The sequence below is a fragment of the Ixodes scapularis genome, unplaced genomic scaffold (assembly GCF_016920785.2).
Source record: "Ixodes scapularis isolate PalLabHiFi unplaced genomic scaffold, ASM1692078v2 PGA_scaffold8__174_contigs__length_109621045, whole genome shotgun sequence".
NCBI classification, from domain to species: Eukaryota; Metazoa; Arthropoda; class Arachnida; order Ixodida; family Ixodidae; genus Ixodes; species Ixodes scapularis.
This window is the reverse complement of record NW_024609883.1, coordinates 61779629-61923807: the sequence shown is the minus strand read 5'-3', so window position 1 is coordinate 61923807 and position 144179 is coordinate 61779629. Positions and strand designations below refer to the sequence as shown.

General features: G+C 44.9%; 2 protein-coding genes across 2 annotated transcripts; both read left to right on the top strand.

Annotated features, from left to right (window-relative positions):
- Positions 1 to 59212: 59212 nt before the first annotated feature.
- On the top strand, positions 59213 to 87866 carry LOC121833592 (multidrug resistance-associated protein 1-like). The gene is made up of 7 exons (XM_042287005.1): positions 59213 to 59246; positions 60640 to 60842; positions 64286 to 64462; positions 67511 to 67678; positions 68526 to 68707; positions 69479 to 69554; positions 87651 to 87866. Exons 1-7 carry the CDS (start codon positions 59213 to 59215, stop codon positions 87864 to 87866), a joined length of 1056 nt encoding a protein of 351 aa, XP_042142939.1.
- Positions 87867 to 88449: 583 nt separating this feature from the next.
- LOC8033029 (ATP-binding cassette sub-family C member 2) lies at positions 88450 to 128450 on the top strand. Its single transcript, XM_042287004.1, has 7 exons — positions 88450 to 88848; positions 93427 to 93750; positions 110170 to 110361; positions 118584 to 118742; positions 124666 to 124832; positions 127976 to 128170; positions 128294 to 128450. The coding sequence occupies exons 1-7, from the start codon at positions 88450 to 88452 to the stop codon at positions 128448 to 128450; spliced, it is 1593 nt and encodes a 530-aa protein (XP_042142938.1).
- The last annotated feature ends 15729 nt before the right edge of the window (positions 128451 to 144179 follow it).

The window sequence follows — 144179 nt, the reverse complement described above, 5'->3', positions numbered from 1 at the left end:
ATAATCTATAACCTTTCACCATCAAGGGCGCTTTCTTCCGTGGGATTTTCGAATACACGACCTAAAGTGGAGGGTGACTTGCATATATGCTTCGAATTATATAAAAATGCGAGTTTATTGTTTCATTCACTCGGGCCAGTATTTAAGATTTGATGGGCTTGTTGTGCTTCTTAGAGATTTTAAGTTTGCGGGTTAAATGGTCGGACGCCTGCTAGTCCCCAGTTAGATAAGAGTGAACGCTTGTTGATCGAAGTAGTTGAAGAGAGTGAATTGATTGACGTTGCTCAATTTCAGTCCGGCGGAAGATATATTAGATTTACGCTCTGTTAACGTGGGGTTTTTCATCCATATTGGACAGGTTATACTGTTCCAGTAACCTACTACATTTCATAAGTGCCTGTTCAGTGGAAACCGTGTTTTTCACACTACACTGCATTGTCACTGTAACAATTGGACCGAGGCAGAAAAAAAGCGCATTCTTTGGAGGCTGTGGAAACTAAATTTCCAGTTACTAAAGAACGAATTTTTCGTGGCCGAGACGCGCAAACTGCTTCAGCAAGCGGGTCAAAAAAAGACAGTTTTTGTATGATGAATGACCTTTAAATAGAAAGTAGGACAACTTGAAATTGAGAGAGCGAGCACCCTCAACTTTTCTAAGCACCAACTAGAAAAACAACTTCAACTCGACTTGCATCTTTTATACGAACTTGAGTGTAATAATCTCGGCCAAGGAACTAAGAGATGATGAACGTAAAAAAATCAATTAGGCATCCTCTACCAGGATCGTTATAAAAGTGCAGTGAACGTTCTCTGGGAAACATTTCTTCCTGTGAGAGCAGCCTACAAAAAGACTTTGGAAGATGAAAAGTGTTATGAACTAACAAAGGAAATTCTAGAAATACAACACGACAATAAAATAGTCGCTGATAAAGACGAAATTTAGCATATTTTTCGGAACATTATTGAACGATCTTGAGTAACCCTGCAAGCGCGAGTGATATCGAACGTCCTTCCAAACAGATAGCATTACTGCCGTGACTAAACGGCCACAATGTGAACGGACAAGAAGAGCCGACTAGTTTAACAGAAATTATCAATGCGTTAGAGGCCCTTCCCCAAAGCGAAACACCGGGCCTGGACGGCATCATATCTCAATTTTACAAAGTGCACAAGAATGCAGTTCATTCTGTGTTATTATTCCGTTATTTTCCGAGAAGAATACAGAAAATACAGGTCAGAAGGCTATAAACATTATTCATGATTATGCATCCTCCACAGGACTCACCTGCTCAGCGGAAAAAATTTGAATAAATCATGGCTACCCATGATATGACAAGATGATCATCCAAGTGTAGGGGTGTGGTCAACTTAACAAAAGCAGGATATCGGGATTCTTCCTACAGGAACAGGTGAAATTTACTATAACCATAAATAGGTCAACTCGACAGATAGAGCAAATCCTCGCCATGATAGGTAGAATCACGATACAAACAAAAAGGCATGAAGGAACATGAACTTTGTGGGTTCATCGAAGAACTAATCTACCCCATGCGGTTCTATACTCGCCATACGTATTCCATACTTACCATACTTTTCCATACTTATCATACATATTCGACACTATACTCCATACTCCATACTTACTATGCATTTCTCCAACTAAAACACAGCCCTCCAAATTCAAAGCAGCGCTACGATCGGCCGCCAAACTGGTGCTAGGCTTACCCCGATACGAAGCTAACAATAGAGTAAAATCCACAAGCATTTTTAACTCACTCAGCGATAGAATAGACATACACAATAAGGGACAAAGCAAAAACAGGAAACCTGACCCCAATGCAGAAAAACTTTTGAACACCTGGGCTACAATATAACAAACCATACTACCATTGCATTATAAATCCCACTTTAGGAACAACTACCGAGAATTAAAGTTGATCCAGTTCCTAACAATACGCATAAAATAAGAGATACCAACACACTATTCGATAGAGTAAAACGCCTAGAGAAAGAGGTCTTTCACTCAAACGTATCAATATATTGTACGGACGCCAGTTTTAAAAAGAGAAATGCACGCTAGCAATATGGAGCTAGAAAGAAACAGTGACACGGGAGTGCAAGGGTGTTCCTACTCCCCTGCACGCTGAGCTGCTAGCCATAGCCACGGCCTTAACCATGTTCATCAAACACGAGGAGGAAGAAGCCATAGTGAGAACGGATAGCCCACTTGCCTGCCGAGCTTTTCTAAGCAATAAACTACCAACATATATCCACCGCATTTTGCAACGACGCTTGCACAAGTATTTGCTGCTACCAAATTGGATCAAATGGGTGCCAGGACACCAGAGACTGAGAGGGAAAAGCCGAGCTCACGAGCTCACCCGCGAACCGAATCCGGGGCCACCTCTGGCAGGGCCGGCAGCGCAAGAACATGAACCAAAATTGACAAGAAAATGTCTGCCTAATGTTAGAAAAGGAATTCTTAAGGATTGACGCAAAGTCTCTACTCTTTTACCCTAGCCCGAAAACACTCATTCAAGAGATGAGGCATCCCTCATACCTACAGCGTAAACACGCATTCTACTCACCCCGCACTATATCCATTGATTTAACAATGCTACTTGTTGACCCATCTGCTCCTACTGCGGTGGATACTCCTGTAATTAACATACATTCTGGGACTCTTCAGCAGATCACCAGAGTCGTTATCACTCACTCTCCCATCTACCCGCCACTTCACCCAAAGCGGCTGAAAAGAAAAATTCCGCCACTTCACCCAAAGCTCTTGAGTGGAATGCTCGATCCCGTCCACTGTTTTTTAACGTCGAGCAGAGTGTCCAATTTTTTTTTTCATGGTCGTGAATGTTATCATGACCAAGGAAGGATCCAGGTCGGAATCCATTTTATGTTTACTGCTCTGCCCGCTTCGCTTCGAGGATAATCTGCAGGTCTGCCAACGCCATTGCGTATGCCAGCTGTCCCCTTTAGACTTAAATGTAGTTTCAGCAATTCCAGAGCATTCGCCCAAGTGATATGAAAACTCGCAATCGGAACACTTCGTTCCGATTGCGAAAGACGCTGATCTTGCGAAAGACGCTGATTGCGAAAGACGCTGAATCTTCACGAAAGACGCTGAAAAGTTTATTTTGGCAAAGGAGCAGCAGCAGGAGTACGGCGAGCTGAAGCAAAGACTCCAGACTCCTCCTGTTCTTGGACACTTTGATCAGGATGCAGAAATCGAGATCCACGCGTACGCTAGTAACATAGAACTTGGAGCAGTACTTGTTTAAGTCCAAAAAAGGCACCGGGCGAGTCATCGCCTACGCAAGACAGAAAATGTTCAAGGGGGAGAGATATTTCTCCGCGATTTAAAACGAATGTGTTGCGGTTGTCCGAGCAATCACTGAGTTCAGCCCGTACTTATACGGGAGCCGGTTCCGCGTCTTCATAGACCATTACTCGCTCTGCTAGCTTGCGAACCTCAAGGACCCTTCAGGACACCTCACTCGATGGAGTTTTCAACCATAAAAATGCAATAGGACTGTGGTCTGCAAGTGAGGCCGCAAGCACAGCCACGCCAACTGCCTGACCAGGGCCCCTGTCGAAACAACTTTTGGAAGCAGCGACGACAATGACGACGAGTACATCCTAGTAGCAGTGAATATCGACGACATGTCACGACGTCAACGAAACTATCATGAGCTGCGCGCACTAATGGAGCAGCTGGAAAGGCGAGGGAATACCTGTCCACGTGTTTTCTCACGAGTCCTGCCGACTTAGCCATTCGGCAAGGTGTACTCTACAAATGGAACTTCGGGGACAACAACTCGCCGTGGCTGCTGGTAATCCCGACCGATCTTTGAGAGGAGATCTTTCAAGCATGTCACTACGACCCGACGTCCGGACACCTTGGTTACAGCCGGACACTGATTCGTATTCGTGAAAAGTATTACTGGCCCAAGCTCCTCAAAACCGTTCCCCTCTAATTCCGATCCTGCCACGAGTGTCAGCGACGGAAAACGCCGCCGACGGAGCCGGCACGTCTCCTGCAACCGATTCCTCCGCCAACTGCACCGTTCCAGAAGATCGGAATGAATCTAATTGGACATTTTCCGTCGTCGAACCTGGGGAACCTTTGGATAATCATCGCCACAGATTATCTCGCATGGTACGATCACACAAAGGTCCCTCTCTCAGGGACTGCTCCTAAGTCGCCAAGTTTCTAATCGAGTCCATTGTCCTCCGACACGGCGCTTCCGAAGTTATGATTACAGATAGCGAGTCCTCGTTCATGGCACAGCTGATGCAAGAGATCCTCCGTCTGAGCCTCCCGCGAAACACTGCGTGCCATCCGCAGACTATCGGGCCGACAGAACGCCTAAACAAGACCATTATCGATATGGTGTGGATGTAAATCGACGTGGAACACAATATGTAAGACGAGGTCCTGCCGTACGTCATGTTCGCCTACAACACAGCGGTTCAAGGGACCAATGTTGTTACACCATTCCAGCTTGTGCATGGTCACAAGGTGACTACGATGCTTGACGCCATGACACCTCACGAGCCAGGTGCTACGGAAGTGAGGGCGTTCAGGTGGTTGCGAAACTAGCAGAAAAAATCCACCTGCTCACCCCAGCCCGGATACAAGACCAGCAACCTGTCGACGCTGGCCGGTACAACCTTCGTCGTCGCGGCGTCCATTTTCAGCCCGGAGACAAGAGTTTGGGTCTGGACCGCGATACGACGACGCGGTCTAAGGGAGAAACACCTAAAGCACTACTTCGGACTTAACAAGGTACTTCGTCGGTACGGAGAGCTGAACTACGAGGTGTTGCCCGAAGGCACAAGAACATTATCAAACCGCCCACCACAACCTGAAGTCGTCCACATCGCGCGCCTCAATCCCTATTACGTACGACAACTCGGTGGGTAGTGATGCCTTGATATGCTTGATGGGACAGTGTTTTACCAGCCTCGGTATTTTCGCAATCTTTCGTTTGTTTTGCTGTCTTGTTTCTATGCACGTTGCATCGAGTCGATGCTCTTTTTAAAGGGAGGAGCAATGCCACGCGCGTCTCTGACCAAGCGCGACCATGGCCGAGTGGTTTTTGCCCTTGGCTCCTGCGGAAAGGGCTCCAGGTTTGATTCCTGGAAGGGGGCGAAGCTTTTTGTTATTTCTGTAAATGCCATGTGTTGGTAAATTCGAGAACCCCATTGCTTGTTCGAGGTCCGAGTGTTCACGTCGAACATTTTTCATTGTTTGTTTCGGAAGCCCATGACTGTACATAAGGGGCTCGGCATGGCTAGACGGTATGAGTCTCGCCCCAGCGCTCGATCCCGCTGTTTCGCCGACATCGACGCCTGCCACGCTAACTTTCTTCTATTTTGTTTTGGGTACAAGTTCGCCACAGTAAAAATTAGGTTGCTCTAGTTACTCGCCGCCTCATCATTTGTCGTTCGTGTTGGTCAGGGCAGGTTTTGGCATTTCTCAAAGATCTGTTTTAGGAACTCTAATGTTTGCAATTTTTGTAATCGATGTCAGTCATACAACCTTCAATTCCTCATTCCTGCAATATGTTGATGATATAAAATTGAATGGAGAAATATTTACTCCTGATGACTGCGCCAAGCTCCAGGAATATCCATGTTGTTCTTAACGCTGGTGCCCTGCCAACAGCCTTCTTTTGGACCTAGTAAAAACCAAGGTCTTGACAGTCTCTCCTAAAACTCATAATACTTTTTTGTATATAATATTTATGAGGAGACTGTCTTTAGTGGCTCTAATGAAAAATATGGGAGTCATGCTTGATTGTAGCTTGCGTTGCTTTGATCACGTAATGAGATTATTAACTCGTCATTGCGCATGCTTGGTGTTGTCTCTCGATTAACCAGAGAGTTTAAAAACACTACAGCGTTTATCACGTTCTACTGTTCGATATCCATATTGCAGCTGCAATATTTCTCGGTTGTATAAAATAAAATCTCTAACACACGCTTCTTGGAAATCGTTCGAGCGCCAAAGAGAGTTTGTTTTCATCTTCCAATATCACTACCTTATGCGGAACGTTCGCTGTTTAGCATATGGGGCTGCGTTAGGGCATGTTGGTTTGCCTAGCCTACACTCTCTTCGGGACAACGCGGTCTTATTGGTTTTGTTTAATGCTTTACATGGCCTAATCTATTTTCTAAGCCTGTTATCTCAACAGCGCTGTAGATTTCCACGCGCGCCTAGTCGGCTTTAGTCATCTTTTTATGTTTCCGGAACTTTTAGTCCGGTAAACCCAATCACAAGAGTGACAGCGTTTCAACCACTATCTATTTATTTATTTACCCTCAAGGTGCATAGTACATTTCAGAGGGGAGTGAACACACACGAAAATCATGAAAACGAAATCGATAAACTAAAAGTGCTGTTACTAAGTTTTTTTTTTTTTTTTTTTTTTGAACAACGTCTGTGATGGAGGCAATTGAATGAAGGGGGAAGGCGGTTCCAGTCCGTTGACGTGCAAGGTATGAATGACGCATTGATTGCGTTAGTATTGAAACTTGGTATGCCAACCTTATGGACGTGATCGCGGCGAGTGGAGCGATAAGATGGTTCGAGCATAAGTGACTCGCGTAAAAATGAGTTGCGATGATAGATTTAATGAAACAAGCAGAGACGAACAGATTTACCGCGGAAAGATAAGTCGGGTAATAATTATAGTTATGTTCATATTTGTTACACTGGACGTGCGATGATAGTTAGATAAGATGAGAGAAGTTGCTCTATTCTGAATGCTTTCCGATGCAGTGACAAGGCAATGTTGGCTGGGATCCCACACGGATGAAGCGTACTCTAATTTGGAACGGACTAGGGCGCTTTTACAAAATTAGGTGCAGCGTTGAAGGATACTATTGGCCTTTCCAGCAACATACTCAATATGGATATGCCATGAGAGATTGGAAATAATATAGACGCCGAGGTAGTTGTAAACCGAAACATGCGATAGGGGTGTATTTTAATGTGATATGTAGGAGAGCCAGTGTTACTGCGTGACACTCTCAGAGACCTGTGTTTATTGGTATTTAAATCCATCAGCCAAGCATTGCACCAGTGAGCTATGTGGTTAAAATCCGTCTAGAGATGATCAATATCAGGCAGGTCAGCGATGTTGCGATAGATAACGCAATCATCAGCGAACAAGCATATTGATAGAGAAATGTTAGATGCGAGATCGTGAATATAAAAAAGAAACAGTAAAGGGTCAACTACGAAGCCTTGGGGCACCCAGGAATGAGCAGACGCCATAGAGGGATTCTTGCTGTTAACACTTACAAATTGTAGACGATTAGTGAAAAAGGCATCTATTCAATCGAGTATGTGAAGGTCAATATTCAAGGTACGGAATTTTTTTTAATAGTAGAGAACGAGAAACTTATCCAATACTTTAAAAAAAATCGAGAAAGACACAGTCAGTGTAAGAGCCAGAGTCAAGAAAGCGATGATGATTATGGGTAAAGGACACGAGTTGAGTTTCACACGAGAATGTTTCTCTGAAGCCGGGTTGTGCTGACGTAAAAAAGTTGCTAGATTCTAAGAAACATGTGAGATGAGAGCAGATGATATGTTCTAAGACTTTGCATGGGGTACTTGTTAATGAAATATGACGATAATTGCATGGATCGTGCTTGATACTTCACTTGTGCAACGGAACCATCTTCCCGATATTCCAGTCATTAGGCACATTACCTGTTTCTAGTGACTGTGAAAATAGCTGATGAAGTATAATAGACAAATACATTTTGGTGCTTTTTTTTTTTCAAAAATATGTAATTAATCTTGTCAAAACGCGTAGATGATAAAATCTTAAGCCTATATATTACACTTGAATTACCAACAACATTAAAAACGACAGAGGTCATAGGTAAGAAATAATGTAGAGGCAGGGGAGGTACGCTTACGTTACTCTGAACAAAGAATTATTTGACAAAAACATCATTTAACAGAGAACCCCACTCGGCGTCCACGGTTTTTCACCAGGAAAGATCAGAGATAGATTTCCCTTGTCACTGCTGTTTACAGTGTTCCAGAACCGCTTAGGATTATTTAAAAGCATAGAAGGAAGTGGGGTATTAAAAAGAGCATGTTTCGCAATTTTAACTGCTTTGTCATATTCGGAAGCAGCTGTAAGATATGCCACCCAGTGGATCTCTGTGAAATTAAATTTTTCTCTACGGAATAATTTCTTATTTTGTTGGATAGTCTTTTTGGAGTTGTATTTGTATGGCGCATTTGAGTGATTACAACTTACTTTATGGCGTATATACTTATTCGTTTAAAAAGCGACAAAGTTTTAAAGATATTCCAATTTCTTTCAACTGAACGATTAAGAAGACCTACTAGGTAGCCTTCAAGACATAAACACAGATCTCTGTTGATAGATGTAAAATCATCCTTACTGTAGTCTGGAATAATTTGTACTGTTGAAAACATTGAGCCCTTGGACGCATGAACCGTGAAGTGTAGTACAGAATGGTCACTAAGGCCAGGCAAGTAGGATATCAATGAAATAGTGTGCGGGTGAGTGGTAAGCATCAGGTCTAACAAAAAGCGATGATGACGATGATATTCTTGTCGGAGATGCGACTACCCAATCCAAGTTAAAATCTGTACAGAACGTAGTACACTCGCTAGCTCCAGTTCAAAAAAAAAATTGGGTTGTGTTTATGTTTATACAGCCTAAAACTTGGTCTGCCTCGACGGGCGACGAGTCTCCCAGCTGTAGATGAGCAATTTAGCCAGTGCAGTACAACCGCTAGCCTAAGGTCTTTAACGTGCATCACGCAGTAGTGATACACGACCGCACGCCGGTAGGATGCTCATCCAAATCGAAACAGGCAGGGGTGGGGTTTGAACCCAGGGTCCCTGGGTTCTGCAGCGCGAGCTTTCGCTCCCCGTGCTCCGAGCTGGTGTGCGCTAACCCACTCGGCCACCGATCCCCCCCCCCCCCCCCCCCAGTTGAAAAAGGGAACACAAGAAGGGTAGCCAGTAGTCCATTTAATGCTTGGGTAGTTAAAGCCCCTCATCAGAACGATAGGTGAGTTTGGAAATCGTACAATAATTTGTTTGATAGAATCGTGCAACAAACTTGAAAACATTTAATTATTTGTTGGAGGGCGGTAACAAACACCAAATATTCATTTTTTTTTTGTAATTTAAAGAAATAACACCGAAGTCATCTCAAGAGCACAGGCGAACGGTATATTGAAAAAAAAAACTTATTGGCCACCGCTAACAAGACACCACCACCGGATCTGTCATTCCTATCATTTCTGTAAATATTGTTACGTTTCTGACATTGAAAGAGCTCATTATTATAAACTTTTGCTGGCAACCAAGTTTCCGTCAAAACTACTATATCCGCACCACAGGAGTCGACAACTGAGCATAAGTTAACGTGTTTGGGGAACAAACTTTCAATCTTAGTAAAAATAATCAAAATTTCCGAGCTGGAATCGGGACGTTCACTGCCCCTCACCGGCTGTTAAGAAGTGGTAGCTGGCTCAGACACTGTTGCAGCCACTGGCTGTGCCCCATTGTTTCTTGGTCGAACAGCAGCAGACGGGGACTGCTTATAGATGCTACCGTTGGTAGGATTGTATGCAAAACATTTTCCGTTTAGAGATAGCTTGTTATAGCGAAGCTTAAAAAGCGCCCCCTGGCTTTTTCCGTAATCAAGCAATCGTTTCCTCACAAACCCTGTCTCAGGAGAAAAATCTTCGATTACGTAAACAGGATTATCTTTCAATCTGGGGCTGCATGACAGTATACGTTCCTTAGTTTTGAAAGATTCAAACTTTACTATCAAGGGGTGAGAGTTGCCGCTTACAAAGGCCCATAACCTGTGTGCACTCGCCATCTCTTCATGCGAAACGGTGATATTCAAAACATTCAATAAGAAAGACAGCACCTTTTCTTCCGACTTAGACCACGTTTTAAGAACGCAGTCATGAATACTATGAAAGATCAAATTTTCCCTACGTGACCTAGCTTCCATACCTCTTAGCCTTGAATTTAAGTTAAGATTATCTCGTTAAATACGTCCGATAGTCTGGTGTGCTGCGACAAGCTCACGCTGCATGTGAGGCAAAGCTGTGGTTTTGGATTCCACTGTCGTCACGCTTTGAACAAGATTAGTGATATAATTATTAATTGACCGCTAACTTGCTTTAAGCTCGTTGATAGATGCAATCACAATGCTTGCCCTTCCTCGAATTTTAGCGAACGGGCATTGAGCCTTTGAAATAAATTGAACATTTTATCAAACAGTACAACCTGTTGTTCGTTCATGGGACATGGGTTTACCTCATTATCACCACACAACATCAAAAGCAACACTCGGAACGACTCAAGACAGGCTCCTGGGCATGAAAGCACGACTGAGCAAATACAGCTTGATTTAAAGCAAGGACTAATGTCACGGTTACTAACCTGCAGCATACTCTTACAAAAATTGTATAATCTACTCGAGCTACAGGTGGTTTGTTCTTTCTAATAAAAATGTGTCCGTGCAAGTTGAGGATGGCTGAACGACTGTGGCATGTCTAAATTTTTTCCACTTCAAACGTGAATTTTAGTGGGACTAGGCTTGTAGGACATTTTTCTATCTTCAGATTTGCGTTTATAATGACTGCCTGATATAAATCTTTCCTGTTTGGTCATTGTTTAGTTTTCACACAAACAAAATGGCTCAGGGAAGTATGCAGTGATAGACGGGCGATAAATAGGAAATATTTTCACTGGTGTCTTGGGGAACATGTTCCATTTAAATCATCCTTGACAAATCAGTACTATTTAAAGTACGATTTAAATCATACTGTAAACGATTTTCTACCGATTTCTAATTGCATGAATTGTTTGTGTGTCTAACTACTGGTTAATTGGCAGGGCCAGTTACCGGCAGATTGGCTATGTGGAAAAGTTGTGCCAATTTACAAGTCTGGGAACAAGATGACAACTGAAAACTACCGTTTTATATCTTTAAAAGCAACATGTTGTAAACTCCCAGAACATATTATACTGAAACATATTATTTATTACTTGTAAGAAAATAACTTACTGTATAAGCATCAGCAAGGGATTGGGCAGGGGCTATACGCGGTTGCGCAACCAATTGAATGCACGCACGAGTTTGCGTCCGTTACAAATGAACGTGGTCAAGTTAATGTATATATGCATGGATTTTTCAAAGGCATTTGACCGTGTTCAGCGTGACAAGTTGCTGGAAAAGCTACGTAAATTGGCACTGACTCGGAGTTTGTCAATAAGGATAAGTTCATATTTAAGTGCCGAACGCAGAATGTCAGTTATAACAATGTATATGCTCTCCCCCACTGGCAGTCTACTCAGGAGTACCCCAAGGTTCGGTTTTAGGACCTCTCTTATTTTTACTTTGTATTAATGACATAGCTTCAAATCGGTTTTCTTTTGTGAATGTTAAACTTTTCACGGATGACGCATTTTTTTTTTAATTACTGCAGTTCGCAATTAAGAGTTATAAACGGGTCTTTCGGGGTAATCAGTGCATGGTGCGTACTACATGGGGCATGGCTTTTATTTTTGTAAGACGGTGTTTTGTAGTATTACCAACCAGAAAAAGTGTTAGAGTTTTGTTATAATAGAGAGAGCACAGAACTTGCTAAAGTAGATTAATTTAAGTATCCAGGTGTGATTTTTAGTACTACGTTACACCACAATTGTCACGTGGACTATATCTGCAATGCGAATAAAAACTAGCTTTTCGGGAATCACCTGAGACATGCAAATAAAGATGTTAGATTAACTGTATAAAAAGCATATATGCGTCCGATAATAAAATACGCAAGGTGCATATAGAACCCCTACACGAAAAAATAGGTTCCACAAATAGAAAAAATTTAGAACCTTGCCCTACGATTTATTTTTTTTTTGGACTATAGTTGTGCGTCGTCTGTAACTGCAATGAGAGCTGAGGCGCAGCTGAATAGCCTGGAAAACAGGAGCAAAATCCATAGATTGAAAGAATTGTTCAAAACGGTAAACGGACAGACGAAATTTGAATCTGAAAAATATTTGCTGTGTTTGACAGCCCGTTCCCAAAGAACGAGCAACACCAAAGCAATCGCATCCTATCAATACAATAGTGATGTGTTCAAATATTCATTTGTTTGCAGAAAACTTATTGACTGAACGCCATGCGCAACGAACTTGTCCTTTGTTGCAGCCCTGAGGTGTTCGGAGTCCAATTAACTGTTTTTTTAATTAGGTACTTCATGTAAAAAGTATGCGCAGGCTCTTCGAATTGTCTGCGCACGCTTTTCGCGGACAGAGTGCGTAATTAGGTATTTATAATGTGTTCTTATGTTTTCTCTCCTGCGTAGACCGAAAGGTCCACAGTATTGTAAATAAGTAAGTAAATTGCACATTTCCTTCAACCCAGGCTTTTCATGAGGGTCTGGCCCCGATAGTCTCTGAACTTCTCAAGTGGGGAGTCCTTGGCTCACTTCTGATTGGTTGGGTGGAAGCGGCGCAGAAGAACGAGACACGCTTCAAACAGCCAGCCCCATGGACACTGAGAGACATTGCCTGCTTGGTAAGCATTCCTATACTGCAGCTACGGTGCCTATGACGCGTCTTAGGCTGGTGTATTTAGCGCCCTTTTTCATCCCTACACCAAGAGTGGGCACCAAGAGGCATCATATAAGGTTCGAGGAGCCGGTGTGTCATGCTTTCGCTTTTTTGAATCCGGTGGGTTTGGGATAGAAGTCCAAGCAAAAAGTGCGAGCAAACGCAAACGTCGCTGTCGTCACGGAGTCACAATTTATGACTGCTGAAGCTTTTGTGAAATGCCATGCTGAAGAACGACCTGAAGCAAAACAGGCGCCTGTCAGATCTACCATCGCTTTTATGACACAGTCAGGTTCACAGCCGGCGACAACATGACATTTTTAATGGGTCATACGGAGGAAATCGAGAGACCTATTTTAGGACGTGGTAAACACACCACTCGGAGACTCTGTCGAGGGACCCTACTGCAGCTAAATAGTTATGCTAATAATGCATCAATATGAAACCTTTAGAAACCGATGGATGTGCTGCTCTAAACGCTTTTTTTTTGTTTTACATTTTTATTTTAGTAAAACAGGTTAAGTAATATAATATAAGGAACAACACATCTTGAAGAGTGGCTAATAGCTAGGGTTTTCATGCTTTCTGATTAATACTTGGTTGCTAAGTTGTCGAGAACCTTAGAAAATGCAAAAGAAATGAAATGGCGCGCACATATATACGTAGAGCATCTATGTCATGTCCTGATTGTATTGTTTTTCATGATTTCTCGATTTCATTGTTAAACTTGTACTACAGGTTCCAAAAGTAGATTAAAATTATTTGCACCAAAACACCTAAAAAAATACGTTGAGCGTGATAGTATCTGCCTATTCACTTCGTGGTGTCTCCCACTTCGGCGCTACCCGTCACAACTATTTTTTAGACATGTCGAACCCCAAAAATGAGACTTTCGGCTACTGACGTCTTAGCGAAACAAAGGTCACGTATTATCATCTTCACGCTTGTTTCCTCGAGAAAATGTTCCTTTACATTGTTATTAACTATTGCCACAATCTCGTTGGGTATTCCAGTTTTATTTTCTAAACGAATACCCTAAAGATGGTAATAATTCTTTATCTGTTTCAATGCACCTTCATTTGAGAGTGCACTTCGTCTTGTCTACGTCATTATTCCTGTTTATTCGGCGCTTTTCGTTTAGCGCGTGTGACGATTTATACCGAAGTGACCGTACTAAAACGCATTCTCTTCTTACGCAAAGAGCTGATCTTGCTTCTACCTAACACACCCTCATTGCCCTACTGAAAAAAAAATTATATGAAATTATTTCTGATATGTTTATTGGACACCTTTTTTTATCTCAGAACTTGTTATTTCAGACCTGTTTCATATGTCGCATATCAGTTTCTGCTAGACTAGGTGGCTCTGGGTACCGCCCTATTCATGTGCTACGAAAAAAAAATCATTTTTGCTCACGCCACCATGTAGATACATTACGCATACCACTAGCATCAACCGAACGTATACGTTAAGCAATACACATTCACGGCACAACAAACATGACTACAACAGTAGACCCGATAACTACTTCTTAGCTTTGCGTTTCCGCCTTTTATACTGGTCGTTTTGAAGGTACGGATTTTCTCGGTGCCCATCTAAGCCATAAATATTATTCCCAACATGTGGATTTAAGTTCAGTAATGCCGCACCTCTGAAAGTATTCTGAACGGCTCAGGTGATGAATCTCTTAGTAAAGAGTAAACGCTCATGCCGTAATTAATTAAAAGCTAATAAATCAGGCCGCTCCACTGCGGTTCCAAGCCACGTGTTTGCTTGCCCGCGCGGCGCGTCGTATACTGAAAAACATTATATGAATGTATTTCCGTTATGTTTAATGAACACATTGCAAATTCTGATATTAAAGTCATATAAGTAATCATTTAAATCACATATGAGCTTGCATGCTGTATATCAGTTGGTATATGTTGCATATCAGTTTTCATATGCCGCATATCATTTTTAGGTATTTCATATCCCTTTCATATGTCGCATATTGGTTTTTGGATATATTCATATCAGTTTTATATGTCGCATATTAGGTTTTGGATGTTTCATATCAGTTCCTATATAGATTCATATAATGTTCTTCAGTGGGGTGGTTCCAAAACGCTATGAAAATTTTGTCCGGTGTGTTACTCAGTTTAATACGAAGCACCTATGCGGACTCTATGGTGGGTCCCCGCATCCTTACCGTTCATTTAGTCCATCTGCTCCAAACTCACAGCTTAGCGGTTCCGACGTAACACCTCAGCTGTGACTGCGTTTCATCCTACGTTTTGCGTGATTATTTTTTTTTGTTATCTGCAGTAGTTAATTAGGAAAACGCTCTGAGCACCTTTTAGGAATAATGATCAAGATATGATGTTGCGTAAATGGCCCTAAAGAACCTTCATTATTATGTCGCTTTTATTTTTTTAGCTCTTCAGCATCACCTCGTCTACCTCCGCTATTCGAAAAGGTGTCTATATGCTTCACGAACAAAGTCTCTTCAAGGGACACTGCACCTCAATGCTGCTAGACTCCTTGGCACACATTGCAACAGGTATTGGCCTGGTAAGCACAATCAATCTTCATATACAGCGCGTGGAGTGTTTCCTGCAACTCGAACATATCTTGAAACGTTCGATTTCTTAAACCAATGAATAAAAAATCATCATGGACCTTTTGCCCGAACTTCAGGCGAGCCTCAGTGGTATATTGTCGCTGAGAAGGAGACGTGGCCTTGGCGCCTCAGGATTCATCTGTTTCGTGTTGGGCATGGTGTTCACGGCCACCATGGTGGATCTACTCACACTGCATCAGCAGCTCGTGGCGAAACAGGTGATTGTTTCTATTCTCAGCAAGTCATACGTGGCGAGAATAACGGTTTTTAATGCGGTTTTAATTAATTGTGGCATGCTGAACTAAAAAAAAACTCCTAGAAGCCTTACACTTCTCCAAGAGAGTGAAACTGTACATGGTGGTGTTCGGATCAAACCGAAGCCAGATACGTCCTTAAAAGTGTAAAAAAAAAAAAAAAGATGGCAATCAATGTTGAAATAACACGGCGCAAATATAAATTAATGTGCAAGTCTATTTTTGCAGCGGTTTCTTCTCACGTCCCGTGACTACTGAGTCAGTTTACTGGTGGTAACTGCAGCTGCGACAACAACATAATTTATAGTCCGACGTTTTCCAGCCCAGCAGCGTGCAGTTGTTTTACATCGCAGACATAGCGTTGGCTGCGGCACGCCAGTCGGGAGTGCGACCGTTCTACGATCAATCTCACTCAACGCATCGCACCGTCCTGTCACTCGCAGTCCGAAATGCACCCACTGTACGTTCCATGACAAAGGCGGTGACTGTCCTTAACTTCATCAAGTATTGCCAGCGTCCCCTTATCGCCGGTTCAAGAGTACTAGGATTGCTTACTGATAGGGCGCCCCGAAGCGGCCGTCGCGAATGGAATATGTTTTACCTCAGCGTCGACAGGGTCTGAGTGCTTTAACGGCCGCCGTTAATGTGGACTACTTAACCGTTCAGACAGCACATCCGCCCATGCAAGCTACGCCAAACCATAAACATTCCTTTTTTCATCTTTATTCCTTTGAGTTCCACACCCGAATATATAATAGAGCACGCTCCCATGAAGGTTTCAGTTTCGACTGTCTCTCTACCTGTCCCAAAGGGCTGTTAATATTATTTTTATTTGTACAACAATAATTTGTCTTGTAATACCGCCTTTTCACAGCACGGGAAAAGTGGTTTTAAGGAAGCTGCGTCTCGGTTTGCTTCTGTGTTGTTAGAGAAATAAGAACTGATGTCGTTCAACCTTGCGCTTGCGAAAAAAAAAACTGAGATCTAGAAATTACAAATAAGGTAATTTAGAAATAAACTAAAGAAACAAGTTTCAGTTCCGAATGAAACAAACAAAACAAAAAACGTTGGTTAAGGCTTTTCGAAAAGAGCAATCTCAGTGTCCCACGCCGGGTGCCACTTTGCATGGTACCATCTTGGAACGGATAATTCAAGAACAATACCCAGCGTTGAATTTGTGCGTCTTTGATATAATAATATTGCCGCGCGCGCAGCTGGCGAAGTAGGCAGCGCGCGCGTGGCCTAACGGCAATAAAGAAGAAAAAAAGAAGCGCGCGTGGCTTAACGGTTATCGCGCCTGCCTCCTACGCGAAAAGTCAGAGTTCGCTTCCTGGGAGCGACGCATCTTTTGTTATTCCTGCAATTTAGTCTTCTGGTAAATTCAAATTCAAATTCTTTATTTGACATTCCTTGTCGAACAAAAAATGCCAGGGCAGGAACAAAAAGCTACAATACAGTAGCTTGACGGGGTTCCTGCCCCTACCTTGGCATAAGAAACAACCAAACCGACAGTTTAAAATTGACAAGACATATACACAGAAATTCAAACTATGAAAAATATACATGTAATCAATTTACATCAAATATAAACTAATACTGACATCGTGCACACTAAAACATGTATTCCGACAGTTCTATACAGGAAAGATATAAAGCAAATACAACAAAATTTTTGCACAATTATTCACTGTGTGAAAAAGTGTTCTTTCAATGTTTTTTTACAAATGGTGTGTATATCAAGGTTCCTTTTCTCTAAAGAGTTTAGACAACTAGGCATGCGGTGTTGCAGCCTGTCTAACCCATGATTAGTACGGGAAAAGGGTACCAGCCAGGAATCCTTTTTTCTAATATTATACGATGCATCATGAGGCCTTTTAAGGTTACACAACTTGATAAAAGTGGAATTGTTATTTTTAATGCTAAGTTTATATTTCATTATTAGATTAAAATTGTATAAGTGCTGGAAGGGAAGCACATTGAGTGAAGCAAATAATTCTTTTGTGTGGGCATCGTATGGGGCATTTACTATATGACGAATAGCTTTTTTTTGTAATAAATGCAACTTAGTTTTGTTAGCTTGCGACGTCACTCCCCAGACAAGGTTGCAGTAGTTTATATGGGATGCAAAAAGAGAGTTGTAGAGCATTAGCTTGACTTTAGTTGTTAGTATTTGTCTGAATCTACAAAGTATACCGCAAGCCTTTGCCAAGGTCCCAGCAACACGGTCCACGTGTGCATTCCAGCTTAAATGTTGATTAAAAGTTATTCCCAGTGTTTTGACTTCATTTGTAACTTTTATCATTTCTGATCCAAGCTGTATATTAATATCGCGAGTTATTAATTTTTGCACAGGCGCAAATAGTACGGCTTTTGTTTTTGAAACATTAATTTCTAAGACGTTTACCCTTGTCCACTCAAGCAGTTTATTCAGAGTAACATTTGCCAAACTAACGAGATCATTAATGTTATTTGACTGGAAAAAAAGACTGGTATCATCTGCGTAAATTAAGCAATTTGTGCACTCAATGGAATTTATTATATCGTTGATGTAAATATTAAACAACACTGGTCCCAATACACTTCCTTGTGGGACTCCTGAATGGACACTTAGAAGAGGAGAGCGTTTTTCGTTAATTACAACACATTGTTTTCTATGGGTTAAGTATGATTTTAGAAGGTCGCCAGGGATTCCTCGGAAACCGTAATGATCTAGTTTAGTGGATAGTATTACGTGATTAACTCTATCAAATGCGAGAATCCTGTTGCTTGTTCGAGGTCCGAATGTTCTACGCGTCGAACATTCTACGTCGATTATTCCAGAAGCTCACGCATGTACACAAGGGGCTCCCCGTGGCGAGCCGCAGTCAGTCTCGCCCCAGCGCTCGATCCTGCGGTTTCGCCGATATCGACGCCCGCGACGCTCTCCTGTGCTCTCCTGCGCTATCCTGCTTCCTTTTTCATTTATTAATTTGAGCACAAGTTCGCCCCATTAAACGTTTAGTTTACTTCACTTTTCGTCACCTCATCACTTGTCATTCGTGACATTTTGTTGAAGGTGCCGGGTACCATCCTATGCCCGTAAAGCATGAAGACACCCTGCCCGAGTGAGGTGCTCAACCCCGGAAGGCTACCCTTCGCCAAAGAAGCCATCCGGTCTCGATTTCGATCCCGTGCCTTATCCGTCATTCGCCTAGGACGAGCTTCCTTAATGCCGTCACAACGGGGTGTCGGCAAACGTTAATATTGCCGTGTGCAAATAGATGAGTGAGCAGCGTGCTCGACTCCTACGCCGCTGGCTGGGCTTTGATCCGCCCAGCGCTTGTCCTTTCTATCTTTCCTTTCTTTGCATGACTGGATTGTTCCAGATGACTCGAGAATCCGGTTGTTTGTTCGAGCTCAGAAAATTCTAGACACCCTGTGCGCTTACAAAAGGAGCTTCGCATGGCTGCTTGAGTGTGTCGTTCTTCTGTCACCGTCAAAGTTCTTTCCGCGTTAAACATTCATTTAAAGTTTTATTAATCAAGTTAATGTTTTTATTTGTGACATTTTGGTGGAGGTAGTGGGAATCGCATTATGTGCCCACGATGCGTACCACCTGTGAACACGACAACTCCCAAAGACAACGACTGTGAAGTCGACGACCCCGAAAACACCAGAGGATGACTCCAAGTGTAATATTAAGATTAAAACTGACCAAAAAAAAGTGGAGGTTAATTAAATACAACGACAAGGAAGGTAGTACTATCCCGCCTCTCTCAACCGAACAAGGTTATATTCCTAACGACGCTGAAGAAGCTGACTGTTTCAATAGTCACTTTCAGTCCGTTCTTTTCGAACCCGCAAGAACCGCACTTCCTAAAACAAATCTCTGAATTGTCAAAGCAATGCCAGGCGCTCGGGTATGCTACGAGGGCGTCCTGAGACTTCACCCCGAGCTGAGAGCACACTCTGCCACTGGTCCAGACTGCATTCTTTCTTATATGTTATAATCTTGTGCACCTATTATTACTATATATCTTATTTTGTTCAATCTGTTTTCATCATTCGAGAAACTACCTTTAGAATTAAAAACGAAAAATGTTGTTCCAGTTCTTACAAATGGTCCTCGATCGCAGGTTTCCAACTACAGACCCATTTCTCCAACCAGCGTGTGTCGTAAAACACTTAAACACATAATATATTCTAACATATTCCGTCACTTAAAAGCGAACAACTTCTTCGTAAGATGTCAACATGAATTTGGAGCATGCTTTGCTTGTCTCACTCAGTTGGACGGCTTCTCCTACCATGTTTTTCTTAATTTCATTCTGGTAATCAGGTTGACTGTGTTGTGTTAGACTTTCTAAAGGCTTTTGATACTGTTTCATAATCTTTGTTTTCCCTTAAACTTTCACCATTACGACAACTCGATAGTGTTTTCTGGATTGGTTCGGGATTATTGGACATGTCGCTTAAAAAAGATAGTCAATAATGGGTCTGAATCCCATTTTACTTCAGTAACGTCCGGAGTTCCGCAGGGATCGGTTTTAGGTTCCCTTTTGTTTTTGATCTACATCAATGATATAGGCTCTGACATCGTCTCTAATCTTTGGTTATACGCAGACGACTGTGTTTTATATAGGACTGTAAACATCTAGGCAGACGCCACTGCTCTGCAGATTGTTCTTAAAAACAAAATATATTGGTGCCGCAAATGGAGAATGACGCTTAATGTTGCTAAGTACTGTTGTATCCACTTTCGTAGGAAACCTGTTACTATACACAGGGACTTTATTTAGATACTGAACAAATTTCTCTAGTCACGGATGTGAAATATGCTGATGTTATATCCTAATGTAACCTAATGTGGAATAGTCATGTTAAAATGCATGGTGTCTTTGAAAGCCGGTCGGGTCCTTAAATTTATCAGAAGAAACTTCAGAGACGCTCCTAGGGACGCTAAAAAACTTCTATGAATGTCTAATGTACGTTTTATTATAGAGTACGGTGCAGGGGCACGGGAGCCTCTCACTAAAAAACTAATTAACAAACTCGAAGCAATTCAAAATTGAGCTGCTCGCTTTGTCACAAACTGTAATCATTTTAGTGCCGGATTTACTGCATTAAGAAAGTGCCCCTCATGGAACTCTATTGACTCCGTAGAAGATTATCGAGGTATTCGTTTCTAAATACAATATCACACGAACGGGTTGGTATTGAGAAAAATAAACATTTAAATGCACCTACCTTTATATCACGTAGACTAGACCACTTTAAAAAGATTCGCGAAATAAAGTGCTGTACGTGTGCTTCCAAAATATTCCTTCTTTTTCCGTACGATAATATAGGGAATCCACTTCCGGACGCCGTGGTTACCACGCCAGTTGGAAATTTGAAGGTGCACCGAAGCAGTATTTTCATGAAAGCGTGCTATGATGGTTGTCTAATATCTTATCTATATATTTTTTATGTGTTTGCATACAAAAAAGTGGAGTGATAATTGTTGATTTTTTTTTTCAATTGAGTACAGTGTTTTGATGATGCAATGTTAATAAATGTTATATTGCTTATTTTGTGCGGTACGTTGGTGTAGTGTGCCTTGCTGGTGTTGCAAATCATTGAGTTGTATTCTCGATTTGTGTATGTTAATGTGTAAGTCACTCCCCTACAATAATTCCCCATGGGCGAACTGTCGCTAAGAAATACAAATGGACGACTACCTTAACTATGGCACCGCAAACGACCCGGACTATGAACTCGACAAAGCCCCCGGCTACAATGTCGCCGATAACATAACGACTTCGACGGCGACGCCGGCGATGAACCGGTAAACGACTCCATGGGCAAACCCCGGCTACGACGTCAACGACCAACCCGACACTGGCCTCGACGACAAATATTGGCCTCGACCTTGACGACGAGACAGACGACGGCACTGATGGTGACACAGGCGACGACATCGACGACGACCCGGGCTACTACTTCGACGGAAACCCTGACGACGACTTTGACGCCCACCCGTCACACCTTGATGACGAATCCGATGACGATACCGATGGCGATATCCATGACGAGTGTGATGTCGACCACGAAGACGAACAGGACGGCGACGCTGGGTTCGTCGGTTAACGAGCGGAGGAAGTCTGCCAGCTCGGCCGCATTTTGATTCAAGCCACACAACTTGCTGACGATGACCGGTACAATCTTTGTTGCCATGACGCCCAGTTCCAGCCCCGCTAATAAGTGTGGGTCTGAACACCAATTCATTTTCGCAGCAAGGAACTGTTAAAACTTGTGCGAATAGTGGTTCGAATCGAATAGTGCAGCGTCATTCCCAGCATCGATACTGCAAAGAGAACCGGTAGATCTTGGTTTCCCCTAGCACTGTGAAGGCTATAAATGACGCAGCGCTATTCGATTCGAACCACTATTCGCACACCCCTAGGTCCGCTTCCGGATCAAGGTAATCCGCTACATGAGGGTCCTAAACTGCCAGCCGTTGCCCAACGGAATATGAACGTTGTCACGCCGCCCTCTGCGACCCGAAGGTGATTCAGGTCGCCCGACTCGAAATGAAACATGCTTGAAAGTAAAGTCCCTTTACTTTCAACATTGGTTACCATTACTTGTCTTTTAGAAGTAATGGTAACCAATAAAAATGAAAAGGCACATTCCTCGGGAACAAAATGGCGGCGTTCAGTTCAAACCTCTGCAGTGCGCCGCCATTCGCTTCCTAAAACCTGCACCGTCAAACTGTCGGCGCTTCAAAGAATGTCGCTACTTGTGGAAAGCTCTTATCTGGGGACTTTCTCGAAAGGACTGTGACAATCTGGATTTTAGGTGACTCTACAGTTTGTCCTTTCCTTGTTTTGAGCTGCAAACTTCATTTTGTGCTGCATCCAGACGATGCGTTTACTTTTCAACAGGGGAGTAATGAAACGTGCGAATAGCTGAATCAGGAGCGTGCTTTACCCACACGCCGCTGGTCGGGGTTGGATCCCCGCAGCGCTTGTATTTTTTATCGTTCCTGTCGTTGCATGACTGGAGTGTTCCAGATGACTCGAGAATCCTGTTTTTCGTTCGAGCTTGGAAACTTCTAGATACACACCCGCTTATGAAAGGACCTTCGCACAGCTTCTTGAGTGAGTCGTCCTTTCGTTACCGTCAAATTATGTACGCTCTTTGTTGCTTTATGTTTCCTGGCAACAGTTCGCCGCATTAAACATTCATTTTAAGTTTTATTAAACAAGTTTATGCTTTTATTTGTTATAGTATAGTCACTGACAAGGGGACAAAAACAGGGAGGCGCTTCAGTTATCCCGCCTCCGACGCAAGCTTCCTACGTTCGACAGTATTTTATGTTATATATGCACCTCAAGAGCGCGCACCCAGCTAAAGAACAGCAAAAGGCATTGGGCGCGCGCTCATGGTCGGACATTCGAAAGACACGCCCTACCGTTCACACTCTATCAGTGACTATTGGCGGCGAGGTGTTTCGGTGTACCTGTCATATTGTTCGTTTCCTTAAGTCACGACCAAAAATATTAGTATAAAGCTACAAGTCACTGGTGCGTAAAATCTGCAGTGGAATCCTTACCGTCCTGTGCCAATACCATCCGAATTTAGAGACTGAATTTGCTCTTCTTTCCGTCGATGAGATACAAAAATCTTTCTCAAGACATTATAGAGGGACTTTGGCCGATCGTCGAAAGCCGGTCACGGCAAGGTTTTTGGTCACACTCCTCGTCACGAACTCAAATTGGTGTCGACTACAGTCAACACCCCTGATAAAGTGAAAACTGTGAAAAAGGCGGGGCGTCTGTTTTTAACGCCCGACTTCCAACACCCGCTCGTTGCTTTTTTTTGTGCTATTTTGTTGCGTGCACGCTCAAGCCTCACGAGACGCCTGAAGCGTTATTCGGGAAAAGAAGCTCGCTGGAAGCGCTTCTGTTTTCCTCACTATGGGTAGTGCACGTGCTACCCATGGAGTTATGTGTTAAGTTTGCTACGAGTTGTGCGATACCCCAAACTTATCGTTGTGTGTTAAGTTTGCTACGGGTTGTGCGATACCCCAAACTTATCGCCACGAAACACAGTGCCTTTAACAACTTGTGATCAAAAACGAAAACGAGCGAACGCCACTCTTTTTGGCCGATCGTGTGACAAGTCTAACGGCAAATTTGGATGGTCGCCTCTCCGCTCTGAACTTGGTTCAACAAAGCGCCCCCTTCTTGCCGCGAGAGATACTCGGGATCCTTTTCTTCCTATCATAACTGCTGGATAAACACTCAACGCTTTGAAATTCTCGAACTAGTCACGGAAGTGAGACATCTTTGGCATTGGCAACCGATAAAATAGGGGGTTTTAGAATAGCGCACGTTAAAGCTTTGCGTACGCAAATAGCGTCGTCGCCACTGCGCATGCTCCGATCGCAAAGCAGGTTTTACGCTTTGCGTGCGCTATTTTAGCGTGCGCTATTTCTCGGAAATAGCGTGCGTGCGCAAAGGGCCTTTGCGCTTCTCCAAGGAGGATTCGTGATGAAAAGTTGGCTAAAGCCAAGACGAGCAGAGTTAAAAAATGGCGGCTTCCAGGATTATGTCGGCGGCTGCTTTGGCGGCGTCGTGTGTGCGACGTCGGCGGCATCCTCGCGACTGCGATTTTCAATACGGGACGACATTGTACTCGGTTTGGCAACGATTACCGGCAACTTGATGCTTGCGACGCGCGAACATTTCTCGGCGAAGTTGCGATGTGCGAAGGTCAGTACACGAGACCTCTCTTGCCGAGGCGACGCAAGCGGACACGACCGGTCAACCACTCGCGTCGCATTCTCATGTGTAAACAAATCTAAAACAGTACTCTGAACCAAAAAAAAATTGTTTGTTTCTAAAGTTTCAGCATTTCGTCTGTGAAATAAAAATTGTGACTATCTTGGTGGCGTCGCAAGCGCGAGCTGCTTGGGCTTTTGCGTCGCGACGGAGAAATGCTATTCTAAAACTCTCTTGCGTCGCGTGCGCTAATACAAGCGCTAAATTTAGCGCTAGCGTGTGCTAAAATTGCGTACGTTATTCTGAAACTCCCTAATATATTTTTTACAGCGCACGATGGCTAGCTCATTAAACCAAATTTACGCTCCCAACGTAATAAACGGCATTTAAAAAAAGAAACAGCAGCATGCGCTTTGATTTTTGCAGAACGGAACCAATGCCAATGTTTGTATAAAGTCAACTCATCGCGTTTTCGACAGTCATCACGATGCGATAGAAGTCATGGGAACGGCGGAACATGCAAATATCAAATGGTTACTAATGCATTTTTTCACGGCGGAATATCACGCACGCACTGCCCACAGGACACAGCGCGTATCGCCATGTGACACAAATCACAGCTAATTTCATTTGCTTTTACAACACAAACCTTTAAGCGCACATTTACCCCACCTAAAGATTCCCTGGAGCGTCCACAAATCCCGATAAAACAGCGGCGAGCTCTGCGAACTGTTTCTTTATCGGTTAGGCTTAGCATGTTCACAGCCGTGAAATGAACAATCTCGTAAAAGCACGGGGAATACTTCATACATCCAGTTTCCCTGTAACAAGCACAAGCAAATGACGTCCTCTCCATCGTGACCTCGAAATTTTGAGCGCACAAGCACTTTGTAAAACCAGATATCCATTGCTGTCATGCCGCACCTTGCAGACCACCACAGGCCCCTGCCGCCGCCATCCTCAAGAAACCAACGGGATCCCCGTTCCCGTAACATGCGACACCTGCGCCGCTCCGCACTCTGACGGCTAGGGACGGCTTTCACCACCCGATCTCGAGCGCTTTGGCAAGAGCGCTCAAGAGCGCGCACTGCAGAAATGATTACGCGAAATCGCCATAGGTTGATTCTATGCTATTCCTCACTGAAAAACTGGTTTTTCTTGCAGTCTCCGGTTTCGCTGTCGTAGGAGGTGGTGTGATTATTGTTGGATCTTTTAAAACAATTTGTACGGCGTGCGAGCGTCACATTGGACTAAAAATTCCCCATCATAACCTGGAATACGCATGAATTCTACGACAATTTTTAAAATGAAGTTCCAAATCCTCTTCATTGTTCCTTTATCATTTAGACCCTTTTGGACCGCGTGGATTAGGGATACCGACAATCCATATAATGTAAATGGGGCCGCCTCAAATTGGAAAAGAACCGAAGATGTTGCTCATCTTATCTAGAAACTCTTCAGGGACGTACCTAAACCAATGCCTTTGGGTCTCTTCCGAGTTCCCTCTGCCTGAGCGTTTTTTTCTATATCGCACTTATCCTCTAATTGCCATAACCTCAGCGCATGAGATGGAGTTGTATTTCGTAGCCAAACTTCGGGCGCGAGTCAGAGACTTCCAGAATTTAAATAACAAGGTTATAATGAAGAAGGAAATGTCACCTTTAAACTTGCCATGACGTTTAGAACCTGAGACAGGTAAGGAAAAAATGAGGAAACTTTGAAATCAAGAAAAATAATCAGTTTTCTCATTTTTCCTCACCAGAGTCTCGGGTTTTAAATATCATAATCAACTATCACCAGCTCGCCACCAAACTCCTTGTCGTTCTTTGAACTTTAGTTTTACTTATGAAATGTTCATCAGAGTGCAACACAAGACAAGCTTGTAAAAAAAAATTTTTTTTTCATATTGTAACTATAATTTAGGTAACCACTTTTTTCTTTCCTCCAGGAAATTGTTGTTTCAGAATTATATTATCAACGATCCACAGTGCTCCTGACCGGACTCTCTGCATTTTTCACGTTGGGTTGCTTTTCATTCTCGGCACTCCAAGATATCGTCGTCTACGACCGAAATACCTTAAAGGTGATATCTAATTACTTACTATTTACTTCATATATTATTTTTGGTTGATTTTGCTATGCTACAGACTACGCTACAGTCCATTAAGGCGTGCAAATAATACTAAGTGAAAAGGCGTAATACAAATTAAGAAAATAATTGCAAACACAACAATATTTAAAAACATGGAGTCAATTTAAACCTTAAAATCTAAAGAATCATTCAGCTTTAAAGAACGTCGTCCTGCGAGGGGGTATCAACACTCTTTCACAGGGCAATTCCATTCAGATGTCTTTAAAAAATAGCATTTAAACATAATATTTTTGTTGCAAGTTTGGTCTTTCCTACTATCAATGAGTTTTGCGTATCGATGGTAAACAATTTTTAATTGGAAGGAAGTTCCAATTTCCAGAGGTCAATGACAGAGTGTGTTTACGAAATTATATCTGAGTAGTTTCAGATGCGTCTCCTGGTAACTTCAGTTGAAAACAATTTAACATACGTGAAGGGATGCCCAATCTGATGTTCTATAACGGGCCACTTGAGCTAAAACAATCGTTGATGCTTTTTTTGGCATACTTTCTAGCTTTGGCAGAGCTGCGGTTTAGACAAGGAATTAAATGAACGGTTGAAGTACTACACTTCGGTCTATTCGAAAACGTGAGAGAAAATAGAGCTTGTGGCAAACACAAGCGCGTAAAAAGGCCGGGTCGAGTCTTTCAGCTTATATTGTCCCCGGGAGTACCTGCTACAAATACATCTGGCTCCTAGTCTTCACTTTTTTTTTTTATTTCTTGATGGTATTTTGTCCGGAGGGTTCCAGAGTACACACCAGCTTTCAAAATGTGACCTTAAAAGTTCTATATAGACTCTACGTATGGCGCTAGATTGTTAAAACGATAGCTTTTGCGTTAAACGCCATAGAGTCAATACATGGAGCGCAAATTGGCAATGTGAACCCGTCGACTCAAGTCTTTACTAATTGGCACTATGATGTATTTCACTTTCCGTTCTTGTTCATATAGAACTCCCGTCAAAAACCTAAAAGAAAATTCTTACCATCTATTTTATCTATCGCCACAGTAGTTTATATATTTATTCATGTTTAACAACATTGGCCCTTCCTAACGTCACTTAAAAGTGTTTGGAGTTTGCCATTTAGTTTAATTATATAGCGAGATCTCAACCACATATTTTAGTTGTACAGCTATCTGCCTGTAGCCGTATTCAAATTAAGAAAATGGTAACGTTACGTTCCAACATAGAAGACGTTCACATGTAGCCTATTCGTTACTTTGTTCGAGAGGGTATCGTCTTGAATTACGAAAACGTAAAAATGTCAAATCAACTGTTTAATCTTCCTATTTCTGACTCTCGTCCCAAATTATGTTTAGTGGAATCATTATTCAAAACATTTATTTCATTCAAGCCCGTCAGAAAGCAGCTAGTCGATAGTGACATCTTTTTTCCGGATTGCAGAACCAGAACCGTAGAAATAAAAAGTTCGGATCCTCGGGTAGCGCTACTAATTTCTCTATCTATGCGATAAATTTATTCTTGTATGTACATTTAAGATCCCTTTGTTATTGTATCGAAAATGTGAGAGTAAGATGTAAATAACGTAGCTTTATTCAGCTTATGTATATCTTGAAACAACTACTTCGCGTCCCGTTTGAGCATTGCGCAAAGTCGAACCTACTGTACTGTGGGGGCAACTATAATTGTTATTGCAATGTATATCAGCGTTGAAGTTGTTTTCATTTATTCTAACTTATTTTTAAGCGCCATGCTGACGCTCCAAAATAAGCTAAACTATTTGCACTTCATAGCAGGTCTGGTCGATGTTTCTTTCATTTCAGATAATTGGGAATCAAATCTCAGTTTAGAAGTACGTTATCCTACAGCAGAATAATTCGCCAAGTCCCTTAGAACGTCCTTTTAGATATCAGCCTGCTAGGGACAATCCAACATTTATGTTGCACATCTTAAGAATGTGGCGTCTATGTACAGTTTAGACTGTTTTAATTGTTTAGTCCCCACGCGCTACACTATGAAAATGCCAGGTCGGAAGAGTTTTACAAATTACTTTGAACTCTGACGTTTCAGTAGAAGGGTTAGAATATGTAGCTATTTGTGTTTGGATGACACCGCTGCAAGGTCAGTAAGCGTACTAACCCCATCTTTTCTCTCTAAATCATTTCCTCTGAATAATCATCCCTGTCTAATTAAGGTCCTTGAAACTATTTTTCTCAGGTAAAAAAGTCGACGGATGAAGACACCAACTCACCGTTCAGTATCCTGATATGTATTGTTATTTTTAAGTGAGTCATATATTTCTCTTAAGGTTCACGCACCCCTACCGCTTTGCCTTACAGTTCTACATTTCCTTATTTATCTGCTTTTACATTCTTCCAATTTCTTGTTACCACCGGTACCTCGGCTTTTTATTTTGTCTTAAAAAGAGTAACTTAGTTGGTATGCATCCCATATTGATTATATAAAAATGCTTTCTTTATTTATGTCTTTTTCAATTAAGTATGTACAGAAATCTATAAAAAAGAAACTCTTTCTCAAAAACGCTGCACTTGAATAAGTAAATCTGTAGTTAGAAATATGGTAATAAAAGTAGCAACAGTCAATATAGAAGAAGAGCCCTATATCTAAAAAGAAATCCTCAGCCAAAAAAAACATTATTATATGCTTCAGCAAGCAACCAATTAATACGTTTTTTGTTTTTGTTTTTTTTCGTGGCGACCTAAAGAGTTTTTGTTCAAGGAAATAATCCGGATGTGTTCCAGTTTCAGTGTGAATTCACAAGTGTTACCTTCTCAAAGGTTTTCCCCCGGTATTGAACAGCGGCACCTTTTATGAAAAAAAAAATTTATAATAAAAAACGATACAGGTGTCAGTGTACTGATGTCTTATGGCAATATTTTGGTGAAATCGGATATTTTAGAGCATGTCATACGAGCTTATTTTTGCCGTCCAAGAAAATGCCTTTTACGCATGCTACTTATTACAACATGAAAATTACGATACGGCTACTGAATTACTTCAGGTTTTAAACACCAAGGCATCTCGACTGCCAGAGGAGGTAGAAAATGGCTACCACCATGCTGCCTCCTTGCCACTTTTAACTGTTTTATCCGACGTTTCAGGTTCATAGATGCAAATCTACCCGGACTTATAAAGTTCTCCAAGAGTTAATATGCTTTTTTTTGTTTAAATCTACTTTCCAGGCATATTAAAAATATTTTTGTTCTATCGAAGGCAGTGATCAGTGACCTTCCCACATTAAGCAAGCGACTGGCAAGCTCTTTATTGATGGCTCAACTACACTCTAGATCGACTAACGGAGGGTAAGACATTTTTAAAAATTTTCTGTTTTTTTCTCGTTATCGCAAAAGTCGCCGGGCGAATCGCACGCTAAAGAAATATTTACATCAGAAAGGGTATGATGACAGTATAAGAGAAAAACTATGATGTCGCCAAGATTTCCATTATATTCTTGGTAGATCCCTATTTCTATATTAGTCCTATAGAACCGCAGAAGAATAAATAATTACCGATTCGAAACCAGATTTATATAAAATCAAAAGCTAACCACAACGGTAATATGCACCTAATAAAAAAACAGTCAACAAATATAACATGCAAGACGAATTCACATCAAACACAACTTGATTGGATGAATGCAGCTCCCTTGAAACAGGTAGGGATTCCTCTGGTCTCCCTTCCCCGATGGCTGCGATAACGGCCGCGGGTCGGAACGCTCGGCCGCCTTCGCCGTGAGCTCCGACCTGTTCGTGAGGCGGAGGGCCGCCTGGCTTGGGGGCCCTCCTCTCATTCGTTCCCGGGGGGACCTCTTTCCGTCCCCCCCGCTCGGATGCGAATCACTGCCGACAGGCGAGGAGGTTTGCCTCTTGTTTTCCCGCTTTCGGGAAAGGGACTCGTCCGGGTGACCGCGAAAGAGATAGGACGTGTGTCGGCGACTTCTCCGATGCTTCCCAGGTCTCGGCTCTCCGGAACCCCGCGTCTGGCCAGGTAAGGACCTTTTCTTACCTTGCCGGCGCGGGGGGCATTTTGGATGGGGACATTGCAGTTCGTTTTAAGAGTGTTCTAATAAATGCTCTTAGACCCTGTCCTTACTCTGGTACTGTGTTTTCTCTTCCGCTATATTCGAGAGAGTGAGACAAGGTAGACGATCATTGGCACCGACGGAGGTAATTTATCGAACCTACCCGTCATAATGTAGCCGTAAACGTTCGTCTATATTGCCGCCGAGATGTGGGTACCGCGGGCTACTAGGTTTGACGTCTCCTTTGAGATATCGCCGCTGTTGAGACAACCCTTTGGTTCCTCTATCGGTACCTGTGTTAGTTGGTAGCTAGCAAATCCCACATAAAATGGCACCCAACGTGGGGCCAGGACTTCCTTTATCGTGGTCGTGGCTCCTGGCCTCCGTCCCTTTGTCCGGCCGATTTGCCGACCATCCTTGCCTTTGATTGCCCCGTACCACGAGCGTCCTGATCTCGCCACCTATTGTTGAGCGATTAATGCCGAGTCGGCAACCCGCAGTGCCACTCCTTTGAGCGAGCGCAGTGTGATTCGTACGCGCGTTCCTGTTTTGAATTAGCGTGCGTCAAGCAACATTAGTTGTTGCGGGAGACCCTTTGTTCTCCGTGCTTGAGGCGAATCCTTCATCTGTGTGTATTTGGGTTCCTTGCGCGCCACCAACAACTTGTCCCGAAGGGAAAATGTATATAGAAGTTTCGATGATGTTTTTGAGAACCGGTGGACTTTTACGTCCGGCGGGGAGGGAGGCTTGGCAGAGAAGAGTAGCGAAGGATTAGCAGTGCAATCTGGGAATGTAAATATTCGTTTTTTTTTTTACTCGGAGTAGTCGCGGACACTCAGTTGAGTCGGACGGTACGCCTGCCAATAACGTCGATAAGCAGCTGGTATTGCTACTGACGGGCTCCGGGAGCCGGGCCGCGTAATCGTCGGCGTCGGGAAGCAGTTTGCACACTGTTGACGCACGCGCTGTATTCACTGCTGGTACTGCAGTGGGCGCGGAGGGTTTTTTTCTTCGGGAGACATTTGTTTCTGCATGATGCCAACGTACTCCTGCAGCCTGTTGTTGTTTTCCAAGAATGACACTAGTTTTGCGTTCATGGTGGTGGCGCAACGCGGTCTGAGGCGCATTGTGACAGTATCTGGGTGGACGAGTGACTCTAAGACTTTCGGATGTTATGTTGCTCTGAAACCCAGGTGCCGTATAGCCAGAGCGCCCTTTGGCGATATCTGTCAGACTCGCGTAATCCAGGCGGAAGAGCGACTCTAAGACTCTTAGCGGTTACGTTGCTCTGAAACCTGGCCTTGCCTCAAAAGAAGAGTCCACACCGTTGTGAGCCCTTGATCAAGCCGTATCGAGTGCAAGACATGTTCTTCTAGCCTCGGTAAGCTAGCTAGCTCAAATATTTGGCGAAGCTGGGAGGTTTGAGTGTGTGAGCTGCGGCCCCTTCTGTCTTCCTCCGTGGGGAGCAAGATGGCGGCTATTTTGCGCGGGAACTTGCATTTTCCCCGCTCGCAGACGCGCATGCATGGCGGTTCGTTTCTATTCGCCCCTTCGAAGTCCCCGTATCTGTTTACCTCGACTTCAGAAGACGGGCCAGCTGCAGACTGTTATCTGTTTTTGGCCACTTATAGTCAACGGACTCTTCCGGTAACTATAAAACCGGGTATTGTAGGCAGCCTTTGTGTTAGCTGCCTGCGCAACGGATTGAGAACTCGGCGTTTTTCCTAGAAGCTCTCTCCCCGGTGCCCACATTAAGCGAACTCAATTAGCTTGCTTGGTATGTGGACGCGTTTCGAACGGAGGGGCCTACTTTTTTATGGCTTCTTCTTCCGGTGTCGAATCGGGTCACTCTGGCATGTTCCTGTCACCGTTTACAAACTGGCCACCTTTTTTGTGGTTTTTGTTTGTCGCTTTCTCCTGCCCGTTTCTGCCGCCTTTGCGGCCCGAGGCAGGCGAGCGTCGGTTGCGCGCGCCCCCTCGTTCGGAGGCTGCGGCGCCCTTTCCTCCCTTTGGGGAGGTCTATACGGCCGGCTCTGGGCGTGTTGGCTGCTGGCGCAAAACGACTTCGCAGGTCTGCTCCGAGGTCGTCCACCCCCCCTTCACCAGCCCACTGCGGCCGAGATGGCGCCGAACCCCCGGGCAGCGTGTCTGGGACTTCCCCGGCTGGTCTCCGCCGGTGGGCGGCGGTCGTTGGTCTTTTTCGGTGCTGCCGCCTTCACGACCGTCTGACTGCCCCCCACTGCACGCCAGCTAGTACCGCGACACCTGTGTCCAGCGGCGTCAGCACGGTGCCTGTGATGCTCTGCGGTTCGGTGGCAGCGACTGTGAGGTGCTTGGAACTTGAACTTTCTGGGTCTTCGGTCCTGCGGGCCAGCTGTTGACGGCGGACACTGCGGGGACGCGCGCTGGGTGTCGCGTGTATATGTTTGGGGGTGCACAGAGAGATATATTATTTTATGAGAGCAGGTGGGCCGCCTTTATTCTTTATTGAGACCCACCTACCGTTTTAAGGAGGGGGGGATGTGGGGATTCGTCTGGTCTCCCTTCCCCGATGGCTGTGATAACGGCCGCGGGTCGGAACGCACGGCCGCCTTCGCCGTGAGCTCCGACCTGTTCGTGAGGCGGAGGGCCGCCTGGCTTGGGGGCCCTCCTCTCACTCTCTCCCGGGGGGACCTCTTTCCGTCCCCCCCGCTCGGATGCGAATCACTGCCGACAGGCGAGGAGGTTTTCCTCTTGTTTTCCCGCTTTCGGGAAAGGAACTCGTCCGGGTGACCGCGAAAGAGATAGGACGTGTGTCGGCGACTTCTCCGATGCTTCCCCGGTCTTGGCTCTCCGGAACCCCGCGTCTGGCAGGTAAGGACCTTTTCTTACCTAGCCGGCGCGAGGGGCATTTTGTATGGGGACATTGTAGTGCTTTTAAAAGAGTGTTATAATAAATGCTCTTGGGCTCTGTCCTTACTCTGGTGCTGTGTCTTCTCTTCCGCTATATTCGAGAGAGTGAGACAAGGTATAGACGATCATTGGCACCGACGGAGGTGATTAATCGAACCGACCCGCGGTGATGTAGCCCTAAACGTCGTCCACATTGCCGCCGAAATGTGGGGACCGCGCTACTAGGTTTGACGTCTCCTTTGAGATATTGCCGCTGTTAAGACAATCCTTTAGTTACTTTATCGGTACCTGTGTTCGTAGCAATGTCCCACAAACACCAATACCTTTAATATTAAAAACAAAAACAAACTTGGGTAACAGGAACAAGCCAAACGTTTCACTTCAAATGTTTACAAATAATGAGGAAGACATTAGGTAACTTGTGAATAAAAGTGAAATTCATAATTATACGTTCAAACTCACCAACGTTGTCCAACTTCAACTAGACAAACCGTAATTTAGAAGCTTTTTCTTTGGGAGGTCGCGTTGTGTCCCATCGCGACGGGGTCGTGGGGCACGCGTGCTCCTTTCCTTCACGAGTCAAGCTTATATCATGGTTGTGTTGATTCAGTTCCAGCTTCTTGGGGAGCGGAAGTTCCTGACGCGATGGGCGAAAAACTTTATCGGCATGCACAAAGGTCGCGAAAGTCTGCTTTGCATTCGGGTTTGGGTTGCCATAGAGTACCTGTGAGACGATGTCTATCTTTATTCTAAAACTCGTATCGTGAAGTTTAGGCTTTCTGTTTCTTGGTACAGTCGACTCTCATTAATGAAAACTCTCTTACTTCAAACTTGCGGATAATTCAAACTAACATACAAGTCCCATCCTATGCGTTTCTATGAGAGGAAATGTCTGAGAACTCAAACTTTCTTTATTCAAGCACATTTTCGGCCCCTTCAAGTTTGTATTAACGAGATTCGACTGTTAGTTTTTTGTGTGCTGTTATCAGGCAGATCACACAATGCCGCCACTTTCCCCAGATATAGCTATTCAACTGCCAACCATCACTGCTCTAGCTCCAAGCTGAAATGGGCCAAGAATCTCAATTATTGATTACAGTCAAGTCACCTTCAGCCGCACCAGTTTCAGCCGGGCCGTACTTGGCATTCTCTGGATGGATATTTTCTGGGTGTCTGTGGCAAGCTTTGCCTACTACGGCTGTCTCATGGCGAGGACACCCATTTTGGAGTAAGTTGACGATATTCTTAATTAGACCTGACGCCGTCTTGAGTCGTATCTGGCATCGCCGCAAAGGAACACCTTTTCTGATTTCCCTGTTTCTTTTGATTATTCATTTTTCAGGAGCATTTCATGAGCGGCAATCTATTATTTTGTTGCCTCTTAAGAGATCCACTTACTTCGGCATAAACAAACTTATTTGTGTTTTAGTGACTCTACACGAAGTTTTATTAGTGCGTTGGAAGTCTCTATGGCGTCTTCTTGGGGCTGTGTTACGCCAAAATGTTTGCCCTATGGACCCTGCGAGAGCTACGCAGGGCCGAATACTTTCTCTAGTGTTCATTTTCTTTTTTATTGCGGTATACAAATTTAAGGCAAGCCTACCAGAGTTGAAAGTAAACATATTCGACAGATATCTGCCTGGTTGGGTGAGAGTTAAAGTCTAAAAATATATCTCCAACCAAAAAATGAAAGGCAACCCGACGTTTCAAAACCAACACGGTTTCTTCTTCAGGGGGGACTGAAGGCGCGCGGACACAGCAGCAGCTCCCAACCTCTTCGTCTTCAAAAAAGGAAAGAAAAGAAAGAAAGAGAAAAGGAAAAAAATAAAAAAGAGAAGTTAGGAAATTGGAAAAATTGTAAAATAACTTGTTAGTTATGAAGATGGTCATCTCTTCAGCTTTTCCGTCAGGTCACGGAGGCCATGTGCGTACACAGAGGGCAAAGCGCCCAGCGACCTGTTTAGGTTTCCTGGCGTGTGCTGGATGTGCCACGATTCCAAGAAAAGTCTTCTTCGAAAATTGGGCTCTGTGTCCACCACGTGCGCGTTCGCGAAGTCAATGCGATGGTCTAGGGTATCGCAATGTTCGGCGATGGCGCTGCGCTCACTGTCAAACTTCCGCACGTCGTTCTTGTGTTGGCGGATACGCTCGGGAAAGCTCTTCGTCTCGCCGATGTAGGTTGCGGGGCACTCTGCGCAAGGAATGGTGTAAACCACGCCCTGTGCTTTTTTCTTTTGGTGGACGGTCTTTCGGTCTTGGCATAAACCTTCCCAGTGTGGACGTGGGCTTGTGGGCCACCAGAGTCATAAGGCCTCAGTGGTTTCGACCCTGCTGCGTAGGGCAACGACTATCTGCTCGTCGGAAACCGATAGAAAGAAGGAGAAGAAGACCATAATTGAAGACCTAAAGAAAAATGGTTACTCTAGTAACTTTATTGAGCGCATCGCCCGACGGCAAGGTCTCGCCAGACAAAACCAGATGCCAGTAGAAGAACGACAGCACCATCGAGTCGCGCGCATAAGCGTTCTCTACGTAAAGGGAACCAGCGAAGCGCTCGCACGAGTACTGGGAAAGCAAGGTATTCTGGTGGCCCACAAGCCCACGTCCACACTGGGAAGGTTTATGCCAAGACCGAAAGACCGTCCACCAAAATAAAAAAGCACAGGGCGTGGTTTACACCATTCCTTGCCAGAGTGCCCCGCAACCTACATCGGCGAGACGAAGAACTTTCCCGAGCGTATCCGCCAACACAAGAACGACGTGCGGAAGTTTGACAGTGAGCGCAGCGCCATCGCCGAACATTGCGATACCCTAGACCATCGCATTGACTTCGCGAACGCGCACGTGGTGGACACAGAGCCCATTTTTCGAAGAAGACTTTTCTTGGAATCGTGGCACATCCAGCACACGCCAGGAAACCTAAACAGGTCGCTGGGCGCTCTGCCCTCTGTGTACGCACATGGCCTCCGTGACCTGACGAAGAAGCTGAAGAGATGACCATCTTCCTAACTAACAAGTTATTTTACAATTTTTCCAATTTCCTAACTTCTCTTTTTTATTGTTTTCCTTTTCGCTTTCTTTCTGTTCTTTCCTTTTTTGAAGACGAAGAGGTTGGGAGCTGCTGCTGTGTCCGCGCGCCTTCTGTCACCCCTGAAGAAGAAACCGTGTTGGTTTTGAAACGTCGGGTTGCCTTTCATTTTTTGGTTGGAGATATATTTTCAGACTTTAGCCTACCAGAGGCATGCCAACGTCCAAAGCGCTTGTCTGCCTTTTTCACACTCATATGGCTTCTAATGTTTCGTGTTCGTTTGGTGCTAAGACTGGGTTTTCCGAGGCACCTGTTGAAAACGAGCGGACCCCACTGTTGAGTCTTTGAGAGCTCCTTCTCTAGCTCCTCAAATTTTTGACAGGCAGTGAGCTCGTTTAAGGGGCAGCACAACCGGCTTTAGAAACAACCGTTTAATATACTAACCCGCTCTTTCGAGCTGCCGTTCATTCCGTCGTCTTCTTCTACCTCCAAGCCCTAAATTAATGCAACGGTTTAAATATTTAAGATTATTTCTCGCCATCACAAGATGACAATTCTAATGTTCGGATATTATATCCTTTCCAAATGGAATAGCAGCAATGTGGATTCCTTTGCTTCGCCCCTGTCGTTTCTAGATCTGTTCAAGCCAGTGGCCGTCCACAGTGAAAACCATTTTTTTTAATTATTTTTTTGGCGGATTTTTTGCTTAAGTGCTTGGGGTTTTTCATGGTCAGGGTTGTGTTCCTTTGAGGATTATGCGCTGCCGCTTTCTCAGCGACGTTGTCTGGGTGGCGTCTGTTGTGCTAATTCGTCTGCCCTCTGTCCGCATCGTCATCTTCCTCTGAAGTGGTTATTACTTGTCCTTGTCAGAATAAAATGTACCTGAGAGGCAGACTTTTCAGCAACTACTTCGTGATCTTCAGGTACATTTCAAAGTGTCCATGAGAGGCAAACGGTGGACCATCGAGCTCACGCACGCAGGCTTGTTTACTGTGTTCGGTAGGCGCTTGGCCTCATCGTAGGACAAGTGGCTGCGGTACAACTCACGGTCCCAGTTGCTCACCGCATCATGCGCTGTGCTTGTCGGCCCATAAAACGTCTATCTTAAAGCAGTATAAATAGCAACCAGGCCGGTGTTGGAAGATAAGTGGCGTGTTTGGCCTGCCAACAATCTCCGAATTTGATCAAATCCATCTTGAGACTTATTTCAACCTCAGCTCGCATGGTGGGATATATGCAGCCTTGTGAGCGTTACAACCAGGAATATATTTAAGCATAATAGGGTGCTCGACGGTTGTTTCAAAGACGTCGTCTCAAATGAAAGGTGTGACAATGAAATCCAAGACATAATTTGTCATCGTATACTGTTTTCTCATTTGCAGTCTAACCACTGTGAGCTTCTGTTTAAACTCTTCAAAACCTTGATTGAAAAAGACGTGGGCTTGTACACTGTGTTGTCTGACAGCCTTAGAGCTGTGAATATGTTTGAGTAAGTCCTCGGTGATGAAAGTCACTTGGCTTCCAATGTTCACAATACCGCAGATATAAGAACTGCACTGGGGGTGTAACAGACTTGCTCCGAAACCTTTGCAGCAGAAGGCTCGGAATCTGGCGTGTCGTTGCGCATTTTGGAATGAGGACATCAGCAGTCTCCTTCTGGACTCTCTGAACCGCTGATAGCGACTGCATGAGCAGATTTCACATTGACGAAACATGTCGTCCCTTGCACCCGGAACCTGTCAATTGACCCTGGCAGTCCTTTGACTGATGTCCTCATTTGGTGGAGCAAAGTATCTTATATCTTGCTCCGAACTATTATTTTTCTGATCTGGTGTGACCCTGGAAGTTTAAGCAGCTTCCCTGGGGTTTTGCTTCTTGTATAAGAATCACCTGTTCTCTCTTTCAATTGTTTGCAAGACAAGTGTTGACAGTGTATAAACGGCTTACCCTTGATTGCGAGTCAATTTCATCAGGTTTGCTGTTGTTTTCTTGGCCGTTAAAGCGGCCCAACGATCCTATTTAAGCGTCTACCTTTTTTGCGGTTTCCACATATCTTCGGGTTTGGGCAAGCCAGCGGGTACGGAGGGAGTAACTAAATATCAGTGCGTCATATTTTAACCGGAGGACGCAAAAACCTCCTCCACCTACGGGGGCTTTTAAAAACCTTTTTTTTTTTTTTGTCGAAATACAAAATATAAATGGATCGAACCGTTTCCATTAGATATCAAAGCAGTTTTTGTTTATTATTTTAAATCAGAAAAGAAACAAATGCAGTTTATAGTGTGCGGAAACAAGAAAGGACCCGTCGACATACCCTCCACCAAGCAGTAGAAAAGGCGGCGCATAATAGAAAAGGGTAGTGAGATCAGACACCGACGAGCGACGAGCGTAAAAATGTCCGAGATGTACGCGGGAGCGCTGCGGTCGTATGGGCTTGAGGATCCGACCGGTTCCGAGCCTTCCGAAGACCTTCGGCGAGTAGGTTAGGCTTGCGGTTTAGCCGTTTGGCGGTATGGCAACACGAAGTGGCTCCCGTTCTGAACTTAAATTTACCCCCTTGTTTTCTGTCGTTTGTGGTCAATGAAGTGTCATACCGAATTAGTGCTTAATCGCGCAGCAAATGCGATGTGAGCCGCCGTGGCTGCCCGATTTATCTAGCCTATCTACCTCATGCTTTAGTGGCGCCCTCTCGAGCCGTTGACACGGAGAGCGGCAGCCGGGAGCGCTCGCTGAGCTCACGACCCCTCTTCTAGTTCACGGCCACTCAAGCCAGGACCAAGGACGCCACGAAGAAGATTATGTTTGCTTGTTTTTGCAATTTTAATTTTCCTATAACTTTTTTAAAATAAAGCGAAGTTTGAGAAAAGAAAAGTTTCATTAAGTTACTACGTTCAGTGCGCTCAGGTTCGGTGCAAATTAAAAACCAATCAAAAAGTCGTCGCAGGGCCCCTTTAATAAGCCTAAAATATAGTAACAATATTGTAGTTTTTAAATAAGCCGCTGTCCTGCGTGCATTCTGATTTACTGATTTGTTCTTTTATTGTGACGATTGAACCAAAATGATTGTACTAAAGGTGAAGGCTTTGGCTGATCACGTATTGATTCTCGACATTTGGGTTAAAGTGTACTAGATATTTCTTTTTTGGAAATGGTTGTGGTGTGTAGACGTCATAAACAGTATATTTCCTTTTTTTACTGGCAGAGGCCTGATAGCCGATTGCAGCACATCACAAATGGGAGTACTCTCTGTTATATTCCTGGCTACCTGCGTTGGAGAAGTATTCCTATCGTGCTACCAGCTGAATCTCTGCGCGCGCCTTGCACAAAGAATTCGATCACTGATGCAGGCGGCCGTGTTTCAGAAGGTAAAAATTCTACTCGATTTTTTATCAACATTATATTTTGCATTTAATGTAATTAGCTATATTTTTGGAGAGCGCATTTGGAAATAATTTTCATCAAAGCAAATGCTTTAACGGTGCGGGTAAAAAAGCGAACCAAACAACTTCATATTATTGTCTGCACTTATCTTTCTGTGCTCGTGTTTTAAGAATAATACATCAATCTTGAGTGTAAGTAAAAATCTATGTCATAGAAGCTACAACCGTGAGTTGTTTTATTTTCAAACCGCAGTAGCCGCACACGCAGATCGGCAGGCAGGTGTATGTTGCATATAAATTCTGGTAGGCACTTTCAAGCAACTTCAGGTTTTGGATGTTCATCAAATAAGTCTTCAAATTTTATAAATGAAACAGATTTCATGCTAATGTTATTTTCCCAGATGACGCGACTGTCGCCGACCTCAAGAGCCCAATATCCTGCGGGTCAGGTAGTGACCATACTGGGCGTAGACTGCTTGTTGACCTCACAATGCATCCTTCAGTTAGTGACGCCCATCATCGGAATCATCTGCTTACCGCTCATCTTCGTCATGATTTCGTTGCGTGTGGGACCGGGACCCAGCATCACGTGCGCCGCATGGCTCCTTTTCGCAGTTGTGTTGACAATCCCGACGTCGAAGATTCAAAACTTACTTTGGGTAAGAAACACGACACATATGTGCTAGTTAAGTATTTATCCGTAAACTAGATAGAGACATATTGCCGGTGACCTCCTAGGTCCCTTGCGTCTTCGACACGAGACCTCAAAACTCTGGTCGATGAACTTTTTTAGAGGAGAACTAGGCACTTTCTTTGATTACGGAAAAGCGTTCTAAAAACGCAACACACGAACAATTGTTTTCTAAATATTTCATGTAGAATATCGCTTTTTACCTTAACTGTTCCGTGGTCATCTGACGTCATCAGCGGGTGGGTGGTCAAATAATAACCCCCCATGGAAGTCGGTGCGCAATGTATGGCCGGCCGTATTTATTGCATTTGCTTGCTTAGGTGCATCCCTGACTTTGAAGACCATTGCGATAGTGTCACTGCGTTGCCGTGATGCGTCTCCGACTGGTGTGTTTAGCGTCGTGTTAGGCCTATGTATGTTAAGTTGTCCTAAATTGGCAACAAATGACGTCACAAAAGCCGGAATCATGTCGTTTTGACAGATGTCGCAATCCTCGCGGTTGCGCTTAAAAGTTCTTGAACAAAGCACAAAAGAACGCATGTCTTGCTCACATCAAAGCTTTCCAAATACTGGCTGCAGAAGTTTGTGTTTACTGACAATCTGGAAACCGATCTGCAGCGTGAAATGCGTCTACCACATCCGCCACCGCAGCTGTAACATCACCAGGATCGCGGGCAGCGACACCATGGCGCTTCTATGATGCCATCAGGAGGATATAGGAACCACTTTTTAGGGCGCTTTAAACAGGCCAGTCAAAGACGCGTTCCAGGCTCCATAGTTTTACCGCCGCAACTAGACCTCCTCGCGTGTGGTGCTAAATACCTTCGGCAGGCGTACGGGATAATATGACTAAGGCCACCGCCAACGCGTTTCTTTTTGGAAGTCTCAGTATGAGTCTCGATACGTAACATAGGCGAAGGGACTGAAAGAAATATATTTCGTGTGAAAGTTGGCAATCCAAAAGGCCTAACTTTGGTCTTATATATGGCTTTGCCGCAAAGCGGAAGTTAGGCCAAAGATAGTTAGCCTTAGCCCTAACTTACCAGAGGAAAGTCAAAGTATAGCTTTTATGGGGGCTTTAACGGGGCTTCTATAATTCCATAAATAAACCAAGCACGTCAGGTTATAGCCGAACAACCAGCAGTGAATGCTAGCGTTAATGAGGGCAGCTAGAACTTAAATCAAAGAAATACACGAAGGTAAGCAGTAGTCGAAGACACCATAGTTGAGTAGTTGGCTTTGTTTCCTGTGTTAATATGGACAACTTCAACAATTTAGACAACATACAAAGGTTCTTACTGCACAAAAACACCGCTCGTTGAGCTAGTTTGCTTTTGTTTATGTGAACATCTTGATCAATAACCAAGTACTGCAATCAGCGTTGCTTCGACCACTTATTACCTTCGAGCATTTGTATGAATCTGCCAACATTAAAACAACAAAAATGAGCCAACAAGCTCTACCAGCGGTGTCTTCACTCATTTCTTAACTTAGTGTTTTCGTTTGAATTGCCCGAGCGGTTCAAAGTAACAAAAGCAATAAACAAACTTACTCAACTAAATCACCTGAGGCCTAACACTGGCATTTGTTCGGGGACTCAAGCTCAAAGATGCCTCATACCTACCGAGCAACTAAGCAGTGAAGCACAACTTTGGTAAACGTTTGGTGTTTTAGGACGAAATACTTGGGCTGTTGCTTAAGGATTCCATATTTGCTTTCACATCGGCTTCTCCTGGCTTTCAGGATACTAAGTTCCCAGGCAAAAACCGAATTTCGGTCCAAAATAATCGCGCTACATTTGAAACGATCGCCGAAAGATTTACTAATCATAAAACGCAATCTACCGGACGTCCGGATAAAAACCAAACCCTGTTTTTCTCGCGGCAAAAATAAAACTGGACATCGCGGAGAGCTCTAACTTTGTCAGGTCGTAGCCCCAGCGGTGCGAGGAAGATGCCAAAGTTTCAACTCTTCCCATTACAGGAATAGAATGTTGGAAGTGAAAAACTGGTTTCGTCTATGAGAGGCAGCTGACGGAATGCCGCTGTTTGCGACTGCATCTCAAAGATAGCGCCTCCATCGGCCAAGGTTTTTTGGTTAGTTTTAGTCGTTATGGCGGTTTGCGGCACACTACTGCCACATCGTTTCTCACGTGCTGCGTTTGGTCTGGGTACAATTTTAGGTTGTTGTTGGACTTTTTTAAAGCAAATTAAGGCTCGCTAGAGTGTTTATTTGTTAATGGCTTTTGTTTATTTTGAATAAAAATGTTCGTTGCTTCCCCAGATTGCTCGGCATTTTTGTGTTTTGTGACGCGAGCCTTTCACTGATTTACAGGTTGAACATAATGTGGGACATCTGACTGCATAAGATGAAAGTAACAAAGGAAGCAATATCTGAGCAGAAAAGAGGGCGCGTACAAAGATATTTATATGCAGAATTAGATACACGGGAAAGCAGCCGCTACAAGAGTGGCCAGGCACTGTGCCGACAGCATTTGGCAGCCCTGAAAAGGGGCCTTTGTCGTGGTATTAAAATAAATAAACGGTACACTTCACGGGTAGGTCAAAGTTCGTTCCGTAGACTGTAATCAGATCAGTTCTATGCTAGGCCCCACGGCTCTACTTCAGTCGGATCTAGGGCTTCGACGTGACTTCCTAGGAGCAAAGTATACAGAGGCCAAGCCTCGCCTCGTCCTCTCTAAATACGCAGCTCGCATTTTGCCCAATATGAGAGCGAACGCTGCCTCGATGCACTGCTTTAAGGCGTCAAGTGGTGAGCGGTCCTTGTGCACCTGAGACTTTACAAACCCCCAACCAAAACGTCGCGTAATCTGAGATATGGTGATTGCGGCGGCCACGGCATGTTCGGCGATCCAGCGTCCTGGGAAGATTGTGTCCAACATGTGCCTTACAATTGTCGCCCAGTGGGATGGCGCCACGGCTTGCATAAAAATGCGTACGTCCAAGTCGAGAAGAAACTCATTCTGCATCGTCTGCGCTGGGGTGTCTCCACCCAGGCGAAAATTTTCATCTGGGGCCAACTGGTCCTAGTTCCAACTGGTTTGTAAAACAATTCCCAGTCGCAACCGGTCCCAGTTGGAGTTGTCCAACTGGTCCCAGTTGGAGTTGGTCCCAGTTACCGCTGGTGCCAACTCAGGCAACAATGAAACACGGCACAAAATGGAAGGTTGACAAGTCTTTATTGTCAAAAATTTGGAGAATAAAAATAAATAATAGCTTCGGTGACATGCACGCTTCCGGGTTTAGACACTTGGTTGCGACGACTGAATCGCTTTTTCAGAGGTAGGATTCTTGAGATGATGGAAGATTGGCCGCTGGCGTCTGTTAGTGAAGACGTCCTCAGCTTTTCTCCCCATCGCGCGCGCGTGAAAAAAGGTGTTCACCCGCGTTCCCGTGTTGCGAAGGTGAAGTCCTGATACGATGCGCGGTAGCGCTTCCATCATTGCGATCTAACATTTCCAATTTCCTCTGTCACAACAGTTGAACATCGTTGAGGTAGACCTCCCGCCTTTTTCGCCATTGTGCTCTCAGCGGCAGTTTTCTCTTCCGTATGGTCTTTCCTCGGTGCCCTCCGATCGCTGAACTGCATCTCTCCATCCTCGAAGTTCACCGCTGCCGCCATGGTGTGTGTACAGTTGGGCCCCAAGAAGCGCAGCTGTGGTTTTGAAATTTTCATAACGACGCCAACTTGGAAGATGGCGAACCTTTTCAGCCTTTCTGCCGCGTCGCCAGCGTCGCGTCTACCGCGTACATCCAACGGCGATCGCATATGCAGCGCCATCTGTCGGCAGCGCGTACTACTAATCCGCACACGCGTGCCACGGCGACCGGCTAGCTCCGGCTGGCCGAAAGATAATTTTATTTATTAAAAGAAAAAAAATACTGCAGGTATTTAAACAAATATGTTAATACATCTTAATCACAGAGTTATTATAATAAACGCTACAGGCTCAGCTGGCGCTAGTGTGCTGTTGCATTTTGAAGCAGACAGCAAGCAGTCTAAATTTGACTTCCGGTAATGTATGCCTATGGGAAAACGCAAATGCGTTTTCTCTTCGCGCCCGATAATAAGAGCACACATTGCTTAGTGTTGTGACAGAATAAACAGTTTGGAACGTTTTACAATCGGGTGAACAAAAAATGTATCAGATAGAGCGTTTTTCTTTAGAATTCATGGCGTCGAACACTGCGCTAAAATAGCTCAATACACATGCATAATACGTGTTGACGCTGCAGGCTGCTATTATAGAGCACGCATTTACGCATATAGGCAATGCTATGAAGCGCAAAAAGTGAATAAGCTTGACAAAATACCAAAAGGATGCCAATATATGCTAACTCAAACGATCGAAACAGACGACAAGAACAAAGCGTGGAGTTATGGAACGAAGAACACGTACCGGATTAGTGACAAACTGTGCATGAATAATCACTGATAGCTTGTATTGGTTGATTGATAGCTTGTATTGACATTTGATAGCTTGTATTGACATATCGTGCAGTACGACACAGACCCGGGACACAATTGTTGCTAATTTAAACATCGCTCAATAATAAAAAAAATCATTAACTAAATACATTACGCTTCCATAATGTAAATAAAGCTACATAGTACCCGTTACGAGTAAAGAAACAACGCTGATTTCTATTATTCCCTGGTGAAGAGAAACATATTACATACGTTTTCCCATATGAATGACCAGGAAGACTAGAAAAGTAGACTGCTTGCAGTCCGCTTCAATTTGCAATAGGAAGCCTCGTAGACACTAGCGCCAGCTGAGCCTCTAGCGTTTATTTTAATAACTTTATGATTTTAACACATGCACGAAATGTTCATTATGTAAACACATTTTATGTCACTAATTATATTTTCCAATTAAAAGAAATTAATTAGTTAATTAAAATTTCATTATTATTTTTTATAAATATATAAGTGTACCTAGTAATTAAAAATTTTCCTATTTGGATAGATCTAAAAATGTAAGTATTTTTAGTTTTCTTCATTAGCAAAGGTCAATACACCCCCACCTTGACGAAATTGTTGCCCCATGTGAACTGGGAACGGGAAAACAATTTGAAGTCCGACTGGAAATCGCTCCAGGGAGTTACTTCCTTAACTGGTCCCAGTTTATTATATTCCCAACTGGGAGTCAAAGCAGTTGACCCTTTTGCTGGTCCCAGTTGGTCCCAGCTGACTCCCAGTTGGCACCGTTTAGTCCCAGTTGCAACCGGTTGAGGTGCCAACTGGTCCCAGTTAGAAATTTTCGCCTGGGCAGACACGTTACGTCGAAAAAAAGGGGCCAACGACACCCTCCTGCCAGATTCCGCACCATACTGTTACTCTCGGCGTCTGCAATACCCGATCTCGAGCGTCCGGTGCGGATTCTTTGAATTCCAACAGTGGCAGTTCTTGGTATGAGTTGCCCGTCCAGGTGAAAAGTCGCCTCATCACTAAACCGCAAAAACTGCAGATGTGATGGTTCTTGTGCAATCCTGAGGAGCTCGTCCCGGCAAAACTCGAGTCGAATCTTATAGTCACCGGGCAAGAACTCATGAATCAGGCCAAGCTTGTACGAGCGCATCTCGCGGATAGCTTTGAGCATGGTGTGTTTGGGTGCAACGAACAAACGTGTGGCTCTTCGCAAAGACAAATGGGGATCGGCCGCGAAGGCACCGACAATGGCGACGCAGAGCTCAATATTCATGTTGATGAGAAACGTGGAAGACGTTTCTTTTGTTCTTGACTATACACTTTTCTGCAAAGCGCCAGGCCCAGGTACAAATTACCGGCTTGGAAGGTGGCCGTAAGCCGAACTCCAAGAGGAACTTGCGCTTGGACTTGTTAAAGTTCTGCAGTTCGCCGTATAACAGCAGAATCTGACTCCGTTGTTTGCGCGTTGAATGCTATATAATGAATTCCAGTCGATAATAAAATAAAACTGAACACAAACCATCAATGCAGGTGCGCATAGGTGACTGTCGGCATTCGTGAAGACAGAAGCAGACGACGATAAATATATACTGAAGCAGACGACGTCTCTTCGGTATTTATCGGTTCGCCTTTTGAAAAAAACAACGCGAGTTACTACAATTTCAGATTCGTTTTTTAGTTCTGTTTCCGTCCATTAACAACCAAAAAACTGTCGGACAAAAATTTTATACTTTCGTCAGGTTTTTTAACCCTGCCTCCAGTCGTTCGGGTTAGCCAAGCGAGGGAGCGCGGGAAGCCTAGAGGGCATGTGGCGGCATCTGTGAAATTCGGTCCGAAACAGGCATTCCGTCTGCTGCTATTCACGGGCCGCGTTCCTATATAAGCGAAAAAAAAAATTTTCGCTTCTATTTTGTTATTCTGGTAATGATAAGCTTTGAAACTTGGGCGTGTTGCTCTAACGGCTGGGGCTATGTTCTAAAGTAGTTCAAGCTCTCCACGACGTCTAGTTTATTTTTGCGGCGCGAAAAGCAGGGTTAGGATTTCTCGCGGACGTCCGGTAAGTTTCATGGTTATGGCAGGCTTCAGAAAAGGACTGGCAATCTTTTTTGAGCACTTGAAGGATTTCTCACGTATTGAGGTATTTAGCGCACAAGGAAGAGAGAAGGGCGGGACAGAAAAGAGCGCTACTCACAACTACGTTTACTGACAAGTCAGGAAGGGGAAAGGAAAAACAAAAACATATAATCCGCCGCAGACTCGTGCATCTAGCACCAGCCTGGTGAATGATAGTGGCTCGTTCATTCAGGCTCGTGTGGGCCATTCATTGTTTGTTGAAGGATTTCTCTTTCCTTATTTGAGTTAGAGATTCCACACTAATACAATTCCTGTCCTCACGGAGGATGTAGAAGGCCTTCAATACCTCGCGGGTCAATTTGTCTGTGTTCTTCCCCAAGATGTTGGTCTCGCCGAATAATGGTCTGCACGTGCACTCCCTGCAATGGAGTGGAAGATTTTCGCCCACTGTAGGCCTTCAAGGAGTAATCATGCTCCCGGAGTCGGTCATCAAGGCATCTGCCCGTTTGGCCAATGTAGCTCGGCCCACACAAAACAGGTATCTTATATACGACGCCCGAAGCGCATGGAAGGATTTTGTTTGCATGCTTCTTGGTGCACTTGTGTTTTGTGGTACCCTCAGTATGCGCATTCACTCTAGGGCAAATTTGGGTAATTATTCGCGGTGCTGGAAAAACTACCCTGACCCGATGGCGGCTTGCGGCGTTTTCTTTTTTAAATTATGGGACATCCTGTGCAGGTTCGGTGTTACTACTGGCCTAGTTCTCTCGACACTGGTCTTGTTGGACTGGAAGCCTTTTGCCTTCTTCACCAGAGCGTTTGCCACATCAGCCAGTAGGGCTGAAGAATAGCCGGCTTTCCTTAACCTCTCTACTTGCATACTGAAGCTGGCAGACATAGTATGAAGAAAGAGCCCAGATACGTTAGAGCTATGCCCCTCTTCATGACATTTGGGTGCGCCGAGCCGCAGTCTAGAATGCCTTTCTTGGATCGTGGGCTGTACGACCAACATGGGCGTCCCCCAGGTGGAGCGAAAGGTCCAGGAACTGAAGTACGCTTTCTTTGGACACCTCAAACTTAAACCTAAGGCATAGCTCTAGCGTGTCTGGGCTCAGCACTAAAGAGGTCCTGTCCTCAAACTATGTCAGCCAGCTTCAGTATGCAAGTAGAGAGGCTAAGAAAAGCCGGCAATTCGTCAGCCCTACTGGCTGACGTGGCAAACTCCCTGGTGATGAAGGCTGAAGGCTTCCAGCCTAACAAAACCAGTTTTGAGAAAACAGGGCCAGTAGTAATACCGTATTTGCATAGGATGTCTCATAATTAAAAAAAAAACTTTCAAGCCGCTGTGGGGTCAGAGTAGTTTTTTCGGCACCGCAAAAAATGAGCCCAATTTGCCCTAGAGTGAATGCGCATGCTGAGGGTACCACAAAACACAAGTGCACCAAGAAGCATGCAAACAAATTCCTTCCATGCGCTTCGGGCGTCGTATATAAGATGCCGCTTTCGTGTGGCCCGAGCTACTTAGGCCAAATGGGCAGATGCCTCAATGACCGACTCCGGGAGCATGACTACTCTTTGGAGGCTACAGTGCGCGGAAATCGTACACTCCATTGCAGGGTGTGCACGTCCAGACCATTATTCGGCGAGACCAACATCTTGGGGAAGAACGCAGACAAACTGACCTGCGAGGTATTGGAGGCCTTCTACGCATCCTCCGTGAGGACAGGAATTGTAATACCGTAGAATCCATAACGCTGTCCAACAAGGAAATAAAATTTCTCGAACAAAAAATGAAGGGCCCACACGAGCCTGGACGAACGAGCCACTGTCATTCACGGGGCTGATGGTAGATGCACGAGTCTGCGGCGGATTATTTGGGTTTTTCTTTCTCTTCCTTTCTTGTCAGTAAACGTCGTTGTGAGTAGCGCTCGTTTCTTTCCTGTCATTCTTCTCTCCACCCTGTGCGCTAAATACCTCAATATGTTAGACTACCAACTAGCCCAAATGTCAACCTTACTGGAGGATTTCTCACATTTGCGTCAAAGAACTGGATTGAACTTGACGGATTTTTACTCGCCTTTAGGCCAAACCCAAAAATGTGCTGGTCCAGCCGTTGTAGAAGAATGCAAAAATGAGAAACCTCCAGCGTTTACGGTTGATACTTACTTTTGTAGGCGATTGTTATTATTGTCGCTGGTTGAATGGGAAGGTCAGAAAAGTGTTTTAGTTGTCTTCCCTACAGAGGGAAATTTCTAGTTTCGATAACACTACCGCCACGCTTTGGTTGCACGCGAATGCTTGGCAGAAGGCAAGGTAATTGTGCTGGAGCATGTGCGGAAGGCAACAGCATCCGATGGGGCTGTCTTCATTCCTACAACGACTGCGCGATTCATAATGTCCTTTACAACGTAAAATTTTGTTGACAATTTGTTATTTTTTGAAGTGCTGTTTAACCCAGATGCCCTCGTGTACCTGCCGATATACCTTTTTACCGGTTGGCCTTTTTTTTTCTGGAAATACATTTGTCTAACACATTCACATTGAACTTACATTTTCCCAAATCACAATTTTTCAACTCGCAAGAAAGATGTCGATGCAGATTGACAAACCATGTCGTCAATATTATCTTCTATATCACAGCTTTGCTTGTATCATGTAGTCCATAACACGCTCAACAATTAAAACTGCGAATGAAATACTTGTTTTGCATATGTTCTCCGTCTAAGTTCAGTAAGCGCTGTTGCCGTAACACTCGGTATTTATATACAAATGTCTGCATAGTTATCGGCAACACCGCGTCGCTGTGGAGATATATTAAAGAAAACTGTTCAAAACGTAGAAGTAAAGTAGAGTTCTTTCTCCCTGTAGGCATGATTTTGATTATCATGAATGGATACTTTCAGACCAAACGAAGAAATATAAGCGCATTCATCACAAAAATGGAACAATAATGATTTTGTTTTTCAGCGAAAAGTACTGCAAGCTCGGGACGAGAGACTTAAACGCATGACAGACCTTCTGTCTTCGGTGAGACTTGTGAAGATGTACGCGTGGGAGGAGGCCTACATGAATGCTATTACGGACATCCGAGAAAAGGAAATTTCTGCCTTATTCAAGGCCAACCTATTGGATGGCTTCCTCGATTCCTTGTACAAGTCATCCAGTTCTGTGGTTCGTACAAACCATTTTCTTTTCTTTTTTTTATGACACGATTTTATTTTTATTTTAGATTTGGGGTGGATTGGAAAGAAAAGCTATTTCCGGAAACAAAGTATAAGGCACGTCGAGCGTCAAGGATTGTGCATAATGTAATGATTAGCTGAATTCATAAGTAAAGTATACTACTTTTCAATTTGTGAAACTAAGCATGTGTAACCAAGTAGAAACTCGCTGAGCGTCATCAAGACCCTCTGAAACAATCAAGCGACGACTTGAAAAATGTAGGATACATGGGGGTGCACTAAAATTAGCACTCGTGCAGCAGGCGTAAGTACAGCGATACGAAACCCAGAAGTTATTTATATTTTTCGAGGTATTGCATCCCCGTTTTTGAAAAGCTGAATTGAATATATTTTGCTAATTGAAAACTGGAGACATAAGTTACTTGAGCATGTTGTATAACAAGAGTTCATTAAGCTTTTATCGCTTAGGAATATATTTATACAAACTGTTAACATATTTCTTGCGTGTGGTTATTTCTCGACTATGCCAAAGGAAGGCTAATAGTGTTCAGGTGGAGAAACTTAAGTCGCACTTCACATTCTAACATACGGCTTGGCAGATGACCGTTATTCTTTTCGGAACCTTTGCCGCCCTGGACCCAACACGAATACTGACTCCGGATCTATCCTTCTCCTGTGTCTACATGCTGTCCTTGACGGATATGGTTACCAACTCGGCCTCTTTGACAATCAGGATCTTCGTTATGGTGAGCCTGCGTGCAATATTGCATTCTGCTAAATAAAATTTAGAAAAATGTAAAGAAAACAGAAGTCGGCTACTATAAAACTGTAAAGATGTAAAAAAAGAACACTAAAGCACTAAAATAGGCTGAGGGCGCAGGAAAGACGTGTACACAGAAGGCGCCTTATATGTGTACATATCTTCCTTGTGTTCTTCAACGACTTGGGCGCTGTTTTGCTGCTTTACAATTATGAACAGAGTAGCCAAAATTAATGTATTGATGCAAGTTACGCGCTTCAACACCTTGCGTCACCTCGCCAGTAAGTGTCTTCCCGCTGCGCCACAAATTATATATGGTTGCACGAAACGTCCTTGCAAACATATTTGCTTAACTACAAAGAACGAACTGCGAACAAAACATAACAGCGAACGTGAGCTGGTGTATGCCGATCATCTTGAAGCAACCTGGGACCAAGGAAAGACGAAAGTTGACACAAACAGAAGAGAAGGAAAACGTCTCGTACACAGCACAAATTTTATTGTGGACAGATCCTTTTATATAAGACTTGAACAAACTTAAATGAAGGAACAGACTCTTCCGCACTCTCACGACACACGTTTGACACAAACAAAAGAGACAAAATTGGGCCCTCAACCTTTAGGTCACCTTGGAGGAGTGTAACATGAATAACTTTGGGAGAACAAGGCCAGCAGGGGGCAGACCTATGACCTTGCATGATAGACATTGTGTGCTGACCTCACAAAATTTTTAAAAAGTTGCGCAAGAAAAATGCAACACATGCTAATTAAACAGGATATCTAGAAAACGCTTCCATTTTGCTTCCAAAGACAATGAAAGGTTATTTACAACATTTGCGTGTTTAGTGATCGCAACTCATTCATCCACCAGGCGCTTCTGATGATCTATTTCTGTTACTATCGTGGTTGCTTCATTCCATAGCGGGACTCAATTATTACAGTCTTGAATATGCTTGGAAACTTCCAAATACTGGTCTTTGTATTTGACACATCGTTCATGTTCGCCCAGCCTATCCTTAGCACAGCGTTTTGTTTGACCTATGTAGCATAACCCACATTCAAAAGAGAATATGCATACGTCACCGAAAACACGTGTCACACATTTCTCTTTGTGCTTTACATGCATTATTTTTAGCGGAAGCGGAATGAGTCAAGCGTTTCAAGCTAGTATCTATGAAAAACGCCTTGCTTAAACCAAACTTATGACGAATTGATTTCAATTTGTGGGATATCTTCTGGGAAAACAAAAAGCTTACGAACTTACTCTGTTCTGGATTTTTCTGAACGTTCTTGGTCGATGAAACAATCTATGAAAACTGTTCAAACAGAATCTGGTAATATGTAAAAAAAAAGTGTTTCCATAGAGTTGCCGGAGTAAATGTCTTGTTTACTGTTCAATATTCAACAGTAACATACCAGAAGAAAGAAAGTGACATACAATATAGAAACTAAGTTTTTTGTAAGAGCTCAAAAAGGCAATAAGCAAGAATTGATTGAAACCTTTTCAGTTCAGTTTGGTCAGTCGTCAACAAATCAATGAGTGCAAGAGTGGGTCTTTGGGCTTACTCCGAGACATGGCGATTCACATGGTAGTTATCTAACAGTTCCATGCTTTATTGGTATATTTTTAGTTAGTTTTATTTTCTAACGTGTCTACGGCCGCGGGATTTTCTAGGCGATCATTCCTACAACAATTATGATTAACGAACAACAGTGTATAGGGAGGTGCGAATCTTACGCTGTAAAACGAGCCGGGAAGGTCGACTCTTTAGATAAAAAGGTCTAACTTTCACCTTATGACCTAATGGGCACTGAGCAAGTCAGTCCTTCCTTGTAAATATTTAAGGCGTAGTTCTTTTCCTGAGTAAAATCAGACCATCATTTTTTCCAAGGCGAACGTCGAGAGCTTTGGCAGACGACTGTTTTCCCAACGTTATTTGTTTGTGGCGTCATATACCGATAGGCGCTGTCAGCAGACGACGCACTCGATGGGCGTCTGGACAGATGGCTCCAAAAGTTAACACCGTCGCTAACTCGGTCGTCTGCAAAGGCGCTCAATATTGACTTGCCTTATTTTTCAAACAAAGAAAACAAAGTCTTGAAATTTCCCATGGTAAGACTGACCTGCCCAGTCCACGTTCGGTAGAAGTTCGAGCTTTGTATATGCAGGCGCTGATGTATACTGTTCATTTCACAGTGTCACATCTGCTGGGCCACCCTATAGAATAATATGCGTCAGGTCGATGATTACAACCCATATGTAAGGAAAATAGAGAGGTTCAAATACTGGCGCAGACGCATATATTGTTTCGCGGCTATTTTACTTTTATTCTTTCGGTTTATTGTGCCCATTTAATAATGCTGCTTTTGTTTTTGTTTTTTGTTTATTCAGAAACAATATCTAGTGTAGCAGGGAAAAAGGCAGATTTGCTCTGCTTCACGGTTATCTGTGCCATTAGAGGGCGAAAATGGCCATGAATATTATTTGTGAAAACTGTTCGAGCGACGTTTCATGCGTTTATGACGTGCTCTTAAATTGAGGCATAATTTATTTGGTTAGGTCACCCCTGAAACCTATGACTCTTCGAACTAGTTCGAGCCAAAATTCAGCCTGAAGTAACACGTTGTTCACGTTCACAGGCAATTGAAGTGGGTGAATGTGCATTTTTCGAAAAATAAGTATGAAAATGAACGAGCTTTATAAAGTGAGCAAAACATTTTTATAACAAAGTGAACTTCGGTGCAGATCAACGCCGAGTCGGCTTACGTGAAAGCAACTCCTTTACCATTGTTGTACACTCGTCAATTAGAAATAAAGCGCTTTAACCGCTGTCGAACATCCACTGTAAATGAAACATGCTCCGGACAGCCGGCCGAGTATACCGCGATGGATATTGTGGACCAAAATCAATGGCTTCGTTAAGGAAGACCTCCGAATAAGTGAACGTAACTTAAGAAGCTGTGCGCAGCATAAAAATAACAAGTTCGCGATATTCGTCTCGAAACATTGCACATAAAAAAGGGGTGTGTGCAATGGAAGTCAAAAAAATCTGACATATGCCCAATCACGCACGAGAAAGAATAACTCCAATGCGCTGTTTTAAAGTGTTTTATCGTACGCCACGGGACTTTCTGCAGCAATTCGTAAACGTAAACAAAAGGAGTCCGCCATTTTACACCAGAGTTGCAGTAGCAAGAGTAAAACAGTCGAAAGTGACAAGTGATAATCCGCGAAAGAGGGAAGAACTGTTTAGGCGGCAAAGGAAATAATGGCCGCTGTTTTAGAGCGCAGCTCTTAAGGCCCGACCACATTAGCGTCGCGGAGGCTTGCCACGCGACGCTGGCCGCCGCGGGTTGCCGACCAAAACCAGTTTTCTCCCTCAGCGGCGCGACGGACGACGCCGCCATGCCAACCGGTCCTTGCGCGGTTCGAAGCTTGCCGCCTGAGCCCGTAGAAGAAAGGAGCCATTGGGAGGCGGCATAGATAGTGACGTTGCGATGCCATGACAAAGCGCAAACCGGTTCTCCGCGCGTTTTTCTTGTTCAAAAGGGCCGTAGCGTTGTTTCGTTTCGTCTGCTATCCCTATCCAAATATGCCTTTCCCGACGGAGCGGTTCCTCGAAACTGTGCGGCTATTGCCCTTTTTCTATGTCAAGACGCAGCCAGACTACGTAGATAAGGACGCCAAGAACAACCGCTGGGAAATATAGGCGAGGAATTCGAAATTACAAGTGAGTTTCTCCGTGGCACTTGTTGCATGTCGCGTGTGTTGTGACGGATTTCGCGTTGATTTGGTGACGCTCTCGAAAGTAGCCTTCATCTCTGGCGCGCCACCAGGGCAGCAAAGCACTGACCTGCCCTTCGGTGTTTCGGTGGAACCAACTCGGCCGGACCCGAAACCTGCGCCTCTTTCCCTTCAGAGCGCGGCGACGTCGCAAGATGAACGAGGAGGCTAGGATGATCACATTCACGCTGATCACCAGGTCATCATGAACACCTACCATGTAGGCAGCAAGTGCGGTTTCGATGCTGACATAAGCGAAGCATCAGAGCCGAAACGAAAGAATCTAACGGAGACCAGACGACGAAAGCGCGGGAAATCCGACGGGAGGCGCGATTGCGGGAGCCAGTGCTCTCACGTGACGCCAGCAAAACGGAGGTCAATGCGGCTTCTTCGCGCTAGGACACCGGACGGCTGTATCAGCATTTGATTGTGATCTGATAAAAGCATGTGTTTCTGTACAGTAGTGCATGCCCTTGTCGAATGAGATGAAATTGTAAGTGTTTCTGTTTAATTTCTTGATTAAATTTTTATATGGTGCCACAATAATATACTTTGTTCTCCATTGTTATGTATCTGTATTTATGTATTGTGTCAAATATAGTGTAACCTGCGAGGGCCTGAAAAAGACCTTCACTATTTTAAATAAAAAAATTAATACACACCTCCGTTCCTGGAACTTCCCAAGCATCAAACTAAGTAGGGTGGCGTGTAGCTACGATAGAGGTCTGGCTGCAAAGTCAGCACTTTAAAAAAAAAAAAAAAATCCTTACTTGGGACCCGCTTGTATCGTAGTCGAAATTGGAAAAACCAAGCAGCCTTAGTTTACACAGGAGTCGCAGAGTTTTGGATTCTCAATCGTGCCCGTCACACTTCGCATGCTGTCCTCACTTCGCCGTCAGGACACTTGATTCAAATGGGCAATGATTAATTGGTTTAACTTCTGAAATATTCTACGCTCTCGGTCCGGATTGGCGAAAAACGCTATATTATGTTATGAGCTGATCAAGAGGCAAGACAGATGATGATCAGTCACCTGCTAGGCAAGAGGGTCAAAAGCAAGAGCGGTTTAAAGATCGCGGGGCCTTCGCACGAGATTCCGAGCACCAGACTTCGTCTTCTTTCCTCAAAATACTTAGGATAAATTTTGTTTTCATCATAACTTAGCTATACTCGGTAAGATATAGTCACCTTAATTTTTTCAGGCGTCTCACAGCCTGCGAAGGATCGCGAAGTTTTGCACTGCTAAGGAACAGGACAATGCTCAAACCTATGGCAGCGATCACACACAAAGAAAAGGTATGAACAGATGACAATTGAAGGTTAAACAACGTTTTAAATTTTGAGACGGCGGCAAAAATGAAGGACAAACACAACGTCTGCTAGTGCGTTTTACAGCAATCTCTGTTTCGTCTCTTCCCACCACGGGAAATTACGTCTGTTGTTGATGTTGTTGTCGATGTTGTAGTTGATGTAGTACGGCGAAGGGTGTCCGTCATCAATGCTGCCCAACTCTTTAAAAAAGTGAAAGCCCTGTAACGCCGAATTAGATCGCAGCTCTTGAGGAGGAGGAGGGAAGGGTACTGGGGGGGGGGGGGGGGTTCAAGTGACCTGGGGGGGGTCACGTGACGATGCCGATGATGCCATCAGTGATGTCACTGATGACGTCATCAGTGACGATGACGATTCGGCTTCCGATGACGTCATCAGCAATAATGACGATGACGATGCGGATGTCAGTGACGTCATCAGTGACGTCACTGATGACGTCATCCGTAATTATGACGATGACGATGCGGATGCCGGTGACGTCATCAGTGATGTCACTGATGACGTCATCAGTGATGATGGCGATGACGATGTGGATGCCGGGGACGTCATCAGTGACGTCACTGATTGACGTCATCAATGATGATGACGATGACGATGCAGATGCTTGCTGGTGACGTCATCAGTGACGTCACTGGTGACGTAATCAGTGATGATGATGATGACGATGCGGATGCCGGTGACGTCATCAGTGACGATGACGTCATCGGGGAGGTCGCGTGACCTCGGGGGGGGTCACGTGACCTTGGGGTGACCTTGGGATGACCTTGGGGGTCACGTGACCTTGGGGTGACCTTGGTTACGCCGACGCCGACGGCGACGCCGACGCCGCTCAAGCCGGGAACGGGCCCCTAAGAGCTGCGCTCTAAAATATCGCCCACAACCCGCGGGATTCGAACCTGGGTCCGCTGTGTGCGAAGCGGAGCCGTGCACACAAAGTTATAGGGCGTAATTTTAGAGCGCAGCTCTTAGGGGCCCGTTCCCGGCTTGAGCGGCGTCGGCGTCGGCGTCGGCGTAACCAAGGTCATCCCAAGGTCACGTGGCCCCCCAAGGTCATCCCAAGGTCACGTGACCCCCAAGGTCACGTGACCCCCTGTAGTCACGTGACCCCCGAGGTCACGTGACCCGCCCCCCGAAGTCACGTGGCACCCCCAGGTCACGTGACACGCCCAGGTCACGTGACCACCCCCAGGGTCACGTGACCCCCGCCGAGGTCACTTGACCTCCCCAATGACGTCATCGTCACTGATGACGTCACTGGATCCGCATCGTCATCGTCATCATCACTGATGACGTCATCAGTGATGATGACGATGACGATGCGGATGCCGGTGAGGTCATCAGTGACGTCACTGATGACGTCATCAGTGATGATGACGATGACGATGCGGATGCCGGTGACGTCATCAGTGACGTCGCTGATGACGTCATCAGTGATGATTACGATGACGATGTGGATGCCGGTGACGTCATCAGTGACGATGACGTCATCGGGGAGGTCACGTGACCTCGGCGGGGGTCACGTGACCCTGGGGGTGGTCACGTGACCTGGGGGTGTCACGTGACTTCGGGGGGGGCATCCGCATCGTCATCGTCATCATCACAGATGACGTCATCAGTGACGTCACTGATGACGTCACCGACATCCGCATCGTCATCGTCATCATCGCTGATGACGTCATCGGAGTCCGCATCGTCATCGTCACTGATGACGTCATCAGTGACGTCACTGATGACATCATCGGCATCGTCACGTGACCCTCCAAGGTCTCGTGACCCCCCCCCCAGGTCACTTCACCCCCAGTACCCTTCCCTCCTCCTCCTCAAGAGCTGCGCTCTAATTCGGTGTTACAGGGAGTTGTAAACGGCTTTCACTTTTTTGTTTGATTGTCTTGGGAACAATACACACGAGCTACGCCACAGCGTTAACAACCCGCTTTACACTTATGGCTTCTGTGGCACCCGATGACCAATGCAGGCGCTGTCTGAAAAAAAATTAAAAAAAACTGCTAATTAAAAAATGCCGTTCTGGCATTGTAAATGCCAAGAGCTCCTGCCGTTAGCTACAGAACACAAAACAAAATCGCTGGAGACAAAATGTTCAGATGTCTCTTTTGTTCCGAACGCTTTCGTTCGCACACCCCACGATGCCTTAAAGCGATGCTGATGCCCAAGGAGTTCGCCGTGACGTGACGCAGCTATCTTTGTGACAGTAGTGTGGCATAACACAGGACTGCTAAATTGTGTGTTGCTTCCGTCTGGGGCTTTAGTACGTAGATTAACAACCAAACCACCTGCCTAATAATGTTGTCTTCAATGTTAAATAATTTGAGAGCACAGTCGCAACAAGATTTAACGGTAGTTACGGTTTACTGGGTACTTCCCAAAGGGCAGGTGGAGTTGTCCGTAGAATCCATGAAAACGGCAAGGAAAAAAGATTTCATATGTAAAAGAATTTTTATATCTTCTTTTTTTTTACAGAAGAGATGGGATTTTGTTTACTGAAAGATTTGTTTTAAAAATGTTTTCCCAATACTTGAGATATAAAAGTGTATGAGCACCACAATGCACCCCACCTGTTCTCTAAAAATAACCCGCTTTATTCTGAAAAAACATCTCGTGGAAGGCGTCACCTGTTAATAATATAATATATATACAGTGTTAAATGGCGTGTTTAGAAAAGTAGCGACGAGGAAGTGTTTCAAGGTACGGAGCTACAACAAGTTGTATTATTATGAGTTGTCTTAAACGACTCGCTTTCGTCAAGGTAACTTAAACCCCACAAAAAAAAACGACGCCTAAAAATGTTTTGCGTGATAAAATTGTGCATACGGCGATACAAACACAGTCGACAGACAGAACGCTAAACAGAGTTCTTCTAAAAAAACTCAAAAGATTCTTTGAGCAGCACGGCCACAAAGAGCAACCAAACTAAAACCAAATAGCATCTAACCCGTAAGCCATTAACGCGCAGTTAGTACCTATCTGCCACAGATAACTGAAGTTCTGACTCCCTCGCTACCGCTCAAAATAAATCCGGCCGGGAACAAGCGTTCACCGGCGCAAATGAAATGTCCCGGAAAACAAGTCTTATCTGTCGCTTCCGTCTTCGAGTCCGGAGCTGTCCGAAGCCTTTGAGGTCAAAGCGTTCTGTCGACTTGGTCTAGTCCGAGGTCGTCGACTGGTTGGCCGGCGGGCCGACGAAACAGAACAGTCACACGCGCACAAACCCTTCCAAGAGTTGGAAACAAAATGCCCGCAGGCGAACACGCTGCCAAAGACAAAGGCGCGTCAAAAGGGAAACACGGCACACGGGCCACAGGCCGAAACTGCAAAACTCCCTCGGCCCTTAATCATGAATGATTCAAAATCTCACAAGTCATGAATGTCGCAAGCAACCAGCATCTTTGGAACACTCGGGGTGTCGCTGCCCTCTTCCTGTAAAAATCTGTCGCTTGTGTAAATTACGGTTGCCCCTAAAATTGCAATACAAAATTCTAAAGGAGCAATGGGCAATGCCGAGGTTCCAGACCAACCTAGAATTAACTAATGCATCTTGTAAACACTAACCTGCGGCCAGGGCCTCCGACCCAGCAACCTTTCCACCAAGAGCGAGGTCATGGAGGTTCTGCACAAAAGCAATTCCTTCACAACAAAAAAAAATGTACACCAGGAATGACATTAACTAAGTCGTGTCTAAAAAGACTCCCCAGGGGAACGAGCGTACAAACGTTCTCGTTCTGGCGGCATAGTTGTGCTGAGCTCATGCCAAAGATATTATCAAATGAGGATGGAAAATTACAGAAGTGACTGTGAGAGCGACAAACAAGTGCGTACGCAAGAGACGAACAAAGCAACGTAAATAAAACTCCCAATTCCACTAAATGTCATGACACGCTCGATGTATGTTTAATGTGGTGCTCTCCTCCAAAGACACGATAGGGAAATGCCCACAAGGTGCAGGGTACGCTCACGAATTTTCTCTCTAAATGACTAGCTGTGCCATATTCTGAATGAGGATGGTGACCTTCTTTGGTTAAATAAAGTTCTGAAATAAATTCGAAGTATTTTTGTCGGTTTTCTTTTTAAAACGAAGGGACCAATCACTGCTTACACACGTATATTATTTCACATTGTGCAGTTCATGTCAAACTCTAGTACCTTGCAATCCACCAAAAATTAAAAAAAAAAAATATCGCGCGTCGTGTTAACCTCAGTTTTTTTTTTGTTTTTTTTTTCATTTAAGCGCACGAACAACAATAATAAAAGTAATATACCATTAATTTTGAACTGGCAGTTAACCTAATCAGAGAAATTCAGCTAAATTAGAAAGCAGTCAAAATTTGAATTTCAGCAGCAAAGGCTGACGACAAAAATTAACTTGTTTCTTAGAGTACAGTTGTTTTTTTTTTTTAGACGGGGGCGAAGCTTGCACACAACGACTCCCTGTTCCTGCTTCGTTTTGAGCTGCGCCTTGCACTTGTTCCCTAGGCGTTTCGCGAACCCCCGCTTTGCCGAGCACCCCTTGGGATTGCAATCCACATTTTATAGAAGCACTGGCATTATGTGTTCAAATTAAACTACGCTCGTTTCATTCACTATTCAATTTTTGTATAATGAGTTTCTCTCTCCCTCTCTAACACCCTCAATTTCCCTCGCTACCCATTTTATTCCCTCAGGAGAAGTTCTCTTGAAAAATTGCACGTTTGCCTGGACAGAAGGCCAGGGCCCCGATGCCAAGTCACTGCTCCGCGGAATTTCAATGAATGTCCAATCAGGCGCTCTCGTTGGCGTAACCGGCTTTGTCGGAAGCGGCAAGTCGTCCCTGCTGGCGGCCATCTTGGGAGACATGCACCGTCTTGAGGGAAGCGTCAGAATCTCGGTACGAACATCCCACGTTATTAGGTTTATTTAAGCCCCGGTCACACTGCTCATATGTCATGAAATCGCTGTGTTTGCTAAATGCACGGATAGAATCATCTGCGGACTCGCAAGCTTGTTCAGGACATGTTTTCTTCTGACTTATGCTTCAAACATGTCTATAGACAACTTGCGCATGACTGATGCAATATCGGAATCATTTGTTTTGTCTGTAGTTTTCGTGTAACGTTTATTTCATCATTCATCTTCGCGTGGCAGGCGGACTACAAAAAAAAAGAAATAGCCCAGATACAAAAGTCGTGGTTATTTAAATCAGGCGGCAAAAGGGGCCTTTTTCTAACTGGTTGTGGTGGCCCACTGCGACTAACCGGTCAAGTGCGTCCCACGAAATCATGCATTCTAGTCTACCACTTGGCTTGACCTCGGGGTAACGTGTGGTCACGCCGTTGCTTTATGAACGCGAGCAACCAGTGGAGGGTGTCGCCTAGTCGTGAGGCAAAACAAAATTTGAGATTTCTTTTGTGAGGCGAAAGCTCAGTGCGGCGAGACGGATTCTGTTACGCCTCATGGTCCTTGCGGAATATGACGGGTCACATGCAATCTTGCAATGCATTGGCTGCTAATTTTCTGAATTTTTGACACTTCATTGACTTCTTTCGAAATATGTTCAACATACTAATAGACAAATACGAACTAGTAACCCAAATTACAGGTCACCATAAACTTTTTATGGAATATTTTTTTTTTCACTTTGATCTTGGAGTCGAACGCACTAAAGCTTGTTTCCTATGGGTTACAAAAAGCTTTATGGTATGACATAAATAATGCAAACTTCACACTAACAAAAAAAAATACGCGCGAAATTTTATGTTTTCGAACGCCACTGTAAAAAAAGAGGAATCAATGATAAGCTCGTTAAGAAAAAACGTCATGCACTAATGATAAATAGACGCAATTATAGGAAACACAAATTCATAAAACCGATGGCAAAGGGCAAGTGTCACGGCCGGGGTGTCTGAAGCTGCACAAGTGTAATATATAATGAAATAAAAAAAGAAAACCAAAAATCTATGTAATGAAACAGTTAATTTACAATTATTGGTTAATTAGTAAACATATTTTGATGTTTATCCACCTGCCTAAAGTCCGTCGAGCCCTACATTCATACAGTGAAGACGGCATCCACATATCTTTCACCTTCATTTTCCTTTACAACCCATTTAAAATTACACAAAAAAAAACTATATATATCACAAGAAGTTTTTGTCGTCAATTCAGCTGTCTAAAGAGTCAGTTTTGCAAATGCATGAACAGTACTCAACAATGAGAAATGAAACGAGAAAGCGCAGAAAAGTAAATAATAAAATATAAACTTCTGCGAAGTCGAGAATTGAACGTGGGCCTCCTATTAGCCGTTGGGTATGCTGAGCTGATTAATACGATTTCGCGAAATGTTCAGCCCTAAACTGACAGTGCAGTGGAAGCCGCATGTTCGTTTGACCAGTCAACTGTCAATTTTGCACAACGTGATCAGCGCCTCTCCGCATACTCACGCGGGGAGAGCAAGGCCAAGCGATAAGAGGCTTTAATAGTTGGCGAACAAGTAGCTTGCACCACACTGTCAGGCGTGAACGGAATATAGGACATGCAAAAACCTAAATATATGTGCCGTATTTTCCGGGCTGCCATCTGCACCCGGTGTATATATAGTCCGCAGGGGCAAATCTGGGGTCGAAAGCAGAAGTGTTTGCTTATAGATAGTCCACACACGGTGCATAGTCCGCGTGCCGTGCATAGTCGGCACCTGGTGCTTAGTCGACAGGAAAACCTTGACAAATGTCTGCTTTCTTAGCTCACGAAGAAGCGCGTATTATACACAAATCATCGTTATCATACTCTTTCACTCACAAATACGTCACGTCTCCTCATAATGAACGAGCTTGACAAACAAAATTCGTGTATAGTCCGCACGCGTGCATAGTCCGCACAGCCTAAAATTTCATATTTTAAACGTGTATAGTCCGCGGACTATAGCCCGAAAAATACGGTATAAAAAATACGCACACTGTTATATATAAAGCCAGAGCCAGCAGCGAGCTGCAGAGTGGTTGCTTACAATAATTAACCCTCCCAACAGTTTCAAACATTTCCCGTCAAATTACGAGGGCGGGTAATATCTTTGTGTACCTTTTCGAGACTCGTGAATCGAGTGCACTGTAAACTTCCGTTTTCGAAGCCGCTCAAACGTCGTTCAATGACATTACATAGTCACAAAGTTGTTAGCCGCTCACTTACGTTGTCTGGCTGCACGAATGTTGCTGCAAAAACAAACACAGAAACTAAGCTTTCATAAAAGCTCGCACTCACGAGTCCTCCTAGTATGTAAAAGGCGCAGGGCTCTGGGTAAAGGCGCCGCTGCAGCACGTTTAAATAAACACGTGCATACTATAAAGGAAACAGAACGTGCTGAAAAGGAACACCAAAAGCGCGACGTTTCGGTGGACGCCCGCGTTCTCAGACCGCGGATTTCGAACACGCTCGAACGCTACCACTCGCGCATGGGGTTTCCGTCTTCAACCGAAAGCACTCGAACCGCGAACCTGGAGTAATATTAGATTTCAGTAAGTAAGCAAGACATTGCAAGGATAAAGTCCCATTGCTTACCTTGAAGTGGGCGATTTAGTCGTCGATGAGAGCTAATGAGGCCTGATGCATCACAAAATGGTAGAATTAACGGATTACACTATGCACCGACCACGATGTCAAGAGCCACCGAGGGAAGTTCGACGAACGTCCGACAGCGATAGCTGTGACAACGTCTGTCTGCGGCTGCGCTGTCCGGCGCACGATACAGAGCAAAACAACAGAGATAGGAAAGCGCAGGCGACACCAACCAATGCGCGGCGGGGACATTCAACTCCTCGCCATCTGCGCATGCTTGCACTCCTGGGATTTTGGCTTTTCTGCAAGGCTCGGCTCTCACGCCGAACAAAAATCGAGGGCATCCTCGTATTTTGAAATGATGAGCGTGCCCGTCTTTTTTGACATGGGAAAGACACGTAAAATTGACGTCGATTTTTTTACAGTGTACAATAAAGCTAGGTCGCGTGACATCAGTGTGTGACATATTGGTGTTACCTGACAGCACAAGCTGACGCCGTTGCGTTGTCACGAGTCTGGTGTCATGAGGTCACATCACGGTGATGATTCAATGTAGTCATCCTTACGCCGAAGATGTCATGTAACCGTCGTCTTCTATGAGCCGGTGAAGCCTCGCCCACCGAACTTCACATTTCTTTAACGCACTTTCATAACGCTGGAAAGTGCGGAATCCTCTCCTGCGAGGTATTTTATGTTAAAAATCACTTCAACCTCGTTGAAAACATGCCACGGGCAAGTGCCTCAATAGTACGATTCATAAAAGTAATGCCTGGTCTGTTTCAGGGCAAGATTGCATACGTTCCACAGGTGGCGTGCATTTACAACATGACCGTTCGCGACAATATTCTGTTTGGTCAGAAGTTTGACCCCGACCGTTACGACAGCGTGCTCCAGGCCTGCGAACTTCTAAACGATATCTACACATTCGCTGCTGGCGACCTGACCGAAGTTGGAGAAAAAGTAAGTTATAATTGCTGAGAGTGGAGACGCCTGGTAAAAAGCAGTACAGAATGAGTGTAGTAAAAACCTACCAGTGTACTTAGAGGACATACTAATACCATACTCGATTCACACATATTCATGAAACAAAAAGTACACTTTTTCTGTACCCTTAGCATACTGCTTTTATACTTCTAGTACAATCCTAGTACATTTTCAGTACACTACTTGTGTACATTTAGTAAACTGCTAGTGCACTTCTACTAGACTATGATCACACTTCATGTAGACTGGAAGGATACTTTTAGTGTACTACCGAAATGAACTATTTGAGCGTGTTTCTGACGAAGCGCTTGCCTTGACACAGCCGAAAGCTGTGTCAGCCTTTGGACGCATGTGCATGTCCCACACGCGCGTGGACTCGAATCCAGATGGAACAGCTAACGCGCGCAAGTGAGGGGGACCAGAAAGACCCGACATGGCACGTATGCGTGTGTCTAGTGTGTTTTTGATGCGTACATTTCTTCCACGTTTCACAAGGGGAAAAATCTATTAGGCGAAGTGTTAAAACAAGAAATTAATATAAAGCAAGTGCTAGCAAGGACACGAACCTAGAGGTTCTATTCGCTACACATTGGAATTATCCACTTCTGATGGTATCGCGAATGCCAAAGATGCCTCTTAAACACGGCGTAGCAGAGACGCGTTCACGCATGCCTACATAGTGTAGAAAAAAAACGAGAAAATACGAGAGGAACGGAGTTTTTTTGCAACTACCATTGTAACCAGCACGCAAAACTATGAAATTAATACGATTTCCTGAAGTTGCTTCGAGGTGCGACCCATCGCACGCATTTCCATCGCAAGGCGCGAACGAACCTGACACGTAAATAAAACTTCACGGCATTCACTTACAATATCAACAGCGAACTACAAATACATGCGTCACACAGCACAATCAACCCTTTGGAAAGATTCTTGTCAGCGCCTGAGACGAAATGCGATAAGGTTGATACATGGCCCATTCCGCTGCTTCCGAGTCTCAAACTGGACGTCTGCCGGAGGCCCTTAAAAACGAGGGTCGAAATAGCTGGAGGATTTCACAGTCTGTAGACAGCTGGCCCTGCGACCACCTCCGATCCCGGCCCTGCTCTCCAGGTCAGCCGGATTGCCACTTCGTCCTCCTCGTCCGACGCTGCTTCCTCAGGCCAAGTTCAGCACTGCTTCGTCGGCTTCGTGCGGACTGTCTTTTCCCCTGTAACCACGTGCCCGCGTGCTTAACATTCTATGGGACCTTAACAATACCTTCACCTTCTTCTTTCAGCCTCACAAGGGCCGCCATTAGTTTGCACAGATGACATACACTGAAATGATGATAGTAGTCAAAGTTTCCAGGCTGAATTTCGAATAGGGCATATTGCCATCTGTGTATCTTTTTTTCCGAAATCGAAGGTTAATTAAAAGCATTTTTTATGATTATTCGGTACAATGCGACGATCAGCCACTTATGCTATGTCACCCTGGCCGCCTAACTCGATCATATGCCGAGACCGCTTTAGAGTATATTAACGACTTTTTTTTTAATAAATTTGTTTGAATTAAGTGAAACAAAGTATAGTGTGATATCAAGACCCTCACAAATATAAAGCGCAGTCTGTTTTATTTTTGTTTCAGACAGTATTTTTTTGTAAAAAAACAGCAATATTTTTTTTCTTTTAAAGTTACGAGGGGTGTTCAGAAAGTATTGCAATTTGGCTAAAACCAGAAGTCTGGCAGTGATGTCTTTATAATCGTGGGTTAGCTCATTTCTCTAGCCAAACATGTCCGTAATATCAAGACTTCCAGTTCCGCTTTTGGTCTGCACCAGTGAGTTAAACATGACGTCGTCTGTTTATTTAATACTTGAGTACCGGAGCGTGATAAAGATTATGAGAAAATATGGGAGTTTCACCGAGGAAGTGCACAGTGGAATGGTGAATGTGTGTGGCGATAAATTCCCTTCATATGCTACAGTAACTTGTTGGTTTAGCGAGCCATGTTGACGTGGTTTGCACGTCCACACGGTCGTGTGGACGTGCAAGACTACCCAAGGCCAGGGATGGCCCAGCACCTCGACTGAGTTGGATCATTCAGCCCGAGCTCGGAGCCTTATTGCGAAGAATCGCCAAATCGAGGTGTCCGAAGTTGCTAGATAATTGAACGTTAGGTAGGGCAGTGCTTTCGCAATCATCCATGGCGCTTTGGACATGTCGAAGGTCTCGGCACGATGGGTGCCAAGGAACCTCTATACGCAGTATCGACAGCATCGCCTGCATTCGTCAAAGGAGCTTTTGAGCATCTATGAAAGCGACCCAGATTTTCTTGCCGCCTTGTGACTAGGGATGAGACGGGGTTTACCATTGGGACCCTGAAACAAAACAAGTCTATGCAGTGGAGGCATTCGGGGTCTCATCTTCCGAAACATTTTAAGAAGCAACGCTCGGGGAAGAAAGTGACGGCGACAGTTTTTTTATGTCGCAGAAGGAATCCTACTGATCGATTATCTGGGAAACTGCAGGACAATATCCGGGCGAATACTATGTCAATGTTCTTCGCAAACTGCGTGAGGCCATCGCCGAAAAAACGAATAGGATTGGTGACAAGAGCCGTCCTCCTCCTGCATGACAACGCCCCCGTTCACGGGTCTCGCGTTGTTCAGGCTGTCATTCGAGATTTTGCTTTCGAAGAGCTTTACCACCCACCAGTCCTGATCTGGCTCTAAGTGTATTTTTTATCGTTGAAACTGAAAAAAAGAATCTAAAAGGAACAAGGTTCGATGACTTGAGTGCACCGCGAACTGCCAGAGAGCAGTAGCTTGACAAGCTGGAAGTTTTTTTGTTTTTTTTTTACGAGGAATCAAAAGTTTTTAAGGCAAATGGGAGAAGGGCATTATTGTAAGTGGCAATTATGTTGAAAGACACTTTTTTTAAAGCCCTGGTAGTTTTTGTTATATGCCAGTTGCAAAATCTTCTGATCTCCCCTCGTAACTGCATACATTTTGCTGCTCACAATTTTGTTTGGATATCGTAGGGCGAAACGTTGAGTGGTGGTCAGAAGCAACGCATCTCCCTCGCCCGAGCGGTCTACAGTGGCCGCGATATATACCTTCTGGACGACCCGTTCAGTGCCCTGGACCCCAAAGTGGCAGCTAAGGTCTTCGAGAAAGTACTGGGGCATAACGGCCTTCTGAAAAAGAAGGTATGGTATCTTTGAAAACATGAACATACCGGTGGCTTTCTCTAACTTCTTAAAATTTTAGAAATATATATTGCTGAAACTTGTAGGAAGAAATTGGGAATTTCGTAGTATATTATATTCTGCTTAGATTCGTTGGGTTTCAAAAAATTATACTTAAGCTGAAGGCACTAAACTGCATCAGCCCTAAGCAACCGATATCATCAAATTTACAAGTCCCAAGACCCGAAAGCAATCCGCTCAAAAGAATTCCTCAGCCCAAAGAAGCCGAGTGACTATCAAGACGTCAGATGATATTTTGAGACTTTTAGGATGTCCGTTATCAAGTGCCAAAGGTTAATCTTGATTTTAATTTTGGCTTGTTGAATGTTGCAACCAGAATGGATGCTTTGAATTAATACTCCTGGTAGGCGCACCGATGTGTGGGTGCCACCAATAAACTGGTGCGCCTGGTGCCCAATTTCACTGCACTTCATCATCCTCGCGGTCCTCTAAAACGTTTTTTTTTTTGTTTTTTTTAAGTTAATATTTCTTTGTTTACTTCTAAGCTTGCCTTTTGCTCCTAGTTTATTTGTTTTTTAAATGTTATTTTTAAGTCTATTCAACTGTTCTTCCGTCTTAATTTTGTTTGTCTTAGCTACGTTTGTCACTTCGTCTGCACTCTGGTTGGTCTGTTCGTCTGCCTTTTGGCATATTTGCCAATTTTTATTTTCTAACCTTTTGTTATACTGTGTTGAAGTGACACTGTTTGTTCGGATGCTTATATAGTATTTATGATAATATGGTTCATTCTTGTTTTGTTTTCCTCGTTTAATTTTAATTTTGTTTTCCCAATGCCGGTGTTCCACAGACCCGCGTCCTTGTGAGCAACCAGGGCAACTTGTTGAAGCACATGAACATCCTCATTTTGATGGACAAAAACACCCTTACCGTCTACCAAAGCCTCGAAGAGCTACTCCAAGACGAACGTGCTCCTAAGACTCTGAGCATCGGGACGTCAGGCCTGGTAAAGCGTGGACCTGCCGATAGTCAGTAAGGACGCTTCAGAAATCTGGAAACGCGTAATCAATATGTAGACTCACCAGATGTCTTAACAACATTGCGCGAACCGCGACCGACCTGTAGATCAGCGCCTTATTGCGACGTGAAAGAGCAACTCAGCGAGACTACGCGCGTGTGGCAGAAGGCACACGCCCAGCCTCGCTGACTTGCTGTTTCACGACGCGATAAGGCGCTGATCTACCAGCCGGTCGGTGTTCGCGCGGTAATGCGAGCAAATCCGGAAGCTGCTCGAACATTTTTACTGACAACCGTTTTTTAAGGCACCAATAAAGAGCGATAAACAATTAAGTATTAAGACACAATTAAGCCGGCTACGGTCCAGGCAGTCTAATCCGTGTTGGGAAAGAAGGGTAAAAAAAATTGAAAACTAAGGAGCTCTTCAAATTTGTTGGAATGATAACACTTGCGCCATTTTGCATACGTTATGATGGTATGCTATATACGCAGCTGTGATTTCAGTCGAGTGAACCTGAGAAATGTTAGTACAGCTTTCGCGGTCTCTGCTGCTCCTTTCTGAAGACGTTCAACGCCTTGAAAATTCGTTAGATGTAAAAGCTCCCAAATGCATCGGTTTGAAGGCGTCGAAATTTAGCGATGTTCCGAAAACTTTACCACTCGCAAGTTCAAACTTGAAACACTTATCTTACTGCATGTTTTCTGCGCCTGTAACTCTTGCTTCTATCGGAAATAGTAAGCAGAAGTAATCTCGGTTGTATATCTTAATTTCGTTTTCGTTTCCAGAACTCAGAAGTCACTATTAGAGAAAAATGAATCAAATGGACGACTTACCAAATTGGAATCACAGACGTCCTCCAAGGTAAAGTTATTTTGCTCTTAAATCAAGTTAGGCGAGAACTTAATGACGTAATATGAGATACTGTAAAACCCTTTATTTTCGCGGCCCCTATTTTTCGCGAATCGGTCACAGATGACATAATCGCGACCACTAAATTTCGCGAATTCCAGACGCCTGCTTTGAAAATCTTAAGGACCGAAATTTTCGCGCGCCCTTAAATTTCGCGAATTCTTCAATTGGTGAAATTCGCGAAAATTGAGGGCTCGCGAACATTAAGGGTTTTACAGTATATATAAAAAAAATCCTAGGGCATCTAAGCACTTCCAATGAATTGTAAATGCGAAAGAATAATGTCGTTCTTTCGCTCCCGAAAGTCGTCGGGCTGTATTAGCGGCGAGATGTTTTGGTGGCGCCCTCCTATGGTTCCCCCTTGTGACGTCATTACCTTGGGAACAACAAGTTCGATGGTGTTTGTAAATAGCATGGTGGAAGCTTGAAATCACTGCGCTCTCAAAGGAACACTGCCAACACCGTCAAAATTAAAGTTCTTTCATTCCTCTTATTTCCGTCGATGATAAATCCCCTTTCCTACGTCATAGTCAGCGTTCGGCCAATCGCGGAAGACCGACCACAGCGACGCTTTCGGTCGCGCACGGGGCTAATACTGGCGTGGACGGCCGCGTTTCGCTACTTCCGAGGTTGCGGTTGGCGGCCGAGCGCGTGCTCTCGTGAAGCGGGATTTTCAGGTACCACGAATAAATAAATAAATAAATATACCCTGGGAAAGGTATTGTGCGTAGATTATAGCGTAACGCTTAGGCATCGAGAATCGATCCCTTAATATGTGTGCATTTATTTACGGTTAGTAGACATTGAAGTTTGTTTTACGACGGCTTAGACAGCGGAAAGTTACTCTACCTTGAGACTGTATATGGTGAATCAGCTGAAAATGCGGAATTTGCCCAATGCACAACGACTGCTAACGTCTGTTAGCGTTATGGCGTCGCGCAGTCTAGCGACTACACGACCCAGCACTGTTACCAGAGGTGTCCATCTCTAGACGTGTAAGCCATTGTCCCAGGGTTCATACTAGACGCGAGGCTGGGTCAAGTTTTTGCGCGCAGGATCGCGTGTAAAGTGAACACTTTTCAACGTGCACTTAGCTTCGCGGTCACACGTCTACGGGTGTTCTTTGCGACGGCCGCATAAAATGGCGGTTGCTAAGCTGTACGTGAGACTGGATTTACGAGGCCGAGCGCGTCTCACGACTTTCCGCCGGCATGAAAGCGTAGGTTGCACGTGTCGATTCGACGCCTTCCATACGCACTAAACTACTGCATACATTCGCCCCCAAAGCGCCGTCAGATGTCGACACCGTATCCATCACCAGTACTGACGACAGTTACCGCTCATTCACACTGGAAGCGGATCCGCGTTCGCAAAGCGGTTGCGAACGCGGTTATTTAAAGATCCAGTACAATTGCACGCGCACTTGATGTCATCGAGTGCGCGTGCAATTGCACTGGATCTTTATACAACCGCGTTCGCAACCGCTTCGCGAACGCGGATCCGCTTCCAGTGTGAATGAGCGGTTAAAGTGCCTGAGCAAATTGTCCCTGGCGCACCTTTTCCATGTTGACGCCCATATACAGAATTGTAAAGTAAGCGGCAGCCTATGTCGTTTCATGGTCTCAATCCGCCTCATATTTTAGTATAATGCTGCAGTGCACAACATAAGAGTTTGAGATTTCCTATATTCTGACTCCAGACGGGCTGTGAGGACAGTAGTCGCACCGAACTGGGGGCATTGCTGAATCTTGTTTCCAAGGTCTGCAGTGAAATTAGCGTCTACCTCAGGAACAGCAGTTGCTTACGTCGGCTTTCTTAGCATCTCTATCTAGAGCGGGTGACACTAAACGGGCTTGAGCGAGTCGTAAGAAACTGCCTGGAGCTGAGCAGATTTGTTTGAAATGCTCCTGAAGGTTTCCAGCTGAACGTAGAAAGAAAAACGGAGAAGAGAAAAATAGACACACACTGCTGGTTTGTCCTTTTCTTACCTCCTTCCTTTTTTCCTCCACGTTCAGTTAGAAACCTTCAGGAGTAAACAGGATTCCCCAGGGACCACACCAGATAGACGCCTTTGGTGCTACGCAGGTGTGATCGAGATGCCTCGTTCCGATATGGACATCCGACAGGTACATTAACGAGGCTTACGCCTGGGTCGACTTCATGGTAGAATGCAGTCAGCTACAGCCGGGCTAAAATTTACAGGTGACGATTAGCATCCCAGGCTGAACTCGAAGGCCCCAGTCAACTTTCAGTTTCCCTGTATGTTCTGATGGAGCTGCTTCAGGCTAACTTCAGTGTAAAAATCTGACCGCACCAAGCCGACCGCAGTCTTGAGCTTCCAGACCACCAAAAGTTCAGTGGGTCAACCACCACCTCATGTGTCGATGCTAGTGTGATAGCAGCATTTCGGTTATTAGTCACCCAATCCAAGCTTTTTTAAAATATGTTGAAGCTTCTGAACCACACGCTCGGCTGCCCCATTGGAAAATGTGCGATTATGGATCATCTATGAAAGAAGAGAAGTCATCGCAGCCAAGAAAGTGCACCTGCACGCTCGTTGCACCAGACGAAAGACGGCTCGGTGAAAGATACACCTCAACAACATTGCTTCCGGCATCTGAGTAATGCCCTGGAAAAATGTCTGGAGGCCCTTGGTGGCACCAACCAGCTTGCCGTGAACCCTTCACCTACACCAAACCCATTGTACCGGATCTACACGCCCACGACACACAAGACATTTCCACATTTCCAAACTAAGAAAAATCGTCGTCGGGGTTTTTATAATTGTACTTAACAATTGAGTATACATAATGCGTCATCGTTATAACGTTACGTACAAATCACTAGCTCTATAATTATGATTTTTGTGTCAATTCCGACCATCTTCCCGGAATTCTGCCTCTATTTTTTTCGCTTACCAACACAGCGTTACGGTGGTGGAAGCACCTGTCAGATGCCATTATTATGCGAAAATGTCTTGGATGCTCCGCTTATAAAAGTTGGACAGTTCTCAGATACAACCACATAGACAGCAATCAATGCCGAAGGGTGTCAATAGAAATATCCCGATCCTTTATTAGATTAAAGGCTTTGTTGTTGGTCTTGTGCCTAGAAACATTTAAATAATCGAAAAATTAAGTCGTTTGTGCACGAGTCGTTAAGAACGTTAGGAATATCTTGCGCATTTGCTTATCCCATCAAGCCATTATTCCACCAATGCTTTAGGTTGCGTTAGAGAGGCCACCGAATTTGCCGTTGTCGTCCGTCACACGTTTATTACATGTAAATAGCAAAGTGCTAGCTGTGTTTTGCTTGTAATCAAGCATGGTTCACACATACTTTTGATATTAACTCGCTAGGATAAGGGAAGGCCATATAAGTGAACCTTCAGAAAGAACTTATAACTAATCAATGTGATAACATTCCTTATTGGTTGCGGACGCTGCTCAGAACTGCACTTAGTGGCTGTGTATGGACACGCAGGACCAAGATACAAAGCTTCAGTGCAATGGGCTGAACGGTGCCTATGGCTCAGTTCCACAGCGAATGGTGAGGGCAAATAAATGTCGCAGTGCTTACAAACAGACAATGATATTGAACAGAGCCATTGGCAGCGTTACTAAAGACCACCTTTTAGATCGAACTCCCAGATAGAATAAAAAAGATTATCTGGTCGATAGGAGTTATCCATACCACGTAATTTTTTAAGGGATAAGAGAGCACTCCCTATTGAAAAAAAACAGCTTAAGCTGGTCCCAGCTTCAAGCTGGGTTATTGCCCCAGCATGACCACCCTGGCATGCTGGTCATGCTGGTTGATCTGGTCCCAGCTTCAAGCTGGGTTATTGCCCCAGCATTCCCAGTTTGGCATGCTGGTCATGCTGGTTGATCTGGTCCCAGCTTCAAGCTGGGTTATTGCCCCATGCATGCCCTTTGGCAGGCTGGTCATGCTGGTTAAACTGGTCATGCTGGTGAACTTCCCAACCAGGTTAACCTGTTTAAATTAATACACAAGATAAACAAGCCAAGCTCTTCAGAAAAGCCAACTCGACATCCAATTTATTATTTTCGTACTTGCGGCCGCCTCACATGAACTCAGATGCTACACATCCTCGGCGCTGACACAGTACAAACCGACGCACAGACAGTGGTTCTTGGTGCAAAGCCTACAATATTAATAAAACGAGATTGCTTATCTTTCAACACGAAAAATACTAGACACACGCCAAAAACAGGCAATAGCAAACGAAAATACTACATGGATGAGAGGAGCGAACCTGGGTCCCGCCAGTGATGGGAGCGAAGCGGCAACTTGCGTGGTCGGCTGAGGCGAGGAAATCCGTGTGGCTTGGATGACATTGGCGATACTCCTCGGCACCGTCGTCATTCTTGAGCACACACACGTTCGAATACATGAAGCGACGCCTCAGTCGGGACGTCCGACATCTTCCCGCACTGAACAGACTGCCACTCGCTGTCTCCTCAAAACCCGCTTCGCTTGCACCGTCATTCAACTAGTCTCCAAACAACGCGCACACAACCGCCCCTTCGAAAATCTGTCCAAGATAGCCAAACGCGTCGCAAATTCTCCGTTCCTGCCACTCTCTCTCTCTCTCTCTATCTTTTTTCGCACACAAAGGTAGCTTGCAGCGCGCCTGACGCGCCCGGTCGTCTACCAAAAACGAGAGGACAAAGAACAGGACGTGGCCTCGTTCCAGCCTAAGCCGACCTTGGCGCGCGCGCTCCCAGCAATGTCAGTTCGGCTATCTCTAGCCGACCTTGGCGTGCGCGCTCCCAGCATGACCAACTTGACCACCACGATCATTAGTCCAACCAGATTCACCAGCTTGTCTTCCAGCATAACCAGCTTGTCTCCCAGCTTGACCACATTGGCTCCATGGAAAACCAGTTTGACCATTTAAGACCAGACTGGCTCCCAGCTACACCAGATTGAATCTAAAACTAGATTCTAGTGAGACCATGATGGTTTTTGCTTCAACCAGACTGACCAGCTTAAATTCAAGCTTGCTCAGCTTAAACCAGCTTGATTGCGAGTTAAACCAGTTTGACTACGACATTGACCAGATTGACCAGCTTAGTAACCAGCTCGGCCAGTTTGATTTTCATGCTGGTTTTTTTAATAGGGCTACACAAAACTTCTTTTAGAACTCTTCGAACTTTCATGACAAGGCTGTCCTTCTCGGCACGCCATTGTCCAGGTACCTGCTCCTCGTACGTCGAGCACAAGAAAAAAGTGATCCTTTTAGAAGGAGTTAATCGATGACATCAGTGCCTCCTTCCGCTGTATCTTTCTGAGCCCGGAACTCGCCGCCAATGCGATGTCAAACTCGATCTCACCAGCTTCCTATTCAAGAAAGGAGGCACGTCCTCTGCATTCGCTGAGACATACAGGCAGGTTGGCATCTCTTGCAGAGTAAAGTTTTTTATTTGTTCACCTCAGGCGTAAAGAAGTAATTGGCTAGAAGTAATTCGTTATGAAAAAACAAACTACTCAACTTCGTTTGCCCCCAAGCTAACAGTGCCGTCGCAACTACGTGCTCTACTGTCTTGTTTTCAGTTCTGACCCCAGAACTGTTTGTGGGTAGGGGCAGGAGTATCGCGAGGCGAGAGACGTGTGACTTGTCCAGTAACCACGTACCTTCCACCACATGTTCTTAGGGGCGAACGGAGTATAGGATGGTTACCGTTCAAGGAAAGTAACTTAACTGAGAAGAAATTACAATAAAAGTATTCGAAGCAAGCATTAACAGTTTACAAACATAACGATATACAAGTCTGTTGGCCAGTAGCCAGGCCCAAGGGGTAGTCAAAGCTATTAAACACCATTTTTATTACACCAAATAGTAATTCTTTTTATTTCGCATTTTTTTTAATTCTTTGACTCGGTTCGAACTATCCTTGATAAATAAGTTTACATGTTTCGGGTTGCATCGACTTTAAATGGTAGCAGTATTTGGACCATGGCTCGCATATTTTAAATGCAACAAAACGCTCACACAAATACAATCTAATACTTCAGATAAAGACGCAGCACTAATATTATCGCAATCATATTTTCCTTAACATGTTGAGAAAGTTTTTGTAATATACATACAGCATTTTGAAGAAGCATTACATATATATGTGAAAAGAAGTTTCACAATAGTGAAACATCTCGATGTTCTCAATTCGTGTTCTACCTTGGACACCATAATATTTCCAGCCGAGTGCAGCCGTAGCTTCCACCATGGTACGGCGAAACTAGCGCCGCTAGGCGCTGCGGCAGTCTTGCGAACTAGGTCTGGGTTGTAAAGTACTTGCAGATGGCGCCACGGCGCCACTAAAGCGAACAGCTATCGTCATCATCAACGTGCTCACTCTTCTCCTTTTCCTCCCCCTTGCCTCTCGTCTTTTTTTTTTTTTGTATGCATGTGCTTTACCGTAGGAAACAGCGCGAAAATCAGACGAGGACGAAGAAGAAACACACGGGACGAGCGCTCATCCCGTGTGTTTTTTCTTCGTCCTCGTCTGTTTTTCGCGCTGTTTCCTACGATAAATTCCCACCCAACTCGTCCAACTATCCATTCTTCGCTGTGTGTTTATCGCGCGTGCGTGTACGATGATGGGTGGTGATGCGTGTTGAGATTTGGCGTGCGGCGCGCTCGTGCGTCTGTGTAAAAGCATCGCTTTTTCACACTGTAAACGCGGACGTCGCTTGATACGGACATCTGTGTTTGCTGTTTTTTTATCGATGCCTAACAACAAGCACACTGCACACAACCTCGCCAAGGAAACGTCATAAAACCGGAAGATTGAATAAGACGCATTTTATTTGAAATGCCTAGCTATTTACAGAATTGAGAAAAAGTTTACAAGAATACATAAACAATGAATAAGTCAGCTTTATGGCGAGATCAGATCAATAGCATAGATATACAAACATGTAACATCATATAGAAATAATGGCGTTCACTGGCATCTCGCCATCATTTAATTAGTATTTACATATTTTACATATTTACTTTATTACTACATACGTCTTAAACAATCAGTTTTCACAAATAGCACATCTCATTGATTTAAGCTCTTACCCATGACATTCAATAAAACATTTACAAAATTTCTTTTATACCCCAAAATGCCGTACTAGTCATCACACGAAAAAGCAAACTAAAACTCCAGTGCACAGCATTCGAATTCTTTTTTATACAATGTATGAGCAACCTTAAAAGGACAATATACAATATGCAGGGAAGTATTTACAGGATTTTAAGTAACAAATATATGCACCAAGTTGCACACAGCCAATAAAAAAACTAACACCTCGAGCAAGAAGCAAACAAGCCGTTCGCTGCAGAGAGGGCGTTCGCGGAGTTTGCTCAACGGCAGCAACTCGAACTCTGGGCAATTTGCATAGCAGATTCATTTACTGGCTCTATTTGAAAAAGTAAACGGAAAAGAAGAAAAATAGCGCGCATAACTTAACGCGTTCACTTCTTTCAGTATCGCGCGTACGAAGTTTGTCTCACCTGTCGTCCGTCGCAAAACAAAACAAAACTGCAGTCAGCGGTTTTTGTCGTATGCTGGCTTCACTTTGCTGCACAGTAATAACCATAGACAGCACTCAATCCCGCCGAACTGAAAGCTGAAAGAACCATCTAACGCGCAGACCCCCACCGTCGAAGGTTTCAGTTGCGCTCGCGCGTTTCGCGCACGCCGCACGCCACTCGCCCGCACGCGCTTCGAAAAATCAAACAAAAATAACGGTCGATAACGGATCTCTCCCTGAACGCCCATGATTGGCTGAAAGCACGCAGACTGATATTATATGGTGGCGAAGATAGGATGGATGGACGGATGAATACGGCTGAGCCCTTTGGATCGGGCGGTAGCTTACGCCACCTAGCCATTTTGTTTTACCATTTAAGCTTAGAATATTTAAATGTGAAATCTATATTCACTCCGCAGTGCAAAGAAAGTGAGGCTATGAAACCCCCTTGCTATCAGTGAATAAGAAAATACCTAGTTTTCTCTCGATTTCTGCCACCATTCACTTAATCTTTGCTTGGTAATCTCTACAGTCTTGAAATCCACTCTCCCTTCGCTGTCTCTAAAACCCAATGACTTTATTAAATCTATGTTGTCTTCGGTAGGCATAGGGTGAAGCCCTTTACAGTAGAGTATCAAGTGCTCAGCCGTCTCGTCCTCCTCTCCACAAGCAGTGCACACTGTATCAATTTCCTGGTACTTCAATCTGTATGTTCTGGTTCGCAGAACACCCGTTCTTGCTTCAAACAGCAATGAGCTTCCCCTAGAATTGTCATAAATGCTTTCTTTGGCAATAACTCTTTTGTTTAATCTATAGCTTTCCAGAGCCGTCTTTGTCTGCATTCCCTCTAGCCACCGATCTCTTTCTGTGGCCTTAACTTTCTTCTTAACTGAGACTTGCTCTTCCGTATCTTCGCTATAGCCCAAAAACTTTCCTCTTAATTTCCTAGTGCGCTGTCTCCACTTTGTGTCTACATTCCTCATGTATAAATAGCTGAAAACCTTTCGTGCCCATTGCTCCCCGTCCATTTGCCTCAACCTATCCTCAAGTTCTACCTTGCTCACCGCTTCCCTGCTCTCAAATGATGCCCATCCCATGTCTCCTTGTACTCCCTGGTTTGGCGTTTTGCAATGTGCCCCCAAAGCCAGTCTACCTACTCCGCGCTGTTTTATTTCTAGCCTCGCATGCACTTCGGATTTCATGCATAGCACTGCGTTTCCAAAAGTCAAGCCAGGCACCATGACCCCTTTCCAAATCTCTCTCACCACCTCATACCTGTTGTAATTCCAAAGTGCTCTATTTTTCATTACGGCTGCATTTTTGTTACCCTTACCTATTATATACTTTTCATGGTCTCTGAGATATTCTGCACCATCACATATCCATACTCCTAGATACTTGTATTTACTAGCTCTCTCAACTGTAATATTCTGTATCTTCAGCCTCTCAACTTCATCCTCGTTAAAAATCATGACTGCCGATTTTTCGCTACTGAATTCTAAACCTAATTCCTCTCCTTCCCTACCACAGATGCTCATTAATTCCTGCAACTCTGTCCTGTTGTTAGCCATTAGTACAATATCATCCGCATACATCAATCCCGGTAAGGATTGTTGCATTTTTTGGCCTAGCTTACTGTAAGAAAGGTTGAACCCAAGCCCACTCTTCTCTAGTCTATCCTCCAATCCTCTCAGATACAACATAAACAGCAAAGGCGATAACGGGCACCCCTGCCTAAGGCCTCGTCTTATCTCTATTTTCCCTGTCGCCTTTCCTTCCCATGTTATAATCACCTTGTTATCTTTGTAAATGTTCCTTAATAGTGCTGTTAGTCCTTCATCTAGGTTTAAGTTCTCCATTATGTCCCACAGGTTTCTTTGGTTCACATTGTCATAGGCACCCTTGATATCCAGAAATGCCAGCCAGAGCTGTCTGTTTTCTTTTTGCGCTATTTCTATACACTGTGTTAGAGAAAATAAATTGTCCTCCAACCTTCTTTGTTTTCGAAACCCGTTCTGTAACTCGCCCAGTATGCCCTCGCAATCTACCCATTCCTCCACTCTGTTCTTTATAATCTGCATTACCAACCTGTAAATAACCGGTGTCACGGTTATAGGACGATAATTCCTAATATCAGACTTATCTCCCTTTCCCTTATATATCATACTCATCCTACTAAGCCTCCATTCATCTGGAATATTTCCTTTTGTTATCATGGTACTCACTACCTCCCTTAGTTTTGCCTTAGATTTAGGGCCCAAACTCTTCACCAGCTTGATAGGGATACCATCTGTGCCTGTCGACGTGCCACTAGGGACTCTTCGTTCCGCCTTTTCCCATTCTCTTTGTCCAAAATCCGCGATGTCACAAACTGGACTGCTACTTCCTTCGGTTCTCCTATCTTCCACATGTACCCGTTCCCAAAATTTCTCCTCCATCACTGCTCCTATATATTGTATCGCATCATCTCCCTCTAATTGACCTCCCTGATGCGAGAGTATGAACCTCTGTCTAGCTTGCGTTGTTTCACCGAGTGAGTTCAAGTGCTCCCAAAACTTCTTGGCAGCGTTTCTATCTTTCTTACTTACATTACTCATCCATTCCTCACCCTTTCTCTGAATCTTCGCATTGATCAAACTGGATGCCTCTCGGCGACATGTTATAAAATTGTCCCATTTTCTTTTTACTTCCGTTTCGGACTCCCCACTACGCTTGTAATACCTGTGTACTCTAGAGGCTTCCTGACGTTTTTGTATCACTTGCTTCACTTCTTTGTCCCACCAACTTTTTGGTCTATGTCCTTGCTTCCCCTTTCGTTTACTCTTAACTTTGTCTAGTTCTAGAGCAAAAAGCCTAGTTAGGCTCTCATAGGTCCAATCTGTATGCCGTTGCCCTGAAACTGCTGCCTCTATTCTTTCAACAACTATTTCCAACTCTTTGTCGCTGCAGAAAGTTTGCTTTGAATTATGTTGTCTAGTTTCAGCATTCACTTCTCTGGCAAAATTCAGCTTAATACGTTTGTGATCACTACCAAGACTTTTGGAACCTTCTTCATCTATTTTCATTACTTGTAACTTACCATATATTTTGTGTGACATGAGTACGTAATCTATAGTTGAATGGAGATTGCCAGTTTCCCAAGTTATGTGCCCGTCACACTTCTGACTGGTATTACATAAAACTAAGTCATGTTTTTCCACCAGCTCTAGTAATATGCTTCCAGTTGAGTCCGTATACCCATCCAGACCCTCAATATGGGCATTCATGTCTCCCATAATAATTATTTCGGAGCCTTCCCCTAGTTCACTAATGTCTCTTGATATGCAATCAATCATTTTTCTGTTTTCCTCTTTAGCACCTGTCCCTGTCCATAAGTAAACCACTCCAAGGACTGTTGATTCCCCAGCGACTTTTCCTTCCAGCCACAAATGTTCGGCGCACTCCTTTCTGATCCTTTGAAAGTTCATATTCTTCTTAATAAATGCTCCAATTCCACCTCCCTTCTTCGTTCCCACCATTCTGTTGCATTCTTCCCACACATAGTCAGGGTTGCAAGGTGGCTGCTCCATGTCTCTGAGATGTGTTTCCACAAACCCATACACCATTAAATCCTCCTTTCTTAGTTGCTCCTCTACCTCTTCCCATTTTAACCTATTTCTACCACCCTGCACGTTAATATATCCAATGTCTGATTGTGCTGTTTTTTTATACCTGTTCTTACGTTTTCTCCTCTTTTTAACCCTGGGTGCCTCTCCTGACTTCGTTGGGTTTTCAATTACTTCAGTGCCCCCAGGGCCCTCGGTCCCCCCAAAAAGCAGTCACCGTGCGGCCCATCCTATCCCCCACCCTGTAACCCGTGGCCTCACTGTAGTGAATGCCATTTGCAAAAGGGCGGGAGCCAGCCTCGTACACTTCTCTTTTTACTTCCATTACGTCGTACCGAAGCTGTCGACTCATACCCTTAATTACTCCGTTGGCTTCGACAACCCTCCTCTCCGTTAACCCGGACTGCCCCCGAACTTCTGGAATGGTGCACACAACCACATGCACATTCTCAGACACGTCCCTCAGCTTACGTATTCCCACGTTTAGCTGCTTTCCGAGGTTCTGGCTCCTACCCTTCAGCACATCATTAAGCCCCGCATGAACTATTACTAGGTTCCTTCCCTCCCGGTTATCCCACACCCCCTCACGTGCTGCGGTCATAGCATCCACCATACACTTCCCTGGGTGGACCTCTACGGTTACCCTCTGGTCTCCCTTCACCCTGTTATGTACACCCCTCCTAACCCGTGCTACGTTAGAGCTCCCCACTACCAGTACCCTCGATCCCCCTGGTGCCTGCGCGCCTTTGTCCTGCGACTTATCTCCTGTCACCTGACTGCCCGACGCCTGCTGCTCGAAGGCGCCATTGAGCTGAGGTTCAATCATCTCTCCAGCGTCGTCGAGCCCGCCTGCCAACAGGCCGGACTCCCGACCACCAGGGACCCCAGCCTGCAGACTGGTGTTTCGTCCCGCTAGAACTGACACTTCCTCCTTTCTTCCCTCGCTACTCTCACTCGCTCGAATTACCCCTTCCAGGCGCTCTACCCTACTGTCACACTCCCTCTTACGCTCCTCTAAACCCGCCTTCCATACTTCCCCCAGCACTTCCGCCTGCTTCTCGAGGCCGACCCGCTGCTCCCTCTCATGATTAAGCTGCCTAGTCAGCTCCTCTACCTGGGCCTCGAGACCCACCCGCTTCGCTCCTTCTGCCTTAAGCTGGGCCTCAATCTCCCGAACTCTACCCTCCCATTCCCCAGTTACCTGCTGAAGCTTCACACAAAGCCGACACTCGAAACTCACCCCCGCCGCCTCCTCCAGGCTCCCGAAACCCGTCTCCTCCAGGTAACACCACCTCCCACACCCCTCGCACTGCACCAACTCGTCCCCACCCTTGTCATGCCGACCCAAATCTAGACCCATGTCTAGACCGGGAACAAACCGTCCCTTCCCGCCAAAAATTCAAACAGAGCCTACTTTGCGAAACTAACGTTAACTGCTGCTGTTCAAACCTAATACTGCTACCGCATAGTCACTTCCAATCAACTCTCAAAAAAAGAGAGAGAAAAGAAGAAAAATTGGCACTTAGCTTCGGATGCTCGAGGAGAACCAGGAAACACGTCCGCTCACCGCAACTCAGTACGAGATTCTCAGATAACCTCAACAGATAACCTATGCGACACGACGCTCAAAATTGCGGCGGTAAGACTGAGAACTACGTCTGGGTTGGAACGAATGAATTGATGTGCGAAAACTTATGGATAGACGTACGGAAGCTTTATGTGGCGCCACACTTTGGCCACCCGTGGAACCTCAGAGCTGCATACGGCTGATATTGCCCAGTGCGTGATCTAGAAGGTACGCTTCTCCGGTTCATCTAGATTCTAGAATATTCGCGTACACTCTTACTTCGAGCGTAAAAGATAAGAAGACCAGAATGGTTGTCTAGTCAGTCTCGCCCTAGCTCTTTCCCGAACCTTCTAGGTCGAACATTTGAGATTATGAGGATAGTAGATACAGAGCCAATTATTTGAAGGTCGGAACCACTGCAACATGGCGGAACAACTGTATCGAGTAACGTGCAACTCATCCAATAAGATAGCAAGCGTCGGAGCGCGTACAACATTACGAACCAACGAGCCAATAAAACAGCGTTGAAAGTGAAACGTGACTGCGCTCATCACCTTTTCATCTGGGTGTGTTTTTTTCAGTGTGCCGTGACGTTGAGCTTTAAGTCCGCCATTGTGCAGGGTTTCCGCAGCTGCCAGCAGAAGGCACTATTTCGAAAGGGTTCTCTTGCCGATTCATTCAACAAGTATCTCTCGCGATAGCAGCTACTGCACCCACGGACCGTGGCCTGCTGCTGCCGCCGCCGACGCTCTCTGCTGCTTTTTCGACGTGTGTTCCCCTTCTTCGTTTCTGGCACAAATTCGCCCCCCCCTTAAATCTCTAGTTAATTTCGTTTTCTTCTGTCTCATTGTCTGTCATTTGTGACAATATAAAGCCCCGCAAAAATCTTTCTAGTTTATTATTTTATAAATGTTGCTTGAACTAATAAATAACACCTTAAAGGTATATGCGTAAAAAACTCAAATAATTATATTCTGGGAAGAACCTGAATTACAAATGACAGCTCTCGATACCCCACAATCGGTAGCTGCTCTCTGGCGACGTTGAGCAGGAGCTAGACAAAGACTATTCGTGGACCACTGGGCCAACAAAAGTATTAAAAGCACATCAACCTCAAAAGCCATTTCTTTCCAGAAAAGGAATACGTTGGCAAGAGAAGGCGGGCCGACAGTTATTGTGTAACCTAAATGGATGACGGCGCTGGTATAACATTAAACCTTTAGCGGTTATGCATAGCAGAACCTTTGCAAACTGTCATCAAAGCCAATGACACCTGGAATCGATGTTGCCATTAACATAACGTTATGCATCTTACGTTGTCTTTATTTGGCATGGTGCATGGAATGTTGGGTCCTGTATAAAAAAAATAAAGAGCATATTTTATTACACTGATCCCGCTATTCTGGTGCCAAAAATGTTATTCAAAAAGTAATGCAAACAGGTGTATGGCTTTTGTAGCAGCTAATCAACGACAACAATGACGTTGATCATGGCAGATTCACACGAAATGACGTTGCTCTCGGCAGATTCACATGACGGTACGAGGTGCGATTTTTTCCGTGGCCCGTGTATCACATGACCATCACGTCAACGATTTCTGCGATCCTCGTCTCGTCCACGGACGCGCAGACTAAAATAGCCTAGCTCTATCTCACTCACAAATGTGTTGTGGATTATTAATAGTAAGAACATTAATAATAACAATAATAATTTTATTGCAAATGAACAAAGCGAATTTGATGTCAAACCTGCCTAAGCCACAATGGGCTTGACTGGCAGCGTATTACTTAGTCTGGCAACAGCACAATATGTTATTTTTCGGGGGAACAAAAAGAAAAATGGAACCCATCACACTTTATCCCATCGCTCATTCCTTTCGTCACGCAACTCTTGGTTCCACGCGTGAAAGAAGCTGCGGGAACCTTCACCGGCTGATGCACCACAGGTTCCGGTACCCCTCTGGGTTCGTGTCAAGAAGCTCCAGTAAAAACTCGTCTAGCACACCGCAATCGTTTTTGCATGTTTATTTAGCCTTTCACCCAGCAAGACCCTTCTTGCGGCTTTGGGGCAACGAACTGCTGTGCGCTGGCGCGCAATGCGTGAAGTCATCTCCAAACGCCCCTCCGTAAACGCGGAACTTCATCTCTTCTACACCGAAGCCAACTCGAGTAGTACTATGCTTGCGTGATGCCCTACGTTAGTAAGGATAGTGCCGCTTCTCCTCAAGCCTATCACGGTGTTTCTTCTCACTCAGTATATAACAACGGCACACAACAATATTTCTTCGGTATAGTGGCAAATGACGGTTTCGCACTTGGACACCGGCGCCACAGAGCAATGTTGGCGTTACACGGCACAGGGGTCACGAAGAGGTTCAGTCGGATCCTGCTGTCGTCTGCTCTTCGTCTCCTCTGCGGGGATGCGCTTGGGAAGCGGACAATCCAGGGACGTATCGTCACGTGATCAATGCATCCTGGATCACTCCGTCGTGTGAATAGGCCATCATTGGCGCAAGCTCACCAGTACGAACTTAACCCTTTAACCAATTGGGGCGTGTCGAGCTTGTCAAGGTAGAACCGTCCCCAAACTATTCAGGACAATTGTAGAGGTCGTCTGCTTTCCCCGTTTCATGCACCCAACCTTCTTGGACGAAACAGGCTTGCTCATGGTTTAGCTTGCGGCTCTGCCAACAAAGAGCAGTTCTTATTTTTACATTTTTGACCGCATTTTGTTTATGGTTAGATATTCGATGTTTAAGGCGACAAATGCACTCTTGAACACCAAAAATAATTATTTGAGGGTCAGAAATTCCCAAAAACTAAAAACAAATAAAGGGTTAAAGAGGTTGCAAAAAGAAAGTGCATCTGCCTGATCATTATTTTTTATAACTTTTACACCCCAAATATGTTGATGTCTAAGGATTACGGCAAGATATTGCATCTGCACTTTATAAACCACATTTAATATTTGTGATTTTTGACTATCTGAAAGGACCATGAGACACTTGTACACATCAGCAACAAAACGTCAAGGCAGCTTCGTAAATTTTTTTAGAAAAACATGTTTTATCGTTTTTTTTATTTTGAAATAACAAAGTGAGAATGATAAAAATAAATAGTCTCTTAATGGTGTTCTTGTTTCAGTTGTATGAGGCTAAAGTCACGCGTTGGGATACAGTTCGGTTTTAAACACATCCGATTTGGTGTTGTTGTTTTTTGGTAACCATACTAATCATGCTGCTCGTAACTCCGCGTGTCGCATTCACATCAGAATGTGCTTGTGGACATGGTTGTGCGTAAAAATTAAAAATAAATAGATATAGTAAAGCTATAAAATATAATTACCCAAAAAGGCGATAGGAAGTCAGAACCTTGCGAAGTCAGTAGCAGGGAGGGACGCGCCAGACCTTTCAGTTATCGGCACATCCAGTTTGGGTGATTTGCGGTCGTATATACACTATTATCGCAGAGGTAGTCCTTTTACTACTGTCTTCTTTAGCACTAATTTGATTCCACTCTCCTTAAGTGTGTAAAGGTGACTCATTGCACATATCTTCAACTTTTTTCTGCTAGCGGAGCAGTATTTTTCTGGTCAAAGCCAGTATGCCTTCGCGGTTCTTCATTCGATGACTATGTTGGGGCACGGCTCGACCGATGAAAGTTTCAAACGGTTTTCTCAAGCTCTCCTCTGACGCACGATATGCGTTATCGCCAACATATACGACCCGGCGTATGGTCCGAAGCCAAAATGCCAACCACGCTGTAAGGGGCGACTGTGGAGCTAAAAGAGCCCAAGCCATCTTTCAATTATCTGAGAAAAATATCAGACGTCTGACGTCACCGATTACCTTGAATATGTGTCGTCATTATGGCGTCACAGTTGGGATGATATCTAACACTCACATCACTCATCGAGTCTGGTCAACGTCACCATCGTGCAATGACAACCCAAATTTCCCTTTGATTATCATAGGGACGGTTTTTTAAAGGGGCGGTGCAACAATTCGCGGACTTTGGCTAATTAATTTCGGGAATTGATCCCGGCCACATATAAAACGAAGGACCGAAAACTATTCTTTCCTGCTTGCCCTAGTTGTCATTAAAAAAAATTAAAAGAAATTGGTATTAACATTGAAGCGGCAACAGCTTCGCCTGTGACGTCATTCAGAGTGGCGATGGTTTCCGGTTGGGTTCTTCTGGCTTCCGTTTCCCCAGCGCTCGCCGGCTCGCCAGGCTCGCCGCTCTCCCGCTCTCCCGCCGATTCCCGACCAACATGGCGGCATGGGCGGACGGCCTGAGCGACGTCGAGTGCAAGATGCTTGCGACGCGGCGGGCAGTCGAAGTCGAAGTCGAGGTCGAGACACGAGGAACAATAACGATACCACGATACTACGGACCACGACCAACACCCTCCGTCGAGTGAGGGCAAGACAAAACGTCCCGGGTTGCTCGTGTAGCCGCCGTTGGCGCCTCGGGCGTCGGCAGATGACGGCGACGGCAGATTTTGTTGACTTGCGTAGATGGCGCCACAAATAATTCATACCCTTTTAGCGGCAATATTAGGCCTTTGAAGCGTTTCAACATGCCTAAACAACAATATTTTTTAAACTTAACCTTAAATCAAGCTTACAATTGCCTAACACTATCACTTACAAAAACCACTCCGAATGACGTCACACCACAGGTTCCATTTGCGGCCACCATGTGGCCGCAGGTTGGGAAAAAAAGCGTTTTTTATTTTACGATTACGCAGCGAAATAGAGGTATTTTGGGGTATGGTGGCACTTTTTCTCTTACTTATGCCGAAGTAAACAATATAAAAAATACAAGCTGCACATTCGTTCAGTGTTAAAATCATTGCACCGCCCCTTTAAGGACTGGGCGAGAAGGTCCTGGGAAAACAGAAATGGTCTTTTTTACGCTTGTCAACGGAATACATGTAGATGATAAAATACACAACCGAGATTTCAAATACGCATACAAATCAACATTGTGTAAAAACGTTTCGCAACCCCATTAACTAAACAACGTTTTCGCAACCCATTTTGGAAAAAAAAAGGTTTTAGTGCCATGTTGTGACACGAGGCTTTTTTTTTTTTTTTTTTTTTTTGCGCTGGGGCATGCGCAAGAGCTTCTCCAAGTTCTGACTCTTAGCTCTTGTCGTCGCTTCCATGCCATTGTGGATTACGCTCTTTTTTACTCAATAATCCCATTACAAAAGGTTACTTTTATAGAGAGCTGCACCAGGCAAAGGGCACTTAAGAATTTTAGTCATTACAAACCCTCTTTCTGCTTGTTTTTTTTAAAGCGCGCGGCTTTCATCTTCTAGGGATCCTGGGAGGTCATGTGGGCACTCCATAAATTTTCCGGTATCTGTCTACCGGTGGCTCTGATCTTATTTATCGCCAGTGCCGTCGCTCTTGCCTGGCAACTGCTCTGGATCAAACAGTTGACGGACGCAAACACTCCTGACACCGACGATGACTCCTCCAATCTGAGCTGGCTCATGGGTCTGATAGGGCTCTGCATTGCCGATGGTATGTAGCCAGTCCCGCTATTACGGTGCCTTGAATGGGTCTCCGAAATATTTATTAGTGCTTCATACCACCCCTGAACAATACTGTACAGAAACTGACATTACGGAAGGTGGAATGCTTGAGGTAAAGTCGGGTTTTTTAGTGTGTACCTTGTGTTACAAGAATACTTACGTAAAAGTGAAAGGTGCACGTGGTTGAGAAATATACTTCAATATTTTTTTTTTTCAAACGGAGGAGTACAAGAATTAAAAAATATAAAATACGCTATCTTTTCTCCGGAAAATATGTTCCGAAATTCGTGCGCAAGCGTCAATGAAAAAATATATCACTGACATGTTTTCAAAATAATTAGTAAAAGAGGCAGCACAAAATCAATATGCCCTTGCTTAATCTATTTAAATTAACCGGATATTTAAAATAAACGTCCTTGAAAGGTCAGCAAGTTGAAGCCTGTGTTTCCTTTAAGATATTCTTAGCAAGACGGGTGTTTTCAATCTGCAGTTACGAGTAGATTCAGTTGGGAGTTAGTGCAGGCAGCTTTATGCACCATGATTTTTTTTTTTTGCGAGTACTTGAAAGGATGCAATAAAGATGACGGCCAAATTACATTTCGGAGGGCTCATTTTGATTACACTATTCCGTAAGGCTCAATACTCCGGATATTTTTTCATCATCGCAGTGCTCTTCCGATGTTCTGGCGGTGCGCTGTTGGCTGTGAGCACTCGGCAACTGTCCCGGTCCCTGCACCATGACATGCTTAGTCATGTTCTTTCCAGTCCCGTGAGTTTCTTCGATTCGACACCCCGAGGAAGGCTGCTGAACAGGTTCTCGATCGACCTCGATATGATCGACGCCCGCTACTACATCTGTTTCAAGTCGTGTATCCAGAACTCCTTCCAAGCCGTCTCCAACCTGTCCGTCATCGCAACCCAGAGTCCCATAGTTCTCGGGATAGGAGGCCTGGGAGCCGTCATCCTAGTATGCGGAATGGTATGTAGACTGACCTCAAGGTTAGATGTGATGATTTCGAGAAACTTCCCAATGTGGAGAGTTTTAGGCATGAATAATGTCGACTTTCACCAAAAATGAAACGCAACTATTCTCGTTTTCACCTCAAGAAAAAAGGACGTTTTGCGCATTGCTCATACGCCGGGCGAAGTAGTTCTTACAAGGTTGTCAGAGGAAGAAGCGATCCTTTTTGGTGTTTGAAACGTATACGTCTTGATTGGATAACATATATCTAATCTAAAATGCACCTACATATATATAAATTCTCCTCGTAAAAGAGAAAATTATTAATGCTCCGCGAGGAGCCGGACTTTTTTTACTTTGGTTCTTGAGGTGAAAACGGGTATAGCCTTCTGGTTGAGCCAATCCCCAACGTACTTGTAAATCTCGCTGGGAAACGGTGCCCCTGTCTGATGCGCAAAAGGCAGGTAAATGACGGAAAGGGCAGCTGCTGCCTTCTGCGACTCAGTTCTCATCGTCAGCGTCGTCTTCCTCGGCTGCTCTGAAAATCGACCGAACTCCGGGTGCTGCCGTCGCATACGGCGACTGGCATTAGATACAGCGGTTGCTCGTTCTTCGGCTGTCTCCACTAACGGTGGGCTTGAGATCGGGCTGGGCCGATGGCTCGTTGGGGGTTACAATCCATGGGCATTGCTTGAGTTACCCTGCACCTCCAACGAAAATGTCACGAATGACTGGCCAGGAGACAGTGGATCTTGTGCCAGACCAAAAGAGACATAACGAGTGTCTCAGCGTTGATGTCGGCGAAATAGCACAATGGAGTGCTAGTGCGAAACTGAGTTACACGGCGCGACACAGCGTCTTCTCTGCCTTCCTAGGAGGATAGAATATTCTGCCGCGAACGTTCTCGAACTGTGCGTTCTGAAAGTGAACTAGCTGGACGGTTATCCAACTTTCTCGATTCTTCTATTTACATAACAAAGGTAAAAGGCACTCAGTGCCGGGAATGAACCCGAGCCACATGTGTGAGCCAAGCGCGCTGCCGACTCGGCTAGGAGAAACGACGTGAAGGTGTTGACAGCATACGTACAATTTACGTGGTTTACACTTCACATCGTGGTTGTGGCTTGCCATATACTGATAAGATATTTCACAACCTTTACTAATGTTGCTGTAAATGGTTCAAGGACATTCTAATACATAAGCTATCGGTAGAAAAATAAGAGTAGATATAAAAGAGAGGTTTATTCAGCTACTAGATTAGTGTGACATCGACATTCAATTCTAGGAAGATCTACCTTAACTCGCTTCTTTTCTATTTCTTGCTTATTTCTTCCCGCTGTGGCCATTTACCTCGCAGTCAGGAAAATACGGACCACGGCATGAGTGCATATTAGTGTTGTAAAGCAATGTTATATGTATCATTGACAACCCCTTATGCCACGTTGTTTCAGACGCACTGTCAACACCATCTATGTAAGGTTAAAGTCCTGCACTTACTAAATATTAATTGTGTAAAGCGCGTTCTCTGATGGTGTTAAATAATTGATGCTCGAAAACACGGGTTTATGTTCCCTCATAAAATATTGTGTAGAATTTGCATATGGGTCAATAAACAGGGTCGCTAGGAATGTGTCCAAACAAACATACGTTTTTTTTTGTTTTTTTTTTTTGTCTTGCAGCACGCAAAGAGAGCGCAAATGTGTCGTGACATAACCGACGTGTTGCTGCTGCACGCATACTTCCTTCTGAGAAGATCCCTGTAAACTAGTCCTTATCCCTGAGGTCGCGTAAGGAGCGAGGCGGTGGTGGTAGAACAGAACATGCAGGGAAGAACACCGAATTCATCGGCATGCTAAGTCTCCCAACGTCTTTCGTGAAAAAGAGATTATGCGTTCAATACAAGCAGTTCCTTTGTAAGGTATGGAATGCAATCATAGTCAATCACTATGGGATTGTTTTTCTTCGCGATTCGGTCTTGAGCGTTAGTGTATTCTAATGCCGTAATTTTAATGACTGCATGGCGATATTGAAAGGCTCGCGAATTGCACGACGTGCGTTTTTTAAAGTGTTTTGGACTCAGCGCCTTATAGAAAACAATGCTATTGTACTGAACCGACCGGACGCCAGTGCAGGACACAAACTGTTAGTCTGGAACTCGGACGCAAGCAAAAGCAGTCCCATTCCAACGCTTACGCAGGAGTCGTGCCTCATCTGTGCCCCGCGCCAGACTCTAAGAATCAATGGAAGAATAAAAACACTAAGCGACAAGGACAGACAATGCAGTTCTTTTAACTAGAAAGTGTGCTATAGTAAGGTGGTTAGTTGGGCGAGCTGGTAATGATTGAACATGGTCAAAATGGCGCGCATATAGAAAGAAACAGTGGAGGGAGAACCGACAATGCGCTTCTCTCCTCTATCTCCTCTGTTCCTTTCTATTGGCACCCAATTTTAACTATGTTAAAGTTTGCTAGTTGAAAGAACTGGGCTCTCTGTCCTTGTCCTTAGAGTTTTTAGTATTTTATTGATTCTTGTATTTGTTAAATCCGCTTTTTGTACTTAGGCAGACCCCAGTATGAGACAGTAAAAATGTGCACTATGGTCATGCGCATTCATTAGCGACGCGCGCGAGCAAAACGGCTGCTGCGGTCGACATTTTCGAATGACCGAACCAAAGCTTCCTCCATACTGCGGTGCCTGGAAGGCGTCTCCGACTGGTGTGCCTAATGTCCTATTCCGCCCGTGCATTTAAAGTGGTCCCGAAGTGGCAACAAACGACGTCACAAATGCTGCAGTGTTATGCTGTAGGATGTCGGGATCCTGGTGGTTGGTCATAAAGTTTCCGTCGAAAAACAGTAGCAGACGTGAGTGTCGTTGTCGTCACGGCGTCTCAACTCCTGGCCGCCGATGTTTCCGTAGACTGTCGAGGTGGAGAGCGATATTTAGTAGAACAGAAGCCTGCCACATACACCACGACCGCTGTTACGCCGCTAGGGTCGCGACAGGCGACAAGACACTAATATGATGTCATCAGGAAGAAATCGAGGGACCACTTTCTTGGAGGCGAAAAACGAACCAGTCAGAGACGCGTTCCAGCTACCGTATCTATACTGATAATAGGGAGTTTTAGCGAGTCGTTTTTCAGGCACACGGTTCCGAAAGTACAAACGGTACAGCTGGTCCGTTCCGTGAAACCGTACGTCAAATTCGACATACTTTAGCGAATCGTGAAAGTTGCGCGACAGTGTAAACGATGATGATGATTGTGCTAAACGGGGGTGCCATCTTCTAGTAAACATGTTAAACATTCTGCAACGTGTAAATCTGTGGCGGTGGCGGGCACCGTGGTGGCGGCTCGTGTCTCCGGCGTACGACTGATGTAAACAATACGGCCGACGTAACATTTGCCGGTCGGAATTTCAAGAAATGCGAAGCTAGATAAAATAAAAAGTGTCTGAACGACCGTAAAGGTATGTGGTGTGTCTCTGTCATCTTGAACTTAAGCGATCGTTCACGCTGTGTGCCGTCGAACCAAATCGTTTCGTCTGCTCGCGGTCGCCAAGCCAGCTAGTCTGCCCGCAGATCGCAAAACTTTACTAGCATGCGCAGTTTACAGCATTCACGATCGCTTAGCATTGTGACCAGTCCTCGAAATATTTTCGTTCAACCTCTCAGATGAAGCAGACTAACAGGACGGCAAATCGCCTCCCGCTGTCCTAAGCCTAACGCTCGGCAGGGTCGGCGAAGGCGGTAGCCGAACCGATCGTCATCTTTTTTTTACCCGAGTCGTGAACGGTGCTGGCTGCGTTGCGGTGACAACTCCAGCGGCCAGAATGGGAGAAACGAACGAGAAGAGCCTCCCGACTCCCCGAACGACTCGCGTGCGCATGCGCAGTGGCGTCGCGGATGCGTTCGAGAGCGAACCGTTCGTGTAAAAATGACCTGCTAAAACTCCCTAATGCCTCTTCAACCACCGGTTCACGCCGAGGCAAATCCCGATCGTGGCATAACGAAAGAAAGCAACAAGAGGGCGCCACCGAAACATTTTGGAGCTAAGATTCACTAGCAGCTGAATAGTCACACGACGTCCCGTATTATGGTCGTACGTCTTACTGTGTGACATGTTCTTTGGCGGTTTCATTGGGTTATGCTCCAAGCTCATGTGCTTTGGATGGTTAATAAGATGCGCGGGGTCTTGACACGCCCTTCGTGCCTTCAGCTCTTCTACTCCGTTTCCTAAAAAGCCCGACCGTAGCCCACGCTGTGAATCAATGAAATCTATCAAGCAGTTCCAAAAGAGTATCGTCCCGGCGCTCGTCCATTTTATGCGTTCGCTATGATCGGTTAAAGCCAATCATGGACGGGAAAGAACCCTCTAATCTCGCCGCACGCACTGCGGGTAATTGGTTTAGCCCGCGATCGCAAAGGCACAAAATTGGCGAGCACCGTAACGATGCACTTTTAGCACTGTTTGGTTGGATGTAACGGATTGTAGCGTGGGCCGCAGGCAGACGCAATGTGAAACAGGGTATAGTGACCATGGCATGTCGCAGCTCATATGTGAACTGAGTATTCTTTTTTCGTGTTGGTTTCGAGCAGCACCTCATCATTCGGGCCTCCAACTCCGCCCGCTTCGTGGAAGGCGCGTTCATGTCAAGAGTGCTGCAACACGCCACGGAGACCGTGGACTCGCTGAGCAGCGTCCGGTCCTACGAGATGGTGGAGCGCTTCTGCAGCCACTTCTGTCACCTCGCGGAATGGGGCATGCTGCCCTACAACGCCTGGATGTGCTGCTTCAGGGTCAGCCGGGCACTGGTCAGCGCCGTCGGCTTCGCCATTGTGTTGGCCACCTTCATCTTGGCTGTGGTTAACACCACGAACGAGGCTAGCAGCGTCGGTCTCGCTCTCAGCTCTTCGCTGTCCGTAAGTGAACAAACTGGTCCTCGCTTTATCAGTCCTCTTCATTCGTTGTGCCAGATTAAGACTTCGAAGGCGGAGGTACTCCACACATATCCAAAAGGCGTTCACCTGAGGAGGTCATAATGGCCCATGGTTTGACGTCTCAAAAAATAAATAAAAACGTTCATGTTTGTTCGCATATACGACACCTATAGACCGACCCGCTGTTTCCAAACAAGCCCATGTTTTTCCACACCAGGTGTCGGCATTGCGCCAGCGTAGAAAGCAGATTCGCGTGAGGCGAAGCTTCTGCGCATGCGCCGTGGCGACAACAGCGCCACCGCAGAGGTGTGGCGTCAAAGCCGCGTGTTGGGGCCCTAGTCTGGACACTTGGCGAAACAGTCGGAGAGAAATCCGGCGGCTCTGATTGGCCGGCGCCAAGGTCAAGTGCGGCATTGGCCAATCACGGCCGCTAGATTTCGCGCCGACTTTTTCGCCAAGTGTCCAGATTAGGGCCCTTGGTCTATACTCCGTTTCACAATAGACCCCTTTCGAGAGTTACGTGCCGGCTGTTAGATGGTTGGAACCACTGCACAATGGCGGAACAACTGACATCGTGGAAGATGCAAGTCATTGCATAACAAAGGAAACGTTGTAGGTCGGCCAACGCTAGAGACCGACGATCCAATCAAATGCCGTCGAAAGTGCAACGTAACTGCGTTCGTCACCTTACTTCGTAAGTGCTTTTTTTTTGCATTCTAAACCAACAAAACGCGTAGAGGATGCCGTGACGTTGCGCTTTTAGTCCGCCATTGCACAGAGATTCCATGGCTGTCAACAGAGGGCAGTTGATCCAGTAAAGCATCTCAAGCAGTACCAAAACTTAATCGTCGCGGCGCCTGTTGTCCGAGTGTTTGCTCTCACCGGCTAAATTAATCACACACTAAAAACGCCGCAATCCCTCGCATTCTTTTTTGTTGTTTTTGTTTTTTGTGCAGTGGTTAGTATAATTAGTGATATCAAACGCACAAAGACGACAAGCGCGTGACGATGCATCTTAGAGGCTGCTGGATTGGCTTTATCCAATCGGAACATCGGCTCCGCTCGCCTTTACCATGAGACGAAGTTCAGACGCAACACCTCCTAGATAAGAATGCCTAAGTGCTGCATTTTCCTGCATCACTCAAAGAGGCGACCATAGGCCGAAGATTGTACACGAAAACTGTGTGAGCGTACGGCCGGAACTCGTGTCCAATCGGTGAGAGGCCCAGTCTCAGCCGAATACCGGCACCACAGTCGTGTGTGTCCAATCTAAGCCAAATGGTCGCCTCTTTGAGGGACGCAGGAAAATTCAGCACTTCGCTTTCTTCTCTAGGAAAGCTACTCATCTGACGAGTTGAGCATTTTGCGCCAATTCCTAATGGTCACAAAACTGCATTTGACGGATATATAGGGATCCTTCATTCTAAGTTGCTATGCTATCAAGCTGTATTTAGCATGTCTGGGAGCGTAGGTTGTTGCTCACCCAAAAAGATGGGGCCCTTAAAATATTGACGCATTTACAGAGATGATGAACGTGAGAGTCTAACGACCACGGGACGTCAAACAGCTTGTTCTTTTTGTGTAAAATTGAACGTTGATCCTACTGCGCGAGCACAAAGACAACTTGTGGATCATTTGCGCAGGCTTAGGACGAAGGGAAGGCTCGATGAGGTTCTTTATCGCCGCTTTTTTTCGTCCGATGAGTCCTCCCCCAAGATCTACGGGCTACCAAAGGTGCACAAGAAGGCTGTCCTCTACGTACAATTGTTTCGTTTTTTTTTTTTTTTTTTTTTTTTTTTGTATTGCCTACATACGACCTCTCGAAATTTCTGGGGGAGTTGCTGAGGCCGTTGACTGAAAAGAACACGCTGTTTGTTGTGAACTCTCCGGATTTCTTAACAGCTGTCCGTAAGCAAGAGCTCGAGGATGACGACGTAATGGCTTCCTTTGACGTCGTCTCTTTGTTCACGAATGTGCCAATCGGGTTGGCTGTTGATGTCGAGGAAAAACGTTTGCTAGATGATTGCACCTTGGGATTCCGCACGCCCTTACTGGTAGAGGATATTGTGATTTTATTGTGGTTTTGTTTAAACCAGACTTACTTTACTTTTGACAACATGGTGTTCAATCAAATTGAAGGTTGTCTGATGGGAAGCCCGGTGTCCGTTGCGGTGGCCAATTTGGAAATGGAGTATGTGGAGAAGTTGGTGATGAACTCATTGTCTTTCCCCTTGAAAATTTACTGCCGGTATGTAGATGACACTTTGGTAATCCTGAAAAAGGTGAACTTGCATGCTTTTCACTTGGCGCTGAATAGTATTCCTACGGCTATCGAGTTCAGGTGTAAAACGGAGAGGGACCGTGTGCTGCCGTTTTTGAACACATTGATGCGCAGGGTGGGTGGTAGTGCCGAAGAAACTTAAGTGTACCATAAACCGTGCGACAGCAAAAATGTTTTGTGTTTTGATTCCCATCACCCGGCGGAACACAAGCGCGCCGTGGTATGGACACTTATCGCGTTGCGATGTGTTGTCTCCAAACGATGACCTCCGGTCCCAAGAACTGACAAAAATCTCCCCTTCCTTGGGCAGGCGCGATTATCCAGGATCCTTCATAAGTGACACGCGTAAGCGCATGTAACAGTGCAGAGTAGACACTGGAGACAAAAGGAAGCCGATAGTGTGTATTCCCTATATCTGGGGAACCTCGGACTCGATTAGAAGAACTTCGACCCCACTGGGCATCCCGACTGTGCTCAAGCCTGCGTACACTTTGGCGAACGTGATTTCTCAGCCGAAAGACATTACCCCCGCCAACGCCCAGACAGGTGCGGTGTACAAGGTGAACTGTGTCAACTGCGACGCCACGTACATTGGAGAAGCCGGCAGACGGAGGAGCACTCGGCTTAAGGAGCACAAAAGGGATGTGGTGAAGGCCACGCATGCCACGAGAAGTAGGTCTGAGCCCTTCGACCACAGCTAAACGACTGGGCATACGTTTGACTTGGACAATGCGGCGACCTTGGCTCGTGAGCAAGGGCTCAAGGATGTTCGTGGAATTGTGGTTTATCCGCCGTGACCCCAAGGCGTGCAACATAAACCAGAGCCCCTACCGGACGTTTACGGGGACTTGTTAGATTATAGTCGACTGGTTTGACTCTTCCCACCACCGGGCCAGTTCACACTGATGATGCCACCCGGATAAGTGGCGATACGTCAGTGTTGTTTTTTATATATTTTTTTGTTTTGTTTTTGTGTTAAGCCAGTGTAAACTTATTTCATTATGACTACCCCTGGCTTTTGGAACATATTTGCATGGTTAAGAACACTTGTGTTCCTGTGTTCGGTGGTGCCAACACAACTTGTGCTGTCTGGTATGAGATGTGCGGCGCTGTTGTTTATGAGATGCTTCGGTGCGTGGCGGAGTAGATGATCTTGAACGAACGCTTCAAAGGTCTCCGATGTTACGTGATAATTGATCCACCTTTACAGAAAGACGCTCATTTGTGACCCTGAGCGAGGACAGTTGCTCTTGCAGGTCTGGTGCACGTCCGGGTGGCCCAAAAATAACTGGGGTTGTGTGGATATTCATGGCAACGTGTAGTTGGTCAGCCATTTTAAAGTTGCGACGAGTCGCTCGCTGTATATGAGCAATTTACCCAGTGCAGTACAACCGCTAGCCTGGGGTCTTTAACGTTCACCACGGAGTAGTGATACACGGCCGGACGCCGGTACGATGTTCAGCCAGATCGAAACGGGCAGGGGTCAGGATTGAACCCAGGATCCCAGGGTTCTGCAGCACGAGCTTTACCTCCACCTGCTCCGAGCTGGTGTGCGCTAGCCCACTCGCCCACCGATCCCCTCCGGGTGGCCCAGAATCTGCAGTGTGTTGGCGGACGGTGCTATTACCCCTAGTTGAGATGTCTATGATCTTGTCAAAAATGTGAGCGAGTTTCCAGTGACTCTGACGAAGTTGACCAGATCATGCGAATTTGTTCCGCTGGACAAAGTGCTCCCGCAAGATTGATACGTCCAAACCATCAGCTCGATTGCCAAGCAGATGCTGCACCTTGCGTAGTAGATCTAAGGGTTGTGTGGTCGCCCAGCTCTTCTGTTGTCAGAAGTTGCTGGATTTGACATGTTTCGGACGCGGTTGCCCTCCGAATTAGTTCCGTATTTAGCTTGTCGTAGGGAGTGTTTGTTGGTGGAGCATGCAAAACATCCGGGATGATGGCAGCGAATGACTGGGGTAATGCCGCGACGACGATGTTACGTTTTTCTTTTATTTTTTTTTTTTTTTGGAGGGGAGGGGGTGACTTTATTATCAAGAACCAAAGTTCAGAGTATGTTGTCCAGCAGTCTGTCGCCTTAACACCTGCAATACCAGAAGCAAGGCTGTGTTCACCGGTAGGTATGTGGACATTCCCAGCTGATTTCAGCCATCAGCAGAAGTCCGGTTGGTTGTTGCCGATGTCCGGGTCACCAATTTCAAGGATTCGCTGACCTTCAACTAATTTATTTACATTATATACGAAATGTAAAACTGAGTTCCTTGTGGCTGTGTTCGGAGCTGGTGTTGTGGGTGCTTGAATTATGCTTTGTATTTGCGCCTCCTTAGTCGCGCGGGCACTCTTCTTTTGTCATCCGTGATCGTTCGAATCCACTACATTTGTTTTTTTAGCAGAGAATCTACCAGAAGTGTTGAAGACGATTAGCAGTGCCCTATTGAAAAAAGCAGCACAAGCTGGTCCCAGCATCCCAGCTTCATGCTGGGTTATCGCTCCAGCATGCCCAGCTTGCCGTGCTGGTCCCAGCACAAGCTGGTCCCAGCATCCCAGCTTTATGCTGGTCCCAGCACAAGCTGGTCCCAGCATCGCAGCTTCATGCTGGGTTATTGCTCCAGCATGCCCAGCTTGCCATGCTGGTCGAGCTGGTTGAATGCTGGGTAATGCTTGGTGAATGCTGGGCAAATGCTGGGTCATGCTGGGTGAACTGCCCATGCTGGTTAGGCTGGTGTACTTCCCCACCATTTTAACCACTTTAAATGAATAGACAGGATAAACAAGCCAAACTCTTCAGAAAAGCCAGCTCGGCATCTATGATTATAATGCAATTAAATGCAAAGGTGCAAGCGAGCTGGACAGTAATGATGCAAATAATCCCTCGAGAAGGGGAACAAGAGGGACAAAGGACAAACACAAATCTCCAAACACAGCTAGGTGACTGGTGCGCGACCGAAAAAATCCGCCTCGTCCGGGTATCGAACCCGGGACCTCTCCATTACAGGTGGAGCGCTCTACCAGCTGAGCTAACCAGGGGTCAGACGTCAGTAGAGCAAACGGGTTTTATCAGCCACCACCAGTCTAACACCAACAAGGGTGAAGCTTGCAATTTAAGGTTATGATTATAATGCAATTAAATGCAAAGGTGCAAGCGAGCTGGACAGTAATGATGAAAATAATCCCTGGAGAAGGGGAACAAGAGGGACAAGGGACAAACACAAATCTCCAAACACAGCTAGGTGACTGGTGCGCGACCGAAAAAATCCGCCTGGTCCGGGTATCGAACCCGGGACCTCTCCATTACAGGTGGAGCGCTCTACCAGCTGAGCTAACCAGGGGTCAGACGTCAGTAGAGCAAACGGGTTTTATCAGCCACCACCAGTCTAACACCAACAAGGGTGAAGCTTGCAATTTAAGGTTATAATTATAATGCAATTAAATGCAAAGGTGCAAGCGAGCTGGACAGTAATGATGAAAATAATCCCTGGAGAAGGAGAACAAGAGGGACAAAGGACAAACACAAATCTCCAAACACAGCTAGGTGACTGGTGCGCGACCGAAAAAATCCGCCTGGTCCGGGTATCGAACCTGGGACCTCTCCATTACAGGTGGAGCGCTCTACCAACTGAGCTAACCAGGGGTCAGACGTCAGTAGAGCAAACGGGTTTTATCAGCCACCACTAGTCTAACACCAACAAGGGTGAAGCTTGCAATTTAAGGTTATGATTATAATGCAATTAAATGCAAAGGTGCAAGCGAGCTGGGATTATTTTCATCGGCATCTAGTTTATTATTTTCGTATTCGCGGTCTGCTCACATGAGCTCAGATGCTACACATCCACTGCGCTGACACAGCACTAACCGGCGCACAGACAGTGGTTCTCGGTGCAAAACAAATAATATTAAAACTAGATTGATTGTTTATCTCTCAGCACGGAAAATACTAGACACACGCCAAAAACAGGCAATAACAATAAAAAATACTACACGGATGAGAAAAGCGAACCTGGGTCCCGCCCGTAATGGGGACGAAGCGTCCTCTTGCGTAGTCGGCAGAGGCGAGGAAATCCGTGTGGCTTGGATGGCATTGATGATGCTCCTCGGCACCACCGTCATTCACGAGCACAGAGATGTTCAAAGACACGAAACGACGCCTCAGTCTGGGCATCCGACTTCTTCCCGCGCTGAACGAACTGCCGCTCGCTGTCTTCTTAAATTCCGCTTCGCTTGCACCGCCGTTCCAGTCGTCGCCAAACAACGCGCACACAGCCTTCCCTTCGAAAATCTGCCCAAGATAGCCAAACGTGTCTCAAATTCTCCGTTCCTACCACTCTCTCTCTCTCTCTCTTTTCTCGCACACAAAGGGAGCTCGCAGCGTGCCTGAAGCGCCCGGTCGTCTCCCAAAAACGAGAGGACAAAGAACAGGACGTGGGATCGTCCCCACCTCAGCCGACCTTGGCGCGCGCGTTCCCGGCAATGCCAGTTCGACAAGGTCTCGCCGACCTTAGCGTGCGCGCTCCCAGCAAGACCAGCTTGAACCAGCTTGGGCCGGATTCAGAACCAGCTCGAACCAGCATGACAAGCTTGAACCAGCTCAAGTACCAGCTTGCCCATCTGGATGCCAGCTCGAACCAGTTTGAACCAGCTTGAAAAGCTTGAACCAGCTGCAGTACCAGCTCGAACCGGCTTGCCCAGCTGCAGTGCCAGCTCGAACCAGCTTGAACCAGCTTGAACCAGCTTGATTACTACCTAGACCAGCTCGAACCAGCTCGAACCAGCTTAAAAACCAACTAAACCAGCTTGTCCAGCTTGATATCCTTGCTGGTTTTTTCAATAAGGTGTCCATAATTTTTCATACCGAGATCGATGTCCAGTCCCTGGGTTTTTGACACCATGTGTTGCAACGTTTGGGGATGAATTAATGTGCTAATGACCATCAAACTGCTAAAAGTGACTGCTCAAATAAGTATCAGAGGCCAGGTGCGACGCAACTTATCACGAGCTCTTTAAATGCCCACACTGAACAACGCCGGAGCTGAAGAAAAGAGCAGTAATGAAACAAAATAGCATCTAGGCTGACGTCACCGGAACCACAAGATGTAGGTGGGTGTTGAGTTCAGAAAAAAAGACCAATAACAGATTCGATTCTACAAAGAAGGATTGAGGTCCAGATGGAGAAACCTTGCAGCAGGGGATTGAAAGGACGGAAAGCTATATGAACCAATCTGTTTGTTCTTTTCTTACACTCCGCTTACAAGTACTGGAGGTGGCGAGTATTTCTTCAAATATAATTAAGTTGGAAAATAAGAAAAAAACTAGTTTTTACTTTTGTTCAAACTAACACAAATCTGCCGAGATATCTTGGTGCACTCAAGCATTGTCGTATTGATAATCAGAATTTACACTGTCGTGTTCAAATAAAAATATCAGCAACATGCTTTCGATGCACTCTTTATGATATTTTTTTAAATGACGTAACTTTCGAAGAGACGATTCGTTATCTTGGAACTTCTACTAAAAAGAAAAGCTTGTAATGCAAATTTCTTTAGAATAAAAAAAAACAATATCACAAAACTTTGCGCAGCACTGAGATCTCAACCCTATTTAAATTAAGACAATTAGTTAGCAACGTAATGCATTGCAATAAAATATTTTCCTTGAAAATCTCAATTAAATAAAACAAATTATAGGTATTTGTTCACCGCATCACTTAAGTGAGCTCCAAATTTTAGAGAAAAGACGCGATGCTCAATTGTGTCCTTAAACGTGCTTTTAAAGACATGCAGCAGAATCTCGCCTATGCTCCAGTATATTGGCATCTACGAGCAGATTGGTATAATCGAGCATATTATGTGTTAATTATGGCCGATGTGGGGTCACTCCAGACTATAAAAAGGGTCCTGAAAAACGGTGAATTTCAGGTGAAGTAACTACATAAAAACGAAAAACCCCAAACGATTTTCTGAGACTGTACCGTATTTTCCGGACCAATATTCTCACCCGGTGTATAATTTACAAAGCAAAACTTCTGTTGAAAAAAAAAACTTTTTCTTCCAACCGTACTTGAAAGACTACGACTGAAACCCACAACTGGTGCAAGCTGTCAAATAAAAAAAAAACTTTTAGACAGACTGCACCACCTGTGTTGCTTGTATGTAAAGAAAATCTCATGCGCAGCACACCTTGATAAATGCTTGCTTTTCTCACAAAAATGCTTGTATCATAAATAAGCCCTCATTTATATACTCTGCCATTACCGAAATTCGATGCGTGTTGTCCTAATGAACGATCTTGAAAAAACAAATCCTTGTATAGTCTGCGCCTGCACGAGTCTGCGCCTGCACGCAATTGTACGCGGTGTGCACCGCGTACAATTTAATCTTTGAAACATTCATATAATCCACACACGGCAGTGCAGAAATTAAGTTACCTAAAATTAGGAAGGCCAGGAAAGTTTTTTTTTTTTTTTTTTTTAAGATTTGACGTATTTCATGCAGATTCCTTTGATCATGACGACTCTGTGCTTTGTGCTGTTTGCCTGTGTGCAACAAATGGTGGCCTTCGAGCGGGCTCTGGAGTACACAGAACTGCCGCAAGAGGTACGCTATGCTTAAGATAGAAGTGACTGAGACTTTGTTTTTATTGCATTTTATGCTATCATGAGGTTTTTGATAAACCATGATTTACATCTTGGTCTGCTGATAACTGTACCGAAGGTTTTTTTTTTTTTTTTAATGCGTCCACGGGTTGTTATTGTTTTACTCAGTATGGCATCAAACCACTTACGTCATTGCACCGTTCCCAGTGTTTGTTTTTTTTTGTGCTTCCACTAGAAATTGAACACGTGTGTCGGGGTGGGTTTATTGATTTGCCTCAAAACTTATATATTATAGCCCCTTTTCGAGTTATAAAAAGCAATTCTTGTAATGTTTCAAAAACATTTTCCCATATTATTTGGAAGTGGAGCAAGGTTCAATATACTTTTGGCTACTTGATTTTTGTAGCAAATTCTGTTGCTTGTTATATTCATAGGTAAAACCGAAAACACTCACAATACTTTTGTTTACTGTATGTCGCATGGTTTACTTTTCGCTTGAAACTAAACTGTTCTGACATATTTCATGCCAGAAATAAAAATGTAAAATTTTGTATTTTTCACGATTTGGTGACATATGTGGAGCCTTGTATCTTATGATTCAAACAATAATTTTGCATACCCAATGCTATAAACATTTTGAGTTATACATGTGCGATCGACTGGAACCTGTATAGTTCAGTTTCTTTTTATGGTTGAATGTTTCAATTTTCTAAGAATATAATTTAGCGAGAATTTTAACCAGATTTATTGAAAATGCCATTTTTTTATCCCTTACTTATACTTTTTATTGCTCCCAATGATGTGAATTTTTATGGGCCTAATCGAAGATCCGCCTTTATTTTGTATTTACTGTAGAAGTGTTAGAAAACATATGCACGCACCCAAATCGACAAGAGTAGTTTCGCAATTTTGATTTACAGCAAGGTTCTTATAGTTAAAATGCTAGGAACAGGGAGGTCGGAAGTGTTTGGGGGCAGAAGGGGCGACGAAGAGTGGCGGCGGAGAGGGGGGAGGAAAGGGTATTATGAGGACGTGCCCACATGAGAAAACAATGTCTGCCCCTACCCCTCCGCCGTTCCGACGTTACTGGCAACGCTTTTAGAGCGTTGCCAGTGTGGCCCGTAAAGCTATCGCTTTTAAATCGACACACTTTGTAGATATTTTGAGCTCGTGGGCTGTCGTCGCCACTAGTCAAAAACCCTTCTTCTCTCCTCCCTTGGTGGGAGAAGAGGGAAGTCGCTTCTTCCCTTCAACCGTGCAGCGAAGACAGAGAAGTAGGAGAAACCCTGCGTTCCGCCAGTAACCACGCAACGAAAGAAGAATATTTTTTGTCGTCTGCTTCAAACGCTTGTTTCCGAACATTCCTCGCGCTATGCCAAATCCCACCATTGGCAGTATCCAGTTGCTTCGCGTAATTTTAGATTGTTTTCTAAGCTTCCACCGCGCTTACCCTTTTACTTCTAAGATCATCCATCAATTGTGGTGGTTGTCAGGGACATCCATGACGCCAACCACGACAGCTATGAAAATTAACCGTGTCGCGCCTCCCTACTCAGGTAAGTGACGGCAGCATTCCACCCGCATTGCGCGCGACTGTGCTACAGCTATCGGTTTCGTTTGTTCGCACCTTTTTATTATTATTATTCGCATCAGATCACCTGAGTCTGGGTCAATGTTGTGGTTTATTTAAGTTTATTACATATAACAATTTTGTATCTATCATAATTGTGTATCGATGCTGAATGCTGATAAAAACCAGTGAAGGAGACATACACTTGGTAGACCTGGTGTTGCCGCTAGCTTTGTAGTCTCCTAGCAGATCCAGCTTTTTACATTCAAACTTACTTGTGTCTAGTTTTTTTTTTTTTTTTTGCAATGGCTCTCCTTCATATTTAGTTGAGTATCCATAACATGGACGACATAAAAAGAGTGTAGATTAGGATAGAAGTTTCCCTCTGTGATCACCTCAACGTGGATCTGCTGAGGTCAGCTTTCTCAAAGGCTCTTGGAGGACACTTCTCGCTTTGCCATTTGATCTTTGAGCACTCAGATATACAAAAATGGGTACAGCTCACGTAAGCCCTTACTGTTTGCTCAAAGAGCTTGTTTTACGCGGAGGGGATAAAATGCTGTAATATCCGTTTTGATTCAGGAACACCAGGTAGGTATTAGGATGTATATTTTAACTAATAATGTTTTGTTATTTTTAATTCCTCGTACCTTTAACGGCATGCTTTATGCTTGAACTTTTTATAAAACAATAAAGATCGCCATTGCGTAGTACACAGGGACCTAGTTCAATATCTACACGCTAGCATTACGCCCACGTTAAAAATTACCTAATTTTTACGCACAAAACTGAGTCTGCAGTTGTGTCCATTTTCGCAGCAGGTATTTTCACGGTTGGGAAATTTATCGCAATTTTTTATATCGCTGAGAGGATTGAGTTTCTAAAGCCGGCATCTCTCACTGTAACAACGGCTTTACAAATTCTTGATGTACATTAAGTCACCACTCAACCCGAAGCAGCCGCAATACTGCACTTCTTGTACCCGAAGCGGCCGCGATATTGCACCCGAAGCAGGAGCAATATTTTGGGAAGTCTCACTTGTTTTGTTTTGTCTAATACGCAGTAGGTAATTTCCTACAAAAATGTACGACTGAATGCGACTCATACTTTGCCTTACTTTATTTTCAGCTGTGCATTTTAAAATTTATTTTGTTCACCGCCATTAATTTCCGCGGAGTCGTGCCTAGTCCTCCACCAGGTATTCCTTCCTTACGTCCCATAAAATATCATTCTCGGTAAATGCAGTTGGGCACAAACTTGATCTCAACTGACTGTCACATCACACAGAAAGTTTTAAGCCACGCGTTCGAAGCAATTCCGGTCAAAGCAGGTTAGTTTTCCTCATCACAGCAACACTGTGGAAAGGGTGGGGGGAGAGGGGGGAGGGGGGAGCTGACCTCACCAAAACCACGTTGAGACGTTTTTTTCCACAAAGTGAAAACGTTCGTTTACTTATATCTCCTTTTTTATATCGTCTATCCTAAGGAGACTTAATCAGGTCTGTGATTGACCGCCATTGATAAAAGTGGACACAAGGAACTTAGAATGTAACAGGCTCGAGCAGAGGACTGCAAGTACGGCTACAACACCAAGACTGCCAGTTGCAGGTATCCACTTTTTTATTACATCAACTGAGACCGAGTCGGTACGCTTTCTCGGGATGGTAGAAAACACAACATGCAGAGAAAGATAGACAAGGTCAGGAATGAACAAATATATATTCGAAAAGAAACCAAAATATGCAGACCGACTCAAGTGTCCTAACCAAAAACTCCCCCTCCCCTCCTAAAGGGAAAAAATTTATCGGTACCTTGATGTACTATGATGTATAAATGGTAGCAGAAATACATGTGAGTTGCACAGGAAATGAGAAGCGGGTGACATAAGAGAGGATGTTCCCACTCGTCCCACATGCGTTGTTAGTGGCAGCTGTAGATACGTTCACAGACTCGTGGCGCATTAGGATGGCGGAAGCGGAAGTGAATGCCCCTGGCTCGGAGTCCCGTAGAAGTAATTTTGCAGCCCCCCCAGGCCGTCATTTCCATGTGTGGCGTGCAAAGTAACTCTGCGGAGAAAACCTGGGCGCGCTATCGGGTTATTCAAAACACACAATTAGAAGCTTTTTTTTTTTTTTTCGGGAAGAAGTTTACAGGGATTAAGGAGACGACGGCGCCTCCCGCCTCTGTGGTGGACGCGTTAGTATGTTCGCCGCGTGAACCCCGGTGCGAGGAGTGTGACGTCACGCATCCGAGCTCGCAGATACATTTGTTTTCTTATTTCCGCGTTCAAAACAACTTTAACGTTAGTTTGACGTGCGTGGCGCCACTTCCGTGACCAGGTTCCCTTGACATCGACCTCCCAACTTTGTAACCCTTCCAAATGGGGAGAAAGACGTGTGTTGCCAGTAGCCTCGAAACAGCGGAAGAGTGGGGGCAAACATTGTTCCCTATTGAAAAATATCGGTGACGAAATGATGCTGGAAAACTGCTTACAACCATAACAACCATAACAGTTTGAAACCGACACCCCCAAAGGTACTTGATCGATAGGTTAATCCTTTCCGTTATGTCGTCGGCAAGTCGTTTAAACTAATTACAAAGGCTCTCTTGCATCCAACCAAACTGACAGTGTTCGTATCTAAATCTTCTATATACTCTGCATCGACTATTATGCGCTACATTTTCAAGGCGAGCGTAGTTTCCACTGTGCAGCAGTCTCGCGCTGCTGGGAGAGTGTGTGGCTTTCTAGTTTGCGTGTACTCGCGAGAGTACCTTTCAAAGGGTTGGAGCACTATAAAAGCTAAGCTGGCTTTCACCACGTAACGCAATATATTTGACACCGAGCATAGGTAGAGGGTAAGGTAGTAAATTGTTCCTAAATTGAAAATCGTTCTCCTGCATGACTCCTCGTTTATTCCGCTCGTTTTAGATTTCCAATGTTCCAACTTAAGATATAAAGCCTTTTAGTTATTATATTAAAAAAAAAATGTGTGCTTTAGTTTCAGTAAACAGAAACGTCTATTTCTGAAACTAAGACGGGCGGATATCGGAACAAACCAAACGCCGGAATGCGCCAGCGAGGATGGCGCTACAGCGAACGGGTTTTGCGACGGCTACTCCAGCCACGCGCGCTCTCAGGTTCCGCACTCCTCGTGACAACCAATATTATAATCAAGTATAATTTGATCTCACAGGATGCGCTCCTGATTAGGAAACGCCGATCACGAATCCTGCGAGCAAAGGACATCTGTTCTTGGAATATAATCGGCGGTTTGAGTTCAAAGAATGATTTTGTCCTGGTTGGTTAGGACAAAAACCGTGATCAAGTGCAACCATTCTATCTCCAATTTATCACGAACACTTGGCGCGCATGATCACAATGAAGCATACTTAAGGTAACTTAAACTAAAAGTAGAACGAAAACCACGCGACTCGCTTACCGCGTCACGGAAAGACGCCTTTAGCCTTCCGTGACTTCGGTTCGGTGACGAGAGCAGGCCGTAGGCCTAGCAAGCCGCTGTTGATGCCTGTTCGGATACGGCGCGCCAGCTGCGCAACGCTGGCGGCGCCCAGCCGAACTCCAAGAGGGGCCGTCCAGTTAAAATCCAGAATCAAAGAAATACTGGCCCACCAAACGTCTCTCCAGGCCCATAGATCGTCGGAATTCTACAACCGACTGAGGAGAAACCGAGGCGAGGAGCAGAGCAGGTCCAGCCGCTTTCGCAACCACGGCGGCTGCGATATCGGCGGGTCACCACTGCCGGTCGAAATATTGTCTCAGTCGGTCATGTTTCGGTAAGGTACGTGGTGCGGCCGCTGCTGCTCTGACTCTAAATTTCAAGACGACTGCGCTTCTCGAAGTTCAACTAGGCAAAGAACCTTACTGAAAATGTTAAATGCTCCAGGTTGATCGCCGAAGACGGCCGGTGTAGAGTTACCAGGACGGTGAACGTGAAATACCGAAATACCACAATGCCAAAATTTGCGAGGCTAACTTGAGTCCTTCGGTGGAAGGATGTTAGTCACCGGCAACATGGACGCGGCCAAAACATATCGGCACCTCGCTGTAAACATATGGTTACTTGTGGTACATTAGCGGTACCTTAATGGCTGCGTATGTGACAATTGTAAGCATGACGGTACCCTGCTGGAATCCTCATGGTTGCATGTATAACGGTTTTATGCATGACGGCAAAATACAGGAATCGTGATGCACCGCCACTCTCCATCGCACCTTCACCTCCGAAACGCTTGCGACGCCCCTGCCATTAGCGCTGTAACATTTAAGACTTAAAAACCTTGCCGTAAAGCCTACTTGCGATACCACCCTTTTTGCAAATTCGGCTGCTTGCCTATATTTTTGATCATTTCTACTGAAAACACAAGAAAGCGGGGGAACCTTAGCCCATTGAAAATAAGCATTATTGAGAACAATAGAAAAAATTAAAAAAAAAATCCTTCTTCCACAAACCGGGCACAAATTATGGCCAAATTAGTTTATTTTTACAAAATTTAATTATTATTACAAACTAGTTCCTTACAATGAATTAAGTAAAATGGTACCATGTAGATAGCATATGTATAAATGTACTAGCCTATAGTATTTAGAATGAATATATATAGTACATCCTAAATACAAGGCTGGGAATATATGATCAAAGCGTGAAATTGCGATGTTGGCCTTTTTTTTTCTTTTTTTTTTTTTGGGGGGGGGGGATGATATTTGCCAACAAAAGTTTAAAGAAAATAAAATGCGCCATGCGTCATCATTTTACAAAAAAGATAAGCGTGAATGTTCGCTTTTTTGACATATTTATATCAATCGACACAACTGTGTACCAAAATTAAGCAGCCAAATTTAACTTGTGACGGGCTTAAACTGAGAAAGTGGGTTCACAAATTCTGGCATTTCACCTTGCTTCAGTTCCGAATCCTTGTACATATATATATGTTTTCTAAACAAATTTAAAGAGTGTATTTTTTAATTGCGGATATGGGGATAGAACGTGTTTTCCTCCTTAAATAAATCTATCCACCCCGACAAGCGTGTTCCATTTCAAATGAAGCCACCCTTACATTATATTTAATATCTAAAGATGACAGACCATCGATGAGCAACCCTACTTAGAGGTGCAACATGAAGTCGTATATAATGCACTGATCAGCCAAAACATTGACGCCCTCTACATTATGTTAATGTGCACGCTTTGCTGACGCACCATCCGCGTTATCTACCGCCTGCTGAAGCGGATCTTAGCTGACGGCTGCCGGGGATACAGAGGAAGATTGTAGACTACGTTGGCAAGTATTGAAAAAGGCTGCTGATTTAGGCGACTTTAACAAGAGGCAGCTCGTGATCCCCCCCATAATTCGGAAGAAGTGTCTTGAAAACTGCACATGTCATCGTGTGTTCACGAGCTGCTGTCAATAGTACCTATCAAAAGTGGAAGAATGACGGTAAAACCGTTACATAGACGCCGAGGCGTGGCACGCTCAGGCCTTATCACAGAATATGGAGGTTGGCGGCTTTCCTGCTTGGTGAAGCAAAATAGGATACCTGTGGCTCAAATGAGAGCTAGATCCAATGCAGGTCCTGGTACAAGTGTTTCTGAGCACAAACTTGATCGTACTTTGTTGGAGCAACTGCTTTCGTACCGTAGCTTTATCAACGTGGTATTAGGTAGGCGGTACTAATATTTGGCCCATCAGTGCAAACTATAAGAGGACTTGAGCAATCAACCAATATGACCGGACTCCTAAGGATACGGCCCGTCGTCATGGTAAATTGGCGTACATTGATTTGTCACTTTGTAACTAAGTTGACATCTATGCAACATGTGGTAACCAAACACATGCGGTCAGATTCTTTGAGCTATACCAAAATAGATTCAATTGTTAATAAAACGTAAGTAAAACATATTCCATTAAACCTATATATTCTTTTTGGTATCAGCCTGATGTGGACGTTCAAGAGCCATACAAGGATAAGAAGAGTCGACAGGAGGCCTTTTGGGTTCTGCCCGTGGATCAAAAATGGCCAAGCGAAGGAAGGTTGGAATTCCAGGGCTACGCTACGTCTTACCGGCCCGGGATCTTGCCAGATGTCCTGAAAGGAGTCACATTTTCTGTGCAACCGCAAGAAAAGGTGTGCTTTTTTTTTTTTTTTTCGTGTATGACCCTTTTGTTTGCTAGACCGAGGTTGATACACCACCAATGCAATCGTGACGACGTACTAAGAAAATCATCCGCAAGCAGGATGGCAGCAGAAAATATGCATATACGTGTTTTTATTATTTATTCTAGCTTCTGTGGTTCTCTGCGTACAGCCATAGCTTCGTACTGCTCACCCGCAAGAAGATCCAACGAGGCAAACACAAAAACAAAAATTAAGCAGCCCTGTGTTAATCCCTTGTTCAGTCACAGCAATGGTTCCGATAGGTCTCAGCGAAGTCGATGGGCATCGGAGTTGCGTTCATGTGCCGTGGGTTACGTAAACAAATAGTTATGTGCAAAAGAGACATCTGTTTTGCCCTGGAAGTTTATGTTTTGTTTCAGTTTGTTTCCACCGATTTTCTTTTTTCGGGAGAGCATGAAAGCGCGTCTACCAGCTCGAGCTGTTGTCATTTATAGTGCTACGACGGCATTATGTTATCTGCTATTTCATTTTTCTATAGAGCGTGTCCAGTAAGAGTCGGGTACCAGAGCCGTATATGCAGAAAGTTTGGCCATTCATTGAAAAGTATAGGAGTCAAATGAGGAGACGCCATTGAACGAAAGAGTGCTGGGCGTGTTCCAGGGTGTCTTCACAAGTTCGAATGTGGCCAACCGGTAGACGGAAAATAATGCCCTGGCGGTGGTCGCGAGAAACAAAATTAATAAAAACGTCGGAGTAACTCTCGATGACTGAAAATATGGTGCATGTGATGCGGTCATACAAAATCATGGTGAAAGAGCGCGACTAGCGGAACAATCAACGTAATCCGTACGCCAGGCGCCGAAGGCAATCATCCGTCCGAGCGGTCACACTCTGTCTGAGCAAAACAGAAGTCTAGAGGCACATTCGTTTCTTACATCTTTCTGCATGATCATAATCGAAAGATCGCGTGCACCCTATTTTCAACCATGAAACGTTACTAGATTTAACTTTTGCGCGCTAATTAAAACCACGTATCTATGATTAAAACTGTTTATCGCTACTACCGCTAGGGGGCTCTTTTCAGCTTCTGGTTGGCCAAGAGATCATGTCAGGTCCTCTTTCTGCGTCTGGTTCACGCCCTGACTGGAGTGTACTAGAAAGTACCCTGGCTCTGCCCGCTCCATTGCGCGCTTAAAAGCATGCTTCAAAGGCTCCAGTAGTGCGGTACGCGGAACACAGCAACGGTTTGCGAAAAGTCCCTTTTATTTGTATTGTTTTTTTGTTCTTTTTTTTATAGCCATTGTGAGCAAGTATGTTTTACTTTACGTGATAGCGAAGTCGAAGCTAGAGGTAAAAGCCTGTTCCCCTGAACGATGCTCTCAATAACCTCGCACTGTGCCAGCGCCCTTGCTTGGCAGGGAGGCTGTAAGCCCTGAGCTCACCCTCGCTCGCTTGCTTCCGCTGTGCTTTGGTTGCGCGTGCCTGGGCGATCACACTTCAATAGGACGTATTCACTGGCGACCATAGTTGTGTGCGCGACTGCTGAGCGCGTGCTGATGGCGAGCTTTCACGGTTCTTTCGCAACGTGCATTCCGCACCATCAAGATTTTCGGTGTTAGCTACCTATGAATGTGGGCTCGTTCTGAGCATGCGCTCTAGACAGCACCCACGAATATGGCATCCAGTGAATACTTCTTATTAGCTAACTATTAGCAAGGGCAGAAAGCTCGTTCTTTAGGTGGAGCTTCTCGTCTCATTTAAAAGGTGACGCTGGCAGTTAGAATGAAACGAAGTGTAAAGATCTATAGCGGGGGATCATAATGACGCACGGAAATGCCACCCAAAACTATTCTGTTTTGCTCTACTGGAGCGCTGTTCAAAACTCGATAGGAGAGTTCTTGTATGTCTACCTAGGGTAGCAGAGCTGCGCGCGTTCATCCTCAGGGGGGGTCGTAGCGCCGGCTTTCCTGAAGGGCCCTGAACTCGGCGAAGGGAGGAAGAGAGAATTCGGCGAATAGCGCCGCCGCGCATGGAAAACAGGGAATTAGAAGAAGGAGGCAAAAGTAGAAGAACATACGTCTGGGCGCGTGCAACGTCGGCAAAGCGACCGTATCAGCGACTTTCGTGCACGGCGCTGGGTTTTTTGCTCCTCACGTGATCTATTTCGCAAATAGCGCCGCGGCGGCACGTGGAAAACAGACGCGCAACTCTGACTCAACTTTTACTTGAAGAGTGCTGGAAACAAATCCCCATGCTGACGGCAGCCAATCTTCTCGGCAAAGGGTTTGCCACAAAGGAGTGCGCTGACAGCGAACTTTCGCCACCAACGCAAGCGGGTGGTCAAACCATATTTATTCGATGATTATGTCAGCCCCTCGATGTGTTTGCATCTGTCAACGTTATACGTTGGTATTTGTCTTTCAAGTTGCGTCGAATGCGCCATTGCACGCTGCCCGTTTCTCAAGCGACCCTTGGGATTGAATGGCGGCGGAGCACCCGCTCGTGGCACGTGACTTGCCCGTTTCGACAACAATTGTTGGTGGTACTTGTAATCGTGAATTTTATCGAGGCACTTTAATTGAGAGCTACGGGCCTGGCGTACATTTCATTTGGGCATACAGATGCAGAGTGGAACGCGCGCAAACGCAGCTGTGGTTCCCCCGCGGCCCCGTGCTTGTTGTTCTAACATCTCTGGCTCGCTTACTGTGGGTGTTTCTGGCCTCAGACACACAGACACCTAGCGCCGTTTCTGTCCCTCACGTGGTGTTTCAAGTGGTACACGACCGACAAGTGCAAATCAAGCTACCTTTCAGCACGTGTCGCCATCTGTATTAGGTTGTAGAAAACTGCAACGTTCCGTAACTAAATGGGAAAAGATTGATATGTAATACAAGATTTCACTTGTAATCTATCGATACGCAGTTTCTGGAAAATTTTATATCGAAATACGTTTTATAATGTAATGTCTCGTAATTTTCATTAGTTTTCGTGATTTTATTTTTATGGCAGCGGAAACAGTATAATTTTATACTTTATTTTATTTTATGGATATACATATCTGTACACTTCATTCTTTATTTTTTTAATTAAGTATATCCAATAGACCTTTCGTGAATTATCGTGGATGTTGGGACGTTATAACACGAGGCAAAAATTGTTCAATACCATGCACTGTTGTCTACTGAAAGTTAAATAATAAACTAGCAAGTGAGTATAAACGTAACATCGCGACATTAAAGTGCAATCAAAACGCAGTTCTTTAATTTAAAATTAACCTTATGACTGTAGAATACTTAGAAAGCTATGAACCGTCAAACCGAAGCAAACGGTCTGTACGGTGGGGTCGCACCTTGAACATTCGCAGCAACTCGCTTCCTACTGCGCGCCACGCAACGGTGCATGCGACTGAGTGCGGGGAGAGGGGAAAAGAAAAGCAGAAATGAGGTGTTGCCGAAGTGCCGTCATTGTTACTGTTGTTGTTGTTGTTGATTACGGGCTTTATGGCGCAAAGCTACTATGGCCATACTGCGCCAAGCTTGTTGTTACTGGGAGATTAGCCTTGCTTGCTTCCACCCATCAACACACGTTCTTAGAAAAATGGCCTTAGTACTTAGTAACTACAAGTTAATAACTCTTTGTCTCATATGTTACTTACCTCTTAGTAACCGCAGCTATTAAAAGGAGTCTCTTGGCGGTTCGTAAAGCCAAGGAAGTCAGTAACGACAAATGGGTTTATTAAAAAAAAACATAGTAGGAACAACTAGACTGATTTAAAACATACACTAATTACCTAAAAAATTGGAGTTTCGATTTACCTGGAGAAGGTAGGGGGCTTTAGCTATTTCCCAATTAAAGTGCCATAATATATTTATATTGTCCGCGCGACTAGATTATGGTCTCCTACAGTATAACACTGATGGCGCAGGTGAGCTGGTGTTTTACTATTTTCTTCAACCATCTGAGACTGTGTGGAGAACAAGAAGAATCGAAAGTAGAAAAAACGGAAATGAATGACAGAAGGAAAGGTCCCAGATACTGCGGATTTGTTTATTCAATTGCATCTTCATATATAGAAATTTCTCAAGATCAGTAACCAACCACCACACAGATAAAAAATAAAACGTGTCTAGAGCATTATTGTGTTAATAAAAGCGTTCCTTGTTGTGTTTTTGTGTGTTCAGTAGTTAGAATAGAGAAAACAAATGTACCTTGGTGTGTTTAGTGGATGACTAGTTGTAGGATGCCTGCCAGGGTTATATTGTTTTTGTGATTTGAACTTCTCTGGGTTTTTATGTGCAGAACGTTGTTTGGCGATCTTGAGAGTGTCGTATACCAGAAGATGTAAGTGAATAAACAAGTAAGATAAGTTTGAGATGTTGCCTTCTGGAAATCAGTTCCTTTCTCTTTCAATTTGAGATCTTCGTGTTCTCCTCCCAGTCTCAGGCGGTTTTGAAAAATGATACATCTACTACGCCTTTATTACGCACACATTACACGCGTCGCCAATCGGTTGAACGCATCACTTATAGGGATAACATGCTCAAACGGAGTAGACAAAACACTTACATGAACGCACGCGCCAATGCACCCACTGGATCAGTCAATGGCTCTTCCCTCTTTTACGTATCCGCCATTTTTAAGGCACAATTTTCTAAAGGATTACTTCAGCAAAGAATAGTTTTAACAGAATGTTTTTCTGTTCTCACTAATGTCGTCCGACAAAATTCTGGGCGGTCCAAGAAATGACTCTTAGTGAAAAGAAATCCATTCACGCAGTAATTATTTCCGACAGCCGATATTACTACCTGCTCTTCTGTGCTTCCTATACCATGTTTTAGCTTCTCCGTATAGCTCCGCAGCGACACTATACTAACGGACAACCTTCTGCGGCATTTCAGAAGATGTAAAGAGCACTCACGCATATCTTAGATTGGCGTTCAAGATCCCCGGTCGTCCATGCCCCGTGATTTTGACTCGATTGCCATTTACAGTTGTCGACTTATATTGTTATGATTAACGACCCGACTTTCCATGCCAAGTAGTAACAGGAGAGCTCGTAACAGTTACTGCTGAAGCGTATTCGTAACTGTTACTGCTCTATCTAGTATAGATATCATCACTCTTCATACTTTTTTGGCTATTTAGCAACAGGAGTTAATGCATGTAGCGTACCTTATTTACTGCCTGTAGCGTATTTCAGGTAGTGAAGAGCTAGCAAAGCGGTAGTAACGCCCACAAAGAGGTTGTAATTGTTGCATTACTGATTGTTTACTAACTTGTTTATAAGAGTGCAGCTTGGTCGGAGAATCCAGCCGGGAAAGGTTCGAGCTACAAAATAAAAAAAGAAAAGAGGCGTCTGAATGGCCCCAACTCGCCATGAAGCAAGTGTGTCAAGGGTTCGCTCGCATTTCTGGCAAACCCTGCGAGATATGGGCAAGATTAAATAGTTTGAGGAACCGTAATTATTCCATCACAGGTTTTCAAGATCGCGAGGTGCGCAACCGCCCCATCCCGTGCGCCCGGAGTTAAAACCTGAGAGTTCTTTAGCCGGTAGACTCGTAATGCCCAAATGGGATTTCGGTCCCCTTTCTCGTTATGTTCGGACATCCCTCTTATCTTCTAACGTGCTTCGACGGCGTCGTGCCACCCGTATTGTGGCAATTAAAATAAATTTAAAAAAATATTTAGAAATGTCTTGTTTTGTAAGGATGACCTGGAATCCGATGTGAGAACAGTAAACGTGAAGAAAGGTAAAAAACACAGGCGAGCTGGTGAATGATATCCATAGTAACCCTGAGACGTAGGGAAAAAAACGTACAGTGCAACGAAGTCTTCAGTAAACATGAACTGAAGATTGAGGTAGTGACAATAAAAACGATGACGAACACGACTCTAAGCCTGCACCAGGAATAATTAAAGCTGTACTGTTCGTTTTTTTTTTTTTTTTTTTTTCCCCTACGTATCAGGGTTACTATGGATAACAGTAAACGTCTTTTATTTGAAAAGGTGATTCTATTCTATTCCTGCACCAGGAATAATTAGCGTTGTACTGTCCTTTTTTTATTTTTCCTACATCTGAGGGTTACTATGGATAACAGTAAACGTCTTTTAGTTGTAAAGGTGATTTTATCTGGGGCCTGCTAGGAACTATACCATGTGAGTCATTTGCGTTATTGACCCATTGAGGAAACCACCCGAATTTGTTTCATAACATAGCGGGTAAACTTTTTGAACAGATGCGGCCGAAATTGCGCATTTTGTGGGCAGCGGTTGATATATATCCGAAGGTTCGATAAATATAATAGTGTTTTTGGCTTGGGGTCCATTCAGTGTGTTTTATTCGTAAAAATAAAATCATGCATTAGACACACAAAAAAAGCTCACGCCATATCTGACACAAAATTGTAGTCGCCTCCATCTGTGAGGGGTTGCAAAAATCGAACACAATTATTAGCAGATGGCGCCGTCGCTAGCGAATTCGCCATTTTAATTCTTACTAATTTCCCGTGTAAGATAATTCATTGTATATGGCTGAGTATGCTGGTCTCTAAATTGCGAAAACGAAAGAGGGACATCGAAGGCAATACAAAGGAAACAGGCTATGATGTTTCTATTCTCTTTTATGGCAATCTTTTTTCAGTAAGTAAATTATTTCTGTCTTTATGTACTAAATGCACCATCTTTGGTTACTTCTGTACAGCTTGTTTAGGGTGATGCGTCTAAGAACTGTTTTATGCGGCCCGTTCATAGACTATTATATATAAAATTAAAGGCCTATTTGGCTCACGCGGCATATGATGCCAATATGGTGCCTAGCAAGTTGTGTGACGAATGCACTCTCATCCCGTTTCTTTTTTATTTGTGACAGTGAATGCATCTACGAGTGTGGCGAATACACCAAAGGTTAAATTTCGCTCTCATTTATCTGCAAAATCAAATTGTGTTTTGTGTATATGTTTAAGCAGCCGGAAGTTAGCCTCAATTGGCGTCTGGTGACTCAGCTGTAGATGAGCAATTTCGCCAGTGTGGTACAACAGCTAGCACGGGGTCTATAACCTGCCCCACGCAGTAGTGAGTTACGACAGCAAGCCTGTACGGTGCTCATCGAGATCGAAACGGGCAAGGGTGGGGATTGAACCCAGGATTCCTGGATCCTGCAGCTCTAGCTTTCGCTCCACGTGCTCCGAGCTGGTGTGCCCTAGCCCACTCGACCACCGATCCCCCCTCTGGAAATCATGTAATGCATAAACTGCATGATACAAGGACGAGCATTCGAATTTCTGTGGAATATATCAAATAATGACTTCATGGAGTGAAGGAGTGTATATTATTAATTGTTATTTTATCACTCTCTCCTTTACGTGTTAACCTTGTACTACTGAGAGTATCAGTATGTGGTAATGTAACACGAGATGTAGGGCATATACCTTCACCTGTCCACCTAGAAATTACTTAAGCTGGGATAAAGGTAGAGCTCTGAGCTGCTACAGAGACGCTCAGTGGTATATTTATGGTGGTAGGTCGGAATACGTATATTTGATTAATTCCGAGTAACATTGCTTAAGCACTTACGTTGTTTCGTTTATTTTGCTGTTGTGTCCGAACCGATTGAGCTTAGGCGCTCTGCCATAAAGTACGTGCGGACGGACGGACGTACGGACGGAAAAACAGACGTACGAAATTCTACGCGTAGAGTGTTCATTATAAAACATTACATGATTTGATAAAATGTAAGACAATGCGTGGTAGGCGAAGAGTTTCCTTTTAGTACTGAAACCGAAGTTTTTGCTGACTTTCAGCGTTCTGCATGACAAATGATACTTTTGGTTAGCGTATTTCTCACCATCTGAAGGTTCGAAAAATGTTACCTCATCACGGTCCGCGTTCGGTTTTAGTGTCTGGCCTTGTTTTGGTCTCCACCATGTTGTGGGAAAATAGCCGTCACACAATTTAGAACAATTTATCGCTGTGTGCCACTAATACTAATAATAGCTTTCTGTGCTCCTTCAACCATCCCAGAAATAAATTCTGCCAATGCTCCACAGCAAAAAAAAAAAAAAAAAAAGATGTAGAAGTTTATTTTTTGCGGTGCGTGTTCTTGATTCCAATGTGGACAAGGTGTGAGCCAAACAAAGTCCTCAAGCTTGCAGAGATTAGGATTGATATGGCAGCTTTGCGATCGTTTTATTGACTTGATAAACAAGTGTGTTGCGGATCTCTTCTCTCTAAAGGTGGGTGTCGTAGGAAGGACCGGAGCTGGCAAGTCGTCCCTGGTGCTCGCAGTCCTCCGGGTTCTTAAAAGCTCCCGGGGCAGCATCCGCATTGACGGCGTCGACATCAACGCCGTGCCGCTGAGGAGGCTCAGGAACGCGCTCACCGTCATTCCTCAGGTGCTGCATCTAGTGGGTCGCGCGAAAACAGGCTTCAGCAGCATTAGTAAACCAATTCAATTGGTGAACAGGCACTAGACAATTGACACCTTTCGTTCGTAGCGCCATTCTTCTAAATGCTGCGGTGCACAGTGGGTGCGGCTGTGTCCTGAACTAACGATAACTGCTATTGCATAAACCAGTGGTTCTCAATTGAGGGTCTGCGGACCCTTTGCGTTTCGCGAAGGCATTCTAGGAGTCCGCGAAGTCCTGTTTCATCAGTCAAGCCGGGTAACAAAGGTTGTCTTTTTTTTCAGATTGAGAAGAAACGTTTCAGTTTTTGTGTAGGCTTTTTTTTTTTTTGTGTGTGTGTGTCAACGAAAGATATCTACTTCACCTACCCCTGAGTTCTATTTATTTATTAAATCATTATAATTAACACAAACCTTTCCCTTCCCGTCACCACGAACAGGGTCCTGCAACATATCCGCCGATCCACAAGGTTGAGAACCACTGGTCAATTGTTAACAGCAATGGTTGAGAACAACTGGCATGGACGTTCCACACCGTGCAAACAGAATCGCTCTTGGAACGATGGGTGTTGAACTGTGGCGGCAGAGGGGGATTTGTTTCTCCACAAGTGTTTTATACTTGATAGCATTTCTTTCGGCCCACATTACGAATCTCTAAAGGCATCTGAACATGTTAAAAAAAAAGTTGTTATTGCAGTGTATGATATATCGGCCGGCTCAACGGAAATTTGATGATGCGCCTTAGTGGGGATGATTTGAAAATGTATGTTCGTGTCTGGTATCAATGAAGTGCAGTTGTGGACATTTCAAGCAGTGAAGCTATTGGGTGCCGTAGCGCAATTGAGGTCGCGGTAGTTGCCGCAGGGATACCAGTTACGTGTCGTTTTCTTTCTCCTCCCTTCACTATGGGAAGGGTGGATGACCAAAAACTAGACGAGAAGCGCTCAATTACAAGCTGAAGGATGTGTTCATATTCTTTATGTGCGCCCCGAAGGTTTTCTGGTCGAAGACAACTTGTTCCTCAATGGGCCAGCCGTAGGTATATAAAAAGTTACATCATGCCTCGGGACTTCTGTGTTTATAGTTTGGTAAACGGGAGAAACATGTCCAGAAGGCATGTGTTCTCATGAGGCAGCGGCTTCTCGATTGTAAAACTGAACGCAGGACCTCGCGGTACCACCGAGAGGTTCACATTTGTGGTTGCGTCGATTATCTTTTGTTGGTCAGGTCCACCAGTAGATTGCCGTTTCTCAGGAAATCGGCACCGATGATCGCTCTCTTCAAATCTTCTACTGATACCGACTTATGAAATAGATGTCCTAAGCCAATGTTTAGGATCAAAAATTTTTTCAGTAGGTATACATGGAAGATGCACTGACTCTTCGCAGCGATAATGTTTTGTCGTGATTTCTACGGTAGTGTGCGATGGAAAAAAATATGCTACCTCTGCGCCACTGTGGCCTGGGAAGCGCAAGCCGTTTAATTGGTCCCGAACGTGTAAAATGTGGTTTGTGAGTTGGTATGAGCCGCTCGCAGGACAGGTCTTCCGGTTTTTATGGCCTCAGAAACCAAAAGATCGGAAGTTAGGTTTCTTTTAAAACTAACCAGCAATATATCGGCTGTATATCAGGTAGATCGTGTTTTATTTTTCCTGACTCCTGATGGCTTGATAACCTAGCTTCTTAGTTTGCTGAATGGCCTGATCGGCTAATAGCCTTATGGTCTGTAGTATTTTGGGACGTCCGATGGCTTTATGGTTTAATTCCCTAATAATGGTTTAAGAACGGAGGTTTGATGTCATGATGGTTTGGTGTCCTTATATGAACTGTCGTAATTTGGGACATCTGTCGTACTGATGGTTGGATGGACTTATGGTTTAAGGGTGAAGTTTTGATGGCCCGGTGGTCTGTCGATTGTTTTTTTTTTACACCTTATTATCTAAGACTTGATTACGTAATAATGTATGATAATTATGGTTTGATGGCGTAATGGTTTGAGGGTTTGATGGTCTCTTCTAGTTAACTCTATATAATTTATTTACTCCTAGGGCACGAAATTATTACGGAGAGGAGTCCAAACTATAACACACCTATATTGCCTAAGATTTGAAAGTGGGATATGAATGTAACAAAAAAATGAAAGTCGTTTACAACTTCCTGTGGCGCCGAATTAGAGCGCAGCTCTTGAGGAGGAGGGGAGGGTACTGAGGGGAGGGTACGCCCCTCCTCCTCATCTGTACCCTCTCCTCCTCCTCTCCTGCTCCTGTGCTTCTCTCTCCTCCTCCTGTCCTCCTCCCTCCTCATCTCCTCCTCTTCGCTTAGCCTCCTCCCCTCCCCCTTCCATCGTCCTCCTTCCTCCTCCTCCCCTTCCCCTCCTCTCTCCTCATCCTCGCTCCTCCTCCTTCTTTCCCCTCCTCGTCCACCCCTCCCCCTCCTCCCCGCGCGTTGCACCACGGGACGTTTCCCATAATGCAGCGCATGACGTGACGTCACGTGACCCTCGTGTCACGAATCCCGCGCGTTGCATAATGGGACACTTCTTATAACGCCCCGCGCGGTTACACCGACGGCGGCGCCGCACAAGCCAAAAAGGGCGCCTAACAGCTGCGCTCTAAAAAAATAATATATGTTTAATGAGGGAAACTTGTGCCTGTAAACCAAAACAGAAGGTATCGAGCACCCTGTGTGGGCAGTGGAAGGGTCACTGACTTCAAGCTGCGCATTACGGCTGCTTTCATACACTCACTCCTTTGATACATTCAGAAATATTCCGAACTAGAACACATTTGATGGCAGCCGAGAATTGACTGGAACTTTTCAAGAGAGCACGAGGTTAGAGAAGAAACATTGACATTTTTGCAGTTCGTCACGGTCACAGTTTTGTCGGGCTATTTATAATGATTTTTCCCGTCCTAAGATGTTTGAACTTGTTGATACCAACCTACAAAATAACTTACCGCATACTCCTTGCACCCCTTCCCGTTTCCTCCTCTACCCCTGATATCTGCACAAAGGCGAGACTCGATCCTCTTGTTGCTACATCTGAGGGCTGGAAAGCCGGGAGCTTATCCCGGCCTACCCAGCCCCAAGACGCAGGAACAGAAGGACTCCACCGCCGTCTGTTAGGCGGAGGGGAGGGGAAAAGGAAGGGTGGTGAGGGGTATTTTCCTATCTTCCTAGAAACCTTTTTGTAGGTTGGGCTTTAACATAAGTTGTCTTGGCGTACCCTCGTGGTCGTCTTTGTTGTCGGCGTTGTTCACGGTCATCGGTTGCCGTGGTAGGTTCTCGCCCTAGGCAGTCGTCATCGTAGGTTGTTGACGTCATTGGTCATTGTGTCGTAGCTCGTCGTAATCGTCGTAGATTGTCGTCATTGCAGGTTGTCGTCATTGCAGGCCGTCGTTGTTGCAGGTCGGCGTCCTATGTAGCCATCGTCCTAGGTCGTCGTCTTCATTAGTTAGGGTTAGTTAGAGATAGAGTCAATTAAGGTTAGAAGATTTAGCGCAAGAGTGGGTGGGGTTAGTGGTGCTAACTCCACCTTTCACGTTTGAATGTTCCCGCTAAATGTGGCGGGTAAACCGAATTTATGTGCAGGTCACGTGACGTCAATTTTCCCGCAAAATGTAGTCTTGAAACTGAATTTGCATATAGGTCACGGACAAGAAGTCATGCGACGTCAATATTTCCCCTAAATTTAATGGGGAAACAATGTGCGAATAGGTTACGTCACATGAAGTCATGTTATATTATTTTCTACGCTAAATAAAGCGGGGAAATTCGCAGCTACGGTTTTTGAGGCTTCCCTTCTACTGAAAATCTAGCCTATAAACGTTTCAAGGTTTATAAAAAAAACGTTGCACAGATTGCATGAAGTACATGCACTCTGTCATACTCATAATGGCGACGTACCGCAGGCAGTACACGCACAACATCATTCTCAATATGGCGACGTACCGCGGGCTTAACGGCGCAATTTTTGTGCACGACAGAACAACGTTGCGGCGGACGTGGGTCCGCTACTGCGGAACTGTCGTTTCTGGTCCCGGTCAATCAATCTTGAAGCCCCGAGCATTGAGCGGAATGGACAGTGTGGAACAATCACGCCGCAAACGGTGCACACAACTTCGTCGTTGTCTCCTTCACACGCCGTAGAAGCGAAAAAAAAACAAAAAAAAACACGGTTGGGTGCACCCACGTTAAAGACGAACTACCTCCTTCTCTACATTTTTCTCTCCTTGGCACCCATCGTTCACATGTCGAGGCCATAAACTTTTGTGCTCATGTTTCGGTTTCGAGCCGTTAATTTCTATTGCTCTATTAAAAATATACAGAATTATGTAGGAAAGTATTGATTGAATAGTATCCTGAGAGCATAATAAAGGGCATGGCAAACAATTTTTAAAAAATGGGGAAGGGGGGTCACTGTTTTTTGTTTTTTTTATGAAACAGTGACACTTTGTTCCTGGAAAATAAAACAAATAGTACCGAGCACCCTGCGTCGGCGACAGAAGAGTCCCTCACCTGAAGCGGCGCGTTACAGCTGCTTTTATTCACGCGGTACGCTCAGAAATATTCCGAATAAGAACACTCTACGACAGCCGAGAGTGGGTTGAAACTTTCCTGAGGAGTAGAAGGTTATGAAAGGAACATCCGGGTCAAGCTGGGTTCCAACCCCTTTCCTCCGCGTGGCAGCCGCGTGGTGGATCAGCTGGATATTTTTCTACGAAGGGACATATTAGGCAAGGATATAGATGCTTTCACAAAGGTAATTCTAGCGGTGCGGTGATAGGAGGTTATAAAACGATCAAGGCAATTTTGGATGGATTCTTCTGCGGATGCAAGGTGATACCATGATCCTAGATTGACGCCGCATATACGAGATTACTGCGAATTAAGGTTTCATAAAAATAAACTATTAATGCAACGGGTGCTAAGGAAAAAATCCTTATGTTGTAGCCCAATAATTGGTTCACTTTGTTAGTGAGGCAGTCAAAATGTATACATTTCAGCAAAAATTACTAGCTCTGGGTATTTATAGGAGGACACACTAAGAAGGACAAACTTATTGATAAAGTGCGAAGCACAATTTCTTTTTGACAAAACTAGTGAATTTACATTTAACGATGTTCAGTTTCATATGCCAGTAATTGCACAATTTGGCAACACTATTATGATCGGTCTGAATACCATATAAATTTCAAACTCGCTGCTAATTTCTTTGTAAATACCACGTCCAGTCGTCAGAAATAAGGCGGATAGAAGAGGAGACACGACGTCTGAAGAGGCATCTAATGGGACATCTGACTGCCTGATGGTTTGATGGTTTGTTGGTCTGATAGTTGGTGCGGTATTCTATACCCACATGAAACGGCAAATAGCATCATTGTAGCACAGTCGTAATTAAAATTTGTACTTTGAGCTAATTTTAATTTTAAACAAGCAAATTCTTCGCAAGACTTGCGAAATTCCTACAGAAATCTGAAAGCAAAATTCAAGTTTTGATTATGACTTGTAAATATTTCATTTTCTTTAAAATATTTAAATATTTTCTTTAAATAACTACAAAAAACAGTTTAAAGATTTTATGGCGATAGAGAAATACAAAATAAAATGAATGTATAAAATTCTATCGTGGTACATTTGTACTTCAATACTGCCCAACACTAAAACTTAACTCACATATGCGTGTACACTTCTTGGCCAACATTTAGTTAAGAAACAACTGGAAACCAACGGGTGTCGATTGCAGCTGTAAATGGGAATTGTATTTAAAATTAGTTTGTTTGCTCTCTTGTTTTGTTTTCGGTTGTGCCTAATCTAGGTTTTATTCGCGGCGTTAAGGTGTGCCCTTAGGTGAAAGTGGAGGGTCAGTGGCCGAAGGAGTACCTCCTGGCGTATTTCTTTTATTCTATAAAGGACCCAAGCCTAGTGCGGGGCAGCCTGCGCGACAACCTGGATGCCACTGGGAGCCATAAAGACGAAGAACTGTGGCAAGCGCTGCGAGAAGCACACCTGGCTGACTTCGTGGCCTCGCAACGGAACAATCTTCTTTTGGAAGTAGGTGACGGAGGTTCAAACCTGAGGTAAGACTGGCTACTGGGATTGTTTTAAGGGTAAAACCTTCAAACTTCGACAGAGAAACGCTCATATTAATCTTCGATCTGGATAACGAAGACTAGCCTTTCTGGTCCTAGTTGAGAGCAAGACTCGGCATTTAATGACGAATAGTTTTCACTCGCGCTTTTTTGAGGTCTTATCACAATACAATTTTAGAAATACAAACTTTATAAAAATCAGGACCAGAACAAATTACGGTACGCAATTACTATCTTGGCAGATTCCCAATCTTCTCAACCTCCACCCTGGCTTGACCGATATAATCGATCACCATTCTAACCTCTTGACTTTCAGAAAACAATCAAAACATATTTTTTACTTTCCGCATAATACTGTTGTCTTCTAAATGATGTGTACAGATGTAATTGTAGTAATCTAGTTCATATATTTTTGTTGTATATTGCGACTTATTTATTTTTCATTGCAAGAGGATATGTAGTGTAGTGATCTAGTTACTGTGTATTTTTTGTTTATGGTTAACTGTAACACTCTACCACTAGTCTGCCTGCTGCATCTGCTGCATCTGCTGCAAGTGTAGTCTGGTGCTAGGGGCCTGGTCAGGTGACTTAATGTCGCCTTTTGCCTCAGCACCATGACAATCCTGTATTGTCAAAAGTTCCAATAAACAACAACAACAATACCCACCCAAGCAGCACGAAAATACTTGGCCAGTGCCGTGCCGGTGTCAGCAGAAAGTCGTTCCCGTTATCGGTCGAATCTGCCGTTTCGCACCACGTCCCGACATCGGGGAGGTATTGGCGAACCTCCGTTTCGCAACTGTTGTAGTATCGATGGGATATTGTGTGAGTACTGCCCAGATCGAACAACAGGTTTTGCCTAGATATCGCATATGCGTGTGCTTTGTATCGGCCGATTGTTTCATATTGCTTCCAGAAGTTTATTAAACCACAATCATTATACACTGCGTGTTTTCGAGATATTTACAAAACCGATACTCCTCTGTTTAGCGTAAAACAAACTATCAAATATAATTATACTGCTTTCATGTCAAGCAAACCGTATAAATCAAACACGAAGGACCGAAGAGATAAGAGTGTTTTAGTGGATCACTCCAAGTACTCCGTTAACGATACCCGATACACCGCCTCCGCCTTTGATTAAACATCGTAACGTTGTCGGGTATTGATATCGGAGCTATCGGAACGATCTACGAAAAGGCTCTATATACACGGAAGCAGGACTACAATCAGAAATATATTTGCAGTGTACTTATAAATTAAACAGCGATATCATGCAATTTGTGATAGATGATTACTCTGACTCGGGCAGCATGCAGCAACGTAAACACGAAGTCGAGAAAGAAGAAGGCGGCTCATATTTAATGAAAGTCTCGCACTCACTGATAACCAGTTATTTGTTGAAGCGCGTCCAACAAACACAGCACAATAGTTCCATGAACAGCGACGAAGAAAACAACCATTACCGAAAAGTTTGCTTGGGCGTATATCGGACGTTTACGATGAAACATCACGGTCGAAACTCCCACGCAGGAAAGCAACAAAACACTGAAGAGTGCACTTCGTAACTCTGGCCTACATTGCCCACTAAACAATACCATAACTTGGGAAACGGCGAGGACTATTGCCCCGGTGAGCTCATCAGCGCGTCAGTGCGAGTTAGGCGACAAATGTTCGTCCAAGCGTTTTTGTCCTGCGTCGAGCGGTCACGTGTTTCGCTTCGCTCTTCTGATTTATTTGAATAGGCCGTCGCTCTCGCTCACAGCTATACGAAGACCCAAAAAAAGGTGGGAGAGCTTAAAGGGGTACTGCTACGTTTTCTTTAGAGTCCGCGATTCCTATGAAAATTTGCAGAACATATCAGCAAACATCGCTGAAATAGTTATTCTGGACTAAAAGAATTTTTTCGCGACGTTATTGCATTTTCTGTTTTTGGTCATCACCGTGTTTTTTAATCAAAAAGTCTCTACTGGCAACAATAAAAAAGTGACGTCAGGGTAAGACAAAGTCTACATTCCAAAGAGTGGACCGTCAGGGTCCACTCTTTGGAATGTAGACTTTGTTCCCAACTGATTACAAGCCGTTTCATGGTGCCAAATGAATGCTTTGGAAGCTGGCTCCGGCATCCGCGCAACAGCAGAAAACAAATGCTCGGCATAGTCTAAATTTAGACTTCCCCCTCGACCTGCGAACCCTCCTTCTCCTGATTTCAATGCACCGGAAAGGGCGGGGACAATTGAATACTCGTTTTGGGATCATTTCACTTTTCGATTCCACAATATTAATTTTGAATTTTGCGATACTAATTAGCATACCGGAAAGGATAATGGCCGGGAATTTTGAAAATATAGTTAGTTGGGAACGTTCACAAAATCGCCGGAGTACCCCTTTAAACAAAAGTCCTGGTCGAAGGGAGATGGACAGCAGCTAAGGTCGCTCCGATTTTTTCAGTCTTTCTCGGTTTAAAGATAAGTAGATTCTGTTTCGTTTAATTTCTTTCTTTTTTCAACGTTGGTTTTGAGTCGGTCAAAAATCGGGATGCCTCGCCAGTATAGCCGAATCCCCAACGAGATTTTGCGACACTCAATTATTAAAGTTTTCGGATACGGTATGTCAGCAAGGCGTCGGCGCGATTATTCGATAGCTCACAGATATCGGTTGGACCGAAATGGGTGTCAGCACAATATTTCCAGTTTGACACCAATAACGGCACCATAGTCTGTTGCTGCTGAGAAGCCATCACTTCATTGGGTGAGCGACGTGATTGCGGAAAAACGCAACATGACACAACCACAATACTTTACAATTCTGGTGTTAGTGAATACTAACACCAGAATACTAACACTTGGGTCATGCAAGATACAACATCTTGCATGACCCAAGTTTTCCATTAGATGTCCGTAGCCAGAGTTAGTGCAAAAGTTCAGTTTTCTTGCAAATGTTTATTTCCAACTCTAATTATTTCTCCAGACACGCCGTTCCATTGCACATGTCCCTTACAAATAAAAAGGCTTCTAGGATATAGCGGTGACGGATGTTTGCTTGCTGTTCAGCGCAACGTAAATTACAGCGGGCGGAAGCGTTTGCAGCTTGTGCAAAACATAATGTGAGTTCTACCAACTCTTCTGCAGCGTCGGACAAAGGCAACTTGTGTGCCTGGCCAGGGCGCTGCTAAGGAAACCGAAGGTGCTGCTCTTGGACGAGGCCACGTCCCAGATGGACGGGGACACGGACCGCTTGATTCAGACAACGCTCAAAAAAAGCTTTGCCAGATGCACAATTTTGGCCATTGCACACCGTATCAACACCGTCCTGGACTACGATAAGTGAGTGCCTTTCTATGTTTTCGTCATGTAGCTTACCGAAACTATTATGAAAGATAAGTTCCTAGAGCGTGAATTCACTAATCCCGCATCCTGGTTTTTAAAACGCTTGATTCTTTTGTTCAGGATCTTGGTGATGGGCGACGGAAGAGTACTCGAATACGGGCCAGTGGATCAGCTGCTGACAGATGAGAAATCCCTATTCAATGAAACAGCGAAAAAAGCGGGCGTCCTGGCCAAACGAAGCAGTTTTACAGGCGATTCATCTTTCACGAAACTCTGAACAATAATGGGGAATAACCACGCCAGAAAACAACTCACAGCGAGTCACTATAAAGAGCAACTTTCAACTTTGTGTATTTGTTGCCAACAAAGAAATAAAATTCCTACTGAAGCAACAAGGATCTCCCTCAGCTGGTTAGAGCGTTTTGGTCCTGAATCTCCTGAACCCTATGATCAGTGCTTGTTTTCGTAAATGTCCTGATTAGTGCCAGCAAAATTTCACTGGACGAACTGGGTGCAGTGACCATTACGACATAAGAGGGAACTTACAGAGTTGTGCCCTTGCATTTGGCTTTGTTCATGGCAAGTCGCCTTATACATTGGGCCCGCGGATCATCCCGATCCCGGGAAATCATCAGTCAGTGAGGTTGGAGTGCCGTGCGGTGTTAGTCTGACTTTTTGGCAGCTTGGGAACTACACTACTTGGTCAACAAATATCCATGGCGGCAATAGAGGCATATTGGGAGTTCTGTCTTGGTTAATGAATGAATACTTTTCAGCATGGGACCCCTATGGCATGTGCCTTGTGCTCACAATCTTGGTGCTATTCGCGCTTCAATGAAACCTACTGAGGGACACAACGCACCCGTATTTATCGGGGTAGTTAGAGATCTATATTCCTTTCACCCGTCTGCTGAGTGTAAAGCGAATGCTACGGGATACATCAGGACCATGACAGAGCGGTGCTCCCTACGTGTAAAGAAGCCATCATGCTGCTTTTTTCCGGCCGTTTTTTTTTTCTAATACTTTAACTCGTAGTTTCATTAAGTTCCTCTTTACTCATTATGAAACACGAATGACTTAACAGTTGTGATAATCACCGACGTTTGTTTACACCAAATGTGTAGAAGATTAGAGGAAGTATTCCCGACTTACTCATCCAGCGCGATGTCATCTTCACGCCGAAAGCGATTCCATGAGACTAAGAATCGAAACTTGATTCGCCCAGCCATTAAGGAGCTTGCACTCCAGTGTCAGTATTGCCTAAGATGTAAACAGAGTCTTGGCAGGTCGCGAGAAGAAGATCTAAAACATAGTTTGTTCGAACTACCTTCGTAGGGATAACGTTTCACCTCGCTTATTTTCACTGGACAGCATGCCTAGAGTTTCAACTACTACCCTGGCGGAGTGCTCAGCACGGGTTCAAGAGAACGCATACTCACCCGACTGTTCACACTGTCGCGCAGTCGCGCGGTTCCAATGCAGAGCGCTGCAGCCAGACAACAGCTCCTACAATGCAAAGCGTCGTGCTTAGATTTGGGCTGAAACGCGTGTCTAGTCAGTGAAAACACAAGTGCCAGCCGAAGGATGACACAAATGTGTGTGATCGGAGTCTCGTTTTGACCTTCTTTAGGCCGCACTAAAAGTTCAGCACCACGGCTTCGTTGTGTAGGTGTTGCTACGCCCGTGCATCGATACAACAGGTTCGCCGATACAGCACTGACTGATGTCTCGACTTGCGTTCGAGTGTTTATGGCGTTATATGGTGGCAGCCACCCCTCCAGCATTCAAAGGGAAGAGCTTAAGTTTGCAGCACATCAAACCGTTCCAACTACGCAAAGCCTGTCTGCTCCAAGTTTATTGGAGTTCTGCGGAAAGAGGTGTTTTTCCCCTAGCAAAGCATTGGTTCCTCCCTGACTCTCAATTGTCCTACGATTATCGGGGGAAAACAAGAACAGTAAAATTATGAGAGAAATGTCTTGCAATTGAGAAACTGGTCGGAGTGTTTCTTATCTGCTATCAAACTGAGTTTGGGCGAGAAAGATCGGCCTCTTAGCGCAAGCCTTGGTGACGGACGCCTGACGAAAAAACACTGTCCGGTAGAAAGTTTTCACGTGCAGTGCAACATTCAATTAAAAAACCGTGGCACCTCTTTTTTACACACATCAATGTCAAGTTTGGTTGTACCTGGTGTTGTTGGTGTACGTTTCAGAGCGCAGCTCTTAGGGGCCCGTTCCCGGCTTGAGCGGCGTCGGCGTCGCCGTCGGCGTCGCCGTTGGCGTCGCCGTCGGCGTCGCCGTCGCCGTCGGCGTCGGCGTAACCAAGGTCATCCCAAGGTCACGTGACCCCCTGAAGGTCACGTGACCCCTAAGGTCACGTGACCTTGGGGGTCACGTGGGGTCATCTTGGGATCACGTGACCCCCAAGGTCACGTGACCCCTTCCAAGGTCATCTCAAGGTCACGTGACCCCAAGATGACCCCACGTGACCCTTTGAAGGTCACGTGACCCCCAAGTCACGTGACCCCTCTGAGGTTACGTGACCCCTCTGAGGTCACGTGACCCCGAGGTCACGTGGTCTCCTCCCCAAGGTCCCGTGACCCCCGAGGTCACGTAGTCTCCTCCCCAAGGTCCCGTGACCCCCGAGGTCACGTGACCCCCACGTGACCTTGAGATGACCTTGGAAGGTCACGTGACCCCTCTAAGGTCACGTGACCTGGAGGGGTCACGTGACCCCCAAGGTCACGTGGGGGTCACCTTGGGGGTCACGTGACCTTGAGGTGACCCCCAGGTCACGCCTCCACGAAGTCACGTGACACCCCCCCCCCCCCCGAGGTCACGTGACCCCCCCCCCCCGGAGCATATTAAAGAATGAGGGGAGGAGGAGGAGAAGGGAGAGGGGTCTACCCTCCCCTCAGTAGCCTTCACTCCTCCTCCTCAAGAGCTGCGCTCCAATTCGGCGTTACAGGGATTTGTAAACGGCTTTCACTTTTTTCCTAATATGCCACGTCTTCATACATCTTCAAAGAATGCTTTGTGTGTTTAATTTTTGGTGCCGTACGGGAACCCTAAACTTCACGGAAGAAACCCATTAAACAGTTGAATATATCTTAAGTAAAGAACAGTTCGTCCTTCGAAAGCTACTTTTCCTTTCCGCAAACAAATAAAATTACGTTAAACTGTGCTAAAAGTATTGAAACAAAAATACAACTTTAGCAACATTAGCAAAATAAAAAAAAAATTTATTTTGTCGGCGCATTTCAAAAATTGTTACACAACATTATAGAAATGTTCACCTTCTTTGGCTGTCTACACGACTTATAATACCTTCCTTTTGGCTTCACTTGTAACTTGATATGATTCAGTGGTCCAAGTTGTTATATTCTCTAGGTTCAATGCAATATAAATTAAGCGTGTGTATTAGTGCTGAAAAAAATGTAAATCAATATTTGGTGGTCTTCGATTCATAGTATTAATTTACTAAAACGAATGTCCTTATGATCACACATTTTGTTGATTGAAGCTCTGTCGGTTTTAAATATAAGCCTTCTGAATTGTTTCATTATATTTTTTTTACATTTATTGAAAGCCTTAGAGGAATTATCGAAGGTGTATGTGCATTTGATTGTTTTAATTATCGTATCTTCCGAACGATACGGAACCGCCCCCTTGTATCAAAAAAAGGCACTGTTGCAATATTTCTGTACTGATAATATGCAAAAGATACAAACATGGTCTTATAGATGGAAGCAGATTATGGCGTTAGTTGTTCAAAGTAGCTGCAGAACTGAGCTCTTTAAAAAATTTAGGAGGAGCTATGATAAAATTAATTACGAGGTGTCTTTTTTTAAGCTTAGATTTGCTTTAAAAAACCGTGAAAGCTGCACTAGTGTGGTTTCTGCAGGTGAATTATACGGCCAGGGGGACATAGTATAGAAGCGAATCGCAACAATCAGTTGGCTAATTAACTAAAACTTGTTAATTAAGTCTTTAATTATTAAAGACAAACAAATGGTTCGAATTAAACACTGAGCGCCACCGAAAACCATCAAGTCTGACAATATTAGAAAGACTTGAAGCACATGACAAACAGGCTAGAGTGATAAAAATACCATTCGTGCAGCCGGATCAAGGCAAGTCGTGTGACAACGCGGCAGCGCGGTTTTTATGCCTCTTATTGTAGTCCCGGCTTTGTACCTCTCGCACAAGCCGTAACTCTAGCGCACTAAAATATTTCTAAATATGACTGTTTTTTTTGTTGTTGTTGTTTTTTTTTTGGAATTTGAAGCTTATAATTACAACCATATATGTCTGACCTCACTAATTAAAAGTGTTGATTAACACAATTTAGTTAATTATTTATTTATTATGCCGATATGCTCCGTACATTATGTCCCCTTGGCCACATATTTCTTTTCCCCAAACCGCATTAGTGCAGCTTTCAAGGATTTTTAAAAGAAATCTATTATGCCTCAAAAAAGGCCCTGCGTAATGTCGTTGCTTTTTTTTTTTTTTTTGCTTTTTTTTTTTTGCTTTTTTTTTCTAGCTTTAACGAGAATTTATTGTATGAGGCTTCACCTTCATGCATCTACTCAATTTATGTGCAAGTTCTAAGAATCACTAATTTACATTCAGGAAAATGAAATTTTTTTCTTTTTATTTCTAAACCTTATTACCATGATTCTCCTTGTGATTCTGCACTCGTAGGTCTACAGCGCTCATATAGTTTCTTTGGTTCAGAACGTAATATTAAAAGATTTATATATAGACTAAAACTGTATTAGACCAGCAGCGAAACCTTTGAGTATTAGTTATTTCTATGAGCAAAAACGTGCGACTAATATAATGTCTGCTGTTACACTTACTTGAACATTTTATTCCGCATGTTTTACATTACGGCCTTCCACAAAAATGGTGGCGTTTGTAAATTCAATTTAGGCTTGAATATGCTGATTTTCCTTCTATAATGACCCGTGCAAACAATTTTGTTTATAAAATTGAGTAAGATCTAGAGTTGAAAGCGTCCTAAAGTATGATGCAGTGCCTCTCATTCATTAATGCAATGTTCCTTTGAACACCTTTGTTTTTGTTTTTTTTATATTGCTGTCAATTTCGATGAACCCAGTTTCTCCTCAGCATCGCTATGTTTGTTAACAAACTGCATAGAGAAGCTGGATGATAATTTCTCAGTTATTTGGGAAATTCTTTAACCTTTAAGCAGGATGGTTTTCTTTTTTCCCTACAACAATTTTTAATAGCTCGCAACGCCGCCGACTGTTTAATGAGTAATATATTTATTTACCACCAGGGTAAAAAATACAATACAAAGAGGCGTGTACACACAAAAATGACAAGTAAATTATTTACGGGTTCTATAAGTTTATTTTGAAGATGAGCATCAGTCATTGCAGCACTTCAAGCGAGAAGGTAGATTTTGACATTTTCAGTTCGAGGTATGAGTTATATGTTGAATTTGTGAGGGTCAACGCTTGGCATTCCATCCTAATAACTGTGATGGAGACGAGCTGAATAATAAAGTTATTCGAACATTTGTTTCTGGCGGAGGGAAGGGTTCAGGTGGTAACACTTGTGAAATAAACGCAGACGAGCATTTTTATGGTGAGAAGTGTAATCAGTTAATCCTAACTTTTGTTTGATGCCTGCTACACTGGCCGAACGATGATAATTGGTCGGGATAAAGGTAACTGATTTTAAATTAAATAAACGATCACAAAAACGACAATATGAAACAATATTTTTTAGTTATATTAGTGCTTCTACTGTGGGAACACGCTTCGGCGAAATTCACTGGCCCTGTCTTTTCCCTCTCTCGCCTCTGTCCTGTCCGTGCCACCTGACGCCACGTGGCCTGGTTTCCAAGACGGGTCGACGTCATTTCCTAGTATCTCTCAAAGGGAAGGGTTGCAAACAAACAAACTGTTAAGGGACCGCGGTTACAACGTTGACCAATGGCCTGTACCGGCACTCTCTTGACCGAATCCTCAAGTAACAAGCACCCGGCTGCTCGCCCGGATTCAGGAATACGTCGGCAGTGGGTCGCATCTCGTGTTGTTTGGAGCAGAGTATTCACTGAGAGAGCAAGGCTTTATTGTTCTGCCGTTTGCTATTATTGGAATCTTTTTTCTGTCGGAGCCACGGGGTGTTCAGATCCCAGCTGGTTCTAATGCTAGCGAAAGAAATTGTATGAATACAGGATCCGTGTTGTAGTTACGCAGTATTTGGCGCGAACTCACGAAGACGTCCACGGTGGGCCGTCTTCGAGGTTGCCGGCACTGTCCGCATTTGGCCGTGAACGCGGTAGGCCACCCGACCACGAGGATGTGAAGGAAATGGCTCGCGCGGACACACGGAGGCGTCGGCACGGGGCCTCCTCCGCGGGAGCTAGTAATGATTTCCGAAATATATATATATATATATTGTAGCGGAGAGGAAGAAGACGAGCTAGCAACGCGACAGAAAGAGCGCTCGGAGGTTGGGGCAAGGAATGATAGAAGATGACGGACGTTTTCTCCTGTTATTAAATAGTTTGAAAGCAGACATCTGTTTTACTGGTGTAAGAAGTGGAGCTCCATTCCTTTCACCACCTTTCCGGGACAATGGCAGCTCGCACCGCTCCCGAAGGGGACCTCACCACATGTACTGGCACTGAAATTCTTGCCGTCTCGGAGCCGGCAGATTCCCAACTCGTGACTTTGATCACACACCAACCCAAGCAAGCCGAAGCATTTTACGCTGGACGCGAGAACCATCTTCATCAAGGAATAGAATCATCCATCCAGGAACTGACCGCCTCCCTCACCGAACGTCGGCAGCGCCTGGAGTCGCGATTCCTTGGACCCAAGAAACACCACACGACTAACCCCCTGGACCAGAACCTTACGGTATCTTCAAGTCTGCAACTTAAACCATCGACATTCGATGGTACAGCTCCTTGAGCGCCTTACATATCACAGTTCAACATCATCGCTGACGGTAACAATTGGTCTACGGCTCAAAAGGCGCAAGCCTTTGCCGTCCATCTAACCGGGTCAGCGTTGACAGTGCTACATTACTTACCATCTGTTACCCGCCATTCCAACGAGGCTTTGGCCGCAGCACTCAACGAACGATATGGGGAAGGACCTCTCCGCTTCCTTCATCATGCGCAACTTCGTAACCGCAGTCAGACTGCAACTGAGACGATCTCCCACATCACCGATAACATCGAGCGCCTTGCACACCTTGCGTTCCCCGGTTGCCCGCAGTGCACAGTTGAGGCTGTCGCAACTATGGCATTCTTCGACGTTGAGGTCCAGGATGCCGTTCACCTAGTATGCCACAAGTCACTGCTGGCAGCACACACCTGTGCATTTGAAGAAGATGCTGCTCGGCAGGATTCTCGTTCGACGTTTCTACAACCCACCACGCAGCCCCAAACTCCAGCAATAAGGACGCAGGTGCCTCCAGCTCCCGTTTGCTGGAAATGACATCGGCAGGGTAACATGCGGGCACGGTGCGCTGACTATGGGCCTGGCAGCCGGTCCCCAACAACTCCGCGAAGAATCACGTCAACTCGTGAACTGGCACCGCCTCTTATTTCTATCTACCTCCAATGCGACGTCGACGGGGTGTCAGAGCGCGCGCTTGTTGATACCGGAGCTACAACCTCTGTAATCACGCCGGAAGTTTTGACGAAGGCGAACCGAGTTGTTCAACAAACCTCTGAAAGCTACACTCTGCGAACCGCAACAAGGGATATGGTGACTGTCCTCGGCTCCACAACTGTGCCTTTCACCGTGGGAAGCCTTTACGCTACTCTGCTTGTTGTCGTCGCGGCTGTAGAGGAACAGTGCATCCTTGGCGTTGATTTTCTCAAAGCACACAAATGCGTGCTTGATTACGACACTGGATAACTGCATCTGGACACTGACTCGTTTCCCTTAGGTGCGGCCGCGGTGACGGTTCTCTGCAACAGCGGGCTGCCAATAATTGGCACGTCCCCGTACCTGTATCTGCACGCATACTCTACCAAATTATCCGCGCACGTATTACCACTCTACAAAGGCGCGTCTGCTGACCAGGATAAACTGGAGCTACATAAAAGTTTTTCAAAACTTTTCAGCACGGGAAAGGCAGATACGGGGACGACATCGGCAGCAACACATCGAATCGTGACAGGACAAGCTTTCCTCGTTCGACAATCCCCTCGACGTATTCCCCTTGCACAGAGGTCACACGTCGATGACATGGTGAAGACAATGCTACAACAGGGCGTGATTGAACCAGCATGTTCCCCTGGTCCTCACCAGTTACACTAGTCGCAAAAAAGGACAATTCAACCCGATTTCGCGTAGACTCTAGACGACTTAACGACGTCACTAAGAAAGGCCATTTTCCTCTTCCTCGAACTGACGACATCTTGGACGCCCTCGCCGGGTGCGCGTGGTTTTCTACACTCGACCTCAAAAGCGGATATTGGCAGGTCCCAGTGCAACCAGAAGATCGAGAGAAGACCGCTTTCACCACAGTTAACGGCTCCTATCAGTTCAGAGTGATGCCACTTGGAATCTGCAATGCTCCGGCTACATTTCAGAAACTATAATGGAGTCCGTATTGACCGACCTCATAGGCACCATTTGTCTTGTAAACCTTGACGACATCATCGTCTTTAGCAAGACATTCTCCGACCATGTGGCGAATCTCAACTTGGTTTTCTCACGGCTGCAAAACGCGAACTTGAAGCTCATACCGAAAAAATGTTCGTTGTTTACAATACAAGTAGAATAACTAGGCCACATCATTTGAGCAGATGGGGTTTCTACAGATCATCGAAAGCTCTCTGCTCTAGCTGAATGACCAACACCAAGATGCACCCCAGACGTGCAAAGCTTCATTGAGTTGGCATCGTACTATCTAATATTTATCCCCAGTTTCGCTCACAATTCCAAGCCTTTGTATGCCTTGACTGAGAAAAAGGCGAGGTTCGTTTGGTCTTCTGAATGTGAGCGTGCGTTTTAGACACCCAAAACTGCACTCACGTCTATGCCAACACTCGCGTATCCAAAGGACACTGCATGTTTCATAATCGACACCGATGCCAGTACTTCAGCTGTTGGTGTTGCATTATCGCTAGCACAAGACGGACAAGAACGCGTCATTGCCTATTACAGCAAGGTCTTAACGAAGCCCGAACGCAATTCCTGTACTACCCGACGCGAATTGCTTGCCATCATGAAAGCCATCACTCATTTTCACCATTATCTACTGAGTCGGAAGTTGATTATTCGCACCTACCACGCGTCATTGCCATGGATGCTGAGTTTCAAGAGCCCTGATGATCAGGTCGCCCACTGGCCGGAACGCCTGCATCAATACGACTTCGTGCCGGTTCAGATCACACCAATGCATATGGTCTCTCCCGTCGTCCTTGCAGGGCAAAGTGCAAGCAGTGCTTGAGAATTACAAAACGCAGCTTCGACTCGCTCAACGCACGGAACAACCTCCCTTGCGACAATCAAGAGTAAACGTCGGAAGGCCTTTCTGATGATCAAGTTGACGATCCGAACATCGGCTCATTCGTCAGATGGAAGAAAAAGAATAGCAAGCCCCCAACTAATCAAGTGTCCAGGTTGTTTCCGGCCCTCAAGACTTACTTGGCGCAATGAGACTCCTTGTTTCTGCGGGACAGTGTTCTTTACCGACGCTGGGAGTCCGCTGGAGGTAACTATGTTATCTGTCAACTGGTGCTCCCACGAAGGCTTCGCTCCTAAGTATTTCATCAGCTGCACACTAGCCCTGAAGGAGGGCACTTCGGCGTGAACCGCACGGTCAAAAAGATTCGGCAGCGCTTCTACTGGCTGCAGTGCCATAGTGACGTGAAGCAATGGTGCCGTCCATGTGACATTCTGTGCCTCGCGTAAAGGGCCTCACGTAAAACAGCGAGCATCACTTGAACAAGTGACGGGGCACCCTTTGAACGCGTTGGCGTCGATGTGCTGGGGCCGTTCCCTTGATTTAAGTCAGGCAACAGGTTCCTTCTAGTCAGTGTTGACTATTTCACCAAGTGGCCAGAGATCATTCCTGTCCCAAACCAAACCGCCTCCGAGATCGCCGACACTCTGGTGAAGAACTGGATTATGTAAAATCCCCCTGGACCAAGGAAGGAACTTCGAATGTCGAATGCTCAAAGAAGTTTGCAAAAGTTTCAACATCAAAAAGACAAGAACGGCGTTTCTCCACGCGCTGTCGAACGGCTTGGTGGAGACGGTGAATCGCACCACTCTACAACATATATCTATGTTCGTAAATGGTCATCAAGATGACTGGGATAGCATCGTACCTTTCTTTTTGTATGCATACCGCACGGCTGCTCATGAGGGTACAGGTTACACGCCCGCCACAATGCTCTTCGGTCATGACCTTCGCATGCCCTGTGAGGTAGCCATCCCACGAGCACCGCAACCGCCCACAGACCCTGTGTCTTACGGAAGTGAATTGAGAACAAACCTCGAACTGATGCACGCATTTGCTCCGCAGTGCTTAGCAAGCGACGTGGCTCGCATGAAGACATAGTACGACGTGCATGTCACAACACGCCCATTCTCGCCAGGTGACGAAGTGTGGCTCTACAACCCGATTCGAAAAAGAGGGCTGTCTCCGAAACTACAACGCCCCAGGCAAGGACCTTTTACCGTCATCAAACGTCTCAGTGCTGTGGTCTATCGCAAGGGTGGCCAAGCTGCGGCTCGCGAGCCGCATGCGGCTCTTCCCATGTTACAGTGCGGCTCACGGCTCCCTCCCCAACCTCCCCCCTTCCCCGCCTCCCTGCCGGACAGACGAGCACGTCCCCTAAAAGAGAAATGGAACGCGTTTTAAATCGAAAGGCAGGTTGCGGTTTGGTAGTCTTGTGATACTGCCTTACGTACAGTTGGACTGCTTTTGACTCAGATAGACTCGAGTTTCGTTTATTGCTATTTACACAAATCGCCCCCCCCCCCCCCCCCCCGCGGCTCTTGGATGTTTCGTGGCTTTGTTTGCGGCTCTTAGGCCGGGTCGGCCTGGCCACTCCTGGTCTATCGTATACGTCGCCACGATCGATCGAGGGCCCTTGCGGTCCACCGTGACTGGCTATCTTTGTACGAAAGACTTCGTTAAGCCTCGCTAAAGCTTCAAAGGACAGGAGGGGGATAGTATAGCGGAGAAGACGAAGACGAGCTAGCAACGCGACAGAAAGAATCCGCGGAGGTTCGGGCAAGGAATGATAGGAGATGATGGACGTTCTGTCCTGTAATTAAACATTTTGAAAGCAGACATCTGCTTCAATATTTTTGCGACAAAGAACTCGGTTGTTTCTTTTTAGTATGACCTTTTTTTGTCTACAGCTGCTTGCGCCCGGGTTTAGCACACGTTGGTTCTTATCGCCTTGTTGAGTTACTGAGTAAAGCTCAGTATCTGAAATAAACTTTTAATGATGTTTTAAACTGCATTTTTGGTCTATGATTTACACTACTTTGGGTGTCTAAAGCGTTGAAGGGCTCAGTTCAGTTTAATATACCTCAAAGGCATTTCAGATGAAATGCATTACATGAGGGGGGATGAAATGACATATACAGACAGCAGAAGAGTGACGAGGTAAATATTAGGAAAATGCAAAAAACTACAACCAAATAGGACATATATCAAAACATAAAATGTAGAAAAAGTAATTAACAGATAAACATGTTAAAGATCAACACTTTTCAGGTGTTCCTTGCAGAGTTCACGGAATGTTTTAGGGTTAGATTCACGTACAATGGTTTCAGGAAGGGAATTCCAGTTAGTAATAACGAGAGAAAGTGGGGACTTTTGGAATTTATTAGTTCTGGCGATTAGAGGCTTAATTTTAGGGCTGTGGTAGTGATGGAAGGAGATCTGAGGTGGTGGGTGACAGTTGGTGTTTCGAAAGGGCTGGGGGGTTTGATGGGTGTATAGGGTCCCATAACACATCGAAGCTGATGTGTCATATCCAATAGGTTAATTAAGTCATACATTGACATCCTAGTTCGCGTCGGGCTGTGAAGGTTAATAAACGCCCGCGTTTCGTTCGAATAAGAAAATTTGCAAGTGCTTCTTACTTAAAGGGTCACTGGGAGCTCAAACTGATATTTCCTAGGTAGCACGCCAGAAAAGCGCCAAACTGTGCTCACGCTTAGAAATCCACAGGGCATAGTTTGGGCCTAATAGGGTTTTGCTCCGAAAAATTGGTGAGTGCCAGAGTACGCTCCGCTGGCGTTTCGATCGAGTTTTTTACTCACCACATAATTCACAAAGTGACAGACTTAAGCCGAAGTAGGATACGACCAGCTTGAACTTGGGAGATGAAAAACGTTAAAACGGGAGGTAGAAAAAAAATAGAAAGTTATACTCCTGGGCTACCAACTATGATTTAAATGCTTCTTCCTCTTCTTGTACCTATCTGCATTTTATTTTCTTCTCATCCTGAGAGCCCTATTCTGTCTCTCTCTCTTCCATCTCTAGTTTTTACGATTATTTCTCTTCCCACGTTCAAGCTGTCTCTATTTAAGTAATGCACCAACTAGCTCACCTCAAGCCCGTAACTTAATTAAGACGAAGATACCAAGGAACCAGCAGTAAATCCTATGTTTGGTACCTGTTTGGCAATTTATACCCATGGATGCGAGGTGACAGCCAACACACCGGAAGTGAAGCCTAACTTTGGCATTTGTTTGGTGAATTAGGGTAAAGCTACCCAGACACAGACCAAAAAAGGTAAGTTTGGCATATCTTGACAAATACTGATTTTTAGGCCCTAAATTTTCAAATAAATAACAAATATTGGCCAAAAGAACTGTATTAACTGGGATTTCTTGAAATCGACTGGAAATTATACGTAGACCTTATCATTAAATATATTTTCTTGTGATATATCTACATTGAAAACCGAAAAATATAAGTAACAAGAAAAGCAGATTTTAGATTTCCGCTTGAGTCAACCACATAAATTCGGCGCAAAAACGTTTAGCACGGACCAGTGATGGACGGTTGGGGCGGCAATATTGCGACAGGCGGCGCGGCGTTGTCACGAATGCGCCGAGAGCCGTTTCCAGCTTTGAATCTCAGGGGTGCTGAGCGGGAAATTATCATTTGCAATTTTTCTTTTTTTTAAGTGATAGACTGTAATTTATTAATTTTTTTTATTCCGGGTTCTTAAACCGCTACTGATATTTACAAAATAATAATAATAAAAATAGACATCACAGCCTTCAACGAGCAGTTTCTTTAAGCACAGCGAATCATGGTCAGATAAAGCCTGAAGCAAAGAAAGAAGTTGTAATTCGAAAGCGGGCCATGTGATCGGCTACTGGCTGCCGACTTCCTTCGTGAAATTTTGTCACCTACAGGGAGGGCATGACATCAGCTACATAGCTTTCCCAAACCATCATCTCGTGTCCTAGCCTCTTTCTCATCCTCCTGACATATTTCTCTTGTAAATATGAACCACACGTACCACTACATGGTACATGGTAACCTCTAGGAACTAAGTGGTACCAGGTTCTACCATGGTTCAGCTCAAGATGGCCCAGCTGACTGCACCTACTTCCTTTTATTTAATTGTGTAACAATAAAACATCGCGTTGTATTCCTACACTTTGTTACCATCGAGTAAGTGAATACCAGAGTTCTAACGATGTGCGCCTACGTGTTACACGGTAACGTCTAGGAACTAAGTGTTACCAGGTTCTACCGTGGTGCTGCTCGTGATGGCGCAGCGGACTGCACCTCCTTCCTTTTATTTGGTCGTGTAACAATAAAAGAAAAAAGTTGTTTTTCGACACCCTGTTATCATCGAGCAAGTGAACACCAGCGTTCTAACGATGTGCGTAACTTCCTTCAGCTTGATAAATGTGTTTTACACCGAAAGAAATTCACATACTTGCGAATTTCGACACCGATTGTTTTTTTGCACACCAGTGTGAAATATTATCTAGAGCATTCACACAAGCTCACAATATGGTTGGGGACTTGTGCGTCTTCTTGGTATGCCGGAACCAACACTGAGCCATGCAGCTGAGTTTGACTATAGCTGTTCTAATAAAATGTATTGTGACCAACCTTTGATAAACTCAATTTGATATGAACGCGTGGTGCTTCCACTGGGGCGTGCCAGGTGACCTTCGTTGGTTTGGCTTCTAAAACCTAGAGATGTGATCCCTTGCTCCGCTTTACCTTAGTTCAAAACGCAGCCAACGCTACACACTGATGAAGCCACTGAAGGAGATCCAAGAGCGTGATCCAGGGGCTGGCACGACAGTCGAAATCATCAGATTTGAAGCGAACAGAACTCTACTTCGATGACGTCCACTCACTGCTACAACAAAGGTCCAAAATACAATATTTCAGCAGCTCGGTGGCTCTAGAAAATCTAAAAAAACCGCTTGTAAGCTCACTCTTTACTACGAAGTTCAGGGCGTAATCAAACGGGCGTGCCTTTGATCAAACCTCGTCACAGAAGGTGTATGCAGCCGTTCACGCTGCAAAGCCGCATCTTGGTTTCGGCGAAGCCGCACACTTTCGTTTACTCAAACTGCTCAGTGGTTCGGCTCGTCCTCACGTCGTGGTACATCGTCCGCCCATCAGGGACTTGCGCACGTGTCGCCGGTCTTGCCTTCACGCTGCTCTCGTTAAACTTACCGGACGGAACGAGTGCGGTACTCCTGCGCGCACAGCTGGCACATCGCGCACAGCGTCAGCTCCTCGAGTTTTGTTCGGTAAAACCTTCGAACGTACGACCGACCGTGAGGTCCTTCGACTGCTCCTCGGGGCCTCGCCGCCTCGGCGTCGCCCGCCTCGATCTCGCTTCGCTCACGTAAACCCTACCAGACGGAAACGACCGCAACACTATGGCCACATCATATATTTAACCACCCACCCAAGTCGCATGGGACAGGGTCAAGGGGGCCCCACGTTGGCGCAAGTGTCGTTTAAACTTTTCATGGCTGGTCATCAAAAAAGTCGCGGGATGCCGTCCCCGTGTTGTCACCAATGTGTTTGCGTGTTTCCAGCGTCGGGTGTCGCACTTTTTCCATCGCAAAAGTTGCTCCGTTATCCTATTTGTTTAATCTTTCGTGTGTAAAATTAAACCATACCAACACCCTCGATTTTTAATTAGGAATAAATTGTTTGCCAATAGCAACTTTTAACAAATCATTGTTTCTCAAGGATGAATAGTTAAATACTACTACGTGGCTGTTACCACACGCCGCCGTGGTGGCGCTGCTGTACGGACAGCGCATGTGAAGATGCTTCACCGATCGCCAACCTGTTTTCTGAACAAGCATAATGCCCACACCTGGTCTGGAAAAACGCGGGATTGTTTGCAAGTAGCGCGTCAGCCTTTAAGAGAGCTTCTAACGGGTACTTCTTGGTCACGGCTTGTGCTCCTGCGGTACACCCGTTTAACTGAATTATAAAGTTTAAATCTAGATCAAATTATATCTCTTGTTCTTCGTGTACACAGCCTTCCACAATAGAATCAATGTGGACATGACTTTCGCGTTACCGACATTGATTATTAAAAAAACGAATAAAAGAATCTTTGCATTCTTAGTTTACACGAGTCTACTAGCAAGGCAAATGGACCTTTCGTATTGTGGGAGACTGTAGACTTTCTTTAAATATTCAAGCAGCTGTCTGTATAAGACATAAAGGTTGGCCAAGCTATGCGGAGGGCAAGTACTTGAAACAGACCACGAAGAACAAGAGCGCTGGATCCACAAACACCCAGGAAAAGCTCCAACGGCCACGATCCCACCGACAACGACCAAGCGAGCACGGCAGATAGGCCTACCAGGCACTCCGACTCGGCGACCGTCTGCCCACGACCGGCTGGCGTGCTGAAAGGAATATAGTTTAGTAAGGTACGTTGTTGGGCTAGTTGGTTCATCTTAGTAAAACATATAAAATAGCGCAACAGGAACAAGGACAAGAAGTAAACAGGACAGGCGCTAAGC

Bases quoted from the DNA above. Each gene is read 5' to 3' on its own strand.
- LOC121833592 (XM_042287005.1), top strand. From the start codon at position 59,213: ATGCCCGCAGGCGAACACGCTGCCAAAGACAAAG. The intron at 68,708-69,478 runs GTAAGGACGCTT...TTTCGTTTCCAG, and splicing joins CGTGGACCTGCCGATAGTCA to AACTCAGAAGTCACTATTAG. The intron at 69,555-87,650 runs GTAAAGTTATTT...TTCATCTTCTAG, and splicing joins AATCACAGACGTCCTCCAAG to GGATCCTGGGAGGTCATGTG.
- LOC8033029 (XM_042287004.1), top strand. From the start codon at position 88,450: ATGACGGCCAAATTACATTTCGGAGGGCTCATTTTGATTACACTATTC. The intron at 88,849-93,426 runs GTATGTAGACTG...GGTTTCGAGCAG, and splicing joins TCATCCTAGTATGCGGAATG to CACCTCATCATTCGGGCCTC. The intron at 128,171-128,293 runs GTGAGTGCCTTT...TCTTTTGTTCAG, and splicing joins ACCGTCCTGGACTACGATAA to GATCTTGGTGATGGGCGACG.